At 38.4% G+C, this 126,195-nt stretch overlaps 1 protein-coding gene, 1 long non-coding RNA gene and 1 pseudogene across 5 annotated transcripts; all 3 read right to left on the minus strand.

Annotated features, from left to right (window-relative positions):
- Nucleotides 1–14,540: 14,540 nt before the first annotated feature.
- Nucleotides 14,541–16,163, minus strand: LOC149001256 (uncharacterized). The gene is made up of 3 exons (XR_016170379.1): nucleotides 16,051–16,163; nucleotides 15,826–15,944; nucleotides 14,541–15,126 (listed from the first exon to the last, which is right to left on the minus strand). It is a non-coding gene; the product is annotated as an uncharacterized LOC149001256 (long non-coding RNA).
- A 10,432-nt stretch (nucleotides 16,164–26,595) lies between these two features.
- LOC149001257 (pentatricopeptide repeat-containing protein At1g06270 pseudogene) lies at nucleotides 26,596–27,846 on the minus strand (annotated as a pseudogene).
- A 19,357-nt stretch (nucleotides 27,847–47,203) lies between these two features.
- UBP26 (ubiquitin-specific protease 26) lies at nucleotides 47,204–112,407 on the minus strand. Of its 4 annotated transcripts, none has more exons than XR_016170155.1 (19): nucleotides 112,193–112,407; nucleotides 111,646–111,796; nucleotides 111,466–111,526; nucleotides 103,180–103,288; nucleotides 102,487–103,083; nucleotides 97,400–97,655; nucleotides 88,196–88,947; nucleotides 83,748–83,856; nucleotides 73,172–73,353; nucleotides 72,803–73,087; nucleotides 72,520–72,727; nucleotides 70,335–70,406; nucleotides 69,529–69,759; nucleotides 67,272–67,535; nucleotides 49,381–49,522; nucleotides 48,778–48,860; nucleotides 48,643–48,694; nucleotides 48,399–48,568; nucleotides 47,205–48,276 (listed from the first exon to the last, which is right to left on the minus strand). XR_016170155.1 is itself a non-coding variant. In XM_089136492.1 (18 exons), exons 4-17 carry the CDS (start codon nucleotides 103,257–103,259, stop codon nucleotides 48,674–48,676), a joined length of 3,282 nt encoding a protein of 1,093 aa, XP_088992618.1. In that variant the 5' UTR covers nucleotides 103,260–103,288; nucleotides 111,466–111,526; nucleotides 111,646–111,796; nucleotides 112,193–112,407; the 3' UTR covers nucleotides 47,204–48,531; nucleotides 48,643–48,673. The 4 variants fall into 4 exon arrangements, 1 of the variants encoding a protein (XP_088992618.1); XR_016170156.1 differs by having other exon boundaries at nucleotides 47,207–48,276; nucleotides 48,399–48,531; nucleotides 48,643–48,682; XR_016170154.1 differs by having other exon boundaries at nucleotides 47,208–48,276; nucleotides 48,399–48,531.
- Nucleotides 112,408–126,195: the final 13,788 nt, after the last annotated feature.

Here is a 126,195-nt window from a genome sequence, read left to right on the forward strand (position 1 = left end):
TAAACCCTAAACCCTAAACCCTAAACCCTAAACCCTAAACCCTAAACCCTAAACCCTAAACCCTAAACCCTAAACCCTAAACCCTAAACCCTAAACCCTAAACCCTAAACCCTAAACCCTAAACCCTAAACCCTAAACCCTAAACCCTAAACCCTAAACCCTAAACCCTAAACCTAAAACCTAAACCTAAAACCCTAAACCCTAAACCCTAAACCCTAAAACCTAAACCCTAAAAACCCTAAACCCTAAACCCTAAACCCTAAACCCTAAACCCTAAACGCCACCTCATACCCTAAACCCTAAGCCACCTCATACCCTAACGCCACCTCATACCCTAAGCCACCTCATACCCTAACGCCACCTCATACCCTAACGCCACCTCATACCCTAACACCACCTCATACCCTACGCCACCTCATACCCTAACGCCACCTCATACCCTACACCACCTCATACCCTAACGCCACCTCATACCCTACGCCACCTCACCCCCGCCACCCTCATACCGCCGGCCCCCAACACCGCCGGCACCCCCAACACCGCCGCCAGTCACAACCAACCCTACCCGGCCTGGCCCCAACACCGCCGACACACCTACAACACCGCCGGCACCCTACAACACCGCTGGAACACCTTCACGACCGCCGGCACCCCAACACCGCCGGAATCCTTAATCCGCCTGCCGCCGAACCGAACCCAACCCAACACCGCCGGCGGCAGCCGCCGGATGCCGGAACCCCAACCCAAGACCCAAAAACCCTCAAAGTCTTGGTTATCAACTCTATTTTTACTCCGAGAACACCTGAAACAAGCAAAATAAACAAGTTACAGAGAAAATTGATAAACAGTTTAAAAGTTATCATAACAAACAAGATGAACAATACTACTGCAAGGATAAGGAGAAGAAACACCAGATGTTATTTCACCTGTGCACTGTTCTCGGTCCTGTGTTTCTTAAAAGTAACGAAACAGAAACTAACATCGCCCTTGGTGCGGCTTCTGAAATCGACGGCGAAATTGGTGGCGGTGTTGGTGTCGTTGTCAGCAGGTAAGGAAGGCAAGAATGGTGAAGTGGAGCAACATGGCGCAGATTTCTATTGAAGAATGGCGGTGGTGTTGTCGAATGGTGCACCTTGAGCACTGTTGTAAGCACGAGCCGCGGTGTAGTAGCGGGCGGCGGCGGTGATGAGAATGTCAGTGGTTTGGCCTGGCCCAACCATCAGCACGATGGTGCTTCTGGTGGCGATTGTGTTGGCGTGGAAAGACCTTGGCCGAGATATGGAACAACGGAGACGGCTTCTTTTGCCTTCCTTCTCTTTCAACTTATCTCCAACGCTGAACCACCTCGTCCTTCTTTTTCTTCTTCGGGTTCCTCCTTTGCCTCACCGGAAAATTTGTCGCAACGAAAGACCTTATTCTTGGGATGAAGCTTTGGGGTGTAAAGGAATTTCTTGAATATTTTATGACCAGTTAATGCATACCCAGGTGGCTTGGGAAGAATTTTGGATGGTTCTTATTACTTGTCGGATTGAAAATTTCAATTCTAACCCAGAAAGGGAAATAACCAAACAAGTCTAGCCTGCCAAAGAGACCATTCTCTAAAACTTGGATCTTGAGAAGCTTAAAGTCTTCATCTTTAGTCATTTCTCCAAGGCCGCTAATGTAATACTGGTTAAAGAAGCTAAAACAGTACCAGAACAGAAATGAAGCCCAGATTTAAGAGAAAAGCATTTGATCAGAATTGAGCTACTTGAAAGGCCTGAAAAGAAAGTCGAGTTCTAAGTCTCATGGGAAGGAATCTTTGCTGAAAGTTTCAGATCGATTGAATTGGTGGATCTGAGGCTAAGAACTGAACCTAGTAACACCAAGAGAAGAGCACACTAACGGAATCTCAATCATAGATACAATTAAATAGAAGATTCAGGACTCCAGAAACAAACACAAATACAGGGAGGCACAAGATGAAACCCCTCGAAAGTCACCATCACAAAGCTCAAGCTAGACAAGGAGAGATTTAAACCCATGTTGCACAAAGCTCAACCTAGACAAGGATCGCAAATCTCTCCTTCATCGGTGGATCCATTAACCTTCTCACGGGTGATGCGCTCTACATGGATGACCCATTTGCAACGGTAAACCTGAACTACCTTACCTTCTCTGCCCCTATAAGTTCCTCTCACCACCTGCACTTCGTCGTCCTTCCTCACAGAAATCGACCTCACTTTGTACTTGTTCCTCAGATCTGAAGATAGAGGAGAAGCACACCACGAACACTCGACGGAGCGGTGAAGACTCTCTTCTGCTACCCGATACGATAACGGCAACGTTCTATTCCTCAGAATGGGTTTTGAATCGACCTCACGTTGTACTTGTTCCTCAGATCTGAAGATAGAGGAGCACCACACCAAGCTTATCATTCTCGATACGAGTTAGGCCAACAACCTTTAACAACCTCTGTGCCATCAACAGTACCGCCGAGCTTCTTCACGATCTTGACGTCACGGAGATCGGGTTTCGCAGGGTCCACGACGGAGAGAACAGCGTGAGCTCCACAGGCACGGCCATGGTAGAAGAGGAGACATAAGAGTTGAGTACCAACTACCGGACTTGACAAGCGAATCGCGATCGGTGAGCTCCACAGTGCGGCCATGGCAGTGAGCACATCGACGGCCATGGCAGTGAGCAACAGCGATAACAACACCGGTTGTGCCGTCGCGACAGTTATTCAACTAAGACCCTAACCCTATAAATGCAAGTGATGCGGAGGATGTGAAACCCTAAAACCCCGCTGACGGTCCAGATTTCACCATATTTATAAAATCAGATTTAACGGTTAGGATAACATATTGTTCATTACACTTGTAAGGGACGAATCAAGTTGGAAGCCTTCCTTTTCCATATATTGTACATTGTTGGCCTACAAGTATGAACCAACTGAACCCCTCCTTCAACAACAAAACCCAAAATTAATAAAAATAAAAACTGAGAGAGGGAGATAGAAAGTTACATTGAAAATGCAAACAAGAAAACAGATATCACATTTCCTATAACTTATGTCAAGAATAAAAAAAAATTAAATATGTGTACATTCTTAATAGTGATTGTACGAAAAAAAAACTGATTTATTTATGTAAAAAGTAGAGGAATTCAAAATCAATATCTAATGAATTAGGTTTAAGTAGTAGTTGGAGTTCAATGTTCTACGAGCCCAACAAGTACATTGAACGTATGTTGATTATGAAAAACTAGATGGAGAAAATCAAGGTTAAAATCATTGCCTATAAACTATTATGAGAAATCTAGTTGGTAACAACCACTTAACACCATTAAAAATGAGGGGGGCATACAAAGGCCAACATTAATTATTCTTTAAAATAAAAATATTAGAATAATTACTAATGGTCAATGTACATCAAAATGGCTAATACAATTGTTTCAATTGAAAAAAATACAAGTTATTCACGTTTAGTTTGGACCATATACAATATAAATTCATATTTGAACACACATTGCATTTAGACTTGTTTCAGCACAGATTACAAATAAATATTCTATATACCAAATCCTGATGGAATCGAACCATCATCCCCTAGATAATCTAGGTGCTCTCCCAGTTGACCTAAGGATTCACCTAAAAAATCAAATATGGGAGAACCTCTTAAGTTTTAGAATGGAATTTCAATTTTAACACCACCGTTCACCCACGTACTCAGATAATTGACCAAAAGTGTTTACCTCAAATGATGAACTGTTAACTTGAGTGAAGTCCATGATCTCATATTGAAACCATATTATTGTATTTATAATAAGTCAATCACATAATACATATGAAACTATAATAACTATTCGCCACCTCATACCCTAAGCCACCTCACACCCTAGGCCACCTCACACCCTAGGCCACCTCATACCCTAAGCCACCTCACACCCTACGCCACCTCACCCTACCCCACCACCTCACACCCTACGCCACCTCACACCCTACGCCACCTCATACCCTAAGCCACCTCATACCCTACGCCACCTCATACCCTAAGCCACCTCATACCCTACGCCACCTCATACCCTACACCCTAAACCCCAACACCGTCGGCAGCCCCAACATCGCCGGCGGCCCCAACATCGCCGGCACCCCTTCAACACTGCCGGCACCCCCACAACACCGGAACCCCTACAACACCGCCGGAACACCTACAACACCGCCGGAACACCTACAAAACCACCTTCAAGACCGCCGGAACCCAAAACCCAACACCACCTTCAAACTTAAACCACCAAATTTCGAACCCCTGTAGTCAATCACCTTCAAACTTAAACCACAAAATTCGAAAATACTCACTTCTGAGTGACGATTTTAGCCCGCTTGAGCCCTGAAAACTGAAAAAACTCATCCCAAGCAAAGATGGAGCTTGGGAACACAAAGACAGATCCGTGGCATCCCTCAAAATACTCTTTTGAATCACCAAAACATTACATAGCCTTGATTTTCTTGATCATCCCGAAATCCGATCATTCTGAGATCAAAAACCAAACCTTTAACAAGCTCTGTGTCATCAACAGTACCGTCGAGCTTCTTCATGATCTTGATGGAGAGAACGCGCGCCGAGCTCTCACGATCTTGACGGAGAGAACGCCCGACCGAGCTCTTCACGATCTTGATTGGTGAGCTCCACGGGGACGGCCAGGCGGGAACAAAACCACCAAACACATCACCTTATACACAAATACCCACCACCGAGCCTAAAGAAAAGGGATATAATTCAGAAAACGAAGGAAAGAGGAAGAAGAAAAGAACAGTTTGCAAAGATTCTACCCTATCGATTCCAAGGAACAAATAAAATTCCTAATCCTAATATTTCTACTCGGGTTTGTGTATTAAAGACCATAGAATGCTCTTAGATTCCCCAAAAGTGGCAAACCCGTCATAGTCGAGATCCGACGAGTAAACGACCAAAGCCCTAGCCGAGGTAGACAAACACGATAATGGGTTCTCAAAGTTTCCGGCAAACCCGGAATGGAGGGAAAGGAGGTATAGAAAATGCGTTGAGTAGGTACCTTCAATTTTCTCGACAAATACCCAAGAAACAACAAGCAATTCCGGACACCCTTTGTGATCGTACAAAACGAGAGCTTCAAACTCGGCGAAACCGGATCTTGAGAAGCTTAAAGTCTTCATCTTTAGTCATTTCTTCGTCTCGCTAGGATCTAACTATCACTGCGCAAAAGAGGGAAAAGAAGAGAAAACTACGGTGGTGAAAAGGGTTGGGTGGGAAGTTCTTGAACGATTCTTTTCCTCGGTTGTTCACTTGTTCTTATCTACAAAAACCAACCAAACCCACATGGGTTCTTTAGGTACAAATCAATTAAAACCTTAAATAAAGAAAATACGTCACCGAACCGAAGCACATCGAAATCGAAATTACAAAAATGGTTGAAAAATCCCTCAAATCGGCGAAACTCGGCCAAAATCGACACTAGAAGACTAAAGAAAAAAAGAAGAAGATGCAAAATATGCGTCAAACGTTCAATCGTTCAACGGTTGTGCTTCTCCACTAACCGCGCGTGAAGGAACCGGAACCACCGCCTAAACCCGATTTCACCGAGAGGAACCGGAACCACCGCCTGAAACCCGATTATCCCAAACGCAAAGGAAGTGAAGAAGAAGAACCACCGCGAGCGACGCTCGCGTGAGATGAGAGATGGGAATGGATTGTGCAAAATATCTCGACATATCACGTTTTAAAAGGAAAGAAGTAGCGTGAGATGGGTTGGAAACTTGGGATTTGGAGAGATTGCGTGTCATAGAAGTAAGCGATTTTGCTTCCGCGACGATCTTGTGAACCGTTGGATCAATAATCCGGATCGCAGCCGTTATTCTAATTTCAAGTGAAAAAGTGGTTTTGCGTGAAACCGAGCGGTTACTCGTATGAACGTGGACCGCCGAACCGCTCGGTTATAGGTTTTCAAAATCATTTGAAAACCAAACGCGTGTTCATTTCACGAAGATTTGACTCAAACCGAAGAAGAAGAAGAACAAGCTTGAAAAAGGAGAAGAACAAGAAGAGAAGAAGAAGCAAGAAGGAAGAAGAAGCGAAGGCATGCGAACGAGACGACAAACAAAAAAGCAAGACCCCAACCACGATCCCCCCGGAACGGACGCAAAACGAAGCGAGAGACCCCCACGACAGAAAAGAGAGCGCACCAGGAGAGGACGGGGGAAAAAGACGATCATCCTCTCATATGTGATCACGAGAGCGATTGGTTGGATTTCTATAATATTAAACCCATCGCCCGATAACGGCACGGACGCGGAAGAACAAGTGAAGGATTAACCAACTCAAAAGTCTGAACGCATCATATGCATGCGGGGTTGTTGATGATCGGTGTTAAGATTTGAGGTATTAAGATGAGGATCCGAAGGAAGCCATACCTCTGTAAATCCATATGTTTGTCATTGGCATTAATTCAAGGGTATTTTCGATCCCTTATAAAAATTTAAAAAAAGGGTGTCATCCTAAAAGGGAGAAAAAAAGAAGGAGAGAGGAAAGAAAAGAAAGGAAGGAAAAGAAAAAAAGAAAAGGAAAGAAAACGAAAAAAGAGAAAAAAAAAAAAAAGAGACAAAAGAACAAAGAAGGGAGGAAGGGGGAAAAAAAAAAGAAAAAAGGAAGGAAGAGAAAAAAAAAAAAAAAAAAAAAGACAGAAGGGAAGAGAAGGAGAAGAGAAAAAAAAAAAAAAAGAAAAGACAGAAAGAAGAGAAGGAGAGAAGGAGGAAAAAAAAGAAGTAAAACAAAAAGAAAAAAAAAGAAAAGAACAAAAAAAAAAAAAAAAGAAGAAACAACAACAAAACGAACAAAAACAGAAAAAAAAAAAGAAAAAAAAACAACGAACAAAAACACGAAAAAAAAAGAAGAAAAAAAAAAAAAGAAAGAAAGAAAGAGAAAAAAAAAAAAAAAAAAAAAAGAAAAGCCAAAAACAAAAAAAAAAAAAAAAACAAAAAAACAAAAACACAAAAGGACAAAAAAAAAAAAAAAAAGAAAAGAAAAAAAAAAAAAAAAAAAACAAAGAAAAAAAACCAAAAAAAAAAAGAACAAAAAAAAGGAAAAAAAAAAAAAAAAAAAAAAGAAAAAAAAAAAAAAAAAAAAAAAAAAAAAAAAAAAAAAAAAAAAAAAAAAAAAAAAAAAAAAAAAAAAGCCAATCCCAATTCACTTGTAGGGTTTTGACGTTGGAGATTAGAATCTATCGAAGCTCGTTGACCGATATTTGCCATTTGAGAGCTCTCGTTTAGTATATTTTTATACTTAGTTTCATCCAAAGAATCCGTCAACTATGTGCTGATTTCCCCTTTCTCGTTTTGCCCTAGCAAATCGCTTTTTTCAAACCCAATTATCAGAATTGAGACCGAGTGCCATTGTTGGGTCTTATAAAGTAGACATGTTCTCTTGGTTATCTTGTAGAATCTCAATTTTGACTTTCTCATGCACTTTTGATAAACTATCTGCAAATGGTAAACCCTTTACCTGAATCTAGTAAATGAAATAACAGGCATTAACTCCTCTTTCTGTTGATAACATGTGCTTCTAAAGATGACTATGGTGGGGGGCTCCAGTTGAACAAATGAACAATGGTTTCCAACAAACATGGTCTCGGTGAAGAACTTCATCTGAAGATCGTGGTCTTTGGCTAGACAAATCTTGAATAGAGATAGCCAACGAGATCATAAGCTCTTGATCTCCTTTTCCTTGGGTAACACTTCTAAGACTTGAGGGAATTTTCAAAAAAATCAATGTCTAAGATCGTTACTTAATCCATGAAAAAAATCTTTACTTAAAAATATCCTTCAATAGGGTTTAGATCTTTACTTCCAAAATAACCTTAAAAAAAATTACCCATTTAGTTGAGATAAGACTGAATTAATAAAATCATCTGTTGCATCTTTCTTTTTTTCTTTTTTTTGGGGTAGTAATTCATTGTTCTCGAGTCAATGAGAATATCAGTTTCTCTTGTATTTTCCATTATTATAGGCATCTTTTGGGTTTCTGCGGGTGAAACCTCTCATCCTTCGTTTGGGAGGAAAAGAGTGCTTTATTGGATTGTATTGCTCCAAAATCTTTTCGACAATGTAAGTGAACCAACCCGAAAAATCATGCCCGACTAGTTTGATTGAGTAATTAACGACCATCAAGTCAATGAAGCTCACAATTTTAGAATACAAAAACAAAATTATAGATCTCAATGTTGAAGGTTATAACATAGGAAGTTACTTGTGTTGTGTGGTGATGGAGTTCAACTTAAATTCTATGATTGTTGCTAACTTAAAAGAGGAGAGAGTATTACTTGGGTTGGTTGTAATCAAGTAGTCTCATCTAAACTCTACTATTACCAAAAAAAAAATTCTAAACTCTACTAGCAATTCAAACTATTTCACTTGTCTGATCATTATCTCTATCATAAAAATGTTGATTATAATTCATATTGTATATATATTGCTTAGTGCCTTCGTTTCATATATTTATTTATAATGTGATTTGGTCATTCTAGTCCTCATTTTGGTCGTTTATTGTGTATGGTGATGGCAAATTCTAACAAATTAAAGAAATTAAGTAAATAATGTCCATAAGATCACCGAAGATAGCCGTTTTAAAATTCTAATACATATGATGAACTGTTAACTTGAGTGAAGTCCATGATTTCATATTGAAACAATATAATTGTATTTATAGTAAGTCAATTACATAATACATATGAAACCATGAGACTATACGCCACCTCATACCCTAAACGCCACCTCATACCCTAACACCACCTTTTTAAAAAAAAAAAAAACCCTAACACCACCTCATACCCTAACACCACCTCATACCCTAAACGCCACCTCATACCCTAAACGCCACCTCATGCCCTAACGCCACCTCATGCCCTAAACGCCACCTCATACCCTAATGCCACCTCATACCCTAACGGCACCTCATACCCGCCGGCACCCCAACCCCGCCGCTGGCACCCCATACCCTCCGGCGGCACCCCATACCCGCCGCCGGCACCCCCACCCCGCCGCCGGAACCCCAACACCGCCGGCAGCCGGAACCCCAAAAACCAAATCCGGCCGCCGGAAACCCAAAAACCAAATCCGGCCGCCTGAAACCCCAAAAACCAACACCCAACACCACCTTCAACGCAGTAGAGTAGGTGTTCGCATCCACCAGAAACCCATTATCAAGATAGCCTTCATTGCATTGCTGCCAGAACTCCCATTGCAGTTGCTACCAGAAGTGACCCATCTTCACCGTATCATCAAGAAAGTAACTCTGATTCCTGGGTGGAATTAAGAAGTGAGGGGGGAGTATCCAACAACGAGTTTTGGACATGAGGCGAATCCTGATCAGGTAACTGGGTTTGCGTTGATTGATCTGATAAGCTTGCTGGCCAGAATGAAGTAGTGAGAGATTAGGATAGTGCAACTGGTGACGATTCTCTCAGGCTGTTCAAACGTTGGCATCGAAGAGCTGCCATGCAAATCAGTTGGGTCGAAACCAATCGTTTCATTTCCATCTCCAGTTGCCTCGGTCACTTCAGACTCCAATTTTCTGAAGCAGTTTCTTCACTTTCTGCTTGCATCCATCACAATCTATGTTCACCTTTAGAACACAAATCTGTACAAATACCCAAACACAAACAAGAAGGAAAATAGGTTAACGATGCCATCATATACAGCAAGTAAAAGATGAGAAAAATTCATCTTTCTCTTCTTTAAACTTTCTGAAATCCGAATAGAAACCTTCAACAGATGCAATCAGAACCCTATAATAAAAAATACACAACAAGAAACAGAAAAACAAATTTACAAAACACAAACGATGCTAGACACAGCAAGAAACAGAAAAAGAAAAAACAAAACAAAAGCAAAGTTAGAAGAACTTACTGTTGAAGGAAAAGGAGGGACTCAGGTTTGAATTTGTCGTCACCGTGATAGCGAGAGTCAGAAATCTAAGACCCTAAAACCCAGTGACATAAATGAAGAAAAAGCAATATCTAATGGACTTTGTTGACCAAGTTTGCTTCTGAGGTCCCTCCATAGAATAGAGCAATGCAGTGTCTCCTCTGACAAATGCAATATCCCCCAACTCCTCGTCCAGGCACCGGAAAGATCCACAATCACCCGAATACAAACTGTTGGTGTGACACGAGCCATTTTCACTTCCACATCCACTACATATTCCTGTCCCTGAGATTCTGATGGTGCACAAACCGCGGAGAAGTCATTGACCATCTGATCAGCATCCTTTCCTTTTGGACCAACCACTTTCTTCAGATGATTAATGGGGTAGTTCCAGCCTGTAACTTCCTGGTAGAACTTGTGAGGCAAACCCTTATGAATGACTCCATTAACGTTGATATCAAGGTGATTGGAGTGAAAGCGATGTAACCCTTCTTCCTTGAAGGGACGAGCAAACAAATCTCTTGTCCTCTTCTCTTCCCTCCGCACCAGGAACACCAAGAAGTCGGCTAAGAAAGGGTTTCGATTCTAATCCGCTCCAAAGGACGAACAAGTATAGAACGAGGAAGTGTAGAACCTATCTCTGTCCTCTGATTCTTCGAAGCGACGAGGTGAGATGAGTTTCGGCTAAGAAAGGGTTCTGGATGAGTGTTTCGACTGGGGATTTGGCATTTAGGGTTGTGAGTTAAAGGGATTTTTGTGCTTCGTGGTCACAATGACTTTCTCCGCAACTAGGTAAGCCGAGTAAAAACCGACACCATACTCACCGATCATGCTCGCATCAGCGCCAGCCTGAAGGCCTCCATCAACTCTTTGGTGCAGGAGTTAACGAACAAGTAAAGAACGACAAAGGGTTTGAAGCGGCGCGAGGTGAGAATCGTGAGATGAGTTTAGGGTTTAAAGGGTTCGATTTGGGTATTTAGCATTTAGGGTTGTGGGAGAGTTAAGTTTAGCGATTTTGCTTCAGTCCAGCCCGAAACCGTTCCGGCTGAGGACCCTCAGCCTAATTACGGCCCATTAAGGATCGGTTCGGGCTATAACAGGCTGGTTCGGTCCGGTTTTAACGGTTTGGGTTGAAAATTGACACCCATACCTGACATCTTCTTGCAAAACGTTAAATATAAAATAATAAAATAATAAAACAATCTTCACTTTTCAAATCTATACTCAAGTTTAGCCGTTTAGGTTTACTGTTTTTTTTATAATAATTCCATGGTTATAACTTATAAGTGCTTACATATTAAAATTACCGATTTAGCCCTTGTGGTGGATTTCAACAAGGTTTTCCGATTTAGGTTTGGTTTTTTTTTTTTTTTTTTTTTTTTGGCAACACGGTTTAGGATTATTAAATCATATATTACAATCGGATAAATCCTAATCGGACATTCTTCGATCCGATTCTCTATTATCTGAATGATTTATCGAACGGATAGGGATATTTTCTAGTAAGAAAATTTTCGGATGAGGATACCCTTAAACAAGAAGAAGAATAGAAAATGAAAAGATCTGAAAAAGATGGGGACGAAGCGGCGGCAAGACTTCTAATTAGTGTATACGAAATCCTAATGTGTTTTCCCCCGTGAAACATAACTTCAACGTCTCCAAATTAAAGTGAAATGAAACGTCTCCCAATGAACTTAAATTTGAATGAATTTACATTTAACTTTCTCTCTTCCGGGCCAAATCCACGTGCAAATACATTCCACTTCACATCCCATGAACAACTATCGATTTGTAGCTTAACCCAATCCGGTTCAAATGAATTATAACCGACCCAACCTAATTATGAGCCGAACCCACCTCCTAAAATTTCAAATTCCCAAATCCAGATTCATTCTTCTTCTTCTTCTCCTCCATTTTTTTTTTTTTGGGGGGTGAAACTCAACTTTTTTTTTTTAATCACTACCAATAGTTGTTCAAACTAACTCTATAAGTTCCACTATTAATACTTCCAAAATGGTTGAAGATGTTTTTTGCAAGTGAAGGAGGTTCAAGATTTACTATAAGGTTATCCGAGTATACCTAATGGAGATGTCACGGTGGGCATGAAAAGACAATTGAACACAGTGAACTAGTTTTACTTGAGAGATCAATTTGAAGAAAATGCAAATAGTATTACTCCAAGTCTCAAGATTTACACAATAAACCACATACGATGGTAGAAAAAAGGCATAAACCGCACATATATTCATAACATCAACTACATAATTGCAAATACAACGTCTTCATCTGAGACTCCGATGCATTTGACAATGTGTAACTCTTGGTCCTTCCATTGGGTTGACATGTTAAGTTCAGCTGGTTTCCATTTTGAGTAGACTGCAAAAACAGATAAAATTATGTCAAGAAAAATCGTATATTTTGAAAATAAATAAATAAATACAAGAAAAAAATTTCCCTAACCCACCTCATACCCTACGCCACCTCATACCCTACACCACCTCATACCCTACGCCACCTCATACCCTACACCACATCATACCCTAAGCCACATCATACCCTACACCACATCATACCCTACGCCACATCATACCCTACGCCACCTCATACCCTACGCCACCCATACCGCCGGCAGCCCACATCATACCCTGCGCCACCTCATCACCCCGGCGCCACATCACACCCGGCAGCCCACATCACCGCCGGCAGCCCTACATCACCGCCGGCGGCCCTACATCACCGCCGGCAGCCCCAACACCGCCGGCGGTCCCAACACCACCGCCGACAGCCGGCAGCCCCAACATCGCCGGCACCATCACAACACTGCCGGCACACAAAACTCAACACCCAATACCGCCGCACACAAAACTCAGCACCCAATACCGCCGCCCAAGACCGGAACCACCACCCAAGACCCGCCAGACAGCAGCGCGGAACCCCAAACCACCAAAAACCCTCAAAGTCTTGGTTATCAACTCTATTTCGGAATGGAATTGCAACAAACAAAAGCATAAACCAAGACAAGAGTGGAACGAAATTGTTGTAAATGAGCATATATATAACACCATTCGCTTCAAAGGCGTCAAAGAAGTAGTGATTCTAAGAAGAGTCACCGGAGCTATCAAAGGGCATGAGCGGTGGTAGAGCGAATGAAATCCAGGTACTCGCCGGAGCCATTGTTGGCGTATAGGTAGTTGATCGATCAAATACACCTTAAGAAGCTCTCGTTTCTCTAGCAAAAATAAAGTGAGAAACAAAACCCGGAACCAGTCAGAAAGGCAATGGAAAACAAGAGAAGAAAAACTTGGAAAACACTCAAAAAGTGATTCAACACTTACGGTTTTAGTTGTAAACCACCGATTCCCGCAGAGAAAGCTAGCCGGATAACGTAAGGGTTCTTCCATGCTAAGGAGAAGCATTCTCCTGAAAGCCGAAACATCGATTCATCGGAAATAGTCCTTCCATGGCTGCTCCCGCACACAACTTGATTATGAACTCCTTAAAGGGCCAAATATTTTGGAGACATGAAAAGAGAAACTGGGAGAGGGAGAGACAGAAAAAAATCATCATCGTTGAGTCATATTCCAAAAATAATGAAGAAGTCGAACTGCGAAATCGAGTGCAGTTCGTCTTGTTGAGCTCGTTGTGAGGTCCAGTCTTCCTTTAAAGTTTGAAGAAGAAGAAGAAGCTTCTCTTGCTGCTTCCATCATCGAACGGAACCACCGGTTGAAGTTTGCTGGTTCCATCACCGAACGGAACCGCCGTAAACAAACAAAGGAAGAAAATGAAATTAAACTTTTCCATCGCACGACTGACTTACATGTTACGCTAAGCATATCTAGCCATACAAGTGGCAATGTTAAAACCATCAAATTGTAAAAAATTATTAAAAAATTACTTAACGTGTGGAACAATGAAAATGGTACGACTAATAGACTCCCAAACCCTAAACCCCAAAATTCAAAACCCTAAACCCAAAACCCTAATGACCAAATTGCCCTTTATAACTAAAAAGGCCAAAATACCTTGTAACACCAAATCACCTAACATGTCCTTTATGTGCAAAATACCTTTATACTAAAAAATAATCAAATTGTAACTCATGAGCAAAATCCCCTTTCGGATCAAATCACCTAAATGTCCTAAATGATGAAAATACCATCTAGGACCTGAAATGTCAGTATACACCTTTCTCAAAATCAGAATTTCTGGTGCATTTCCTTAAAATCATGGAGAAAACCGGTTCTGCGGTTGGACTGAGATGGGAATCGTACCGTAGGCATTAAGGCGCTCATCGAACCATTCAATGAGATTTTTGGGGTTATTAGTAATTTAGTTATTACCCAAAATAAAAAAAATAAAAAAATAAAAACCCTTAAACGGATTTGCTCAGCGGTTGTGCAGAGTAGTGCACAACCACAATGCTCAACGTGAAAGATGCTAAACAAGGGGCTGAGGTTAAACGACTGATTTAAAGTTTCTTTTCTGAAACTCATTTACTAAATACACACCCATTTTTGAAACCTTATATCCACCCATTTCTAAAAACCCACTTCAAACACTTCTCAATTCCTGAACTTTCCCTTTTCTGCTTACCCCAAAAAAAAAAAAATTCCCTTTTCTGCATTCTCTTCTTCAATCTTTCTTTTTGTCTGCTGTTATTTTGTTAGAACCTTTTCTTTCATTTCTTTCTAAATGACACTATATTCCTAAAAACATCCTCACTGGTAAAAGCACCCAATGTCTTGGAAAAGAACAAACATAAACGCAAAACGCTTCAACGGCACAAATTTGGTTAATCACTACCAATAGTTGTTCAAACTAACTCTATAAGTTCCACTATTAATACTTCCAAAATGGTTGAAGATGTTTTTTGCAAGTGAAGGAGGTTCAAGATTTACTATAAGGTTATCCGAGTATACCTAATGGAGATGTCACGGTGGGCATGAAAAGACAATTGAACACAGTGAACTAGTTTTACTTGAGAGATCAATTTGAAGAAAATGCAGATAGTATAACTCCAAGTCCCAAGATTTACACAATAAACCACAAACGATGATAGAAAAAAGGCATAAACCGCACATATATTTATAACATCAACTACATAATTGCAAATACAACGTCTTCATCTGAGACTCCGATGCATTTGACAATTGACATGTTAAGTTCAGCTGGTTTCCATTTTGAGTAGACTGCAAAAACAGATAGAATTATGTCAAGAAAAATTGTATATTTTGAAAATAAATAAATAAATACAAGAAAAAAATTTCCCTAACCCACCTCGTACCCTACGCCACCTCATACCCTAAGCCACCTCATACCCTAAACCCACCTCATACCCTATGCCACCTCATACCCTACGCCACCTCATACCCTACGCCACCTCATACCCTACGCCACCTCATACCCTAAGCCACATCATACCCTAAGCCACATCATACCCTACGCCACATCATACCCTACGCCACATCATACCCTAAGCCACATCATACCCTACGCCACAATACCGCCGGCGGCCCTACATCACCGCCGGCAGCCCCAACACCGCCGGCGGTCCCAACACCACCGCCGACCGCCGGAACCCCAACACCACCGCCGACAGCCGGCAGCCCCAACATCGCCGGCACCACCACAACACTGCCGGCACACAAAACTCAACACCCAATACCGCCGGCAGCCGGAACCCCACCCAAGACCCGCCAGACAGCGCCGGAACCCCAAACCACCAAAAACCCTCAAAGTCTTGGTTATCAACTCTATTTCAGAATGGAATTGCAACAAACAAAAGCATAAACCAAGACAGAGTGGAACGAAATTGTTGTAAATGAGCATATATATAACACCATTCGCTTCAAAGGCGTCAAAGAAGTAGTGATTCTAAGAAGAGTCACCGGAGCTATCAAAGGGCATGAGCGGTGGTAGAGCGAATGAAATCCAGGTACTCGCCGGAGCCATTGTTGGCGTATAGGTAGTTGATCGATCAAATACACCTTAAGAAGCTCTCGTTTCTCTAGCAAAAATAAAGTGAGAAACAAAACCCAGAACCAGTCAGAAAGGCAATGGAAAACAAGAGAAGAAAAGCTTGGAAAACACTCAAAAAGTGATTCAACACTTACGGTTTTAGTTGTAAACCACCGATTCCTGCAGAGAAAGCTAGCCGGATAACGTAAGGGTTCTTCCATGCTAAGGAGAAGCATTCTCTGAAAGCCGAAACATCGATTCTTGGAAATAGTCCTTCCATGGCTGCTCCTGCACACAACTTGATTATGAACTCCTTAAAGGGCCAAATATTTTGGAGACATGAAAAGAGAAACTGGGAGAGGGAGAGACAGAAAAAAATCATCATCGTTGAGTCATATTCCAAAAATAATGAAGAAGTCGAACTGCGAAATCGAGTGCAGTTCGTCTTGTTGAGCTCGTTGTGAGGTCCAGTCTTCCTTTAAAGTTTGAAGAAGAAGAAGAAGCTTCTCTTGCTGCTTCCATCATCGAACGGAACCACCGGTTGAAGTTTGCTGGTTCCATCACCGAACGGAACCGCCGTAAACAAACAAAGGAAGAAGATGAAATTAAACTTTTCCATCGCACGACTGACTTACATGTTACGCTAAGCATATCTAGCCATACAAGTGGCAATGTTAAAACCATCAAATTGTAAAAAATTATTAAAAAATTACTTAACGTGTGGAACAATGAAAATGGTACGACTAATAGACTCCCAAACCCTAAACCCCAAAATTCAAAACCCTAAACCCAAAACCCTAATGACCAAATTGCCCTTTATGACTAAAAAGGCCAAAATACCTTGTAACACCAAATCACCTAAAATGTCCTTTATGTCCAAAATACCCTTTCTACTAAAAAAAAAAAAATCAAATTGTAACTCATGAGCAAAATCCCCTTTCGGATCAAATCACCTAAATGTCCTAAATGATGAAAATACCATCTAGGACATGACCCAAAATGTTGTTTATGACGGAAATGACCCGAGTAAAATTCCAAACTGTCTCATACGAGCAAACTACCCTACGTGACCAAAATACTCTTTATGCCAAAATGACCAAATTATCCCTAAATGACCAAAACGTGCTTATGCCCTAATGACCAAAATAACCTTCCTGTCTATAACTTTCAAAATGACCAAAATACCCTTTATGCCAAAATGACAAAAATGTACTTATGCCCTAATGACCTAAATTACCTTCTTGCCCAGAACATTCAAAATGAACAGAATGCCCTTCATCCTAATGACCAAATTGTCCTTTATGACTAAAAACGCCAAAATACCTTGTAATACCAAATCACCTAAAATGTCCTGTATGTCCAACATACCCTTTATACTAAAAAAAATCAAATTATACCTCGTGAGAAAAATCCCCTTCCGGATCAAATCATATCATACTACTATATAAAAGGAAAATCTCCAACACTTGTGGCACGTATTTTCTTAGACCAAAATATCCCTCCTAAATAAACATGAACCTTCTCAAAAAAACCCGAAATCAAACGACCGCACCCCTTCCAGCTCTTCATACCCATCCAATCCCACAATATCATACAACTATATAAATCATATCATACAATTATTAAATTTAAAAAGACAAACACAATTTATGTTCTTTTCTTTTAGTTGACTATAATAACATCCATCCGGTTACCAAAAATAAAATAATATCCCTCCCTATTGTAAAGTACCTTTTCGATAGATATTATAGCCCTTTCATTTCTTTCTACCAGAAAAATTGTCTAATTACTTGATTTCCAAAACCACGTCTCAGGAGAAAATAGATAAGAAAAACCATACATCTTCACCCGACTTTTCGTCCACCATACATCCCCATATGGATATACATAGTTCCCAAATATCATAAGATTCATAACCTTTCAAATACATATTATAGCTGTTTAAATCATAGTAAAACTTGAACCGGCAAGCGTGAGTCGCTCTACCAACCGAAGCCACCTTGAAGCCATCAACCCAACGCCCCGTTACTATCCAACGTTCTAATGAGGTTTTAGCGTCGATCAAACCTCATCCGACGGACTGGTTCTTGAATTCTGTCATTACTACGGCCACCGATTTGTCGATAATCAATCATTTGTATCCCCATCTAATTGCTAACCTTACTAGATTTACTTTGGAATGCGAGTTCGGCATCCGCTGGAATTGTATGGTGGCAAGCTCATGACGATATAGTCCAGCGGCAAGCTCTTGACGATATACACAATGGTGAAGGACACCACAACTAGATGATCCAACAAACCAAGGAGAAGGGCCAATTCTATAGGAATCAGCAGAAGCAAGCATATTGAGTCTCGTGGACGGATGAAACGGCATAGACGTCGTCATTGACCATGCCAAAGAAGCCGAGCACCTCTTCACTGTTGAGAACCCCATCCCGAACCTACTCATCGACGTGTAACTACTTCAAATCGTTTCTTCCATTCAACCAGGAACTTTCTGCCAGGGAGGCTAGGTTGCCTTATGCTACCCTCATTCCTGTCGTCACAGTGGCCATCGTGAGTTATTGACTGAGTTTAATTTGCTTCCCTAAAACCCCCAATTGCTTAATATTAATCTCATTCAATTAGTTATAATCTTTCAACTACACCAATCTGCTTTTGAAGTGGAGACGTGAAACATTGTTTCATAATTTAATTTTGTTGGTTTGTACTTCGATTAGCCTCCAAAATTACAGGCGGAAGAACGCGGGGAGTGGGATAGGGGGTTGGTATTAACTATTAACTAATGTCACTAAAAAATGATATTTATCTTGAAGAACATTTAATGTTAGTTTACCCCCCCCCCCTAAAACTTTAAACAGTGTTCATTGAACAGATCCTGATTTTAAATTGTTGGCTTGGTTGAGATTCATGTTTTGATTGGTAATGCTTAGATCATAAAGATTTAGGTTTAAATTTTATCATTGTAGGGTTAGTCGGTTGTGATCTCTCGGTGGAGATATTATGGGATAAATAAATAAAAGAAGAAAATTTCAGTAGAAAAATTCCCTAAGCCACCTCATACCCTACGCCACCTCATACCCTAAGCCACCTCATACCCTACACCACCTCATACCCTAAGCCACCTCATACCCTACACCACCTCATACCCTAAGCCACCTCAACCCCTAAACCACCTCATACCCTACGCCACCTCATACCCTAAGCCACCTCAAACCCTAAACCACCTCATACCCTACGCCACCTCATACCCTACGCCACCTCATACCCTCCGGCACCCTACGAACCGCCGGCAGCCCCAACACCGCCGGAACCCCAATACCGCCGGAATCCCAAAACGCCGGAACCAAAAACCGCCGGAACTCAAACCCAGCCGGAACCCCAACACCTCCGGCACCCCTAGACCGCCGGAACCCAAACCCTAAATTTTGGCAGAAAGGATTAGAAACCTTCAACAGATGCAATCAGAACCCTATAATAAAAAAAACACAACAAGAAACAGAAAAACAAATTTACAAAACACAAACGATGCAACACAGTAGACACAGCAAGAAACAGAAAAAGAAAAGAAAAAACAAAAGCAAAGTTAGAAGAACTTACTGTTGAAGGAAAAGGAGGGACTCAGGTTTGAATTTGTCGTCACCGTGATAGCGAGAGTCAGAAATCTAAGATCCTAAAACCCAGTGACATGTTCATTTGGATCCAGAAAGTTATAGTTACAACGAATTTCGTCTAAATCATTACACCGTAAAATCAAAACCCCTGTTCATTTGGATTCGAGATGAAATAATTTGGTTATCTTCCTCTTCTCAGTTCTCTGGTAAGTGGAAAAACATGAAATTTATTTTCTGCTGCAAGAGTTTAGTTCGGAGAGGATTGAGTGATCCGTGAGTTGGAAGAAACCGAACTGATGAGAAACAAATCTCGTTGGAGTTGTTTTATGGGGAGGAGAAGATTGGAGACACGCTAGGGAGAGCTGATTCCGTCGACGGCGTTGGTGACGAAATCGTCATGTTCCATACGAGTATGAGACGTGCCCTTGCTGGAGGCGAAGCCAAGGAGAGACGGTGCCCTTGCTAGAGGCGAAGCCAAGGAGAGACGGTGCCTTTACCGGAGCCGAAGCCAAGAACAATGGAAGTTAGGTTTTGGTGCCTTTACCGGAGCCGAAGCCAAGAACAATGGAAGTTAGGTTTTGAACTTTTGAGAGAAAGACGGTGGGTTAAATGGTTTATAGTTAAATGAGAAATTAAAAAAATATATATTATAATATATGATAAATTATTGACCATTAGATTAGTATAATACACTTGTCATTGATCTAATGGTGAACTTTAGGAAACAGGAGGACATCAGAACCGGAGCGGATAAAAATCCCTGGTTAAGACTGTAATGGCGTAGTACTTCTTGTTGGCGAGGTACGAACTGTGTATGTTTATCCCCTTCCCAGAACATTTTAGTGTTATGGCGTTTGAGGATTGAGGAACCGAATGGTGTATATTCTGGTTTGTGAATCCTGAATGTAATGTTGTGGTTTGGTTTTCTTGATTAGACATTCTGTGCGTTTTGGTTTTTGATGTTCTAGGGTTTGATCGTAAGTTTTTTGCTTTTGGTTTTGGTAACGGAAATAGTAGGCAGCTGGTAAGCCTGCTCGGTTAGTGAAAAGGGAATGGGGAATGGGGGAGAGAAAATCTGAAGGGGAAGCTTTTGATGACTTGTTCATACATGAACTTGGACAACATGGAGTCGGTGAATTTATCTGGAACTGAGGACAAACAATATGGTGAGAACCGTAAGGATTTAGATAGCAGAGCCAGTGGTACAAAGACAAATGGGGCTAGTAGCAGTGACAATGAATCAGAGAGCAGCAACAGCTTGAATCGTCTAAACCCAGGTTCCTTCACTGAGAGGAAGGGACCAAAAGAAGTGCAGGAGGGGATATTGCTCCAACTACCCGTCACCATAGAGGGTTTCGGGTTTCGGGTTTCGGGATTAGAGGGTTTCGGGTTTGAAACAACTAACAAGTCATGTGACTTTCATGTTTCAATGTTAAGTAATATTTTAATTGTTTAAGAGTCTTGTAAGTCGTGTCATTTTAATTGTTTCACACGTTAAGTAATATTTTAATTGTGTAAATGTCTTGTTAGTCGTGTCATTTTAATTGTTTTACACGTTAAGTAATATTTTAATTGTGTAAATGTCTTGTTAGTCGTGTCATTTTAATTGTTTCACACATTAAGTAATATTTTAATTGTCTAAATGTCTTGTTAGTCGTGTCATTTTAATTGTTTTATATATATATATATATATATATATTTGATGGTTTTAACATGCCACGTGTGTGGCTATAAATGCAAAGCTTAACCTCTAAGTTACTTCAATTTTTCAGAAATACGGAAAGCTCATTTCAGGGGTTCATTTGTATACTTCGGGCGTTGGAGAAACTTCAGGGGTTGTGTTCGGTGATGGAAGGCTAACCAGCATGCACTCTTCTTCTTCTTCAAACTTCAAAGGAAGGTTGTACCTCACAACGAGCTCAACAAGACGAAGTACACTCGATTTCTTGATTATTTTTTCCGGAATTTGACTCAACAAGGAAGACGATGATGATAAAATGAGCGTCATGAGCTTCTGTGAAGATGGATTCTTGCTGGAAATGGAAGAAGATGGATGGTTTGTGTAATTTCTGCCATTGCTATATTCTTTTAGGGTTTGTGTTTTGGTCTTGGGATTCTTGGTTTCGGCTCTCTTATTTTGGGCTTAAGGTGCTTAGTTACTCCAGAGCATTTTCGTCTCAGATTACACTCAGACGACAATGCTCACTTGTTGGGGTTTGCACGGAAGGAAGAATGGGCTTCGGAGCTTCAACCAATTCCCAACAGCGTTAGAGATTGTCAGTGGTAGTGCCACTGGTACAGTAAAATGTGGCCTTGGAATAGAGGAATGGGAGGGCACGATATGAGAATCGGCAGCTTTTCCTGGCCAAGAACAGTTGCTCCTGCGATGGATAATGGGTGACGTCTAAAAATACCCCAGACCCATTAGTACATGGTTTTAGGGTGATGATGGTGGAGGCTACGTTGATTCTTGCTCTTTCACTTCTTGGGTATGAATTTAAATTTAACCCTTCTAGTGTCTGACCAACTCAACCAAGACGTAAGTGATACCAAAACCCAGTTACCTGATCAGCATTCGCCTCATGTCCAAAACTCGTTCTTGGATACTCCCCCCTCACTTCTTAATTCCTCCCTGGAATCTGAGCTCAATCATAGTTACTTTCTTGATGATACGGTGAAGATGGGTCTCTTGACTCCACCTGCTATGGAGAACAATGGGAGTTTTGGTAGCAACTGCAATGGGAGTTCTGGCAGCAACTGCAATGAAGGCTATCTTGATAATGGGTTTTCGGTGGATGCGAACACCTACTCTACTGCTTTGAAGGTGGTCTTGGGTGTTGGTTTTTGGGGTTTCAGGCGGCCAGATTTGGTTTTTGGGTTTCCGGCGGCTGGAATTGGTTTTTGGGGTTTCCGGCTGCCGGCGTGGTTTTTGGGGTTTCCGGCTGCCGGCGTGGTTTTTTGGGGATTCCGGATGCCGGCGGTGTTGGGGTTCCGACGGCGGGTTTGGGGTGCCTGCGGGTATGAGGTGCCGTTAGGGTATGAGGTGGCGTTTAGGGTATGAGGTGGCATATAGTCTCATAGTTTCATATGTATTATGTAATTGACTTACTATAAATACAATTATATGGTTTGAATATGAGATCATGGACTTCACTCAAGTTAACAGTTCATCATTTGAGGTAAAGACTTTTGGTAAATTTTCTGAGTACGTGGGTGAACAGTGGTGTTAAAATTGAAATTCCATTCTAAACATTCTAAAACTTAAGAGGTTCTCATATGTATTATGTAATTGACTTACTATAAATACAATTATATGGTTTGAATATGAGATCATGGACTTCACTCAAGTTAACAGTTCATCATTTGAGGTAAAGACTTTTGATAAATTTTCTGAGTACGTGGGTGAACAATGGTGTTAAAATTGAAATTCCATTATAAAACTTAAGAGAGTTCTCATATATTTGATTTTTTAGGTGAATCTTTAGCTCAACTGGGAGAGCACCTAGATATTATCTAGGGGATGATGGTTCGATTCCATCAGGATTTGGTATATAGAATATTTATTTGTAATCTGTGCTGAAACAAGTCTAAAAGCATTCAACTATTATTGTTAGACTTAAGTGAATGATATAAGAAAGCTTAGCTATATGTGTAGGTTGGTGATTTGATACATAGTTATTCATTAAATCCTTTGCAAAAGTACTATGAACTTCATAACCTTTTCCAGTGAGATCCTAATGGTTGGGAAATGAACCATGGCTGTTGTTTTCTTTCATTATCAAGTCAGTTTTTAACGAAACAGTGATTGCAACTTTCCCCAAATTCAAAGTCATCTTTAAGTCAATTAAATTTGATCAATCATTGTCCTTATATGATAGTTTTTTATAGCCAATTGAGTTTGGAAAAAATTACCTTTATTGTTTCATTAAAAACATTGGTAAACACTAGGATCCTAAGTTGAATACAGGTATTTTAGGGTTTTAGAAAAATATTTAACGGTAAAAGTTAAATTTAACTGAGAAAGTTAACGGAGGGGAGGTTTTTGATATATTTGTTAGATAAGAGGGGAGACAAGTGATATTATCTAACTAAGAGGGAGTGTAAGTGCTATTTGTCCAAGTAAGAGGGGAGGTAAGTGATATTTACCCTACTATTATTTACTAACAATTTTTTATTTTGACACCAAACTTATTTTTTATTTCATAATTTATTTTCGATAAAATTCATCAAACCATTTTTCATTATTACCAATAAGGAATTCTTGTACTTATTTATTTTAAATAGGCATAATAGAGAATGATAATTGATTCCAAAAAGAGCCTAAGAGAGAGTTTAGAATCTATTTTAATATAATTTTCCTGCCGCGTCATATGTATTACAAATTATCTACGCCTAAGAGTGAAATCTATAATATTATTTTGAATTACTATTAACTATTTATCAAGTATTAAACTAAGTGAAATCTCCTTAGCGCCACTAACCCATAAAACACATCATTTAGGTATATTAAGCTCTTAAACCCTAGTAGGATTTTTATCAGATCCATTATATCATAAATGGACCATTCATTTCCATTTGGATGAAAGACACATGTCCATTAGTCATATCCAAAAGCAAGGTATATTTTAAAAGATATAAACTATTTTTTATTTTAATTTAATCTTAACCTTTAGATGTAATTGATTGATGGACACATGTCCTTCATCCAGAGGGAAACCTGATGAAATTCTGGAGGATAACATAGTCCTACCTTACTCAGGCATATGTGCAAATATTAATTTAATTAAATTATAATTATATACAAATGAGGTTGAATTAACAATTAACTAACAGATAAATAGACTTTATAAAATCGTAGAGGATAGCCTAGTCCTACCTTACTCAAGCAGATGTGCAGATGTTAATTTAATTAAAGGGTAATTTTCATCTGGACCCCCTGAGGTTTGGTCTAGGTCACTTTTAGTCCAGTTTAAGTTTTCTTTTGCATATGGCTCCCCTGTGGTTTTAAAAATGATTAAATAATGACACAATTACCAAAAATAGTTGGTTTAATAAATTTTGTGACAAAAATACCCTTGTGTCTTTTGGACTTCTTATCTATTAAAATAAATAAATAAAAAGTTTTACCAAACTAACTCCTCACAGTTAAAAAATAAATAACAATTGCTCTGCAACTTCACAACCGAAGGAGGAAGACAATTTAAAACTTTTGTTCCCTTTCATTTTTGTAACAATGGGGAATCATGGCAGATTGGTTTCACACCGCCATTTCTGGAGGTCGATCTTAAAAGCAACTTGAGTTTCTCTTCTGATGATTTTGGGGTCTGGGTCCTTAAGTTCCTCAAGCCTCACCTGCTCTAAACTACAACTTTCGTGCAGTAACGCTTACAACAAGATGTTGAATCGGGCCAGCCAATCTCGAGTGTCAAACCTAACAAGAGAATGAATGATGATGGTTTAACAGTTCCTCAAATCAGCCTCCGTCCTCCAAGAGGTTGAAGTCTTACCATCCCTTTTGTTAATCCTCAAATCCGACTAAAACTCTCTTCTGTGTTTCTATCCTATCCCATCCATTTGGTTTGACCGTTCTTGTTTTGTTCACCCAAACAGAGATCCCAGTAGTTGCAGGATTCTTACTTGTTAGGATGGCAAAGCGTTCATGGAAAGAAAATCAAAGTGGGAATTGGGAAGGCAAATGACAAGATTCCATTAATGACCTATCGGCCATGAATCCATGAAGAAACCCAAAGTCACTTAGTGATAAAAGAGTCAATTCCAGATGTCTTTAGTTTTTATAGCAAATCTACTCCAGAATGGAATGTATGATGTATCATGGTTAGAATTTCAGAGAGTTCGTCTCTCGACTTAGAACCAGAGTTTTCTGATTTCTGAGCTCAAGAAATGGAAATTATGGAATCTTTGTTCGGATTCTCGCTTTAACACTAAATTGTAAATGTGCACTTGATCTCGGTCATTCTGAAACCATTTTTACAGATTTTCCGATGCAAAAGATCAAAGAATTTGAATATCGATCGACCAAAAATCTAATAAACTCCGCTTATTATTATTAGATCTTAAAAGGAAAATCAGTGATTACATCATCCACACTAAATGAGAACCATGAGGGTTTTCGCTTCAATTTTATAACAAAATCTGTATTCTAAGCATGCAAGATGAAAACTTAAATTGAAGAGACACATGATGGATTTAAAGCAGACCATTTGTCTTCTTCCGGTTGTGAAGTTACAGAGCAATGTTTGTCTTCTTCCGGTTGTGAAGTTACTGAGCAATGTTCTTCTGCAACTGTTCTTTGTTTTCAAACTCCATTGTTTTTGTGAGGGAATTAGTTTGGTAAAGATATTTATTTATTTATTTTGATGGTATCTATTTTAATAAATTAAAATATTAAAAAGAAGTCCAAAGGGCACAAGGGTATTTTTGTCACAAAATTTATTAAACTAACTATTTTTGTTAAGTGTGCCCTCATTTAATTATTTTTTAAAACCACAGGAGAGCCATATGCAAAAGAAAACTTAAATTGGACTAAAAGTGATCTGAACCAAACCTCAGGGTCCATGAAAATTACCCTTAATTAAATTATAATTTTAGGTAGAATGAGGTTGAATTAACTATAATTATTTATCAAGTACCGAATTAAGTGAAACCTCCTCAGGGCCCATAAAACACAACACGTAGGTATATCTAAGCATAAATAAAGGGTTAAGGTTTAGTCAATATAAAACACCAGCTTTGAATAAGATTGTTGTTTACCAAAAAAAAAAAAGTCTCCCAGAATCAAACGATGGAGTTGGTTGGTTTTCTAATACAAGCAGTCACAATTATTGTTGCCCTAATCTTGCTCTACAGCCAAAGGGGAGTCAAGGCCAATAGTCACAAAAGCAACGGGAGGTTGGCACCTGAACCTTCTGGTGCTTTGCCAATTCTTGGTCACCTGCTTTTGCTTGGTAGACAAGTAGAGACGCTTATTCGAACCCTGGTACCATGGCAGATAGATATGGGCCAGCCTTTATAAGCTTCGCATTGCGTGATTGTAATTGAGCTTCTTTAGCAAGTAGTGCTTAGGAGCTAGAAATTCAAATCTGCAAACCTTTGTCTCACACCAGAGGCAAGGGCCCCTTCAACCACCCTTTGCCTGACTCTGATGTAAGGTATAAATCCCTGCTCGGCCATTTTCAGCACCACTTTTCCAGCCAAAATAAACTCTCTCCTCTTTAAACATCCCTTAACCACCATCTCAAAAGCTTCAGAACCAACACTGCAACCCTCTTTGTCCAACAGCTCAATCATCTCAATGGCTCTAACTATCTCCTTGTTTGATCTCATTGCTGCAACTGTCTTAATTATTGTCCCTTGCCTCGGCATCAACCCAAATTTTATAACCATTTCTCTCACCAGCTCAGCTACATGACCAGTTTTACCGGCCTTACACATGGCCCCAATAACTGTCCCATAGCTCTCCGAATCAGGATTGCATCCAACCCACTCCATGCCCTGCAAAACCTCAATTGCCTCTGCTGATTGATCAACAGCACAGAGGGATGAAAGTAGGTAATTACATGTGTTGCAATCGGGGCAGTACCCAATTGATTGCATCTCATTCAAGATATCCACAACAGATTTGGTTTTGCGGTGGTCAACCCATCTTGATGATAAGGAGAGGTGGGTTTGGGGAACTGGGGTGCAGCCAGAACGAAGAATGCATTGAATGACTGCAAGGCCAATGGGAAGGGCATCTGGATTTGCAAGCGTGTAAGACAGGAGATACTGATTAGCAGTTTTTGGACAAGAGCGTGGTCTAAGATGGAGAAAGGACTGGAGAATTTTATCAATGACTTCGATTCTGAGGTCATCAGGGAAAGAAGACAGGAAGGAGAAAGGATTACACTTCAGTTGTGGTGGAATAGTTGTGGGGATGGACAATAGGTTGGGAATTTGTTCATATGACTCTGCTACAACTGCAGCCTTGACTGATTCTTCTAGTGTTTGTGAGGCAGGAATCAAGTGAAGGGTGGCAGAGGGTACACGGGAGTAGCATAGACTAAGAAGAGATTTGCATAACTTCTCAGCTGGTCTGAATTTGATTGCCATGTTTTAACTGGAGCATGAAAAGGTCGCAAATGACATAGGCAACTGCATGTTACAACATCTCATAAAATTATATCCTTCAACCAGCATCTCCTAAATCAAGTGAATCTTTGCGTCTTAAAGCCTGTTGCCATGCAGATGTCTACAAAAAAGCAGACTTGCCCAATAGCCTGAAGATCTGTAAAACAGAAAATCAGCACAGAACAAGAAATTTCAGTGACAACCACCCAGAAAAGAAAAATGTCAGGGAATTTAAAAAAGAAGGGGCAGTAATAGGCAATTAGGCACACTGCCTCAATATGCAAGCTAGAAGCAACACCATTTTTTTCCTATGTACAGACAAGAAGTAAATAACAATTAGCAAACCCTATGTAGTGGAGAGTTTTACTCATAGGCTTAACCCAAATCAAATTTCACCCCTATGTAGTGGAGAGTTTTACTCATAGGCTTAACTCAGATCATATTTCACCCACAGGGTTGTTCCTCAGTCAAAATTCAGAAGTGAACAGTAAAATCAACAACCTGAATCGGGTTTGCTAATTGTTCACTTCGGGTTGTTGACTTACTGTTCACTTCTAGATTCTGATAAAGGAACAACCCCGGGGTGAAATTTGATCTGGGTTACGCCTATGAGTAAAACTCTCCACTACATAGGGTTTGCTAATTGTTATTTACTTCTTGTCTGTACATAGTTTTGTTCTTTATAATTGTTATTAACTTTTATTATTAGTTTTGTTCTTTATAATTGTTACTAGCTTTTATTATTTTTTTAGATCTCTGTTTTTATGGAGTCATTGTATTAAAGAATTATGGAAGCATATGTGGTTCAGATTCCTTTGAGCTTAATCTGACATTTAAACCCCATATGCTTGGTTTTCTACTGCTGAACACCAATTTTTGTTTTGCAGTTTCGATCGTACACAAAACACCTGAAATCTTTGTTTCCTTTGCTGACCCATAGTCGTGTTCTTGAATGTTCATTGTTACTTAGAATAGCATACCTGAATGATTGATGATTGTGAATTGTCATCATTGATTTCGCTCTCTTATTGTGTATTTGGGCCGGGGTGTGTGAGAGGACACCAACCGAAGAGATTTATTTTGGGAGGAGTTTGTTCCAGCCTACAAAATTTGAGACAACAACCACTAATGACACCTAGAGTAGCCAAGTTCCTCAAGCCCAAAATAGAGAGCCGAAACCAAGAGTCCCAAATAACTAGTAAAAAGGGACCTCCCCCACGTCATCCCCACTACCTACAAAACCAAAACACAAGCCTAGTTCTTCCCATGACTGCTCGCCATAATGAGAAAATTATCCATTTCAATAGCAAGGATAAAAAAAGCCACAGATGAGCCGAGTGGTGGACTTGAATAAGTTCCAAGCACTTGGCCTACCATGTTGTTAAAATGAGGAGGGGAATACACATCTAACTAGGCCAACCAAAAAGAAATCTAACACATTAATGAAGATAACATGTACAAATGAAGATAGGGAATAAAAAATAATAAAAGAAAACACTCTAAAGAAGAATTATCCCAATGAAAAAACTTTCCTATACCAACGGAGACCTAAAGGGGATAAGAGACCGAGAAAGCCTCCATGTCGGGAAGGCCTTTGAAGCTTTGTGTGGATATACATAATCAGAAATGAACAAAAATCAGGCAATAGCATTAAAAATCAGTGAAGCAGAAAACCTGTAGATGTGAGCAAGAAAGTACAGATTTTTTTTCCAAAAAAATCAACAAACTTCAACAAGAAAACCAAAATCTGGAAAGTCATATTATTGTCAGCACCCTGAATCCCACCAACGATAAACATAGATTGAAAAAAGGAGACAAACGGTAAACACCGGTTCCCAGTCTTAACAAAATAACTTAAAAAGGTAAAACAAAAAAACTAAAATTACCAATCAATGCAAGGAAGAACAAAAGAGAAGCAAAGGTTCGATTGCCATGCCTCACTCACTTCCAAACCCCCCAAAAGCCAAACTAAAGAGAACAGAGAGGGGAAACCGAGAAACAACTCATGAAAAACCCCATCTCAAATCAATGTGACTCCCAAACCAGTACCTTCACAACACAGCAACGAGAAAACCCCAACTCATGAAATCTTGTATACAGATGGTTTAAGCCTAATAAATAAATTAAACGAAGAGCTCGCTGAGCTACCATTGTTGCTACTGCTGCGCTAACATTGAAATGGTGCTTCTCTCTAACTCATGGGGGCAGCCGATGAAGAAATGAAGTCACCCTTTTAAATGACCACAAACCCTAATCTATGCTAGGTTTCTCGTCTCAATTTCCAGAATTTGGGTGATAAACTGGACTGCGGGTTTAAGAGCCTGCCAGAGTGTGGGCTTCATGAGCCCATTGATTATTTTAAATGGTAAAAGCCCATTTGTTACTGAAAACCAAACTCTCTGCCTTTTTTCCCCAGGGGAGGAATATCTCTTAAAATTATCCATTAAAACATTTGAACTTATTCAATTTTCATATGATTGAGTATACACATCGCTTATTCTACCACCACCACCCCCCCAAAAAAAAATGATGTTCTTTGCGAAAATCGCTTTCTAGCATTTTTATCAATGAACGGTGGTATGAGCAAAATTTTGACTGTTTAGTTGAGAACCCTTGAGACGATAAAGACTTTAAAAAAAAAAACAAATCTTATAAAGGCCAAAAGGAGTTAGAAGTTGCGTGTGAATGAAGTTTGGGTTGAGTGTCCTTATTTGATGCAATTTTAATGTGCTTTTTGTTTTTGAGAATAACGAAATAACTCAAAGTTGTTTAGCAAAAAGTACACGAAAATTGGACCGGTTTGTTTCTTGAAAACAAAAGAACGACCCATTTACCAACCATTTTTTGACGTTCTTCAGTGTTCTGAGAACGAAAGAACGCTAAAAACTGTTCCTTGGCCCTACCAAACGCGCCCTAGGATCAAGAACTAAAAACAACAATAAATAATAATTCATTACATAAAATCAAAAATATATTTTCAATTTGGATAATTTTCATTGGACCGCTTTGACTTGAGCCATTTTTAGTCCCCCCCCCCCTCAAATTAAAAAAAAAAAAAAGAAAAAAGACATTTGCTTCCCCTATGGTATCTAGAAAAATTAGCTAAAGAAATATTGTCATTTTTATGACCAAAATGCCTTTATACTATTTCCATTTCTTTACTTCATTTGATTTCTAACCATTAAGATAATACCATTTGTCTAGATTAAATAACAATCACTAAGTAAACCACATACCAATAAAAACTAAAATAACCAAACCAAAGAAAAACCAAATCCTTTTTCCTTTCTCAAGCGCTGGCATCCCATTTCTTGACGAGTTGCGAGAAAATACATCCCAAATTCACTCCACATGAGAGTAAAAGCAGGAATTCAAATGGGGGTGGAAACGGTCAAATCAGTAAAAAGGTGGGTGAAGATTATGGTTATGTAAACATCTCTATTGATTTGAGAGTTGTACATGGTCTGAGAGAGGACTGGATGAGCCGGTATTGTCCGACTGGACTTCTCCGGATGATTATACTGTCTTAAAATTGCAATGGTATCCACGAATAAAAGGAGGCACTTCCTAAACATGAAATCATCTCCTTTGTCTTGTTAATCATATGCCATTTCACAGCTATGAGGATTTTAAATATTATCCTCTAGAGTAAATATTATCCGTTGGGGGTTGGGCTAAGGCACTCAAAGGCCATCAATATAAGCCCAATTCACCCATTTGAGACCTTGAACCTTCTCTTAGGGCAAGAGCACCCCAATAAAGCTTAGCCCTAGCCCTACATCTCAAGAAATTGAAGGACTCTCTTGTAAGATTTGTGGAAATCCTTACTTGTGTCTACGAGACACAATAGGGTCTTACTTGTACTAATAAAAGATCATGACAAGACAATTCTACCCTTAATAAGTAAGACTAAATTACTAATACTACCTCTAATATACTGCTGCATTACAACACTCCCCCTCAAGTTGGAACATCGATATTTATCATGCCCAACTTTGCTTACTGAAACTTCTGGTACTCAAGCTTTTCGTAAGAATATCAGCTCATTGATTGTCAGAGGTAACAAACGTAATCTCAATCAATCTAGCCTCAATCTTTTCTTTGATGAAGTGCTTATCGATCTCCACATGCTTGGTCTTGTCATGCGCCGGATTATGAGCTATGTTGATTGTTTTCCAAGTACAGTTGTATAACTGTCTCTAATTTTGTCCCAAGCTATTGAAGCAGCCCTTCAACCACAGTACGAGAGGTGTCAACAGTTCGGTTTGGGACTCAACAGTTACGAGCAGGAAAACACCAAGCCCAAACATGGACCATTTGCAAAATAATGGTTTCGCTTTGGTGTGGTTGTGGTTCGAGTTAACTAATGGTTTGGTTTTGGGTTGGAGCGGCTTTGAGACCAATACCAACTTGTCAAAGCCCATTTCGAATTAAAATTCAAATGGGTCTTGGATGTTACCTCTTGGGCTTAAGGTCCAAACAATTTTTTTTTTTTTTTTTTTTTGCTCTAATTGTTGGAAGGATCACCATTAGTTTTTTCTACGGTCCTCTCCTGCACTTTCATCTTTGTTACAATGGCATAATAGGCTTGGCCACCTTCCTTTATCTGTTTTGACCAAATTATTTCCAAACTTAGTTAAAAGATGTAATTTGAATTACTTTCATTGTAATGCTTGCACTTTAGCCAAGCAAACTAAACATGTTTACCCTATTTCTGATAATCGTAGTAAAGTGTCATTTTCTATTATTCATTTTGATGTGTGCGGTCCTTCTCGGATTATGTTTGTTTCTGGTCATCGTTGGTTTCTGTCTTTTATTGACTGTTGCACTAAAACTACTTGGGTGTATCTTCTTCATCATAAAAGTGAATTTTTTTCCTATTTTCAAAATTTCAATAATATGATTAGGACCCAGTTTGGTGGTGTTGTGAAAATTCTCAAGCCTGATAATGGGATTGAATACTCAAGTAGGCCTTTTCCCTCCTATTTTGTTGCTCATGGGATTATCCATCAAACCAGTTGTTTGAATACTCCTCTCCAAAATGAGGTGGTTGACCACAAAATTAGACATCTCCTAGAGGTGGCACATCCCTTTAGTTCACAATAAATGTGCTTCCTCATTTTTAAGGTGATGCCAATCAGATTGCAACCTATCTAATTAATTGAATGCCTTCGTCAGTCCTGGACCAGCGCTGTCTTTTTGAGGTTCTTTTAGGCATCGACAACTTTACAGTCCCACCTAAGGCCTCTGGATGCATTGCTTTTGTTTGTTACCATCATAGCCATGGTAAGCTTGATCCTCGTGAGTTACAATGTATCTTCTTAGGTTATCCACCTACACGAAAGAGCTATAAATGTTATCACATTAAATCTCGTAAGTTTTTTTCTCTATAGATGTGGTTTTTCAGGAGCAGGTTCCTTTCTATTCCCCTCCTCTTCTTCAGGGGGAGAGTATTAGTGAAGAAGCTTCAGTATTTCTTGAGATTTCTCCTAAGGTTCCTACTAGTAAGTTCCCTTTGACAGATTCTTCTTTGGAAGATGGAGTGACTGGGTAGGAATAGTTGGTGGATGATGTGCAGGGGGGAGCACAAGCCTTTGAAGAACTACCAAAGGAAGATGAAACCCACTTCTGAACTGAGCTAGTTGGAAGCACCGACTCCTAGTCCTGAAGAAGCAATTCCTCCTCGTGAGTTTGTTTCTATCCTAGATCTACCTATTGCTTTGGGAAAACAGCCACACATGCACTAAACATCTAATCTCTAATCATGTTTCATAGTAGTCCCTATCCCCAAAGTTTCAGAGCTTTATTTCCTCTTTATCCTCCACCTCTATTCCTAACTCCTAGCAGGAGGCAATGTCTCACAAACTGAAAAAAGGCGATGGATGATAAAATGCAAGCCTTGGAAAAGAGAAGAAAAAAAAAGTGGGAGTTGTGTCTTTGCTAGTAGGGAAGTAGACTATTGGGTGCAAGTGGGTGTTTATAATTAAGCATAAAGCAGATGGAAGCAATGAGACTGGTAGCCAAAGGCTTCACTCAGACTTATGACCTCAACTACTAGTAGCATTTGCTTTAGTTGCCAAGATAACTATAGTTTGGACCGTTCTCTTATGTGCTGTGAACCAAGGGTGGAATCTTCAACAATTGGATGTCAATAATTTTTTCCTACATGGAGAGCTTCTGGAAGAAGTGTAGGTGGATGTTCCCCCTAGATATTCTAGTCCTAAAACATATGAGAAAGTGTACAAATTGAACAGAGCATTGTAAGTAGTCCCTTAGGGCTTGGTTTGGGATGTTTCATAAGGCTATGGTCTCCTATGGCTACAAGCAAAGTAATGCAGACCATACCCTATTTGTTAAATGTGATGATTCTCATATTACAGTTCTTCTAGTGTATGTGGATGACATAGTGATCATAGGAAGTAGTGAGGAAGAAATCTCAGCCTTGAAGGCCTTCTTGGGGATAGAGTCTAAGATAAAAAAAACATGGGCAGCTTAGGTACTTTCTTGGGCTGGAATTGGCATATTCAGCAAATGGTGTTTCTTTATCTCAAAGAAATTACACATTGGACTTACTAGAAGAGACTAGGATCTAGGGTATAGACTTGTTCAGATCCTAGTAGAACCAAATCAACATTTGAAGGCAAAGGAAGGAGAACCAGTTGATAAGACCATCTATAAAAAACTAGTTGGAAAGCTGATTAATCTATCACATACCAGACCCAATATCACCTTCATAATTAACCTTATTAGTTAATACATGCATGATCCTTACTGTTCACATCTACATGCAGTGTACCATATCTTGAGGTACTTATTCAAGATGCGGTCTCTGATAATAGGTGGAAACCAATTAAAGTGGGAAGATCTAGCCCAAATGTATCTCACCTAATGTTTGCAGATGATGTTATACTTTTCTCGGAAGCCTTGATGCAACAAATTGAAATTATTAATAGGTGTCTAGACGATTTTTGCGAAGCTTCTGGCAGCAAAGTAAGCATCCCAAAAACAATAATTTTCTTCTCAATAAATACTAACAGAGAGCGAGTGAAAGAAATTACCCAGGCAAGTGGATTTACGCAAACAGAAGATATTGGTCGGTACCTTGGAGTTCAAATTTGGAATGGAAAGATTAAGAAGGAGAATTATAAGCAAATATTGGAGAAAGTTAAGCAATGACTCACTGGCTGGAGGTAAGTTCTCTTTCCATGGCTGGAAGAGTTACTCTTGCAAAATCAGTAGTTATGTCAATTCCCATCTATTCGATGCAATCAGGCCCCCTCTCTAAAGGAATATTACACGAAGTGGAGAAGGTAGCTCACGGCTTTGTCCCCGTCCACCCTATGAAGAATCAGCTCCCCTCTGACTCCCACTAGCAAACATTATGACTATTGCATTCAAAATTATTACATAAGTCACTGAACAACACCAAAATAATTTTCTCTACACAATAAACAATCATGTATGATGTACCTAAGTATAAGTGTATAACCAGCAATTCTTCATTTTATTCTTAAATATAAAATAAATTTTTACAATTTTTTCGGCAAAAGAATATGCTACCATATCAAACCAACGATGAAGCCACATGGGCAACACTTGAGAAATACTTACATAATTATTCCATAATTTTCAAAACCTTTTTCCCCATTTTCCCCTATTTTCTCCATTTTCTTACAATTATTTATATTTTTATTAATATTTTATAATTTTGAAAAATAAAATTTATTGGTGGAAAAATATTTCGACTCTGTGAGTCCCTAGATCGGCTCATGGAGTTCCATATATGTTTTTTCTATCATCATACAACAGATATATCACTTAAAAAATAAGCATTTTCAATGTAAAATAAATTACTTTGCAAAAGAAAATTCCAACTCTGTGATCTCACAAATCGGCTCACGGTATTCAACATACTTTAATTTCATAACCATCCAACAACATTATGGCATACATTTTGTCAAAAATTAGTTAGAGAAGAATGGCTACCTACGAGACGAAAAAACTCGCAAATCTGTGTGAAATCCCTCTTGATCGACAGAAATAACACGAAATCCAGCAATAACGAAGCAAGATGTATTCGTAGATGTCAAAGATCGGAGCAAAATACAGTGAAAAGTGCAAGAAATAGGAGAGAGATGCTCTAGAGAAGTTTAGAGAGGAGAGAGAAAGTATGAAAAATCTAATTGAAATTCGGTCGAAAATTCGACTGACATTTCATTATATCGACAATGTCTAACGATATATCACCGATTTCTTGGCGATATATCATCAACTTATTTCCTATGTCATTTCGGATGGGGGATTTATGTCGCCCACCGGCAACATGGTGATATATCGCCCTATGTCGGCGATATACCATGTGTGTGACATAGCAAGGCTTTATTTATAATAATAATTATGAATGAGCAAGTACAATGTTCCCCCGATATGGGACTAAAAACACAAACAATAAAGATTCTCTAATAGACCAAACTCCCAACTGGACTCAACTCCTAACTCTATTACTTCAAATTGTGTTGTGTATATAAAGAAGAGTTTTGTCTTTCTTCATTCAAGTCAGATAGAGGATCGAGAAAGCTCCACCCAAAGGTGCCCTACTGGGCCGGTCACCGGTAGAATCGCTATTCTCGGTGATGATGTTGTAATCGGGGATAGGGCTGCATTCAACTTATAACTTACAACAATTTGATATACTTGCATTTCCTTTATATGTCATGAAGGTTCTATATTTCATGTTTTATAACCTTGCATGTTCAAACCTGCAGCATTTCGGTTTCAAACTTAAGGTCGACTCAAAACTCATACTTATGGTAGTTTTCTCACAAATCTAAGGCCTCCCGATCTGTTCAGATGTCCTCAGTTAGGCTAACTACTAAGTTTGAGCCCAACCTAGGCCTTAAAACCCCCGAGATGGGCCCTCGAATTCTGTAGAGTTGGCTCATCCAAAATTCCCAAATCTCGCTAGAGATCTAGCCATCTCGAGTGAGATCTCAATTTTTTGAGGTGGTGAGATGGGTGTTGAGAGCAAGTTTTCCTAGGCACATAACACCTTGCTTCATACTAATGGTCCTAGAAAAATTTGATAGACTTCTGCCCAATAACCCATTGTACTGAATCTCTTCTGCATTCTCCTCTCTCATAGATCTCCCAACTACTCAGTTTCCATGAGGAAAATCAGCAGAGTCATGGACAGTGGGGTTTTCAGTCCACCAGTTCAAAAAAGTTGGATCAGTCAACGCACGAGCCTTGACAGAACTAATAATGCAAACTAATTTCCCCTTGTTCCACAGAGATATGCGGCTATTGCAATTATCAAATATCGAGAGGCCCCTAATATTGCGAATGTACACTCGCAAAAATAGAAAGAAAAGCAAGGGAACACGTGCAACAATAAGGGAAAGAAATAATATTTGAAAGAGATAGCTGCAGTCCCGGAATGGAAATAATTAAATTAGAAAGCTTGGGGGGAGGGGGGAGGGAGTATCTATTAGGAAACTAGTTTACTACTTATTTTGGGGAAGGGTAGGATATTAGACAGATCTTCATCATAACGGAAATTGCAAGGTGTGCCTTGCAGGGGAGAACTATTGCTCTTGGGTAGCTGTAGGAGGCTATTCTACTGCTGGGTTTGCTTATTCTTTTTTTCTCTTGAATTCAATATTAATAAAACTATTACTATTATTCTAAGCAAATTCATTTTGGTGTTTGCTGTGATTTTCTAAGATTTTTTGAGGACTGAGTGTAAGAGAGAAGTGACAACGTTAAGCTGGATCTAGGTGCTTAACAAATATCATACTAGGGTGTGTACCAACCAAACTGCTAGTCAAAAGTTTCAACAGATCCCCAATAAACTCAGACCCAAACCCACTCATGATGTGCAGTGCACATACTTAACAAACAAGGAAACCAAAGCAACAACTAAAGCAAATGGACAGCTACTGAAAATGAACAGCAGTCAATTGAAAATATCTAAGTAAACCATCAAGCAAGAAAAATGAACAGCAGTCGATTAAAATATCTAAGTCAAAGAAAACTTTTACCCCTTATCTTCAAGTTTGCTGTTGGATGAAGAGTTTAATTATTTGAGTGTTATTTGCTGTTAATCTAGACTTCACGTTGACCTTGACTCAGGATTAAAGTTCTTGTCCTGATCTCCTACGTGCACTGCTCCAAGCAGCCAAGGGTTAGATTTTAATTTTGGATATTTAAATTAAATCTTCACCATTCATTAAGAGCATGTGCATTAACATCAAGTTAAGTGAGAATAAACCAAAACCTGTATTTCTATAACTTTGATTGCATTAGAACGGTTTTGGCCCAAACCTACGGTGCTCCGGCGACTGTGACGAAGCAAGCCGCTCCGGCTGCAGGGGTAGGAACCAAGTTGGAAGCGGTCTGGTTGGGCTGCCGGAAGTGGATGTAAAGGCGGTGGTGGGTTTTTGAGAGCTTCCACTGCTCGTCTGAAGCATGATTTCCTTAGCCAGGAAATCATCAAAGACAAGAACTTTTCCGGCGTAGAAAATTGTCATTTGAGATGAACCCTTGACATTAGCCATCTTTTGGTCGTCCTCGACAGGAATGGAGGAGGAGGACCCATGAGCAAAGCCAGTGTGTTTGGGGAAGAAATCCATGGACTGGATCTTCCGATTCGCTGTCACCATCTATTCACTTGAAGCTTCGGATGACATCTCCAAGTTTGGTAATAGATTCCTCGTTGTCACTGTTTGAGGAGTTCATGTTTCAAATTTTCCTGGAGATTAAAAAAAATAAAAAATGAATTAGGTTAATTTTCTACCTCAATAATTCATGAAATTACTTCAAAATAATCGAAAAGCCTTCCAAGTTTCAATTACAAAATAGAAATAACACGATTATCCACCAAAGATCTGGAAAACCCCCGATGAAAATACTAAACTTTGCGACAATAAAGAAGATCTGCAAATTAGCAAAATACAGGGTAGGTTGATTTGGGGATAATATCTATACCAATTCAGAAATTAGAAAAACAGTAATTTGTTAACTACTTCCCAAAAACTAGGGCAGCAAAACATAATACGATCCAAGATCATCAATTCCGTATCGAGGAGATTAAACCATGAAATATTGATAAAAATCGAGTTTAAAACCCTCTCTATTCCAGATTGCAAGTGACTCCTAATTTGTTAACTACTTCCCAAAAACTAGGGCAGCAAAACATAATACGATCCAAGATCATCAATTCCGTATCGAGGAGATTAAACCATGAAATATTGATAAAAATCGAGTTTAAAACCCTCTCTATTCCAGATTGCAAGTGACTCCCATGTTCATCAGATCTCCAAAACTCCCTCTCTCCTTCAAATATTGGCTCAGCAAACTACACGTCTGCGAGAAGTTAGCTTTCTCGGCCAATCTCATCATCTTCTTCACGGAAAAGCTTCCAGTTTCGGAATGATCAGACAAACTCGACACGTTTCACGGCGTAAAATTCGAAAATCATAAAAAACCTTAACGGAGAATTAGATCCCAATCGTAATCTTGATTCTTGTAAGGTAAGGTTTGATGATAACGAAAAACAAGAAAAACTCGAGCGATTGTGAAGCGATGAGGAAGTCTTCTTCCACGAGGATTTTGCTTGGAAGCGCTGGTTGTGACTGCAGCCGGAATAGCTTGTTTCGTCACCGTCGCCGGAGCACTGTAGCTTTGGGCCAAAATGGCGAACCGTTCTAATGCAATCAAAATTATGAAAATACATGTCTGGTTGAACCTCAGATGGTTTGCTTTGTTAAAGGAAACGGTTTATTTCACTTAACTTGATGGTTAATGCACATGCTTTTCAAGAAGCCTCATTACTTAAACCCTAAGCCACCTCATACCACGTCATACCCTAAGCCACCTCATACCCTACGCCACCTCATACCCTAAACCCCAACACCGCAACAGGATTAGAATGTAATCAGCCACCTCATACCACCTCATACCCTAAGCCACCTCATACCCTAAACCCTAACACCACCCCAACACCGCAACAGGATTAGAATGTAATCAGAGCACGAGCATCGACACCGCGATGGAGACTCATGATGCCCTGCAACAATGGTTCCAGAAAAATTTGAAAGCTCGAATCCATTAGAGGCCTCTTAAGAAAAAAAATCCATTAACGGATCTACGAATCCAGTTTTTAAGGATAAATCATAAAATTTATTTTGTTGTTTTTCTGTTTCAAAAATTTGTACTCTTTCCTTTTCTCCGGCGTAAAATTAGGTCAGGTTTTCTCTGGTGTAAAATTTAGGTCATCTGAGCGGCAACTAACATTTCAGACTTACGAAATAGCCACACATCTTTACAACCTTCACCATTAATTATGTACAAATCCAAACGTTCACAGTCTCAATTTTGAAAACGATAAATGAAATCTGGAAATACGAGCACATTAGAAGATAAACAATGAACAAACCTACAAACGAGATGGAACGATCAATGGAAAGGATTCTGATTCATAAAAATCAACGGAGGACAAATTATAATAAAAGCTTCAATTCCATCCAACTTCCCATCGTTTCCTTTCTTGGCTTGCTTCTCCAAAAATCATCTTTAATTATCTGTTCTCACCTTATTTTTCGATTTCGGAGGCGTCGCTCAGCAGAAACAGACGCCATAAACCAGATGAACTATTTTTTCTCTCCCCTTTCCCTTTTATTCTCCCCTTCGATCAAATCTTTCGTTGGGGAATTTGTATATCCATTTCTGTTTGTATCCCCCATTTCTCGATTCTGTATCTGTCTAGGTTCTTTTATTTTTTATTTATGTTTGGAATGATTCTTCATGGATCAGGTCGAATTGGGTGCGATTTGAACAAAAGAACTCTGAAGGGATCAGGGATCTGTTCCTTCGTTGTAGATTATAGATTTCGTTCTGTTGCGCGGTGTCGTTGATAACCGAAGAAGAGAAGCAGTCCGGCGGATGGAGGGTTGGATTTTGTAAATTCTAAAATTATAAACCTTTGAAGGTAAAAAAGTAAAGCTATATTTACATTCATACTCACGCATCTTTTATCTTAACCGTCAGATCTATTTTTGGAAGTATGGTGAAATCTGGACGGCCGCAAACAAAAATCCAAAACACCTAAACCCTAATGACAAAATTGCCCTTTATGACTAAAAACGCCAAAATACCTTGTAAGACCAAATCACTTAAAATGTCCTTTATGTCCAAAATACCCTTTATACTAAAAAAAATCAAATTGTACCTCAGGAGCAAAATCCCCTTTCGGATCAAATCACCTAAAATGTCTTAAATGATGAAAATACCATCTAGGACCAAATGACCAAAAATGTTGTTTATGACTAAATTGACGAAAGTAAAATTCCAAACTGTCTCATACGAGTAAACTATCCTAGATGACCAAAATATCCTTTATGCCAAAATGACCAAATTATCCATAAATGACCAAAACGTGCTTATGCCCTAATGACCAAAATAACCTTCCTGCATATAACATTCAAAATGACCAAAATACCCTTTATGCCAAAATGACAAAATGTGCTTATGCCCTAATGACCTAAATAACCTCCTTGTCCAGAACATTCAAAATGAACAGAATACCCTTCATGCCCAGAACATTCAAAATGAACAAAATACCCTTCATGCCCAAAACATTCAAAATGACTAGAATACCCTTCATACCCATAAACATTCAAATTGAACAGAATACCCTTCGTATCCAGAACATTCAAATTGAACAGAATACCCTCCACGCCTAAAAAACCAAAATACTTTTTTTTTGGGTGGAATTAAATTTTATTAGCTAAAATGAGAAACCCCTATTACAACCTATAGCTAACTGATCAAACAAAAGAAACCAACGGATATTAAGGGGAGGGACAGAAATATGAAGAAAGGCATCTTGGGTAAGGGCACTCTCCTTTGCTAGAACATCAGCTATCATGTTTGCTTCCCTATATATATGTCTAAAGTTAGCCTCTTTGAAGGACTTTTTGAGCTTCGTGATGTCACCTAAGATTGGATAAAGTTTCCATGGTGCTTCTTTTGGTGGCCTCCTTAAGATATGGATCAAGGCTTGATTGTCAGTCTCTATCTCTATGTTTGCCAAGTTAAAATCCCGTGCCCCTATCAGACCCTGTCGCACAGCTTGGGCTTCTATAGTAAGTATTTGTTGAGCAGTCGTGCCTTTACCAAAGCAGAATACCATCTGCCCTTTGTGATCTCTAGCTATGTCTCCTATACCTCCAAGTCTTTGATTAGCAAGGAAGGAACCATCGACATTCAATTTGATGAAGTTTTGCTGGGGAGGTTCCCATTTGATGATACTTGGGAATCCCGCTATTGGCAAAAAAGATGAAAAAAAAACCATTGTCTTACCCTTATTGATAGGGTGAATGCGAGGTTACAGGGTTGAAAATCCAAATACTTAGCATCTCCTGCTAAGGCAGTACTTATTCAAGCTACTCTGGCGGCCCTTCCAACACATTATATGTCGCGCTTCCGCTTACCTCAAGCTTCCATCCATTCTATGGAGAAAAAGATGAGATCCTTTTTTTGGTCCACACCAAGTGAGAAACAGCAAGTTCATATCCGCCGTTGTAGGAGAGATCTGAAAGTGATGGGATAATTCTCTTTTCATAAGTTCTGAAGTGTTGGGACTATAATGAACTCGTGATTTGGCATAGTTTAACTCCTGCCCTGAGACTGCACAATATTGGTTGAGAATGTTTGCAAACACAATAGCTTCTTTCTTTGAAGCCTGGCCAAATAAAATAAGATCATCTGTAAAAGCTAAATGAGACAGTCTTTCTCCACCCTGTGATAGTTGTATACCTCTGATTTTGCCATCAATAACTGTTTTTTTCAATATGAGATGTTAATACTTCCGCACACAGAACAAAGAGATAGGGGGAGACAGGATCACCTTGTCTGAGTCCTCTAGTAGGGGAGAAAGAGGAAGCCGTCGTTCCATTAACCGGCAGATTTAAGGACAATCAATTGAGAGTATGAATCAAGAGTTATGGAGTTTCAGGGACCAGGGTCTAAGAGATGAATTCTTGTATTCAATGGATCAACTGAAAACTAAAAGAAGGTGAGAAGACAAAAATAAAGGTAGGTTCCTGTAAATTCACATTAGAATAGCTCGAACAATTGGAGGAGGAACACAAGGATGAGGGAACAGAAGGCTTGAGGTAAACTATGTGGGGCTGTTGTCCCAACAAATAAAAAATCATACATTTAGAAAACTGATGATAGAAGTTTCAATCGATTACCTGAATTGAGCAACCTCAAGAAAACAATGAGTATTCAAGTATAACTGGTCCCCACATATGCTAAAAGCTATCTAGGGTACTTGAAAGGAAAATTGAATGGTCTGGTTTTGTCATTTCTAATATTGACTAACTTCAGTTTCCAGCCAATATATGTTAACCAGGTAGACATAGACTTAATCAATGCGAAATTCAGATTTGATATGAAATCCACTACCTATCGGCGAATATGCTTGAATGAAACGCTTGTATACAAAAAATTTAAAAAAAAAATTCTAAAAATACTATTTCTTCAGAATTAAAGAGAAGCGAACCTGGGAAAGGAAAGGCCTCGAGATAGCTATAAAAGCCGGAGCATGAGCACCTTCCTCAAGCAGATGTCTCTCTCGTAGCGCCTTCAAAGCGTGCTTGATAGCGTCCTTTGCCATTTCATCCAAAGACCTGAAACCAAACAAGAACTCAATCACTTTCTGCTCTTTATTTTTTCTTTTATGAAAAATGAGTTTTGAACAAGAGAACTCCGTCTGACATGTTGATCAGAATCGCTGAATATCCATCGGTTGCTTAGTGCTAGTAGTTGCATCCACAAGGATTTGTTCGATTAAGCTGCTCCAACACCTATCAAATTAACAGGAAACGAAATGAAATGAAATCCGACTTAAAATGACAGATCTACGATCTAGCGAGTACACAAATGAAGAGTGAGGCATTAGAAAACCTCAGCGGCTTTGGTGAGACGATATCCACTTTCTCGCCAAGCTTCTACAAGTTGATCTTCCCCATATGGTTGGAGAGCTTCTTCTCTGAGGCCACAGCTTGCGGTAATCGAGTTCGCACAATAAAAAAAAGGTGAAACGCGGAGGTGGTGGATATTAGAAGTAATCCTTCTCTTGCATTAGATGATACGATACAATTGGCTTTTGAAATCAAATTTAAATAACTTAGCTTTAAGTTAATTAATATCAACGTTTTAATTTAAAAACTAATAATAATAAACTTAATGTTAAAATCTTAAATTTTAAAATCAATTCTAACATTTTTTTCCCGAAAAATGTAGCTTATATTAAAATAAATATATAAGAGACTAAGGCATTTATTCATTATTTTAAGTTGTTTGGCATCTACTATCATTTCTATTTATATTTAAAATAGTAGAAAAACTTCCAAAATCCATAATGAACTTTTTGTCTATAATGAATTATGGTGAAAATTTCATTTTCTTCATTTATGCACAAGTTCACTTAAAATTTTATGATTAAGATGAGGGTAAAATAGTCAACATACATTTTTAATGAAAACCATATTTTTTCCTTCTTTTATCACTTGCTTACTATTATGGGTAAATATCACTTACCTTCCCTCTTAACTGGACAAATAACACTTACACCCCCTCTTAGTTGGATAATATCACTTACCTCCCCTCTTACCTAACAAATATATCAAACACCTCCCCTATGTTAACTTTCTTGGTTAAATTTAACTTTTACCGTTTAATATTTTTCTAAAATCCCAAATTACCCTTGATTAAAAATATTTTTTTATTTTTAACCCTAAATTACCGTAATCACCCTAACAATTAAACTACTATATTACCTTGAATTAAATAATTATTAAAAACTAAAATACCATAGTTAAAACCTAAGTTATCTTTAATTATTAAAAGCCCAAAATACCCTTTAAAAATTAATAATTTATCAAACAAATAAATAAACCCCAAAATAGTAGTACGTGTTTAATTTTATCAACATACCCTTTTTTTTTATTGCATTTTTAATTTTACTTGATAGTAGTACGTGTTATTTTAAAGTATGTTTTAATTTTATCAACATACCCTTTTTTTTTACTTGCATTTTTAATTTTACTTAATAGTAGTACGTGTGTTTTTTTTAATTGTTTGATACAAAAAAATTTAAAAAAGGGTATGTTGGGCTTTTAATAATTAAAGATAAAATTTGGGTTTTACTATAATGTTTTAATTTTTAATAATAATTTAATTGAGGGTAATTTAGTAGTTTAAGTGCTAAGGTGATTACAGTAATTTAAGGTTTAAAATTAAAAATTATTTTTAGCCAAGGGTATTTTAGGGTTTTAGAAAAATATTTAACGGTAAAAGTTAAATTTAACTGAGAAAGTTAACGGAGGGGAGGTTTTTGATATATTTGTTAGATAAGAGGGGAGATAAGTGATATTATCTAACTAAGAGGGAATGTAAGTGCTATTTGTCCAAGTAAGAGGGGAGGTAAGTGATATTTTACCCTACTATTATTTACTAACAATTTTTTATTTTGACACCAAACTTATTTTTTATTTCATAATTTATTTTCGATAAAATTCATCAAACCATTTTTCATTATTACCAATAAGGAATTCTTGTGCTTATTTATTTTAAATAGGCATAATAGAGAATGATAATTGATTCCAAAAAGAGCCTAAGAGAGAGTTTAGAATCTATTTTAATATAATTCTCCTGCCGCGTCATATGTATTACAAATTATCTACGCCTAAGAGTGAAATCTATAATATTATTTTGAATTACTATTAACTATTTATCAAGTATTAAACTAAGTGAAATCTCCTTAGCGCCACTAACCCATAAAACACATCATTTAGGTATATTAAGCTCTTAAACCCTAGTAGGATTTTTATCAGATCCATTATATCATAAATGGACCATTCATTTCCATTTGGATGAAAGACACATGTCCATTAGTCATATCCAAAAGCAAGGTAAATTTTAAAAGATATAAACTATTTTTTATTTTAATTTAATCTTAACCTTTAGATGTAATTGATTGATGGACAAATGTCCTTCATCCAGAGGGAAACCTGATGAAATTCTGGAGGATAACATAGTCCTACCTTACTCAGGCATATGTGCAAATATTAATTTAATTAAATTATAACTATATACAAATGAGGTTGAATTAACAATTAACTAACAGATAACTAGACTTGATAAAATCGTAGAGGATAGCCTAGTCCTACCTTACTCAAGCAGATGTGCAGATGTTAATTTAATTAAAGGGTAATTTTCGTCTGGACCCCCTGAGGTTTGGTCTAGGTCACTTTTAGTCCAGTTTAAGTTTTCTTTTGCATATGGCTCCCCTGTGGTTTTAAAAATGATTAAATAAGGACACAATTACCAAAAATAGTTGGTTTAATAAATTTTGTGACAAAAATACCCTTGTGTCTTTTGGACTTCTTATCTATTAAAATAAATAAATAAAAAGCTTTACCAAACTAACTCCTCACAGTTAAAAAATAAATAACAATTGCTCTGCAACTTCACAACCGAAGGAGGAAGACAATTTAAAACTTTTGTTCCCTTTCATTTTTGTAACAATGGGGAATCATGGCAGATTGATTTCACACCGCCATTTCTGGAGGTCGATCTTAAAAGCAACTTGAGTTTCTCTTCGATGATTTTGGGATGCGGGTCCTTAAGTTCCTCAAGCCTCACCGCTCTAAACTACAACCCATTTTGTGTAACGCTTACAACAAGATGTTGAATCGGGCCAATGATCTCGGTGTCAAACCTAACAAGAGAATGAATGATGATGGTTTAACAGTTCCTCAAATCAGCCTCCGTCCTCCAAGAGGTTGAAGTCTTACCATCCCTTTTGTTAATCCTCAAATCCGACTAAAACTCTCTTCTGTGTTTCTATCCTATCCCATCCATTTGGTTTGACCGTTCTTGTTTTGTTCACCCAAACAGAGATCCCAGTAGTTGCAGGATTCTTACTTGTTAAGATGGCAAAGCGTTCATGGAAAGAAAATCAAAGTGGGAACTGGGAAGGCAAATGACAAGATTCCATTAATGACCTATTGGCCATGAATCCATGAAGAAACCCAAAGTCACTTAGTGATAAAAGAGTCAATTCCAGATGTCTTTAGTTTTTACAGCAAATCTACTCCAGAATGGAATGTATGATGTATCATGGTTAGAATTTCGGAGAGTTCGTCTCTGGACTTAGAACCGAGTTTTCGATTTACGAGCTCAAGAAATGGAAATTATGGAATCTTTGTTCGGATTCTCGCTTTAACACTAAATTGTAAATGTGCACTTGATCTCGGTCATTCTGAAACCATTTTTACAGATTTTCCGATGCAAAAGATCAAAGAATTTGAATATCGATCGACCAAAAATCTGATAAACTCCGTTTATTATTATTAGATCTTAAAAGGAAAATCAGTGATTACATCATCCACACTAAATGAGAACCATGAGGGTTTTCGCTTCAATTTTATAACAAAATTTGTATTCTAAGCATGCAAGATGAAAACTTGTATTGAAGAGACACATGATGGATTTAAAGCAAACCATTTGTCTTCTTCCGATTGTGAAGTTGCAGAGCAATGTTCTTCTCCAACTGTTGTTTGTTTTCAAACTCCATTGTTTTTGTGAGGGAATTAGTTTGGTAAAAATATTTATTTATTTATTTTGATGGTATCTATTTTAATAAATTAAATAATAAAAAAAAAAATCCAAAGGGCACAAGGGTATTTTTGTCACAAAATTTATTAAACTAACTATTTTTGTTAAGTATGCCCTTATGTAATTATTTTTTAAAACCACAGGGGAGCCATATGCAAAAAGAAACTTAAATTGCACTAAAAGTAATCTGAACCAAACCTCAGGGGTCCATGAAAATTACCCTTAATTAAATTATAATTTTAGGTAGAATGAGGTTGAATTAACTATAATTATTTATCAAGTACCGAATTAAGTGTAACCTCCTCAGGGCCCATAAAACACAACTCGTAGGTATATCGAAGCATAAATAAAGGGTTAAGGTTTCGTCAATATAAAACACCTGCTTTGAATAAGATTGTTGTTTACCAAAAAAAAAAAAAGTGATACAAAAAAACGAGACTAAGTTGAAGCCAAAAACTTCCATTATAGTAATTTTGAAACAGCATTTGTTTATACTGTTCATGACAATTTCGTGTAGCTTGGAATAGAAAGGACTGAACGCAGAACAAGGCCCGATACATTTGTATTTCGATGTTTCTACAAAAACCTATCACATGTAAACTATCTCACCAATAAATTGAGGGCCACCATTTCTTAGCCAGAAGAGTGGGTGAACGTTCTAAATGTTTCACCGCATATCACACACAGAATCGATTACATGGTGGAGGCGCCCCCTCCCTCCCTCCCACCCGAAGGAAAAGAAAAAAAAAGAGAAGAAGCCCCAAACACACAAACACACGCACGCACACACACTGTTAACTGTATATGCTAAGTAATCAACATTATGTAGAACAACATTTCATCAGCACTACCATTGGTTGAAGTTTCATCGGTCTGGAATTCCAAAGGGTCAAAGCCAGGATTTTGGACCAATCTTCATGTAGGAATTTCATTAACCACAAGAGAAATGTCCTACAAGAATAAAATAAAATAAAAAAACCTTATGTCCACCAGTGACTATAGACCCTACCAGACATATAAGCAATAAAATGATTAGACTCACATGAAGTCACAGACAAAAAATATAATATTACCTCCATCTATCAGGCCAATGCTAAGCAATTAAGTAAAACAACATTTCATCAGCCAAAGGGTTAAAGCTGACAACGTTTTCCAAGATTTTGGACCAATCTTCTCTAGGAATTTCATAACCACAAGAGAAATGTCCTGAAAGAATAAAATACCACCTTATGTCCCCCAGTGCCTATAGAACCCACCAGATATATAAGCATAAAATGATTAAAATCAAATGAAGTCAGCCAAAGGAGATGATATTACCTCCATCTATCAGGCCAATGCTTCAAAAGAATTACCATTCCTGCACCAATAACTAAAGAGAGTATGATGTTACTAAAGGCCCATCATCCCCAGTAAACCAAAATGACAGAGATCAGAAGCTTTATCTTAAATGACCTTAGTCGAGATATTCGATGTCAGTAGCGTTCCCCGAAATCCTTCCTCGACTGGCTGAACCTCCTTCTGTTCTGACAGCTCATCTGCAGAACATTAGGAAGAATGCTCAATAAAAGGCAGATAAGAAATCTATTTGCGACCACTGATCATGCGAACTAAATATAAATGCAAATGCTGTCAATCTCAACCACCTTGACATCAAATGTCTGCCTCACATTGAAAAGCTGGCATGATGACTATTAGGAGTAAGTATCTTCTATATCTATCAAGTAGACAATAATTGATAGCAAAGAATTACAGAGCATGAAAGAGGGTTTCAACATGCAGCACAATTAATTATTTGGAAGCGGAAATCCCTTGGTGGTCAGTCTGAAGAGGACCCACACCATGCAAATGCATCATGGACTAGGATATCTTCTTCACAAGCCCCATGCATGTTTATTACATTAACTACTAGACAAACAGATGCCCTTAAGACAAGGATGAGGATAATACCAGTTGGGCATGGAAATCTTCGTCACAAGCCCCATGCATGTTAATCATATTAATTACTAGACAAACAAATGCCCTTAAGTAACGTGGATGAGGATGATACTAATTTACCAGCGATGTCCCGATTCTCGTGGACTTCTGAATCTGTAACCCACAGAACATCTCCAGGAAATATATTCATGTCAGCCAGAGAAGCAGATTCCCCATCGATTACCCTAGAGCCTTTGTGAAGTATCTGATTCTCCTTGACAACCTGTAGATTTTTTTTCAATTCACAATTAGTTCTAGTAGCATGGGACTTTCTTACTGCACAGCAAAAATCAGGAAGACCAACATTAGGAGAAATTTGACTAGATGATTCTAATGATTGCAATTTTAGTAAGGAAATGTATCACACCACAAAATGAAGGTTCTAAAGACAAGTAAAAAGTACACAAGAAGCTTAAGGAAGAGGTGATCCAAAGCTAATATATGATAGCAGGAGGCTTGCCCTTTTTCTGTACTGCGCAACAGAACAGTATTTCAGTGAGTACAAAAAATAGTGCAACCCCAAGCTCCCACCCCCTCCCCCCACCCCACCTTTCAATTAAAAGAGAAAAAAAAGGGACATGACAATTAAACCTTGACTGTGCAAGTATGGCTTAGAATTCAAGATAGATAATTTTAGTGCTTGGGTGAATGCATAAAAATTTGCATGTACGGGCTGAAATAGTCCCACCATGCTTGGTTTGAGGTACTCTTGGGTTCATAGTGCATCTCATATCAGTCATATTTGTTCATCATCAAAGGTCCAAGGTGGTTATTCTTGTTGTGAATGTTGACGATGTTAGTATTTTAGTAATGAACTTCTAGGGTTGAGGATGTAAGGCGTAATTATGTCAACATCTTCTGACAAACAACTTAGGCTGCGTTTGTTTGCAAAGGTGGGGTGGGGTGGGAAGGAAAAAAACATGTGGGCCCCATGTGTAGTGGGGAGAGGGAGAAGGAAAGGAAAGGAAGGGATTTTGTGGAAAAGTGTTAATTGTGGATTCCACTTTTTTGTTTTCCACACTTTTCCACGAAGTCCCACACATTTTGTGGGGTTTTGAAAAGGCTTGGGGGTGGGAAAGTTACTTTGCCACCTCACCAGACAAGTTTCCTTAATTTAAGGAAACTTGTCTCTAACTTTCCCACCCCAAGCAACCAAACAAACTACACTTTTAGGATTAAAAGGAAAAGTTTGTCTTTTCAAGAATTTTCCCACCTCACCTTTATTCCAGCAAAAAAACGCAGCCTTAGGGATGCTCAAACATTTTCTAGGAATTAAAGTTGTTTCTAGTAAAATGGGTTTTAGTTTAGCTAAGAAATTATTTGCTGGATCTTCAATCAAGATACACATGGGCTTGTGAATGATCCTTTGGATCTTCATACGAAGCATGGTGCATGATGACAAATTGTGGATAAATATCATTATGTTTGGCTGAAGAAATTATCCATCTAATTGACCAGATATTTCCTTTGTTGCTGGTGCAGTTAGTCACTCTACAGTAAATCCTAAGCAGGCTCACTGGAATGTTGCAAAGAAAGGCATTATTTATCAGAGTGCTCCCTCAATCTTGCTCAACCCTAGAACCCTCCCTCTTGCTACCACATCACAGCAGCAGCATTCCCCAGCCCCTGTGACTCCCTATTCCCTTCCCCTACCCCCTACAATCCTCCCCAACTCTTGTGATAGCCCCCATACCCTCCCCTCTCACTTGGATTCTCTTCTCCCTCCCCTCTCTGTTTTGCAGCAACAGGAGAAAAAAAATCAGAAAAAGGGAAAAGAAAGGAGAAAAAAGAAGAAGAAAGAAACAACGAAACAAAAAGAAAAGGAAAGAGAGAAGAAAGGAGAGAATAAAAGAAAAGAAAAGAACAAGAAAGAGAGTTCAAGATTTGCAAAAGACCTCAACCCATATTGATCCAAATTATCTCATTCTTCTTTCCCATCAACCCTAGGGTGATTTTGGATATCACAAAACAATCCCATAGATTTGGATAAAACCCTAATCATCCCAAACCAAACCGAACCCGTATCAAATTAGTTAATTCCTAACTTGTCTATAAGATCTTCCATTAATTCTTGGAGATCCACAAACAATTCAAAACCTTTCCATAATAATTTTCAATTATTTGCTAGAAAATTCTGACCAAACCCTCAATTTTAGGGAATTCTTCCAAGAGACCTGAACCTTAGAATTGGGTTCACATTAACTAGTACTAGAGCTGCAGTTCCAGCAAACCCTACTACTGTTATCACCCCTTCTCTATTTTCCTGGAATTTTTCTGTAATTTTCGGACTTTTTCCTAGACTTAAATTTCAAGAATAGATCTACGGCAATTTAACCATTAGATCTGCCCAAACTTTAGGAACAACACTCCCCCAACCTTAATGACTCTCTCTCCTACATTCAGCCTGATCGGACCAACCCCTAGTACCATCATAGATGTAAAAGTAGTTGCCAGGCCATGGAAGACACAGTCTCCATATTGAAGGATACCTTGAGTATCACCCCATTGATGAACTTTCTTTCCAAGATTCTTGTGTCTGAAATTGAAGATGAAGACAGGAGGAGGAGCAACCTTTTCAATTCATGTTTATGGCCTGGTAGATATATAGTTAAAGCTATTATAGAAAATGGTTGTAGCGCTAATGTTACGTTTGAAGCAACTGTACAGAAGGCTAAGTTACCACTAAAAGAACACCCAAAGCCTTACATAATTGGGCTCCTCAACCATGAAACTGTAGTGGTAAAATTTGGATGTTTAGTTCCTATTAGCTTACATTCCTATGCTGATGAGGTCTGGAGTGATTTAGTCCCTATCGAAGTGACTGATATAATTTTGGGTAGACCGTGGCTTTATGATAATGACGTAACAATACATGGGCGGGAGAATACTCGTAAATTAGGCATAAAGGGAAAAAATATTGTGTTCTTTCCCTTGAATCTACAAGAGGAATAAAGAAAAAGAAGGCAACAAAATCCAATTCCAAGAGAGCTTAGTCCTAGCCCTACATCTCAACGAATTTAAGGACCCTATTATAAGATTTGTGGAAAATCCTGACTTGAGTCTGAGAGACACTAGAGGGTTCATGCGTTTTTTATTATAAAGAGAATAAAATAAAAGAACCTAGAAAAAAAAATTCTACTTTTGATAAGTAATCCTACATTGCCTTTAATATAATACAATCTTATCACACTTCCCCTCAAGTTGGATTGGAACATAATATTTATCATGCCCAACCTGCCAATGATATTACTGAAACTTCAAGTACTCAAGCTTTTTATAAGAATATCAGCCCGTTGATTGTCAAATGGGTTGGGTTTTGGTGTCTTCTACTGTGTGGGTCCATATAATTATTATTTGGTTTTAATTGTAATTGGAATAGGATTTTGGGCCAATTAATTGTACATGGGTAAAATTATAATTATATGGGGATTAGGGTTTTAGATTTATTTCTAAATAGATAACAATGCAAGCAAGCAAAGGGTAGCATTTTGCAAGGTGTGAGTAGTGAGGTTTCCAAGAATAGCGGAAACTCTTTTCCCTCCCTAGTGGATGTAAGCAATCTTGTCAAACCACGTTAAATTCCTCGAGTAAGTTTTGGTTGAGGTCGTCTTTGTAGTTGTGCATCAGTCCCCAACTGAAGGTTCGGCGAATTGTAGCCGGAGGAGTGCGAAGATTCATGGAGAGGAATGGTGCATGGAGAATGAAGAAAGCTCTAAAGAATTAATTGAAGGTGTGATCCTCATTGTGGTTCATGCGTTTTTTATTATTTTTCCCTAGTATATGGTTGAAGGTTTTGAATCTAAAAGGAAGAAGCTCAATAATCGGATAAGAAAAAAAAGAGACGAAGATCATGGGGGGAAAAAGGATGAACTCAATTGCAAAGTTCATGGGAGGGAAACTTTAAAGAGAGAGACCTTGTCACCTTTTTGAAGTTCCAAAAAAAAGGGAAAAAATTTGGGTTGAAGAAGGGGAACGAGGAACTGATTTGAAAGAAGAAAAAAAAGATGCATTCGGTTGGGAGAAACAAAAAGTGTTTTTTTTTTTCCCCTTCCACAAAAGTTATTTCCATAGGATTTTATGTGAAGATTTGTGGTCCGAGGTTAAGTGTTCTTAAGGTTTTTGGGCATTCCGGACTTAGTGGAAGTGACGGATTGAGGAGATTTCGCTTCATTAGTATTGATCTTGTGGGTTCATACAGAGATCAACAGACAAGTTTTTCAGGTTGATGACAAATATGAAGGGCACAGATTAGGCAAACAGGATGGCGGTGAAAAATTCTAATTTCTCCATAGAACTTTTGAAGAGTCATAATGAATTCACCTTGTGGCAACGGGTGAAGAACATTCTTACGCTGGAAGTGATTGTTAAGGCTCTCAGAAAAAAATAAAAAAGACTAGAGGCAACGAAGGAGGATGAGTGGCAAGAGTTGAGGGATCTAACAAACGGTACGATCTAGTTGTATCTTGTGGATAATGTTCTTCGTGAGGTCATCGGGTTGGTTGATCAAGAGGAAGTTTGGACAAAGTCGGATAGCAGGTATAAGTCCAAGTCATTGACAAATTGGCCGTTTTTGAATAAACAATTATATGGCCTTTCAATTGTCAGATGGAGCAAAGTTTGACAAGCACTTGGATGAGTTAAACAGGATTTTGACAGAGTTGTCTGCTTTTTAACAAGGAGATTAAGGAGGACGACAAGGCATTACTCCTGTTGGCATCAATACTACCTCAGTCATCTAATCACTTTGTGACTACGTTACTCTTTGATAAAGATATATTGAAGCTTGACAATGTTATTACTTCATTGCTAATGATTCGATCACGGCAGAAAAATAGCAGTGATATGAAGTCAAATGAGAGTAGCGCTTTGGTTGTAGGGGGTGGTCATAATAGCAAAAGATCAAATTGGAGAATGGAGGGGTCTAGCAAGTCAAGGGGTAGTCAGGGGATTGCTTAAAGTCTACTGGTTGCAAAGTAGTTTGTTACTATTGCAAAGAGGAAGGATACATAAAGAGGGATTGTCTAAAGCATAAGGCGTACAGGAAAAGGACAGGGAGAATGAAGAATCATCTATTGTTGTCTTATGAAGTGATGATGGAAGAGGTGATGTCCTTTTGACCTCTTCATCAAGTATGGATTCTTCATATTGGATTTTGGATTCTGGGTGTTCGTTTCACATAAGTACAGTTAGAGATCAATTTGTTACATATCATGCATGTGAGGATAGTACTATCGAAATGGCAAATAATGTGGAAAGAAAGGTTATTATTGAAATTGGCACTATACAAATTCACATGTTTGATAGGATTGTACAAACTTTGAGTGGGGTTAGGTATGTGCCAGACAAGGAAGTATCTGATTTCATTGAGTACTATGGATTCTAAAGGTTTCAAATGGTCATCTGAAGGCGGAGTTCTCAAGGTTTCAAGAGTGACCATAATTGTGATGTATGTGAAGATGATTAGTAATTGCACAAGCTTACAGGGAGTGTTGAAACAAGTGGAGCTCTAGATGGCACTCGGCCAAGGGGTATAAGCATAAAGAATTTGCATGATGTTCAAGGGGTCCAAATCCTCCATCCTATTACCCTTGTGCCCCCAAAATTTTCTTCTCACAGCCCACCTAACATAGGAGGGCCAGGGTGGTCTATGTAAAGTGGGCTGTGAGGGAATTCTAGGCGCATGGAGGTAATGGGGGAAGAGGATCTGTTTCCTCGTTTAGGTGTCAGACAAGGACAAATCTAGAAAGAAGCGAGTGACTTTCGCTTTAGTTTTGGTAGATAGACGGTGAGCTCTCGAAGCGAGTTGCAACAATAGGAGAGGAGAAGCCATGTCATGTTGTACGACAATGATGAGCTGTACGAGACACCTCGGGTGGGGGAATGTGCCATACTAGGTTAGGTGATGGTGGCAAGGAAGGCATCCCTGAAGCGTAGGCCATGCAATAAGGTGTAGTGGAAACACAAAGACGGGTGATTGTAGAGAGACATCATCAATGGTTTTCTTCAATGTAACTTACAGAATTCAAGCCAAGGTGGAGATTATTAGGTTTGGGTGTCAGTTTTGGGTCAATTACTTGTACACAGGTAAAATTGTAATTATATAAGGATTTGGGTCTTAAGTTTTTCTATAAATAGTCTTTGTGAGATAACCTAGGTAACAAGGCAAGCAAAGGGTAGTACTTTGTGAGCTGTGAGAGTGGTAAGGTTTTCAAGAATAGTGGAAACTCTTTTTTCTCTAGTGGATGTACGCAATCTCGCCGAACCATGTTGAATTCTCTGAATGTGTTTTGCTTGTGTTCTTCTTCATGGTTATGCAGCTGTCCCCAACAAAAGGTAACAAAGATAATCTCAATCAGTCTAGCCACAATCTTTTTATTTTTATTTTTATGAAGTGCTTGTTGATCTCCACATGCTTGGTCCTCTCATGTTATACCGGATTATGAGCTACAATTGTGTATAATTCTGCCCCTAGCTCTTAAAGCAACCCCTTCACCACAATACTTTTCACAAATACCTTGAGCTAATGGCCTGAACTCTGCTTTAGTATTTGACTTCGTAACCATTTCCATCTTTTTGCTCCTCCAAGCCACCAAGTTGCCTCCTACGTATGCACAATAGCCCGAGGTAGACCTATCATCTGGACATTCTTCCCAGTTTGCATCCATGTATGCCTCACTCTAAGGTGTCCATGAGCTGAAATCAAAATACCTTTCCTTGAAGTAGCCTTTAAATATCTAACGATGCGATAGACTACATCTAGATGTAAGGAATAGGGATCTGCATATACTGACTGATAACACTAACTAAAAATGTGATATCTGGTCTGGTATATGACAAATAGATTAACTTCCCGACCAACTTCAGATAGCTTGTCTTATCAATTGGCTGTCCTTTTGCCTTCAAGTGTAGATTAGGCTCAACAGGTGTCTCAATTGGGTTACATCCTAACATCCCAGTTTCCTTCAATAGATATAGATTATACTTCCTTTGAGAGATACACATCACTGGCTAACTCCAATCCCAGGAAATATCGAAGTTTACCCGTATCTTTAATCTCAAATTTAGTTCCCAAAAAAGTCTTCAAGGTTGAAATTCCATCCTCACTATTGTTTGTGATCACAATATCATCCACATACACTAGAAGTACAATAGTATATGAACCATTTGATGTATCCGAGTTGGAAACCCCCAAAAAAAGGGGCCCAAGCCCAATTGAGTCAACGAGGCCAAATCCATCCCAAGGGTAGAATGATCGAGCTATGATGAAGACCAAAATCTAGTAAATTAGTCCATTTTGAATTCTTCAGAGTCAAGTCATGTGTCTTGAAGTTGGAATGAGTCATACAGTTGTGTTAAATTAGGAAAGCATTGTTTCTTTTTTAATAAGTCCTACTTTTAAGGATAACTTAAATTAGGAAGAGTTATTTCCTTTTTGGGTCAAGTTTGTTCGTAATCTTAAGTTATCTAATTAGCATTGGGTGACTTAAGGGAGATATCATCTAACGGTAGAAATCGGGTAGTAATTAGATAACTTTCTCAGAGTTCAAGTTAAGTTGTGATGGGACCCTCAGAGTCAGGGTAACCCAATTTAAGTTTGAGTCCTTTGTTTCAAGCTATAAATAGCCTTTCTAGTGTAATTTTTTTTCCAGATTTAATTGATTAAAGAATTGAGATAAAGTTTCAGAATAGGGTTGTGGGTTTCCCTTAAAACCTGCGGCTGGCTTGGTGTGAATTTTCTGCAATTCTCAAGTTCTCTTCTGCAACTCCTGTAACAGCAGCCAACTTCAAGTAAGTACAAACCCTTCCCCTTAGTTTCAGACCCAAAAATCACTCCCCTCCCATTCGCAAATCACCCCCACATCTCTCCCTTACCTTTCCCTACATCCTAGGTCATTCCCTAGAGTCCGCAAGCCTTCCCCTTCCTTTCATTGTTTCTGCATAAAAAGCAGCAGTATCCCTTTAAATCCCTACTCCCCCCCCTTTAGACTCCCAAATCCCTTTTCCAAAAACGCACCAAGCCTAGGATTACATTGCCAAAGCCCATAGCCCTTTCAAGCCTTTAAACCCTAATCTGAAATTTTCCTGCAACTCATCTTCTTCATAGAAAAGTTGCAGAAAAAATGAATTTCCAGAGTTTCTAAGACTTACCTATTCTGCCCGAACTTCCCAGATCTATCCTAGTCCTCAAAAAACCCACTTTTTTTTTATGAATAAATAATTATATTAAAAGACAAGAAAGCAAGAATACAAGGTCTTTAAGCAGAAGACCGAAAGGAAGAGTGACCCCAGGAGACAACAATAAGTCTATTCCTTGGGGTATCATCAACAGGGGGGGTGGGGTGGGGAAAAGCTATCAGTCTAGAGGTCCGAAAGTGAACCCTAATTCCGAGTTTACATCATTGGTATCAGAGCAAGAAGTTCCAGCAGCTTCTAAGAGTCACACCATCATGGATAACCCTGATATAAGCCAACAACTACAGCAGATCCTTGCACAATTAACTGAGATGAATAACAGAATTATCAACCTTGAGCAACCCCAGGCAACTGAGAGAGTACTAGCTCCTCCACCCCCATGGAGAAGGAGGCAATGGGGTAAGAAGATACAAAGAAGAAGACCATCCCAGAAGGACCAGAGAAAGGAATTGGCATACCAAAAAGTCTAGGATGAGAATCCACTTTATGATAGGTATGAACAAGACCATGAGAGGTGCAAACCAGACACTTCCACCAAGGAGGCAGCTAGTACCCACCCACCAATCCTTTGAAGATCATATGAGGGCATACTTTAATAGAGGACAAGAACCAAGAAGGGGAGCAGATCATCACAAGGAGAAGCTCGCATTGAAGGATTTCAATGGGACCCTTGATCCACAGGTATTCTATGATTGAGGCAGCACTTGATGACAACTTTGGTACGACCTAACAGGAGAAAGAAAGATGCAGGTGGCCAAAAGTAAATTGGTGCGGCTGGGGCATGGTGGCATACCAGATCAAGAGAACTATACCTAGATGGTGGAGAACCCTATACTTGGAATCAGATGAGAAGAGAACTGACTGAAAGATACCTTCTAGGACATACAAGGCTAGGCTCCAAGAACAATTCCAAACCCTAAAGCAAGGTAATCTAACAGTCTTTGAATATATGCAGCAATTTGATACTTTGGTTTCCAGAACTGGTACTATAGAGAGCCCATTATAATCCATGACCAGATTTAAATTCGGACTCAAACCTGAAATTCAGTTAGCATTGGTGGTTACCGATGTGATTGACTCAGGGGACCTATTTTGATAAAGCTCTGAGGGCTGAAGCCTTGCAGCCCCAGAAAAAACCAGCAAGTCAGGATGTCAGGAAAGACACTACCTTACCCTCCTCAATACCTACCTCCAGCCCTAATGCACCACCACCTAGGATGGATGCTAGAAGAAGTGTTCCCAATACTACTAATCCAGGAGGATATTTCTATTGTCACGAGAAAGGACATTATGCCAAAGACTGCTTATAGTAAAGAGGAACAGGAAGAAAAGTGGTGTATGCTCCACTAGAAAAGAAGGTAATGAAGAGGAAATAGGGCAGCATCACCTTAATGTATTGACAAAGATCTTAGTGGCCGGGGTTGAACTAAAAGATTGGAGAAGTAGTATCTTCTACACCAACTACACCAAGGTGGAGATTGGTACTATCATAGCATGAGCTATTGTTGATAGTGGAAGCAATGTCAGTGCTATCTCAGAAAAATTTGTTAAGAAAGCTAGATTGAAGACCGAGAAGCATCCAGAACTGTGTAAGGTAGCCCTTCTGAATAGTGCCAAAGTCAAGATTCGTAACAGATGCCTAGTACGAATAAAACTCCATTCCTATGCTGAAGAAATATGGTGTGATATTGTCCCTATGAAGCTATTAGACATTATCTTTGGCATACCCTAGCTCTATGACAACGACATGGACATATCCAGTAGAGAGAACACTTGCACTTTCAAGAAGATCACACTCCTGCCATTGAACCTCAGTGAAGAGGCCCATAAGCAGGCTCTCCACACCAATAAGAGAAGCCCCAACCATCCTCTCTTAGTGACTCTCCCAAAGACAACACTAGAAGGGCCATGCAAGGACTACAAGCACATTGAACCAGGGCAACAACACATGAAGAAATAATCAACACGAGACCCCCATTCATCGGGGATGAATGAATCCAAGAAGCGGAGAGCTGATGTATCCAGGGTTGGACCCCCCCCCCCCCCCCAAAAAAAAAAGGGGCCCAAGCCCAACTGAATTAGGGAGGCCGAATCCATCCCAGGGGTAGAATGGTCAATTCCTACCCCCTAGATCGAGCTATAATGAAGACCAAAATCCAGTAAATTAGTAACTTTGAAGTCTTGAGAGTCAAATCATGTGTTTTGAAATCAATTCGAAAGTCTCATATAGTTGTGTTAAATTAGGAAAGCATTGTTTCCTTTTTAAGAAGTCCTACTTTTAAGGATAACTTAAATTAGGAAGAGTTATTTCCTACTGATAGATTGTTGTGCAAGGATTGCAAGGTGATACCGGGGGAAGGCTTAACTGCACAACAAAGACTTGTGGTCTTGGATATGTGTTTAACCCCAAAAACTCATAAAAGGTCCAAGGTTAACTATCCCAGGATAAAATGGTGGAACTTGAAAGGTGAGTGTTCGAAATCCTTCGTCAATGAAGTAGTCAAACAAGGAAAGTGGGATTTTAAGGGGGATACTAATGCAATATGGAATGAGATGGCTATGTGTATCAAGAAGGTGGCTAAAGATGTCCTAGGTGAATCAAAAAGAAAGCTCCATTCTTATAGAGAGACTTGGTGGTGGGATAGTGAGGTTCAAGCTGCCATTAGGAATAAGAAAGCTAGTTTTAGGACATGGCAAAGAACTAAGGATGTTGATGATCTTCAAAGGTATAGGTTGGATAGAAATGAAGCTATGAAAATTGCGGGAAAAGAAGTATGAAGAGTTATACAATAAGTTGGGCACGAAGGAAGGGGAAAAATCTATTTATAAGATAGCTAAGATGAGGGATAGCAAGAGTAGAGATCTTGACCATGTTAGATGTATTAAAAATGGAGATGGTAAAGTATTAGTATGCAATGAGGACATTAAGAAAAGATGGGAAATACATTTCTCTAGTCTATTAAATGAACATACTTCAAGCACTTATGATTCGAACAATTACAACTTTCACCAAGGCACCAATTTTTGAACTTATATACGTAGAATTTCGATGTCCGAAGTAAAAGAAGCACTAAGGAGGATGAAACTTGGCAAGAGACAAGGTCCTGATGAAATCCCAATAAAAGTATGGAAAAGCTTAGGAACCCCTGGACTAGTTTGGTTGTCTAAGTTGTTTAATAAGATTATGTGCACAGGGAAAATGCCAGATGAATGGAGAAGCGTCGTGGTTACAATTTACAAAAATAAAGGAGATATTCAAAGCTATAATAACTACAGGGGCATTAAATTGATGAGCCATACTATGAAATTATGGGAGAGAATAATTGAAATCCGTTTGAGACACTTAACTACAATTACGGTGAACCAGTTTAGATTTATGCCAGGAAGATCTACAATGGAGGCTATTTACCTAATTAGGAGACTTATGGAAAGGTATAGAGAATGTAGGAAAGATCTTCATATAGTATTTATTGACCTAGAAAAAGCTTATAATAGAGTCCCTAGAGCGTTAATTTGACAAGTACTAGAGAAAAGAGGTGTTGTAAGTAAATATGTAGATATAGTTAAGGATATGTATGATGGTTCGGTGACAAGTGTAAGAACAGTGGGGGGACAAAGTAATGAATTCCCAATTACAGTTGGGTTACATCAAGGATCAGCTTTAAACCCATATCTATTTGCACTTGTAATGGACGAATTAACCAAAGACATTCAAGATGAGGTCCCCTTGTGTATACTTTTTGCTGAAGATATTGTGTTGATTAATGAGACTCAAGTGGGGATTAATACCAAATTAGAATCATGGGAGTAGCTTTGGAATCAAAAGGCTTTAAACTAAGTAGAACGAAGACAGAATATCTACTTTGTAACTTTAGTCATAAGTGGGTAGATAATGAGGTGGTGATCCTTGACGATAAGGATGAAGTGGAGAGGTGCGTCCAGGGTGTTGTGTGATCGGTGTATTCCATTAAAGCCTACAGGAAAATTTTATAGGACCGTTGTTCGACCAGCTATGATGTACGGTGCAGAGTGTTCGGCTGTTAAAAAAAGTCATATGGATAAACTCAATGTAGCAAAAATGAGAATGCTAAGATGGATGAGTGGCAAAACTAGGATGGATAAGATAAAGAATGATCATATTAGAGTTGGTTTGTGAGTTGCTCCCATAAGTGATAAGCTTCGAGAAAGTCGTTTGAAATGGCACGGCCACGTTCAACGGAGACCTATAAATGCCCCTGTACGGAGAAATGATATAATCCAGATTGAAGGAACTAGAAGAGCTAGGGATAGACCTAAGATGACCTTAAGAGAAGTGGTGAGAAAGGATATGCATAGCTTAGGCCTTGTATCTAGCATGGCCTTGAACAGGATTGGAAGGCAAGAATCCATGTAGCCGACCCCATTTAGTTGGGACAAGGCTTATTTGTTGTTGTTGTTGTTGTTGTTTGTAATCTTATGTTATCTAATTAGCATTAGGTGACTTAAGTGAGATCTCAAATTTAAGGGCTAAGACTGCATAGTAATTAGATACCTTTTTCAGAGTCCAAGTTAAGTTGTGATGTGACCCTAGTAGTCAGGGTAACCCAGTTTGAGTTTGAGTCCTTTGTTTCAAGCTAAAATAGCCTTTCTAGTGTAAGTTATTTATTTATTTTTCCAAAATTTGATTGATTAAAAAATTGAGTTAAAGTTTGAGAAATAGAGTTGTGGGTTCCCATGAAACCTATGGCTGGCTTGGTTTGAGTTTTCTGCGATTCTCAAGTTTTCTTCTGCAACTCCTGTAACAGCAGCCAACTTCAAGTAAGTACAATCCCTTCCCCTTAGTTTCAGACCCTAAAATCATCCCCTCCCAATCGCATACCACCCCCCACATCTCCCCCTCACTTTTTCCTACATCCTAGGTCATTCCCTAGAGTCTGCAAGCCTTCCCCTTCCTTCCATTGTTTCTGCACAATGAGCAGCACAATCCCTTTAAATCCCTACTCCCCCAAGCCCTTTACACTCCCAAATCCCTTCTAGAATCGCACCAAGCCTAGGATTACATTCCCCAAGCCCTTAGCCCTTTCAGCCTTTAAACACTAATCTGAAAATTTCCTGCAACTCATCTCTTCATAGACAAGTTGCAGAAAAAATTGATTTTCCAGATTTTTATAACACTAACTATTTCTGCCCCAACTTCCCAGATCTATCATAATCCTTAATAAACCTTATCAGCATCCTAGAACCACCAAATCAGCAACCCTATCCAACTACCAACCTAGCTGAAACCCTAAAACCTCCTAATTAGCTGCTGCAACTATGGTACAAGGTCCTGAAAGTGAGCCCTAATTCCGGGTTTACACCTATACAGGTATGGTCTGCATTGCTTGGATTCCTCTTTGTCCTCTAAAGTGAGCCCTAACACTTGGCAGGAAGCATTATCTCACTCAAACTAGAAGGAAGCAATGGATAAGGAAATGTGAGCTCTGGAGAAAAACAATACGTGAGAACCGGTGACACTGTTTGCAAGAAAGTGGATTGTTGGGCACAAATGGTGTTAGTTATCAAACACAAGGCAGATGGGACCGTTAAGAGGTATAAAGCAAGATTGGTAGCCAAGAGCTTCACTCAGATGTATAGGATTGACTACCAGGAGACAATTGCTCTTGTTGCCAAGATGAGTTCGGGCTGTCCTTTCATGTGCAGTGAATAAGGGGTGGAGCCTACAAAAGTTGGATGTTAAGAATGCTTTTTTAAATGGAGAGCTCCAATAAGAGGTGTATATGGATGTGCCACCTAGGTATTCCACTACTGAGACTCATGGGTAAAGGAGCAAGTTGATGAGGGCATTATATGGGCTAGAGCAAACCTCCAAGAACATGGTGCCGAAGGTTTCATAAAACCATGATCTTTAATGGCTACAAGTAGAGTAATGCAAACCACACTTTGTTCATTAAAAGACACGGTCCCCACACTAATGTACTTCTAGTGTATGTGGATGATATTGTGATCACAGGCAATAGTGAGAATGAAATTTCAACTTCGAAGATTTTTTTGGGAACTTAGTTGGAAATTAAAGATATGGGAAAACTCAGATATTTCCTAGGACTAGAGATAGCATATTCGGCTAGTGGTGTACAAAAGTTTGACAAAATCTATTGGATTGATTTTTGGGATAACAGGAAACCTATGGGAAGAACTAGGAACGACATGGGTAATGTTTGTGAGATGTTAGGGTTTCAGCAAAATCCTTTAGGATGATCTTGAGGTATCAAAACCCACCCGAGGGTTGAAAGAAAACAGAGGGGATTGGTCTTGGGGTGAAAAGGGTTTAACAAAATTAATATGGAGTGATTAGGGAAGGTTCTCAGAGTAATGACAAAGGGATGGATCAAGAGATGGGAGGGATTCTTGGGCAGCCTTCTTGATTCTTTTCTGTTTTCTATTTTGAGATCTGCCGCAAGTCACAAAGAGGGAAAAGAGAGGGGCCTGAAAGAGAAAAGAAGGGGGAGGGGTGCTGCAAAGATAAGGGGAGGTGGGGGAGGGGTTCCAAGGGCATCACAAGGGTGGGGGAGGGATTCTAGGGGGCTGTGATTTGGGGAAGGGGGGTATTTCCCAGGGCTGAGATGGGTAGGGGAGGGCTACGAGTGAGAGAGAGGAGGAAGGGGAAGGGGATGGGGGCTGCTGTAATTACTTGTGTGAGTGCTGGTCTTGCTGAATTGATGCTGGAGATTGGAAGAAGAAGCTGGAATTGAAGATGATTAGTCAAAATACTCAACTGTGACCCTCCCAAGAAGGTCATGATCCTTTCCCTCAAATCACAATTCAGTCTATGTTTACGATGAGAGGAGTGGTTTATTTATAGCCTAACACAAGGAGGGAAAGACTTAGAAATAAAGAATGACTTAACTAAGCTTCCTTTATAGACTAGGATCCCCTTTACGACCACGTAAATAACAACCGCACGAATTAAAAAATTTAACTTGCAATAAAAGACCTAATTATCCACAAGGAATCTGATAGGGACATCACACGCCCACCCATCACTTGTTACTACCAAAGGAAAAGGCGATGGAACCTTATGATTTGGTTCGGCTACGAGGACAGAGTCATCTAGGCCCTTCACACTACCACAGTCCACATAATTTTGTTGCACTAAGATTTTATTTCATAGTAAGGTAGATTAGGAAAGTTCTTTAATTCAGACATTGGGATTTTATTTTATTGTAAGGGGTTGATTAGGAAAGCTCCTTAGTTTAGTTGGGGTATTTGGGTTATTCTCTTTCCCTGAAATTATTTATTTAATAACCAAGCACCAAGGGATCGATGAAATAAAAATTAGAAGAAGAAAAAAAAAGAAGATCGAAGTTTGAAGCAGCGGCAGCTTTCTGAAGCCAGTGATAGCTCTCCATTCTCCCCCTCAGTGAGTCTTCTTCTCATCCTTTGCCTCAGTTTCTTGTCTAGAAAATTCCCCCATTCTCCCCTCTATCTAGTCCAACCCCCCCCCCCCAAAAAAAAAGGAAAAAAAAAGAAAGAAAGAAAGAAAGAACCTTTTTCTCTTTCCCTGGGGAATTTTCTCTTCTACTCCAAAACTTGATGGCAGCTCTGTTTCTGCAGAAAATTTCTTCCCTTTCGTTTCTTATTTTCTCTTCTTCTCCAACCCTTACAGCAGTCTCTCTTTTCTACTGAAAGTTCTCTCTCCTCTTCTTTCTTAGTTTCTCTTCTTCTCCATATCCTCTCTGTGGTTTCTACTCTGTCCCCCTGTCGACAGCCTTCTTCCCCCTTTCTTGGCCCTTTTTTTCTACTGCCAAAACCATATTGGCAGAATTAGTTTCTGCAATCGTTATTTTCACATTCCTTGTTCACCTTGCTGTTTAACTTCACTTTCTATCCGTTACAATAATGCTCCCATGGTGTTTGATTGATATTACATAAGGCTGCTGGCTACATATTCCGTCATTCTTACTTAACTCTTACTTGGTGTCTGGTATTGGGATTCAGCATCGTTCATGTATGCTATATCTTATTGAATGGAATATCAATGCCTATGAATTGTTGCTGTAATTTCTTTTAATCGTTTTGAATGCAACGCCTTATTTCCCCCTTGTCTAGCTATGCGGAATGATTGAATAAATCTGATTTGTTCTCCCCTAAGCCTTTGAGTTTGGTTTATGCATGTTACTTACATTTGTTTAATTGCTGAGTTTATATTCCGTATTATTCTTCTATTGTGAGTCCAAGTGCGTGCTGTGTAAACCGATCCCCTAACCCCTCCCAGTGTCTCAGGTAGCCTGTATCCTGTTTCTTTGTAAAATGCTCTAAGTTTCTAGGGCTGTCATGCATCAGAATCTTAGTTTAAAATAGAATCCCAATGGCACTAGAACTCACTTGGACTCTAAAAATTAAAATAAAAACTATGAAATTAAAATAATCAAACCAACTAAGAAAGGAAAATGACCAAACTGCCCCTACAAGGGTTCAGCAAGGCGCTAGTTGTGCCTTGAGGCCCAAATTAGGGTTTCAGCCATGGGGAAAGTTTGTGCTTACATCATCCACAAACCTCCTTACTTTACCATTTGTGCAGTTAAAATCCATCTACAGAGATATCAAAGGCATCCCATCATGCTTTGGAACAGCATTCCCCTGCGGATTTGGTAATCATTCAGGTCATTTCAGGTCCTGAGATGGTCGCCTACAAGTTCAAATTGGGGTTCCATTCAAAGCCATGCTCTCAAAGTGGAGAGAGTAGTTTTGTATGGAGTAAGCATCATTAGGTACGTACATTACTTTTCCTTGGGTTGTCATTTACAAAGTTTTTTGTTTCAACTAAACCGTGCCACTGTGTGACCTCTGGCTTTAGGTTAAGAAATTTATATTGATATTGATCCAATCCAAAAAAATTTAACCAATCCAATCTAAGATTATAGATCATGATCCCACCAACTAATACACTGTATCAATACTTACATACTCAATACTAATAATAAGGTATGTGCTAGCTGCATGCTAACTTAAATTTGAACAATTAGTACAACTGCTCTATCTTAAAACATAAAGCTAACTAAATACCATATTTTAGGTCCATTGCAAAGAACGGGATAAAGGTTCTACACCTAGATGACCCAAATCTAGGCTTACTTGAAGGAAAATGAGCTTCCTCGACAGTGAATCCACATCAACAGCTTCTTAGAATTTGCAACCAGATAACCAAGTCAAAAGTTCATTAGTTTCAAGCAATAAATACCAAGTCATAACCAATTTAAACTAATTTCAACAAACCCAATTTCAGCAGTTTTGGCTAGTTTCAGTAAGTTTTGGTACTGATGGCATCAACCAGTTTGACCAGCCCATCACAAGTAAAGTTTTAATCCAAAAATTCATAGTTTAAACATGGTTTCAACGCATCTTGGCCAAATCTCAATTTCTGGCTGGTTGAAACCATTTGAAATAACAACTAACTTCATGCCAGTCAGAAAAAATCAAATAATAAAGAATACTTAAATATAACTCTAACGAATAGAAACTGAACTGGACAGGGAAAAAAGAATCATAGACCAATTTATCAAGGAGAATGTTTTTGTCCAACCTGGATCACCCATAAAGGGAGGTTCAGCCATCATCCTAGGGTTTTAGTTGTCCCCAGAATCCCTCAACTTCCTTTCCCACAGCAAGGCGAATGGGGTCCAATTCAACAAGGGTGGAGGAAAAATCGGTCATTTATTAATACATCAAATGTAAATACCTACCACTATGGATTCTGTTGATGTAAATTTTCAACAATTGGATGGATATGAGTGGCTTACCCCCAAAGATTCCCATATCATCATTTTCAACTGGTAGACTGATGTGGAGCCCGAAACCTTCAAATTAAGAGAGTTTCCGTACGTAGTTTTCCGAGACCGTTTGGACATGCGGCGATCTTGTTCAGAAAAGGTCCCGGAAGCCTCTATAATTGACCTTGGAGCTTCCTTACCACGAACGAGAAATACACAAATATCCTCATTGATGTAATTAAGTTTCTGCATTAACTCACAGCTTTCTCTTTCTCCAATGCAATGCTCACAACTCTACCCACATGAAAGCAACAAACATTTAAAAAATAAATATGAGTAAAGTTGATGGCTGCTTTATACAACTACAGGTCATCAAGCAATGATATAGTAACCAATTACCACCTAAAAATTACGAGAGGGAATAATACAACCACATAAAAATTACGAGAGGCCATGTTCAACGGAGACCTATAAATGCCCCTGTATGGAGAAGTGATATAATCCAGATTGAAGGAACTAGAAGAGCTAGGGGTAGACCTAAGATAACCTTAAGAGAAGTGGTGAGAAAGGATATGCATAGCTTAGGCTTTGTATCTAGCATCACCTCAAACATAACTGATTGGACGGCAAGAATTCATGTAGCCGACCCCATTTAGTTGGGACAAGACTTATTGTTGTTGTTGTTGAATAGTACAACCACCCAAAGATCAGCCTTATCCCAACTTGATGGGGTTGGCTATATCGATCTGATCAAAGAAAGGGCAAAAATGAGGGAATAAGATAAGACGAAGGAACTATTAAGACCACGCAAATATGAGATTTAAGTTTCCTTGGTTGGCCGTGAATCTCCACATTAAATAATAGAGCAAATTGCACTGGCACCCCAAAATGGAGGTTTTAAAGCACTGACACCCCACTTTATGTTTAAAAAACACAAACACCCCAATTCAATAAACACTAGTCCATTCTGTTAGTGAAAATGTTAACCCACTACTATTTTCTTTTAATTCCAAAAATACCCTTACTAAAATCTGAGAGAAAAAAAAAATCCATCATTCTTCAACCGATCATAAATTCTGGCTTCATTCTTCAACCGATTTTGGCTTGGGTTCGATGTTAGAAAGGATGGGGCACTCGCGGATCAGCTGCTGCCGTGGCATCAAACTTGGTTTGGGACATTCGGAGTAGACTCGTTCGAGAGCTTCAACCTGCTCGGCGGTATAACGGATATATTTTCCGTTATCGAGATGTTTATTGATGCTACCACTGCTGCTCTCCCTGTGCTGTACGATAGCCATGGCCATTTTTTCCTGAATTCCAACCCAATATTCAGAAGAAAGAGACAAGAAGTAGAAGCTCTTGACCCTTTTTTCCAGATGTTTTACGTAAGATTCCCTCGTGAATACCGTCCCTAGGCAAAAACCGCCGTTTGATTTAAGAGCCGAAGCCTTAAACTAGCACCGCAATTACCAAATTAAAACCAAAAAGCTCGAACTGCTTTTCTTGGGCACAACCTTTCTTTCTCTGTTGACGAGGATTCCTGCCACTTAGCATTTCCTGAAACTTCCTGATCTTGGAACTTCGAAACAAAAGCATAGCATTCTTCCTTTAATCAGCAAGAAAACCGAAACTGCTCACTTTTCTCATTTATAATGTTGAAAACAAAAAGAATATTTGCTTTATGGTACTGCAACTTCGACTTCACGATGTTAGAGGTAAGCCTCAACAAAAACTAAAACGTTGCTCTTGATTTCAAACCTACAACATCAAAGATCAAAAGAATACTCCTAGAGTTCTTCAATCACAGCAACATGACAAGAGCAAAACCCTCCATCTTCCTCGCTCCCGTTGAGAATCAAACTTTGATCGGTTGAAGAACGATGGATTATTTTTCTCTCAGATTTTAGTAGGGTATTTTTGGAATTAAAAGAAAATAATAGTAGGCTAACAGTTTCACTAACATAATGGACTAGTGTGTTTATTGAATTGGGGTGTTTGTGTTTTTTAAACATAAAGTGGGGTGTCAGTGCTTTAAAGCCTCCATTTTGGGGTGCCAGTGCAATTTGCTCTAAATAATAATTTCATTGTTGCGTGCAATTTGCTCTAAATAATAATTTCATTGTTGCCTAAACCTGACACTTTTGGGTCCTCAACAAATAAAAGAACATCCCTTTTACTATACCTATGATATTGTTATAATTTTTACGCTTTTCACAACACATTCAGATGAAATTAAGCAAAATTGAAGCTTCTTCTAAGCAATAATAAATGTAAGCAATACAATTACCTCTGGAAAAGTCTTGATAATTGGCGGTCTGGACTCAAGCTCACTGACCACTTCATCCTGCGGATTTAGGTGTTCCTCTAACACTGGCACCTCTTCACATGACCCAACTAATTTGTTTGTCGTACAGTTAGCGAACTCAATTTCAGCACGTATACCTTTTGTTTCAGGACAATCCCACTCCTCACAGAAGTACTTCCAATCACTCTCCGTGATGATTGTTAAACCATCTGTCTGAAATAGGAACTTTGTTAGTAAAACAATATAAGAGTATAACAAAGCGAGAATATAAAAATGAGCTAACTCAATTGAAAAATGAAAGTACAAACTAGGCGGTTAAGAAATTATCAAGTTAAGCTGCATGCTAAATTCAGGAGATTATTGAGACATGACTGGTTATTGTCAATGGGAAATGCAAGCTCTTTAGTCCAAATCCAAAGAAGAACAAAGAATGAAAAAGAAAAACGAAACCAAATAAAAGTAACATAAATACATCACTTTCATAATGAAACACCACATGAGAACCTAATTACCAAAGAAGAGTCACATAAAATACATCATTTTATAATCAATCATCACATGAAAATCTAAACCAAGTATTACATGGAACAAATAAGAATAGTTTTCAGCCACTCATTGCTGAAATAACAAAGACCATGGAGAAGGGCATAATAACTAGAACTATCAGGTATCTCTCAACTTGATAGGCGATGTAAAATATTAACAAGATTGCTGAGCACTGGAAAAGTATTTAAATAGCACCACATCATAAAGGTGAAAATTCCTTTTCATGTATTTCATGTACTTACAGCAGAAGCCCTTTGAGTGATGACACCCCGTCTGTTGATAAGTTCAAGGGGCCTTTCCAACAGCCGCAAGTGCTGCTTCAAAGAAATTAACAAATAATAAAGAGACAAGTAACTATACAATTAGCACAAAAAAGGAAGAAAAGAAACTCAAATAAGTGAACAGTACAATACAAGTCCACCTTTGCATGACAACCACCATTATCCCAGTAGAAAGTTACAAGCATTGATTAATATAACCACGATGGTCCTACACTGACTAATGAAATTTGCTTACCATGTAAAATGGTTAAATGTAGGGTGTTCCTCATGTAGTCAAATCCACATGTACCCAACACTGTAGAATACTAGAATGAGTGTCCAATACATGCATAGGCATGTGACTAAACCGTGTAAAAAAGATGTGTGTTAATGCATGAAAAGATTGTTTATTCTTCTAGTACTCAACCATGTCCAAGACTTCCAGCCACTCAGAAGAACACATATCCCACATCCATACCCATGTGAATCAAGGTTTACAGTATTAGCAGCAGGTATTGTTAAAGGCCAAAATAGGGAGGAAACCTCTCAATTCTCAATAGGGAGTTTCCCCTGGTTGAGATAAGATTGGAATATTGATTTCCAATTCAAATGGGAAATCCCCAGATTGTAGGAATATAATTTCTAGTCCTATATTCAGTTGTTTTACTTGTAGGTATCATATCTGAAGGGTGACTTCTAAGTGGCATATCACATATTTATACAATACATGTATCATACACTAGAGATACACATATAGTAAAAATACACTTGAAACTGTTATAAAAGATGAGATCTTTTACGTGTTCTAATATATGATATGTATCACGTATGAAGTACTAAAATTGATAACCACCCGTTCTCAAAGCTTGGGATGAACCAGTCAATTGACTCTCCATCCCTCTTCCTGTTTTGCAAAAAAACTTCTAAGTTAAAGCTGCCTCAGAGCCTGGAAGGTTCCTCCTTCCATAACATAACCCAGGGTGTCTTGCTGCACTGAACTTTGGCTGATGAGGAAGCAACAAGAAGGGCATCAAAACAAAAAGCCTTAAGAGCATCCATGAAAGTAAGACCCCTATTGACAATGGCAGCTCCAGCAGTTAACTGCATCCATTTCCCTAGAAATAAGCCTAAGGTTGTGATGTAAGATCCTCACCCTAGCCGAAACCCTAAATTGGGCCCAAAGCCCAAGCCCACTTGGCGTAACTACTAGGCTGGCCGAACACTACCAACGGTACTTTGGTCATTTGCCTACCTCTTTTCATGGTTATTTTCATCTAGTAAATTTTATTTTATTTTTGTGAGGCCAAATCTGATTTTACTTCTTTAATTGAGTTAGTAATTCGAGTTCTAACTAGAATGGAGTCCCAAATAGAATCAATTTAAACAAAAGATTTTTTTTGGATAAGGTTTCTCGTATTTGTGGTTATAATTTCATTGAGTTGTGAGTCTAGTTAGGTTTCCTAACTTGAGTCCAAGTCATTTCCCTCCAATTGTAAGGCTATATACAGCCCACTCTAGTCCATTGTAAAGACACGTTGAATTGAATAAAGAATCTGAATTTGAAGGAATTAAGTCATGATCTTCTTGGGAGGGCCACGGCATGTATTCTGCGACCATCTTCAAACTATTGCATCTTCTACAGCAGTTCAACAATTCCAGCAGCATTGAAGCCCTAATACAATGAGTCCAGCCCCTTCCCTTGACCCGCCACCCCCTTTCGTTCTTTCTCATCAAGAACCCTCCCACAACTAGGCAGCAGCCAAGAAACCCTTCCCCAACCCGTGCTACTCTCAACTATTTAATTCATATATCCTTGGAATCATACAAGAACTGCAATAACCTAGTTAACAAGGTTCTCATACATTAAGTTTCACAAGAACCCTTATCCTCACTACTGCTGATGGAAAATCATCTCATTGTTAGTTAGCCCATCCTTCAAAAGAAAACCTTTGAGCTAAATAGACTGCTCTTTGAGTCTTGAGTGACTCAAATAAAATAAAAAACTTCAGTACTATGATAAGATATTAAATAGGCCCCAATTCTTAAGCTTTGAGAAAAATAATCAACTTGAATTCAAATCATGCAGCAAGGTTTGATCAGCATTTTGGACACCCAAATATTTACTGAAATGTTGTGTACAAGAAAGACTCCTGCACAAGTTACTTACCTTTTCGCATTTAAGCATGTCAAACACGCCCTCCAAACCTTCTGGTTCAGCAGACGACAAGATATTCTTGCCACTAGCAGTGATATAGTTTTTCCACTTCGTCAACCATGAAGATGGCACTAAGTAGTACTTACAGCCAGGAGACAGTGCAATACTCTTCCCGAGAGCTAACTTCTCATGATTCTGACGCTGTTTAAGTTTGGATGCCCTGTAGCATTGACATGAAAGTCAAGCCGTTGAACAGCCATATTAGCTCCAACTTTTTGAAGAGCTTAGAAACTACCTGAGGCTATCCTCGTAGTATGCCACCTCTGTTAGATCTACCCTACATTGAGGACAAGTTTCCAAATCCGCTGGAAAAGTTGAGCAACCAACAACGTCATCAGGTTTCACAGCATTAGAACATTCATAGAAGAAGAGCCAGAGATTCTCAGGAACCAACAGACGCTTAGCTCCAGCAGCTTGCTCTGGCAACAGTGATCCATGAGGGCATCTAATAGAAGCTGTAGGCCCCACATCTACTTCACATGGGGCATTTACATTTTTTTTGCGTAACCACTGTAACAACCTATATAAATGAACCAAACAATATAAAAAGAGTAGTAGGCCAAAAGTTTTCACCAGCAAGAATAAGCAAATACGAAGAAGCTACCATGTTCTAGAAACATAATAAAGAGTTCCTTCTAGACCCTTTCCAGCAAGCGCTGCATCTGCAAGGTCCTTCATAGATGCTCTTCGCTCCCTGTGGTCCTCAGCATGAACTGTAGTGCGCGCTCCATCCATGAGGCAATCAATGCAGCAGTCACAATTTGATAGTGCTGGGCCCCCACCATACTAGATTTAGCAAGCAGACTAGCACATTAACAGCCAGAAACAGACGGGGAACAAGATAGAAGAATAGTACAGAATAATATGGTTGACAAACAAATAGAGAAATTGGAATGGTTAGACGACAGCAAACAGATGCATCATGAAATAAATAACGGACTCCCAAGGCCTATTCTGCTCACCGGTTTAAGGAAATGTAATGGCCTATGAACCTATGTTGAAGCAGAGCCTGGATAAAATACCCTAATGGGTTCACTTATGAACCGACCTTGATGGTAAATAAATCAAATAACAATAACAGTGGTAACTTGCAAACATAGGGCCAAGTCAAGCCTTAAAAGAAAATTTAACAACATACAGACATAATCAGGAATTAGAGGTCAGTTCAGGAACTAAATTTGAAGGAAATGACGAATTATGTAAACAAAGATTAAAAGAGCATACACATAATGGATCACTGGGGCAATAGTAATACTTCAAGAGCTCATGTTCTTAACCCAGTGGCAAGACTAGGCAAAAAATAAAGTTAAACTACTGCAACATATAACTATTGCAACCTATATATTGCAGTTTGAAATTCAGAAACAGCCTCTCCTGCAAAGCAAGGGAATAAATATACAAACTTTTGCCACTTTCAGACCCTGTGGTAGACTGGTAGCAACAGTTACGTAGCCTCAATTGAATGAGGTCCAGTTCTTCCAAAAATTTTTAAGAAAAACCAGCACAAGATGGGCTTCTTTCTTTTTTCTTTTTTTTTACTTTTTTTTTTTTGGCTTTGGGGGGGGGGGGGGGGGGGGGTTATTGACTTATGAGCTGGTGATGGTCAACATAATGGCTTAGTAATCACACATGGAGATGGTTAGGTTTGGTTTCAGGGGAAACGGGTTAGGCTTCAAAGGGTTTCAAGGATACTTTGCCCATGGAGATATGGAATAAATTCCTTGAGATGGCAAACTGGGGACTATGGACTGAAACTTGGAGGCATGTAGGTAATGATATATGGATATGGCCCCTGAAGTTTGGCTGGTTTCAGGTGGCTACATTGGAAGAATGAGGTTTCTTGTTTTTTTAGAGAGTACGAAAATTCAAGGGAAAAAAAAAAGGATAAAACGAGAAAGGCAACGGTAGGCTGCCAGATACCTGGATGGGGAGCCTTGTAGAGTTGTCAATGAATGGAAAAGTTTTTTGGAATGCTGTTTGTTCAGCCATAGTGAGGATCTGACTTGACCTCACCAAGAATCCTAGTGTTTCTTCAATCTTGGACATACCAAATTGAATAAATCATTGTTCAGCAACAACACTCACAAAGGAGGAGTTAATCTGAACAATAGTCTATTCTAATCAACCCGGGGGGGTGGGGGCATTAATAGTCTTACATTAGAAGTCCCAGTTAGGACTTCGAGGCTGACTTAAACTAGGATAGCAGTAATCTACTTCTAATTAACCAAGCAAGCCTAATAGTGGCTGCATCATGAATTAAAAGCTGGAAAATCAAACAGACACTAAATAAAAGACTAAAAACCCAAATGACCTCACTCTCTCCGTCTTAAAGTTGGGGAGAATTACTAAAATGAAAAGAAAAAAAAAACAACAGAAAAACAATAACAAGTTGAAGTGCTGCTAGGCAGCAAGCCCAGGAGCTTCACCTCAGCTCTAATAGCAAGCAGCAAGTCTGACGCCCTAATTTAGGGGCTGGATCTGCATTAACCTAGCTACTGGGGAGCAAGCCAAGGAGTGCACCTTTATTCTCTCACCACAAACGAATAACCAGCACAGCAGGAATCCATTTCAATTCAATCGTCTCCATGAGTGATCTAATCGCTTTCTTCAAGCACAGAATCACTTCACCAAGCCCAATTGAATTCAGCCAAATATTGTTCTGATCAGTGGCGGAGCCACGTTGGGGCCGGGGGCATGCCCCCCCCCCCGGATTTTTTGAAATTTTAAATTATCCCTAGATTTTTGGTTATTTCTCTCCCTTTACATGTGAAATGCCACAATTTGGCCCCCCTCCAAAAATAAAAATAAAATTTTAAGATAAAGATAATGGGTACAAATGTCATTCTTAATCATTATCTAATGGTTATCATTAAATCCCTAGTTTTACGTAATAAAAGGTTAAATTCTAATTAAAAACTAACTCACGATCCATGAATTTCTCCTTATATATTCTCTCATATTTTCATTCCTATTTATTCTCTCATGAATCTCCTCTTTAATTCCTATTTTTTCTCTCTTTTTTTCTCACACGTCTCACAAAATATTGGAGTAGTTAGCCACATTGTAATTTTCCTAAATCTTCTCCACAGTTATCAGGTATTCACTCTCTCTTTCTCAAATTATTCCTCTCTCTCTCACACACTCACGATTTTTCTAGTATTCTTTTCATAAGGCATAATTTTATTTTTTTATTTTGTTGGTCTTTCTTTCTCCTAAATTTTTTATTCTACTAATAGCAATTTAAATCTTTTTAGAATTCAGCCATTGGTTTTATCAGATCTAATCATAATCATTGATTTTTTTTTTTTAATCCTAAATTTTTCTCCTAAAATTTCATTTCCTGTTAATGGAAATTTAAATCTCGTTTAGGAGTTCAGCCATCAATTTTATCATATCTAATCGTATCATTTAATTTTATTTTTGAATCCCTAAACTTTCTCATAAAGTTTCGATTCTAATAACAATTTAAATTTTAAGTTTTATTAGTTGGATGTTTAATTTTCTGCCATTAATATTATTATATCTAATCATAATCATTGATTTTTTAAAATTAATTTATGATAAATTGAGTAGTTTATTCCATATTTAGTTAATAGACTTCAAATCTATCTTTTTTTCCTATAACTTCTTCCCCAATTTATTTTTCACCTTTTTCTTTCATGATTTTTTAAAGTTTTTCTCCCATAATTTTAGCCCTTACTTTATTTTAGTACATTTGTTATAATTTACTTATAATTGTGTTATCTATATTTTAGTCCTCCTATTAATTTACTTAAACTTTTACTGTGGATCTCACATCAGAATATAATAAAATATTCTAAGATGGGACCTATAGAGGGTCCCGTATTGGCCCACGTATATTCGGGCCCCCCAATATTCAATATTGGCTCCACCCCTGGTTCTGATCATCAACTATCAATAGAATAGCGAACCCTGAAACAGGCTGGTAGTAAACATTACCAGCAGAGATACCAGTTATAGTTTTGGGAATTTTGACTTGTGTATAATGAGACACAGCCCATCCCTATTTATGATGCAAATAAGGATATTATAGAATGGCTACAAGACAGAACAACCCATATTGACAATTCGAACCACGTGCCCATATTGACAATTCGAACCACGTGCCCATATTGCAATACTCCCCTCAAGTTAAGGGCATGGATATGACACATGCCCAACTTGCACAGAAGAGAGAAATGCTCTAATATTTAAACCGTTAGTAAAAACATCAGTTAACTGGTCTCTAGATTTCACAAATTGAATGCAACCAATCACTCCTAAAATGTTTGTTTGATGAAAAGGCACTAAATCTCCATATGCTCCATGTGATCATGCAGGAATGGATCGAGAGCTAAGCCAAAAGCCGATTTATTGTCACAATAAAACATCACAGGGAAGGAAATAGTCATAGCCAAGTATTTCAATAGTCCTTAAAGCCACATTAATTCACAAATTCCATGGGATGTGTGGTATCCAGCTTCAGTAATTCATCTGAAAGCAGCAGTCTGTTCCAGATATAGATCATCTATCAAATGTGAGCAAGCCCAGACAGAATTAAGGCTTCCACTCGCAGGTTGCCATCTGGTGAAAAGAGACTTCCTTTTACAGATGCAGATTTCAATTACCATAAAATACTAGTAACAACCTCCCATTGTGCCACATTAGGGTCATGCATGTATTGACTGCCCATGCAGACACCAAAGCCAATCTCTGGTCAAGTATGGACAGGTAGAATAATTTTTCAACCAACTGTTGATACTCACCTTTATCCACAAGTTACTAATCAAATTATAGAAATGAGCATTGAATTCAATAGGAGTAGCCAAACATTTACACCCTTAGAAGCCTGTTTCTGATTCCAAGTTCAATGTTCCCATCAAGAAAGCAAAACCCCTTTGGCAGGGGACATGGATCTCAATGCCAAGAAAGTACCCCAACTAACCAATGTCCTTGATCCCAAGTTCTTTACCAAGATATGATTAGAATTGGGAGATGTCTTCACTGTTGCTACCGGTGACAAAATATCAATCAATTGCAATATCAACATAGGATATAAAAAATGGCATTCATAGACCCAGATTGCTTGATGAATAAAGTGTAGTCAACATTGCCTAGAGTCAAACCAATGGATACCATAGAAGTAACACACAAACTCACATTTCAACCCAAGAAGTAACATGCATAGTGAGCACATCCAAAAAACATTCTCGGAATAAGCAAGGCATTGGATCCTTGGAGCGCCAGAAGAGGAGAACCGAAGTCCAAAACACACAAAGGAACTTGAATTGATAAGGCAAGCAACAAAATCTAGACCATCACTCGAATAATGTGGTGGGACATACATCTCAAACATAAAATTGTGCCACCTACAACAAACGACAGTTGTTGCATTTGGCCACCCATTCCAAGCAAGTGTGTCAGCACAAATTGTTTGGGGTATAATTTTCCATCTGCAATATATCCTTGGCGATGTGGTCCTAGACTAATAGACGATCAACTAGGTGCGAGTCTTCTAAGATCTCAAATCAAAACCAACTCAACTGGCCAAAAGATAGGCCCTCTAGGAATTTTGATTAGACCTTGTGAGGTGAACTAGACCCTGCGATGTGAACAAGGGCTCACCCCCTAGCCAAAGCCCTAAAGCCACTCCAAAGTGGCGCACCTAGGGCTGGCCAAACACTCTTAAGATGGGCATTTTGGTCCATTCCAGCCCTAAATATATGCCGGAATTAATTATCAGAAATTTTCTTTCTTAGTTTTCGAGAGTCTCGATTAGTATAGAAGTCTTGTTTGATTAAAAGGTGAGTTCTCGATTCCTTGGGAGTCTTTCTTTAAAGGACTCTTGTAAGTCTTTATTTACTAGAAGAGTCATTTCCTTATATTGGAGCCTAGAGTCTTAGGAGGGACCTATTTTCAAGAAGATTCCACTAGTTGTCTAGTTTAAATTAAAGTCTTTAGTTGTGTGGCTGAGATTAATTGTAAGGTAGCTCCTAAATTACAAAGGATTCTCAATTAGGTTGGATTGTTTAGTAGGTTATAAATAAGCCTAGTCTTTTCGTTGTAAGTTAAGACTGATTATTGAATAAAATTGAGTATAAGGATTGTGGCCTTGTTGAGGAGGCCACCGTTGAGTATCTGAGAGTTCTTATTCAATATCAGCATCTCCTTCAGCATTCCAGCATTCTTCCTCCAGTTTCCAGCATCTTCAAGCAATCACAGCATCTTCTCCAAGTACACACCCCCAGCCCCCTTCTAATCCCATTGCACAGCACCCCCAGCCTTTCCCTCCATTGCACAGCACCCCCAGCCTTTCCCTCCATTGCAGCCTTTTCCAAACCCCTCCCCTCCATCACAGCAACCTCCCCAGCCCCGTTTACCCCTTGCGACAGCAGCCCCTCCCCCCACCACTATCTGTTTCTTGCAACATCCCCTCTTTCCCCCTTTTCTTTTCTTTTCTTCTTTTTTTTTTTTTTTTAATTTTTAAAGTTTTTTTCTCTGGTTCTTGATTCCTGTGGCAACACTGAAACAGCAGAAAAAGAAAAGAAAAACGCAGAGAGGAAGAAGACAGAAAGAACCGCAAGAACCAACCCCAACCCTCCCATCCACAAGTCTAAAACCCCTCTCTCCTCTAACCATGAGATTTTCTCTCCCAGTTCCCCATTGCAAAATTAATAATCCCTTTTATTCTTCCTTCCTTGATTCTCTTGATATCTCAACTTCCTATGAGCAGTTTGTTAACTCCTGCTTCAATCCCTCCCACCCCATGGGTACAATTTATTAATCAGGATCATCCTGTAGAAATCTAGGATATTCCCTTCCTTTCCCTGGAATCATCCTCAGAACCGTAAATCTATCCCATATCCAACTGCAAGTCTTTCCTTTGCTTTTCAATTAATTTGGATAAATTCTAATCACCCCACCACCATCCCCTCAAGGAAGCTCAAATACATAATTTCCCCTATCCCTCCTCATACACAAGGATCTTCTTGTTTTTATAATATTCATTACTTTATCTCCAAACTATCCATAGGATACCCAAACCATCCCATAGATATCCATAAACCCTATTTTAAGCCGATTGCTTGCTGGTTCTAATTAAAGAGGCTCCTGGAAAGTCTCACCCTAGACCCTGGAATTACGTCACAAAGCGATGCGCTCTCAAATGTGTCCTTGGTTATCTGTTTGACACGTGATCTAGATTATGCGATAATGGAAGGTAAAAATGATTGTGATCAGGGATCAGTCCAATCTCTGTAAAAGAGTTGTCACACAGGTGATCATCAATAATGTAAGGTGGGAATCTAGGAAGGTTAAAGTGACTACCAGAAGGATCTTCATTTGGTCTTTATTGACCTAGAAAAAGCCTACAATAGAGCCCTACAGAGTTAATTTGCAAAGTATTAGGAAGAGAAAGGTTTCAATTAAATACACTAAATATGCAGACAGTTAAAGATATATAGACAGTGGCAGGCCAAGATAGTGAACTCCCAATAACAATTGGTTACACCAAGGATCAGCTTCGTGGAAATTGGAAACACTAAGGAAAAAGATTGAGGAAGTAAATGGGGAGCAAGTGCTCGATCATTTTGGCAGGAATTACCTTTGCTAGAAATAATCAGCTGCAACAAATTTGGAGGTCTAGTGATGAAAATGGTTTACAAGATTAGGAGGAAGGTGGAAGCCAAGGTGCAGTAAACCACATCCAAAGAGGGCCCAAGGAGTTTACCAGCATCTCGCAACCCTACCAGCAAACCAGGCAATTTTGTCCAAGCATAGGGTATTTTGGTAATTTTACACATTTTCTTTGAGTTCAAGTTAGGGTATCACTGCATCAATCATGTTAATGGGACACTAGATCTACTTTTATTTTGAAATTAGAGTCCTTAATTCGCAAGTTGTAAAGGAGTCCTGGTTAGGGTTGGATTCCTAGTTTGTGAAGTCATTAGGGTTGTTCTTTTCCTTGCAAAGAAAACAACATCTACTCTTGAAATTCAAATTGGGACTCTATAGAACAATTTATGAAGGTTCCTTGTGTGAGTTGAAGTATTAGGAGTTTTAAGTTAGAATTGGATTGCAAATTAAAACAAATTGGTTTATTAAATTGAGTCCAGGGGTGGAACCAAGATTCAATATTTTCCTTTTTTTTTTTTTTTTTTTGGGGGGGGGGGGGGGGGGGGAGAATGAAAGTCCAGAAAACCTTCCCGTTGGGCAAGCACTAATGCTTTTTCGCAATGTGGGCCCTTATAAGATCCATTGGGGTTCCCACTTCTGAATTACTTTATTATACTAAGGAATAAGCCCACACATAATTTGTGGGGCCCACATATTTGAAAAAAATAGGTAAATTATTGATAATGATTTTTTTCCGACAAAATAAAGGTAAAATTAAAGCTATTATACAAAAAAATATATATATACATGATTCCAACCCTAAAAAGTTAGATGCAAACCAAAATTTTCTTTGGTAGAAAAATATGCAAATCAATTTAGTTTTTTTAGGTAGGAGATGCAAACCCATGGTAGTTAGCTACCTTACTAACTATAGACATTTTATTCACAATATAATATCAAAGAACAAAAATTGCAGAGGAAATAAAGAAATAGAGGATATAAAATCAAATTAAAATAATAACAAAGGAAATGAGAAAAAGAGAAACGATAAATAAATTGAGAAAGAAAATGAGTACCTAATTGTGGAGAAGATTTTTTTTCCAAATTTTCCCAGGCTTATAGAAAGGAAAGAGAATAAATAGGAAGAAAAGAGGAGATAGGAGAGAATAAATAGGGATTGAGGAGTTAGTTTCTAATTAGGAATGACATTTTGAATACCTAATGAGATTTTTTTCAAAATCCTTTAACCCACGTTTATAGAAAGAGAAGAGAATACATAGAAAGAAAAGATAAAAGAGAAGAGAAGGGAGAATAAATAGGGATTAAGGAGTTAGTTTTTAATTAGGAATGACATTTATACCCATTATTTTACCTTTAAAAAATTGTTCTCAATATTTAGGGGGGGGCAAATAGTGATATTTCACATGTGGGAAGAGAAAAACTAGAAAAACTATAAAAATAGAAAAAATCAAGGAAATAATATAATTTTACAAAAAATGGGGGGGATAGGTCCTACTGTGGGTCCGCCCCTGGTTGAGTCCTATTATGTTTTCTATCTTCGAGGCTATAAATAAGCCTTCATACTCTGTTATCAGCAATGTGAATGAAATTAATAGAATTGATTGAGTGCTGGTGGCAAGAGTCATAGGTTACCTAGGCAAGGCCTGCGGCAACTTCAAGGGTGACTTCGCCGCAGTTATTCTTCAATTCCAGCATTCATTTTCAAAGTACAGCAGTCCTAATCCACTCCGAAGTAAGAACCAGCCCCCAACCCATCCCAGCCTCATTCCCCCTTCTTCTCTCCCTCCTGCAGCCTTCTCCTCCCCTCAAACACTAGTTTTCTCCAATTCCAGCATTCCTCATCTACCACAGGAAACCCCAGACCCCTCCCAATCCCAGCGACAGCCTTAGGAACACGCCCCCCCAACCCCCACGTTTTTCATTATTTGTTAACCCCCTACCTTCCCCCAACCCTAAACTATAGTTACATAACCCCCTTCCCCTCAAACCTTCTTCTTCTCTAACCTGCAGCAGTTTAGGATTTTCCAGACAACCAAAAACCAGAGTTATACCTAAACCTAGATCACCTATTTCTTTCTAAACGCCAACCCCTTTCCTTCCCCCATTTAGGATTAGCTCCCTGATGTAACCAGGCCCAACACCCCCCCCCCCTACACACAAAAAAATAAAAAAATAAAAAAGAACCATCAAAAGTAGGCCCATGGAAGCCCATGAATTGAGCCCAAATAGACCGACCCCTCCCTTGACTGGAAATTTGATCCAAGTTGCAGCCCCAAACTCTAATTGTAAGCCCTAGATTCCTTCAAAATTCTATATCCAAGAAACCGAATTCTAACCCTAATTCAGCTATCTCAATTCCTGCAATCTTCCACCATGAAAACTTCAACAAACCATCACTGTTAGATTCCCCTATACTCGCTTGACATAACTCCATCTCCAAACCCTAGGAAAACCCTTTCTTGACATAACCAAAAGTAAAAAGTTCTTCCCAGATCCTGGACAATCGCTTGTAGTTGGATCCCATCCGATCTAGACAATACTAGTTTCTGTTCTAACTGCTTGTCTCACTCCAACGAGTGAATGAACTTAATTTTGGTTGCACTACAACCCTTGTAGAACATCCTTTGGGTATAAGGGATCCTCATCGACAGGTTTGATCTGAGTTATTTAACCACCGATATCCTGCCCTAAGATTCTTGTCATTTTTCACTATGATTCCAACCTGTGTGGTATTGTAGTCCACTAATCCTTCCCACATGTTACTGATTTCCATTAAGTAAGCAATTTTTTTGCAAGTAATTGCCTGCCCTCCGCCTTCCTGCCCCATCGGGGTGAAAAAAATTGTACAATGTACACCTTTTCTAACCCTTACTCCAGTACGGCTGGGAACTGACATTCTTATCTAGTGTAGATGCTGAAATGCATTTGCGATAAATAAACAGCACAGCCTTTCTCTTCCTAAATAACGTGAAACATTAGGATAGTCCAGACCTTAAGCAAGATGTCAACTCATTTTATTGAACTTTTGAGCTTTTGCCACCTTTTACCTAGAGATCTTAACTACAAGAGAAAAAATCAATATTTTCACAAAAGCTCCCACTTTGCTGCTTAATTAAGCTTGTGGATTTGAAGCAAGATTTGCCCACAATTTCTGCAATTTCAAGTCTCCATATATAATGCTATTTTGACATAGTTTAAGAGTTTCTTCTTGTAAAGGATCACTGACTGACGTATGTCACAAGGACCAAAGCTGAACTACCACTTTGAGTATCCTCCTCAACCACACCCGCCCCCAAAAGAAGAAAGAAAAGAAAAAAAGAAGTAAAACATGCATAAGTAGGCAATCCCTGAAATCTCAATGCAAATCAGATGGGGTCCAAATCCTTCCAAAATTTAAAATAAAGGACCACGGCATCAACTCATGTGAGCTAATTAGAAGACACTCAAGTTAAACCAAACAAAATAATGAATTTTTCTGGATGAGAAACAAGTGTGCTACTGTGCGAGTGAGACATCATTGATGCTCATAAATAACTTGTATATACCTTAGAGAGCAACTTGGTCCAAGCATTAGCAGACAACCGCTTCATGATGCTAATGTTAGAGACTGGAATTCTACCATGCAAGCACTGAATGGATGTGTTGTCAAGGACCCTGCAAGGACCAGAAAGTAAGCAATAAAAGCTCACTTCACTTTCCGTTTTTCTTTTGTTTTGGGGGGGGGGGGGGGGAAGAAGGGGAGGGGTTGGGCCGGGACTGTTAAAGGATTCTGTCAATTATAGTATACATAATATGATAAATATTAAGCAAATGCTGATTGGTTTGCATATCAAAATGAGAACAACAAAAAAAATTTGAACAAAAGAACTAAAAATTACAAACACTTATTGAATACAAACATTCAGTACAGGAATCACATAAAGAAGCAGCAATAAACTATTGTAGAGTGCCTAAAGAAGAGCCCTCTGACTAGACAACATTTTGAGGAAAAGCCAGAAATCGAAAAGGATTCAACAACCTAGCACCCAAATGCAACTTGTAATACTTCAGAATATAAACATCTAGCACCGGAATCACATTAAGAAGCAACAATAATCTACAGTGCCCAAAGAAGAACCATCAGATAAAAACTATGGTATCATGCTGAAAATATACTACTGTAGAGTCCCTAAAGAAGAATCGGTTGATTTGACAACATTTTAAACAGCTAGAAATCAAAGAGACCTCAATAACCTGCCACCAAAATGCAATTTGTAATAACTGATAATAGTTTCCACAAATAAATGTTGTTTTAACATGAAAGGTTTCTATTTAAGCAGTGCCCAAGGATAGTATCTGACCAAACAAGAACCATAACACCTTTCTTTGCAAGAAACCATCCCATGTTATAATGCTAAACTTTTTATAGAAATCAGAGGCAAGAGAAAGTAAATTAAAGATGTGGTTCCTCAAGGCTTTCCATAATTACAATCACAGCCCCACGCATTCCAGACTTATGATCACGGTTTTCAGCTCAGGAGAAAAGATAGCCAAAACACCAAAAAAAATTTATGACTATTTGATGCTATAATTGAAAGACGAAAATAAGAAGTGGAAAGGAGAGAAGGAGAGAAGCTCGATCTTGCTGTGGAGGCTCAGATCAGAAACTGTGAACCCTCAAAATAACTCTACTATATATAAGCTGTTTACACTTTGAATCTGACTAGTAAACAATATAGAACCCCAATAGGAGCAGAACTCCCAAGTTCAACAGCATCTGAACTCCTAATTGCCGCCATGGTGGGAGATCTCGCGAGATATCTCGTTTTTTTACATAGGCGAGATGAGATGGAGGTCGAGAGCAGAGAGTTGGGATATCTCACCATATCTCGCCCTGAATCTCGCTGGAATTCTCAATTTTTGCCTTTTTTTGTGGATTTCGGCCGGATTTTCACTTGCAACTACTCTTAGCATATCTACAACATCGAAGGAAGATCAATCATTCTCTTCTTGATTTACGAACTTATGATTTAATGACTTTAATAGAACTTCTAATGGTTGTAGAATTTTATTATTCTATTCATGAAAATTGAGATTGTGACACTCATATGGATGGAATTTAGATAACATTTAGGTTATTTGATACACTTGCTCTTCATTTATATGTTTTAAAGGTTCTATATTACATGTTGTATAACCTTGCATTTCCTAATCCTACAACATTTCGGTTTCACACTATGGGTAGACTTAGAAATCACACATAGTGTTGTTTTCTGTCAAATCCAAGGCCACCAATGTGTTCAAAAGGTCTTAAATAGGCTATATAGCAAGTTTCAACCCAATTGGGACCCTAAAACCCACCGAGATGGGTCACCAAGTTGACGCCAAAAAATTTTATATCTCGACCGAGGTCTCACTGAGATGGTTGAGATCTCTCTTTTTCAAGGTGGCGAGATCTCGCTCGAGAGCGAGATCTTCTACCATGGTATGAACCAATGGAGGGGATACCCATACCCATGCCATAATGTCCATAAGGAGGAGGGACACCATAAAGATCTCTCTTTTTCAAGGTGGCGAGATCTCGCTCGAGAGCGAGATCTTCTACCATGGTATGAACCAATGGAGGGGATACCCATACCCATGCCATAATGTCCATAAGGAGGAGGGACACCATAAAGATTGATAGGCCCATATGCAGATGTGGAGCCTATAGACTCATCTAAGCTCATGGATCCTATCGCTCCCGCTAAGTTGTCTATCGAATCCGAAGCTGAAGGATTTACTTTATAACCGTAAGATCCGTGCAGAAAGGTGACATCATCATGAAGATTGTTTACTTGAGTTACTTTTGATCATCTCCAAAACAAAGTACCATGAGCGTCTATTGTTACTACATGTGCTCAAGTGTAATGAAGCTCCTTGACACGTTCTTATTATTCCAAACTGGAGCCTCTGATATGTATACTCCAGCTTGAGGGGGAGTGTTAGAATGTCACTTTCTATTTTAGCTTAGGTTTCTATAATTACTTTCTATCTTTCTTATTGCTTGGTGGACAAGTAATCTCCCTAAGATAGTGTCTTTTTTAGTAGATTTGGGAGATTCTATGCAAAATGTAATTTTATTTTTTTTCGTAACTCAGTTTAGGAAACTTTACTAAACTAAGACTAGATTTACATTATAAATAAAGTACCAAGGGAGAGCCAAGAGACACATGCAAGCTCTCTTCTCTTCTCTTCTTCTACCTCTTTTTCTTCAATCTTCTACTATTCTTCTTCTTCTTTCTAAATTTCCTTTCAGTCCCTAGGCTGATTACAAGTGTTGAAATTCTAACAGAATGTATCCTGGTAACTTTGAAGTAGTCATCAGCATAAGCACAAAATATTGAAAGCCCAGAGTAAAATAATAGGACAAGGACCCTACACATTGGAGGCAAATAAAGAAAATGGTCAATCATACAATTTACTACCACAATGGGGATAGCCGACATGGTGAAGCTTCTCGAATTGACAAAATGCTCGCATGATAAACTACACGGAGAACAAAATGACTATTTAGTAATTCCACTTTCCAACAAAGGACGACACAAAAAGTAGTGAATTTGGCGGGCAACTAATACACTTGAACACATCACAGAAAACTAGTCTTGCAACATATATAAACCCCCATACTCATGACCTCTACCAATCATCTTCTTTGTTGTGGGATTTCGAAATGACAAAAGCCAAAAAGAAAAGGTAACATAATGGTTGTAAAAGAAAAAGTAAATTTGTAGGCAAGAAATAAATTAAAGCCAAACTTAGGTACATTTAGGACAGAAGACAATGATAATGACGGAGGCAGATGAACTACACCTGTGATCTTGGCTTTGACAAAGAATTCGTCAACTAAGTTAACATTCGAAGTGGAAGAACAAAAAGGACATACTTAAGGCCTCAGTCATATGATCTGATGATCCTGAATCAAGAACCCAAGGGCAAGAAGCAGTAGCTTAAAAATCAGGATAAAAGTAGCAATGGAGGACATTGCAAACTAAGAAGTCTGGAACTGTGCAAAAAGTGCATAATCTTCATCAAACATCTCCATTGTCTCACCTTCAAATTGTGTCGAAAAAGTAGAAGTGGTAGAATAAAAGGTAGCTGCATAGGTGACAGTTGTAACCTAAGTAATTCGAATCTCAGAAATTGTGCTTTATTCACAGCCCCTTATGGGATATTTACACTTTACAATCAGCAGGTATACGACTCTGAAGAAGGAAAGGAAAACTGCACAAACTAGGACTTCAGGTAATCTAATCCTAATCAAACTAGGAATCTACAAGAGAAAAAAAATGTGTAAAAGTGTGGAACTGGGACTTCTCTGATTATTTTTACATGGATAAATGTGGGCTTATTGGCTGGCCCTCATGAGGGTGGGACATAATACCTTACATTGGATTGGGTCGTTACAATGTTAATTAAGACTCTAACTTATCATCCTAGGCTAGTATCTTTAAACTGTTAATCCATATTTAACAAACCTTCCTAACCCCATGGGACTAGCAATAAATGCTGTTCTTTCAGTCTTCTTCTCTCAAAGGTGGGAGTGATTGTGAGCGATAAGGAAAAGGAGGTCAAAAAGGCAAAATAGGTGCAGAACATTAGTCAAATATTCCCCCAAAAAAACACATCCATTGAGTAAATTGAACTGGTGGGAGTTGGAAGGTACTTGAGCATGATCAACAAGTAGAACTTAAACTGCAACTTTTCTTTTCTTTTCTTTTTCTTTTTTTTTTTTTTTTTTTGGGGGGGGGGGGGGGGGGGGTTGATTTTGTCGAAGGAATAATGAGCTGCTTTTATAGAACTACCAATTTCATATATCCACATTTACGGTGAAGTTTAACCAGCCTACTAATGTACTTGGTCAACAAACCCACATCCATGAGAAGTATACGTAACTAGTTTAGCCAACATGAAAAGGAAAGAAAACAAGCAGTGCCAGGGGTGGGGGGTGAAAATTTAGAGAACACATACTTACGGAGGAGTAACGCTATCAGCCCACTGGCGAAGCCAATCTGAGAAAATCCAGAAGTATGGATTCTCATCTGATTTAACAGCAGCTTCCGCAAGAACCGATCGCACTTCTAGTCTCCGTTCCATGATCCTACCCACCTCCTTTTCCTTCTTAAGCTTATAATTGTGGCAGGCATCAGCAATGGATGAATTTAATTTTTTTATCTCTTCAGCAATATGCAAGGGCAGAGTGTCATCACTGCAACTGGATTCCAGCATTCCCTCTATTTCAACCACATGGGTGCTATGTGTTGTGCAAGTTTTGTCACCGACCACCTTACTACTTCTACGGTTATACATCAGCATGTATGCATCAGCTGATGAAAATGTCACTGTCTGACCAACAACATTCGATGGCTGCATCTGATCCTCACTGGAATCAGTTCCATTCACAGCAAAATTGACCGATCCATGGCAAGAATGGGACACCAGCGGCTCCACCCCAAGAGGTTTAACGGTTGAACTTGAGGATCCTTCTCCAAATGGATGACTACCTAATTTTAACACATGCTCATCATCAAATTCCCACCATTGATCCATATGCTTATCCCAAATATGTGCCACATAATGGCCACTATTAACAGCTGTACCCTTGTGAATCAGTACAGCTGACAAGTCATACACTAGATCCAATTGAGAAGGCTCAGACAATCTTCGTCCCATATCAAGTTCTCTGGGAAAACTAAATAGTGAAGTTATCTTCTTCTTGGTGGTGGTCTGCAGAAGAAAATTAACAAAAATCAGTTCTAGGAAAGCTTAGAAGTCATACGACTCATATCACAACAAAATAGCAAAAATCCCCTCTCCCGATGGCATTTTTCAATGTCCAAATAGTTTTATACCAACAAGACTAAAGGGAGGAAAGTATAAATGTTAAAAGAGTCCATCAACAAACTCAAATAACCAATAACAACATGGAAACATGAAGCATATTATTCAACTATGTTACGTGCCATGATACAGTTTTATAACATCTCAAAAGTATTGTTAATTTACTCATAGGAGAAATCAAAAGTAGACCTTCTCAGGATTCTGTAAACTTCAAAACCTACTGCATCACCGTGTCAAAATACCCTACCAACATGAAGCAGTCCCAAACTGGACTTTGAGTTCACTGAGGATAGTAGGAAATAATATTGTAATTTTTTTATTATTAGCTAGCTACATGCGTGATTTGATCCCTCAAAGTTCACTCAGAACAAACTTTCTATTACTACAAGTTGAAACCCATACATAACATCCATGGTCCTTGTCCAAACTCGACAGAGTCAAGTTACTTCCATAGGAGGAGAACTAATGCCGTAGTGCTATAATGGCTGAACTGGCATGACCGGATGACCCAATCTGGAAACCCAAACTGAAACAATTTGACTTCAAAGCTAGTACTTGATCCAGTGGGGATTGATAGGAGTAATTTTGTTAACTCCTATTGGTCAGCTAGGCTGGGGATTTGAATCCCTGAAATTCATTCACAACAGATTATCCCATGGTGCAAATCAAAATCCACACAATATCTAATTGTTGCAGTACCACATGCAACCATATTTAAAAGGATGTTTAGCCCATGGGAGACACGGAACAAATTCCTTGAGATTCATTTTGGGACCGTGTAGTTCTCAGTTTGGGCTGAATTCAATCAAACCTAGATAGTAGTCCTAGCAGTTGCTCACCAAGTTCAGTTGAATTCTAATAGTTTAATTTCAAGCTATTAAAATTCTTGCTTTTAGGGTCTGAATTAGGGTTTCAAATAAAGAAATGAGATATGGGGGCTTGGCTGGCCAGAAATTGATGGAACTTGGAGCGAGGGTTGATAGCAGTATGGGGCCTCACGTGGTTTAAATCTGGGGTAAATATAATGGCTGGTTTGGCTGTTCTTGGGTTTTTTTTATTTTTTTTTTATTTTAGGGTAAAGAAGGGATAGAATGGGGTAGGGAGAACAAAACAGAAAGTAAAGGGGAATAGAGAAGGTGAATGGGGAAATGCTGGATGCGACTTACATGGATGGTTTCTTAAATAATGGAAGTGCTTGTGATGTTAACCAAGATTGGCAAGAATAGGGCATCTCAAAATTTGAGCCTAAAACAACCCCCACACCATGCAACATCTAAGGCTGGCCGAATCTGAGCAGGGGTATTTTGGTCATTTTATTCCCTCTTTTGTTGTGCAAGGATTGCAAGGTGATACTGGGGGAAAGCTTAACTGCACAACATAGACTTGTGGTCTTGGATATGTGTTTAATCCCAAAAACTCATAAAAGGTCCAAGGTTAACTATCCCAAGATAAGATGGTGGAACTTGAAAAGTGAGTGCTCGAAATCCTTCATCAATGAAGTAGTCAAACAAGGAAAGTGAGATTTTAAGAGGGATACTAATCCAATGTGGAATGAGATGGCTATGTGTATCAAGAAGGTGGCTAAAGATGTCCTAGGTGAATCAAAAGGAGAGCTCCATTCTTGTAGAGAGACTTGGTGGTGGGACAGTGAGGTTCAAGCTGCCATTAGGAATAAGAAAGCTAGTTTTAGGACATGGCAAAGAACTAAGGATGTTACGGATCTTCAAAGGTATAGGTTGGATAGAACTGAAGCTAAGAAAATTGCGGGAAAAGCAAGGGAAAAGAAATATGAAGAGTTATACAATAAGTTGGGCACGAAGGAAGGGGGGAAATCTATTTATAAGATAGCTAAGATAAGGGATAGCAAGAGTAAAGATCTTGACCATGTTAGATGTATTAAAAATGGAGATGGTAAAGTATTAGTATGTGATGAGGACATTAAGAAAAGATGGGAAATCTATTTCTCTAGTCTACTAAATGAGAATACTTCAAGCACTTATGATTCAGACGATTACACCTTTCACCAAGGCACCAATTTTCGAACTTATGTACGTAGAATTTCGATGTCCGAAGTAAAAGAAGCATTAAGGAGGATGAAACTTGGCAAGACACAAGGTTCTGATGAAATCTCAATATAATCTCAATATAAGTATGGAAAAGCTTAGGAACACATGGACTAGTTTGGTTGACTAAGTTGATTAATAAAATTATGTGCACAGGGAAAATATGTAGATATAGTTAAGGATATGTATGATGGTTCGGTGACAAGTGTAAGAACAGTGGGGGGACAAAGTAATGAATTCCCAATTACAGTTGAACCTAAGGTTTTTCAAAAATGTTTCTTGAACCTAAGGTTTTTCAAAAAAGTTTTTAGGACTAGGATGCTCGGACGAGGATGGGGCTAGGATTCAGTAGCACTTGGATAGTGTAGGGGTTGTGTATGAAACTAGATTGAATTTGGGTGAGGGGTGTGGAGACTAGGTTTCTAGTTTGAAAAATGCAAGAGAAGAAGGGTGGATGTTAGAGGAGAGAGGTGGGGATAAAGATGCTAGCTTCAAGGTAACCTTGACGAGGGAGCCTCGTCTTCAAGTGTGGTAGAGGATGGAATATCAAGTGAAAGTTGAAACCCCAACCGCATCAGGATCTTAACTTACTGACCAAGAACCTGAAAATAACCACGTTGGATGTTCCTCACCAAGGATGCCAACAAAGCTTAACTCAAATCAATCAATATTCATAAGAGCAGCAGCAAAAGCAGAAAGCTACATATCAAAAACAGTCTGTACTCTTCTCATTGATTTGTTGGATCAGGTGGGGGTGGGGAAGTCCATATATGGCTGAATCATCATGATAAGCCCCTAATCACCAAGGTGTACAAGAGAAAGAAGAAGAGGGACTACATGATGCAACCTACAGCTACTACAAGGGATACAACTGAAAAGAAGACAGCTGGCAACACTCAATTGGACAGCAGCCACTAACTTGCTGCAAGCAGATGAGCAGAAGAGATCTTCCAGTTGGCATCATTTGAATGGCTGAGGGTGGAAGAATTGGTTATGCGTAGGGAGTTTGTTAGGATTCTAAAAAGTATGTAAGGGAGGGGAAGGGAGAGAAAAGAGGGGGGAGGAAAAGAGAGCAGCCTGAGAGCTTGCTGGGGAGAGGGACACCCCTCGGCTGGGGAAGTGAGGATGTAAGGAAGCTGTAGTTCATAATGGCAGACTACTTGTTGTCTTTTAATTCCAATAAATGAAGCTTCAGTCATAGATATCAGTATTGTATCTTTGGTGGAGTTATCACTGTCATTGAATGAATAGAAAATTTCTGGTTGCTATCTTTGCTAGGTCTATTACAATGAATGTATATCCATATTGTTATCAGAAAGGGTCTTGGTAGGATTCACGGCTGATTAGATCGAGTCCCTATCACATCAGCATCACTTTCGGATTCGTTAGTACAATAGAACATGAATACCCTACTGGACTAGGACTCCTAAATTGAAAAGATCTTGGACACTTAAAAATACTGATAAGGCTGCTAAATGGTGGTGGAGGGGTTATGAAGAGTAAAACTAATAAATAGGACTGAGAAGACCCTACAGCCCTTATCATTGGAAGAAACTACACGAGCGCAACCGTAATCAAATTGCATAATGCCAAAAGAACTTGACATAAAACTATCAATAAGCACTTGAACTGCTGTTTGGCAGCAAGCTTAGGGGCTCCAATAGACTTCCTCTTGGGATGTAGGTATTCAGACCTGCATCAAGAGGGAGCCAAGAGACTGAATCCTTCTTTTGTTCTTCAAACCGACACTGTTCTTAAGTAGTTAGAAGACCCCCCCCCCTCCACCCTTTTCCTTTTTCCTCAATTCACTATCCCTAAATAAGTTTAGAAAGTCAAAACCTTGTTACTTCATATTTATGTACCTACCTGCTAATTTTGCTCCTTCTATCCCCTGCTCATTCTAGCCGTCAATTTTCTCTCATATAATAAGCAAAATTGGACCCTGTTAGACCTATCACCTTTTTAAAATTTGTGAATTTTCTCGAATGATGGTTCGGAGTCAAGTAAATATGTAGATATAGTTAATGATATGTATGATGGTTCTGTGACAAGCGTAAGAACAATGGGAGGGACAAAGTAATGAATTCCCAATTACAGTTGGGTTACATCAAGGATCAGCTTTAAGCCCATATCTATTTGCACTTGTAATGGACAAATTAACCAAAGACATTCAAGATGAGGTCCCCAGGAGTATGTTTTTTGCTGATTATATTGTGTTGATTGATGAGACTCAAGTGGGGATTAATACCAAATTAGAATCATGGAGAGTAGCTTTGGAATCAAAAGGCTTTAAACTAAGTAGAACGAAGACAGAATATTTACTTTGCAACTTTAGTCATAAGCGGGTAGACAATGAGGTGGTGATCCTTGACGATAAGGAGATTCCTCGGAGTGATTGTTTTAGGTACCTAGGTTCAACATAAGTAAAAGAGGTGATTTAGAGGATGATGTTTCCCAAAGAATTAAAATAGGGTGGATGAAGTGGAGAGGTGCGTCCGGGGTCCTGTGTGATCGGTGTATTCCATTAAAGCCTACAGGAAATTTTTATAAGACCATTGTTCGACCAGCTATGATGTACGGTGCAGAGTGTTGGGCTGTTAAAAAGAATCATATGGATAAACTCAGTGTAGTAGAAATGAGGATGCTAAGATGGATGCGTGGCAAAACTAGGATGGATAAGATAAGGAATGATCATATTATAGTTGGTTTGGGAGTTGCTCCCATAAGTGATAAGCTTCAAGAAAGTCGTTTGAGATGGCACAGCCACGTTCAACGGAGACCTATAAATGCCCCTGTACGGAGAAGTGATATAATCCAGATTGAAGGAACTAGAAGAGCTATGGGTAGACCTAAGATGACCTTAAGAGAAGTGGTGAGAAAGGATATGCATAGCTTAGGCCTTGTATCTAGCATGGCCTTGAACAGAACTGATTGGAAGGCAAAATTCCATGTAGCCAACCCCATTTAGTTGGGACAAGGCTTGTTGTTGTTGTTGTTGTTGTTGTTGCATTCCCTCTTTTGGAGCCCCAATAAGGAGGGTTAGGTGCAGTTGCTATTAGGGGTCTCCATCTGTTTTTACTTTTTCTTTCGGTTTTGTTTTGATCAAGTTATCGATGAGCCCTCATCTAAATAGGAAACCCAGTTGGAACAAGCAGGATTCCTTCTAGAAATTGGTGGTTTATGGGTTAATCTTTGTTCAAGAGTTCCCTAGAAGAGACCTTTCCTAGTTGTTTGAGAGTCCTTTTTTAAGTGTTGAGTCGTAATTGGATTCCCTAAGTTGAGCCCAAGTAGGTTTCCTAAGGTGAGTCTTAGTTGGTTTCCCTCAATTGTAAGGCTATAAAAAGCCCCCACCTCATTGTAAGCAAAGCAGTTTTGAATATTGAATAGAAAGCCAGACTTGGAGTCGTGAGAACAAAGCCCATGACCTAGGTTTTTGAGGGATATGAGTTGTTGTACTAATTCTACAGATTCTCGTTCGTCTTCGTGATCTTCTCAAGCCTACAGCAACCCTAGAAGTTCCCTCAATTCAGCAGCCACTCAACAGTACCCATCTTAAGCAAGTAAATGCAATCCTAGAGACCTCCCCTACCCCATTCCACTCTCCCAACCCCTGCACAGCCTTCCCCCTTCTCCCTACACCTTGCAGCACCCTCTCCCTTTTACCAAACCCTATTTCTAGGTATCCCCAGCCCCTATCCCATCATAGCCCCATTTCCACCCTTAGGAACCCAAAGTAAGGTCCCCTCACTCCCAACCCCTTTTCTCTCATTCTCTTCTTCTTTTCTTCTTTTCCCCCTTGCAGCAGAATCTGGAAATTCCACAACTCAGCAAATTTAGTTAAAATTCTAAGCCTAGAAGGTGAACTCAACCATAAACGCCATTCCCCTTTCCAAACTGCCTCAGGGTTAGCATCCCCATCCCCTACCCTACCTTCAACCTCAACCCTAACCCTAACCCTAGAAACCCTAGAATCTCAAAAACCCCTAAAATTACAAACACTAATTTGGAAGCTTTTCTGTAATTACAGTTTTGAGTTAAAACAGAATTTTTTCTCATGGTTTTCAGACCTAATCCTACCATAAAGATAGCCATAAACCTCTCTTCTCAATACCCAAGGATTGGAAATCAAACCCAACCCTAGCCACAGGGTTTTCAGATGTTTTGAGTAAAGTTTAGCTGCTGTTCCCTGATATTCAGGGCAGGACAGCAAGGAATCAAACCCTAATTGACCATTTGTGAAAATATTGAGAAGGTTAGTTGCTGTCCACGAGTTCCAGACCTAAACAGTAGGGTTACAAGCCCTAACTGCTGCTGTCCTTTAAGAATTTGACCCAAACAGCAAGGGTTTAAACCCTAAATTACTGCTGGTTATTTTGGAGAGGATCCTGAAGACTGGCCCAGACCCAGGGTTACATCAGCTGGACTATATTGGTGTAGGTTGAATTCCACATCCAAATAAGGAACTTGCTTGGCTTCACAAAGAACCTTCAAAGATTTGGGAGTTTCCATATCTACATCCAGAGTTTCAAAAGACCTGTTAGCCCTCTAACCGTGGTATGAAATGATGCACCTAGGGTGGCACATGGGGTAACTTAGGGTCCCGGACTAGGAATGGGATGAAATTTGTCATTTGATCCGAAACGAGCTCATGAGAAAGACTCACCACGCTGCGGTGGCCAACGTTGTTTTTTGGCGTTTTTGGGCATTTTTATGTCTTCAGAGTTCTTTTTGTAATTTTATGTTTTTTTTGTTTTAGCGTTTCTTGGCACCATAAATTCGTTTTTTTTTTGCATATTTTGAAGGAGGCAGCTGAATATTGTTGTTCTTGAAAACAATTTTGAGAGATTAGAGTTCTCCATTATCAATTCCAATCTTCTGTTTGGCCTTGATTCTTTGTCGTTTCGTCATCATGAAATCTTACAAACTTTTCTCACCAAAACGAGATACAACTGCTAAATAAAGTTGAGTCAATTGACTAACATTTCAGTGAAATTTCAAGAATTTCAGGGGGTTGTATTTGTAATTTGTTGCTGAGATTTGACTACTTCTGGGATGCTCTACTTATGTCTTATGTGTTTGTCATGTACATTTTAAGGAAGTTTTGATGTTTTCTTGATTGTCAATTAAAATTGCTTCTCATTTATGTCAATTTACACTCCAACCATATTTAGATTTGTGAAAACACAACATTCAGCTTGTTCCACATACAGCCAAGCATGGGTGAATAGATTTGTGAAATTACAACATTCAGCTTCTTCCACATACAGCCGAGCATGGGTGAATCAAGAAGACCAATCCGTTCTGTGTTTTAGTGAAAACGATAACCTTGCAAAAGTGTTTATTGGCCTTAAAATAGGCTGCCTACCAAAAACCAGGTCAACATCAGCCTTAAAACCCACCTAAACTATCAACCGAAGCCTAGCACAATCTTGTACAGGTTTTGCCAAGAAATTTCAATGTCTCAACCTGGTCAAATGACCGAAACGAAACAAGATTTTGACCTTGCCTAAGGCTCCCAATAAACTTATGACTGAGACACTTAAAACTAAAATAAAACAATTAAAATAAAAAATTAAAAAAAACTTTCTGCCGTTGTAAACTAAGTAGGGCAGAATATACATAACAAAACCAATCATTTTCGCACATTTGGCCAATAGAATAGGCACCTGATCGCACAAACCTAGGACAAAGTCCAACACCTATACCCACCAACCCCAGGCTGATTCCAAAGGAACAAAATCCAATTTGGTATGGGATTTGCATCACCTGGCTTGCATGGATGCTAGGCATTTGACATCACCTAGGTGCTATGAGGAGGGTGGACCTAGGGGAAATGGCTAAGATTGCTATACTGTAACCAACTGGTTACAGGTTCAAATCTAGGGATAGACCCTGTGAAAGAAGGGTAAGGATGCATACAAAATAACCCTCCCCAACGCCCACAATGGCAGGAGCATCATGCACCAGGTATGCCCCCCTTTTTTAACTACCAAAGCAGAATACAAAGCATTCATTCTTTCTCCAAGAATTTCTCACAGACTGCAGGAGACCAAGGCTCTATTTAGCAAGGAGAGTTCTGTAGTAAATCTATGCCCCCAGTATCCAGTTACATAATGCAACAAATTTCACTTGAAGGGAACATAAGATCAAATTTAAACTCGGCTTGATTGAGTATTACAGTTACTATAAGAAACAACAAATGTTGCCAAAAATAAACGAGTTGAAGAGAATGTTAACAACACAAAGAATGTACACCTCAAAAATAGATAGAGTACCTTAGAAAGAAAAACACAACGTTTCAGCTGAAAATTAAGAACATCAGGTAGTGTGCGCAGCTTAATGCAACGGGTAGCATCAACTCTTGTGCCACAGAATTCACAAAAATATTGATTGTCACCCTGCAATTCTTCCACACTAAGGTAATCATCTAAACTGGCATCGAGATTTTCTAATCCCTTGATATTTAACTCAAGTTCATAAAAGTCTTCCATCTTTGACGATGCTTCAGAATTATTCCCACAGATCGAGCACCTACAAGGAGGGGAAAATTTGTGAGCAGACAAGATTTATCATCTAATTGAAATAATTGTTCCAAACATTGAGTGGGGGTTAATTCAGCCCTTGATTGCTTTAGGTCTCATAATGGGATGAATCTAAGATTGAACCTAGTGTGGGTGGTCTGAATGGTCTAAAATTTGGTAACAGTTGGTTGGCTGTTTTGAAGATATATAGTTTCTTGAACCTAAGGTTTTTCAAAAAAGTTTTTAGGACGAGGATTCATTAGCACTTGGGTAGTGTAGGGGTTGTGTATGAAACTAGATTGGATTTGGGTGAGGGATGTGGAGACTAGGTTTCTAGTTTGAAAAATGCAAGAGAAGAAGGGTGGATGTTAGAGAAGAGAGGTGGGGATAAAGATGCTAGCTTCAAGGTAACCTTGACGAGGGAGCCTCGTCTTCAAGTGTGGTAGAGGATGGAATATCAAGTGAAAGTTGAAACCCCAACCGCATCAAGATCTTAACTTACTGACCAAGAACCTGAAAATAACCACGTTGGATGTTCCTCACCAAGGATGCCAACAAAGCTTATAAGAGCAGCAGCAAAAGCAGAAAGCTACATATCAAAAACAGTCTGTACTCTTCTCATTGATTTGTTGGATCAGGTGGGGGTGGGGAAGTCCATATATGGCTGAATCATCAGCATCACTTTCGGATTCGTTAGTACAATAGAACATGAATACCTACTGGACTAGGAATCCTAAATTGAAAAGATCTTGGACACTTAAAAATACTGATAAGGCTGCTAAATGGTGGTGGAGGGGTTATGAAGAGTAAAACTAATAAATAGGACTGAGAAGACCCTACAGCCCTTATCATTGGAAGAAACTACATGAACACAATCGTAATCAAGCTGCATAATGCCAAAAGAACTTGACATAAAACTAACAATAAGCACTTGAAATGCTTTTTGGCAGCAAGCTTAGGGGCTCCAATAGGCTTCCTCTTGGGATGTAGGTATTCAGACCTGCATCAAGTGGGAGCCAAGAGACTGAATCCTTCTTTTGTTCTTCATACCGACACTGTTCCTAAGTAGTAGTTAGAAGACTCCCCCCCCCCCCTTTCCTTTTTCCTCAATTCACTATCCCTAAATAACTTTAGAAAGTCAAAACCTTGTTACTTCATATTTATGTACCTACCTGCTAATTTTGCTCCTTCTATCCCCTGCTCAATCTAGCCGTCAATTTTCTCTCATATAATAAGCAAAATTGGACCCTGTTAGAGCTATCACCTTTTCTAAATTCATGAATTTTCTCAAATTTTTGGACTTCCCAACACACACGAAAGTTCAAAGTTAGGTTATTTCCAATCTAACCATCAGATCTACAAACTTTGGAGACATCATTCCCCTAACCCTAATGATCTTAGATCCAAATCGGTTCCCATTCAGACCAGCCAAATTCAAGATACAAATATTTTCTTGAATTTTCGTACTCCCTAAGACCCTAAAATAAGAAACCCCAAATCTGCCAATTTAATTGTCCAAATCCAGCCAAACCTGAAGGATCATATCCTCATCATTAGTTATATTCCTTGCACGTTTGAGCCCACTTTGACACTTAAAGATCTCCCATCTACATAGTTTTGAAATGCCTACATTCCCATTTTTCAAGCAATTGCCGGTTTTCCTCGAAACCTAACCAAATTTTGGTGAAACAAAACCTAACCCTCCCATATGAGATTAATGTTTTTCGTGAAAGATAATCTTCAACTTCAGCCACAAAAGTCTCCATTGACCCCATAAAACCTAACAAACCCCACCAAGTTTGTCCATAAGTTGGTTTTAGCCAAGATCTAGGAAGAACTAGCTCCTATGTTGATCATCTAGGAGGAGCATTGTCCTTCTATATTTAGGATTTCCAAGTCCTTTATGTAATCAAAGCTGACTATCAAGCCCTATTTATACCCCCATTGAGGGAAGAGTAAAGGACCAAAGGATTTATGCAATATCCAGCTTCGGATTCGGAGTCCATTCCCTTTTGAGGATTATTCATCTAGCGTTCAAAGTCTACAATGGGGCTTCTTGGTGTTGAAGTCCAAGTACTAAGGATTCTTGGTGTTAAAGTCCAAGGTGGTTAAGATCCTTGGTGGTTCAAGTCTTGATTAGGCCGTCAATTCATCCTGCCATTCTCATCTTTCATCTTCTCCATTGAAGCTCATCAAAATGCAGTAAGCTTGGTAATCATCCCCACCCGCATCCTTTCCCCTTTCTTCTTTGACCAAATTAATAGGTCCATCCCTAACTTTATCCAAAAATTGAGAAAACCTACCCTATGCTTTTGAAAATTGCCCACGTTCATTGAGTGAACCTACCCTATGCTTCTGAAAATTGCCGACGTTCCCCGAGGAGAGCGGAGAGGCATTGAAGACAGAAGGCAACACTCAAACATTACCTCCAGTGACTCCAATTTCTCTCAATCCACCACTAGCCAAAAAGACAGGGCTCCTCCATCCATTCTTCCAAGTGAGAAGAAGAGGAAAACGGAGAAGACATAGGGCTTGAAAAAACTCAATGGGTTTTCAAGTACCCGGAAACTGAAGCGATAGATTGTGTAGGGGTGAGGACAAGTGTGATCGTTGGGAGAACAAAAGAAAGAGGAAAGCGGTAAGTTTTACCAAGCCATGCCACCATCCAATCTGTTTCTTTGCAATGATCATGACTGGTTGCTCTATTTTGCAGCTATTCTACCTAGTTTTCTTAGAGCCTTCAATCTTCTAGGTCATAATCGCAAAATTTCCTGTTTTGGTAGTCTGATGATGTTTCCAATCCATTAATGTAGAATCAAGTTTAAAAGCTCTATGCTTTTCTCAAAACCACTCGCGTCTCAGTATGGACTGACTCATACTATGAATAAAGTGAACAGCACAAACTATAAAATTGTTAGGCATGAGGAGATGCAGAGTAGCCCATTCGATTCAGTCCCTCTTTGTTCTCTCTTTTCATGTGTATTAACTCATCATAATTCTTGTACTTCAAAACTTTTATTGAATTTTTCCACCTTTATTTTCTTTTCTGAGATTACATTTCAGTAGAGAAGGGTGGATTGATCAGAGTTGCAGATTAGGAGTGAGTTGAAAAGGTTTTGAAAAGAGAAGATGATGATAGAACTAGGACAAAGGGAAAAAAGGTGCAATCCTTAGGGGAAATTGGAAATATCAAAGCCATCATATGGTCAGTTATGTGCCACAAGGACTGAAAAGTAGGGGATGTTAGAGCAATTGTCAAAAACACATGTCATGTTCACCATACACAAAGATAAATCAAGGGATGTCCAAGTAATTTGCTCCTTTTCTTTTATTTTTCTACATTTATTCGGAAATTAAGAAGCTCCAGTGAACTAGAATTACCCTCTCCCTTATCTCCAAAGTTACCCATCTGTTTTGTCCCACATTTCATCCACATTAGCCCCCATAAACCCTTACTCAACCCTAGTTTGAAGCCATTCCTACCAGTCAATTTTGAGCTACAGCAGGCTTCTGAATTTTCTGATTCCTTAAAACCCCTGAAAACAAGAATCCAAATATAGACCAAACTACCAATTAGAACATCCACAAACTTGCAAGATTACTTCCCCTACATAATTACCCTTACATTCCCTTCTTCTATCCCACAGCTCCCAAATCCCACTCCCTTTGGAAACCCTTATTCCCTTCTCTGTTTTAACCCATTATCCCTTCATTAGGATCACATAACCTTCTAGACCTCATCCCTACTTTAGTTTCCTCAAAACAGTCCTATTCCCCTAAGTTCTAAAAAACATGCACTTCGTCTTCTTCCTTGAGTTTTGCTGAATTTTCAGAATTCCAGAAGTCTAAATTTTATTAAATTCTACCAATTAGATCCTATTCTGGTTGAAGGACAACAATAGAAGACAATTCTGATCTGCAAAGCCAGCAAGTCCAGCCCCTCTCCCAACCCTAACCGAACCCTAACTTGCCCTGAAATTTAAATTTCAAATCTGAATATATATATCCAATTTCCATATTCAGCACGCTGGGAGACCCTAAAACCCCCAGCTGAACGCCCAGAAACCCTAGTTTGGTGCTGGTTCCTATCTAAGAAGATCCTGAAGATCTAACCCAGACCTTGGGTTACATTAAGATCACCCCATAAAAATCATCCCCTCACATCAACCGAAATATCAACAAAATCTTTCTTGGACCCACTTTAAATTGGTTCTAACAAGATCTTCGTCTACGCAGCCCTCATTCAATGGATGCCACATCGTTGCATGGGACTGTTGTTTAGACGTAAATTACTTTAGTCTAGGGATAATCTCTTTTAGTTAAGTAGTTACTCAGCATATTATGTTGTCTTTGCAAGTGTTTGATCATTTGGAGTCAATCGTTGTCTAGGTAACTTGAAGATACAGTTGTTAAATTGGTTCAATAGTCCTATAGAGTTTTAAATTTTGTTTTATCCCTCTCTCTCCCCTGCACTTATCCCTTTCCCTGATCCTTGTGGCTCCATTGTTAGCAGTCTCTTTATCTTAATCTGTGTGATGCAGATTCATCACCAAATTGGGCTTCTTTCTTTAGTAATAGTCATTGATTGGACTGCATCACCACGCATTTGAGGCTTCTTCTTTTTTTTGGAATTCACCAGTATCCTCTGATCAATCTGATTCTGTAATATTTTCCATTTTCAACACTAAAAGGATGATATGGTCTTCATGCCAGACATTAACTTGATGAGATGTTATGCATGAGTTGCCACTAAACAGCCATATTGCAATAGAAAAAAGAATTATCAATCTCCAAGGTACATTAAGAAAACACATTTCACCAAGGACAAGCCTCAAGCTTACCGAGTCACATGCGACACGCTTCCTCGGAAAAGATCTTGAACAATAGTCCTTGACTTGGGAACATTGGAATGGCTAAGAGACCGTTCAAGCAAAGATAGAAGTAAGGTGAGGAACTCATGGCTATCCTGCTGAACACCATTGTCCAACTCCAAGATCTTAATGAAAGGAGCAGAATCAACAAAAGCCATTTTACTGGAGTGCAATTGTGCAAATAGTCGAGCAAGCTGATCCAAGACAGGTTGTTGCTTTAAAAGATCCGGTTCAACAGAAAAAATGCCTTCTCTGAATGATGTGTTAAAGTAGAGACACTGAAGAATGCTATTAGCGTAACATGTAGCACCAAGATTTGTCAAACCCGCAGGAGATTCAGTGGAAGCACGAAGATCCTTGCATGGATCTGGACCAAGGGCAAGAACAATATCTGACATTTTCTGCCATAAACCTGATTTTCTAGTTCCATTAGATGGTGGAATTAACCCACAAAAGCAATTTGGATTGTCCTTTGAGTTTACGCGGCAACCTTGACAAACGGGCTTCCAAGTCATATATAACTGACGAATATCATCTTCAGTAATTTCACCCGTTCTATGAATTTTCCTACAAAAAGCCAGCAGTAGAAAGCATAACATCCAAAGCAAATTGGAAAACATAAGTAGAGGAGGCAAAACATTATACTGCAAAAAGGAGTGGTACCTCAGGATGTCACACAAGATTCCATCACCGTTGTCAAGCTTGTGTCTTTTATTTTTGCTTCGAGTAGTTGGCCTACTCATTCTATCACCAATTGGATACTGCTATTACGCTGCAATGCAAATTCCTCATTCAAAATTAAGAAAAGGATAAATTCTTATTGCATGGCCATATATGACTAGGGTTCACAGCAGTATTATTCTCAGTTATATAGGGTAACTCATGCTGCCATGCAACTCCTGGGAGATAAAAAAACTTACCGGATATGAAATATGATCAATAAAACCTAAAACTACAGATTAAAAAAAAAAATCAATAAAATTCAATAAAATGAAAAATATGTTGCAGGAAATGTCACAGAACTGAAACATTACAACATTATAAAGAGGCACATTTGCTTAATAGAAAATAAAAATTTTTTAATGGATGCAACATTCAATTGGAATATGTCCTTTAGTTAAATAAAAATCACCACCTTAGCCTCTTTTAGGCAAACAGAGAAATGCAAACATGAACAATCAATACCATGTCAGAAGGTTTAGCTTAATCTCTACGTGTGTGAAATGTGTGCAAATCATTGGAATACTAAAATCATAGTGTTGTACTGAATCACAAGAAAAGCAAGTAGGGCAAAATATGTCAAGGTACAACCATGACATTTAAGACAACAATTAACATAATATGTGCAAAATAAAGTTATCGCACATAAGGAGTTGGCACAAAGGACCTAATTCCTATTCTGGGAACGAATATTGTGCACAAAACTAGAAGCTTTCCCGCGTTTGGAGAAGGAATCAAAGGTTTCGGGGTGTTCAATTCACTGAACAAGAAGCTTTTCCCGCATTTGTTTCAGAGGAAGCTGACTTGACTATATTATGCCCGAAAATTAGTCAACATTTGTATGTTAATTTCTTCAGAATCAATATAAAAATTTTGAGACGAACCCTTGTATGAAATGGCAGAAAGATAGTATTTGAGCACAGGTAAATAAGGGAAAGTTGCTGAAAACTAGGTACTTCTCTGCTAACGCTGTCATCTTTCAGGAAATATTTAACCACGGAATTTCATCACACAAAAACAAAGAAGCGAGGAAATACTAGGGCTTCAAGGATCATCAGAAGAAGTAGAAGTACCGGCTGTATTGAATTTGAAATTAATGAAACGAGAGGAAGGCAGAAAACTCTCGATACCGTAAATGGAATGGCAGAAAACTGGTGTTTGTTCCACGAGACCAATGCTCTCTTTGGTTAGACCTTCACCCAATAGAAAAAACAAATGAAGTAGCACCAAAGGCAATTCTGAGCTTACTGTTCCATTGCTTAGGTAATCGTTTGTCAAAGGCACTTTTTTATGAGCAAACCAAACTTTTTGCTCTAAAATGTGTTTAAACCCATTATCTATTCCAAGCATACGTGTCAAGTAAAGTCTATGGCATCTTAAGCTTCACTTGAATTATTTGTAGGAGTAAAGGGAAAATTCAAGGCCAGCTGTAAGAATGGAAGGTAGAGTTCTTCAATAACATCAAAATTGATCAAGCAGCTGGTGGAGTCCGAGGTGGTTACCCATTTTGTTTATGTCAAGGAAAGGACTTCTACAAAGGCACTCACTGTAGCCTAGCCCAGAATTTTCTAAAGCTGTAATTTGTTTCTAGAAGGTCATTTACGTGACCCTACTTTTTTATATTATATACTGTAAAAATCCTCTCTTGAACAATTTTCTTTCTTCAATCTACCTAGAACTTAAACAGGAGTGTGAGATACAAACAATTTGGTATTATATGATTATGAACTATCAGTATCAAGTAGTTTTAGAAGCTAGTTCTTCCAAAGAAACCAAGGTATTTTATGTTCTTCTTTTCCGTTATCCCTGCTAGTGTTTACCTATGAGCATTACTAATACTTCTCTTGTTTCTTATTTTCAAAATAATTTTGATGTAGCCAATAGACCCAATATTGAAAGCTAATGCAAACGATGATCTTCACTATTAACCTTGAAAGATAATACAAGAAAATAGAAAAACTTGAGGATTCTCTCAACCCAAGGTGGGGACACCCTCAACCGTAGAGGATTCACTCGACTCTTTAACACAAGTGTGTACAAACAAAGTCTATGTTCCAAAGATTATCCCTTTCTATGAAGACTACCAATATATATAAAGGGGAGAGAGAGAGAGAGTTCCATTGAGAGAAGTTGGGGTGGTTGAACTTGACCGTTGTGACTTCATCATCCTCCCCCTCTTGAGAAGAACTTGTCCTCGAGTTTGGATCACCATAATATGGGTAGAGATCTGAGATGTTAAAAATAAGACTAATATCCATGCCTTCAGGTAGCTTAATATGATAGGCATTATGTCCTATTTTCTTAAGGATGCGACAAGGACCAATCTTCTTTTGCTTGAGCTTGTTGTATGTTTCACTTGGAAGCCTCTCTTTTCGCAAATATATCATCACCAAATCATCCTCTTCAAATTTCACATGGCGTCGATGAATATCGGCATCTTCTTTGTATTGTCCATTGGCCCTTTGAAGTTGTGCTCGAACTTGTGCTTGAATTTCATGAATATGATTTGCAAGCTCTTACGCTTCTAGATTTCTCTTATTAGGATTTGGAATCGTAACACGATCTAAGATGTGACTTGGGCTTCTTCCATACACTATCTCGAATGGACATTTTGAGTGGATTGACACTTCGAACTATTGTAGGCAAACTCCGCTTGCTATAGAATCAAGTCCCATTGACAAGGATGGTTACCTACAAGACACGAAGCAAATCACCAAGTGATCTATTCACAACCTCGGTTGACCATCGGTTTGTGGATGATAAGTACTTGAAAATTGTAGTTTAGTGCCATAAGTCTCCACAAAGTAATCCAAAAGTGGCTCAAATCGAGTGTCACGATCCGAAATTGTCTTAGGAACACCATGTAACCTCACTATTTCTTTGAAAAATAGTCTTGCCACATTTGAGGCATCGGAGGTATTCTTGCAAGGAATAAAATGAGACATTTTTGAAAGCCTATCCACCACTACAAAAATAGAATCAAAACCTCTTTGAGTTCTTGGGAGTCTTACAATGAAGTCCATGCTCAAGTCTTCCCAAGGGTGATTCGGTATAGGTAATGGTTGATAAAGCCCATGATTTTGAACTTTTCCTTTGGCCCTTTGGCAAAATATACATTGCTTAACATATCTTTCCACATCATTATTTAATTTGACAAAAAAATAACAGTCTTTAACTAATGCTAAAGTTTTGTCTCTTCCAAAATGGCCTCCTAAACCACCACCATGTAGTTCAAAGATGACATAAAAGTCTTAGAGACCCATTTAGTAGACAAAGTTGATTTTCCTTAAACAATTATCCATAAAAAATGTTAAAATTATCACTCCTATTATTTTCACATTCTTCCCAAACCTTTGCAAAATATGGATCACTTTTGTAACTTTCCGGTAAAATATCAAACCCAACGATTTCATAAGACAATGTCTTGAGAAGACAATGTTTTCGACTAAGAGCATTGGCAACCTTATTCTTAGTACCGGATTTATGGTGAATTATGAAATGAAATTCTTAATGCCATATCTGATGTCGGGATCCCTCCCCACTCTAGCATCATGATATGGCATTAAGTTTTCACAAGATGAGATTCTTGCATGCTAATTTCGTACATGCATTGCTTTCTATCTCTATAATTTTTGTTGTTTTTTGAATTTTTTTCTTCTTCTTTTAATTACTGATTTCAGTTCCTCCGCTTGCTAACCTTTCTCTTGGAAAGCGTAGTACAATATTGTTTGGAAAAAATCCTCAACCTAGTCTCACTAGTTTCTTGATTGCAACAGTTTTCATGAATTATATAGACCTGTGAATACATAAGTGCCTGTCTTCCGTACTATTCTCTTGAAATCCGATTCGTCGACTCGCTCAGACTAAAAGAATTAAATAAAATATAGAAGTTGCTAAAATGCTGGATAAGTGAAGACGCCGGAAAAGACAAAGACTTTGGTGCATTGCAGCTCTGTTTTTGGAAAGTGCGTCAGTGGATCAGTTGCGAAGGAGATTGGTGACGTTGCTACATTGGACTAGCTGCGAATAGCTCTGTTTCGGGAAACCACATAAGTGGATCCCTAAGAACTGAAGTGATTTTCCATTGTTTATGAAAAATGAAAAAGATGTATTGGCCGTGAGCTCTATGTGTGCTAGACCAGATTTATTTATAGTGTTTGTATTATGAAAGTTAAGAGTGAATAATACAAGGATTGAAATTAGGGTTACATGATTTAGATGGATGTTAGGGTTATGCTTCTCATAGTTGTCAAGGATTGAAATTAGGGTTACATGATTAAGATGGATGTTAGGGTTATGCTTGTCATAGTTGTCAAGGCTAAGCAACGCTTAAGCGTCCGGGCGGTCTCAACCATGGCAAAGCGACTGCCACTTTTTTTGAAACCAATAAAATGGTTGTTTTGTCGCCCAAGGCATCGCCTAGGTGTTCAGGCGGGCGCCTTGGTCACCAAGGCAACTGCTTTATTGGTTTATATTTTAATTTTATTTTTTTTTATAAACACGATACCAAATTGGTGTTATGCAATATAATTGCATTTGATTCTAATCTAAAGGTTTTTATTGGTTAGTTTTACACATTGATTATCGGACTATGATGCATGGAATCAAATCTAAGTATCCGAAACTAAAACACTCTTCTTCACGAGTTCACGAAATAGAACCCTAACCTAAATCACTCTCGCTCTCTCGCACAAGTCTTTTTCTTGACAGAACTCCTTAGGCTGTTAAACTTTGAAGTTAATGAATCATTTTTCAATGTTATATGCAGATTATATGAATGAACTTTTCATTAAGTTTGCATAATCTTTCATGCTTAAATGTTTGGAATTCTGTGTAAATTTTGATATTTGGATCAAGTATCAAAAAATTATCACTAGAATGCCTTGATTGCCTAAAAATTAACAGCAAAACACTTTCACTACTTAGTTGGCACTTTGTCGCCTTAGAAACCCTCCATTGCCTTGGTCACTTTGACAACCTTGATGCTTATTGAGTTTGCGTTGAGTGAGATCCTGATAATATGCTTGTGAAAATGAAGTTTGAATAGAACCCTAGATCATTATCCTTTACATCCCCCGCAAGTGAAACTGTGGATCCACAACTGTGAACTTGGATATGAGTGTGCGAAATCGCGGACCTGGTAATCCCTTGATCATGACATCTGCAAGTTGATCTTGACTAGGAGCAAAACGAATGAGAAGACTCTTTACTGCAACTTGTTCTCGAACAAAGTGATAATCAATCTCAATGTGTTTTGTTCGGGTTTCTCTTGTGATTGTTCCAATATATCCAATTCAATCTTCTGTAGTGTCTTGGTGTCTAATGATCTAAACTTGAATCCTGTGATTGAAAGCAAGTTTGCTGAAAAGTGTTTTACAGAGAAGAGTGTTATCTGACCTCCAAAGATGGTAATTCCAGAGTGATGTGGAACTGTTCAATGGGTCTCCCCCACTAAATCCTGTTACGGTTGATGCTTGCATCTCCTATCAAAGTTGTTGCGATTCAATATTCTTCACAATGCTGCAAGACTTTCAGGCTCTATGTTCAGAGTTGAGAAATGCTTTCCACCCATCCAAATTTCCTCTGGTTTTTTCCTGCAAGTTGAAGTACTCTACTCTAAAGGATCCATTAACTATGGTAGGTTTTCTAGTGAATACATGTTAAGATTTCTTTTGCTTCCTATTCTTTTATGGGTATAAATTTGATGAAGTCACAACGGTCAAGAGCATTATTTCAACCACCCTCTCTCTCTCTAAAACACTCTTCTTCACGAGTTCACGAAATAGAACCCTAACCTAAATCACTCTCTCTCACACAAGTGTTAATAGTGAAGATCATCATTTGCATTATCTTTCAATATTGGGACTCAAGTACTAAGACATTTTATTGGAAAATCTTTGGTTGTTTATTTTGATGATATTCTCATATTTAGTTCTTCTTGTGATGAGCATATTAGTCATGTGCGTCAAGTTCTTGAGGTTTTACGAAAAGAAAGATTATATTTAAACCTCACTAAATGTTCTTTTGTAGTTGAAAGTATTTCTTTTTTAGGTTTTATTAGCACTTCACAAGGGGTCAAAGCGGATGAAGCAAAGATTAAAGCAATTGTGGATTGGCTAATTCCTCGGTCCTTAACTGAAGTGAGGAACTTTCATGGTTTGGCTACATTCTACTGAAAATGCCGAAAATACCCCTAAACCCTCTAAAAAACCCAGAATACCGAAAATACCCCTAAACCCTCTAAAAAACCCAGATTACCGAAAATACCCCTAAACCCTCTAAAAACCCAGAATACCAAAAATACCCCTAAACCCTCTAAAAAACCCAGAATATCGAAAATACCCCTAAACCCTCTAAAAAACCCAGAATACCGAAAATACCCCTACACCCTCTAAGAACCCAGAAAATACCCCTAAATCCTCTAAAAAAACCAGAATACCGAAAATACCCCTAAAATCCACTGGAAGAGGTATACTCTTAAGGACTATCCTATGTTCTGTAATCACACTGCCTTTAGGCCCCAGGGGAGACCAAACCCTTGGAATAAAGGGTCCAATCTGCATGCCTATTCCAATAATTAGACGCCCAATGGCCCAAATAGGTACTAGAACTGCATCACCTTCCAAGAACCTCATCATCCAAAGTATCAACCCATCATCCAAACTTCAAGAAACCTTCACCAATAGCCTATGTAACACTCATTTGACCTATCCCTGCCATCAAACCATAGTTTTGGCCTAAAAACCCTAAGTTGACCTGCCCAAGCTTACCAACTCATCCTAGACCTAGATATAGGCTCCTAGTTGGTCTCCAACAAACCTAGGACTACATCACCCACACAACCCTGTCCAACAGTAAAAAGGCACTCTACGATGTCCACGTACATACACAAACAGGCCTAGAAATGCTGAGGAATCTTTGCTGAAAGTTTCAGATCGATTGAATTGGTGGATCTGAGGCTAAGAACTGAACCTAGTAACACCAAGAGAAGAGCACACTAATGGAATCTCAATCATAGATACTGTAGCGTGACATTAGTTTTAACCTCCTGGATGGCCTCAAGTTTTGGAATGGTCATTTGCTTGGCTCATTCATATAGGCATCATAAATAGGGTAGACGGGGTTTGAATGAACGGCACTGGAATTAGGGAATTTGTATTATGGCTGATTTAGGTTGATTGGATTTGGGCATGGGTTTAGGTTTCAAATGAATGTCAGCATAGGATTTGGAATTTCAAAATGAGGACCAGAGTGGACCTTCTCTTGGGTTTTCTACATGCTGGAGCTGTTAATTTAGGATTCAAATACCAAAGAAGAGTCCAGGGCAACTTAGTATTGTGTTTTAGCACATGAATGGATGGAAGCTTGACCAATTAACAAAAACAGACGAAAATTGCATCAACGACAACTTCTTCAGATGATTTTTTTTCTCCCCAAAATGTTTAGATAAATACAATCTAATCATTATGCAGAAGCATCATGAGCAAAACCCCCTTTCGAATCAAATCCTTAAAATGTCCTAAATGATGAAAATACCCTCTAGGACCAAATGACCCGAAATGTTGTTTATGACTGAAATGACCAAAGTAAAACAACATAAACCCTACACCCTAAGACCCCCAACCCTAAACCCCTCAAAACCCCCCAACCCTCAACCCCATAAACCCCAACCCTAAAAAACCCTAAACCCCTCAACCCTCAAGGGCCTCAACCCCTCAAACCCCAAAACCCTATAAATCCCCAACCCTATAACATCCAAGTTGCTTCGACAGAATCTGTTCCAGAAACACAATATTCCTCGATCCAAATAACACTCTCCATAGCACAGCATCAGAATTCGAATACAGTAAATAATTATAAGGTTTTCACAACTGTGAGATATCAACCAAATGTAACCGCAGATTTGTATCAAATGCTTAGCGGAGTAGACCTTAAGACAACGAAAGCCAGTGAAAACTCGGTGGAGTTTATATAAGCAAAGCTTACAGTACAAACAACAAAAAGAATATCGGTAAAACTCGGAAACCAACGAACGGAATGAAGGATACAATTAAATAGAAGATTCAGGATTCCAGAAACAAACACAAATACAGGGAGGCACAGATGAATACACAAACTAATTATTGAACACTGAAAAGAAATCAACTCGGATAAAAAAGACCATAGAATGCTCAGGATAAAATTTGTCGGCAAACTCAGGGAAACGGAGGTATAGAAAATGGTAGGTACCTTCAATTTTCTGAAGCAGTTTCTTCACTTTCTGCTTGCATCCATCACAATCTATGTTCACCTTGAGAAATACCCAAACACAAACAAGAAGCAAATTTTCAGTCAGGATAAAACCACCGCCCACCTTTGTGGTCTTAAAAAAACAGAGAGCTTCAAAAGTCAGGCAGAAGAGAGAGAAACCTGGATCTTGAGAAGCTTAAAGTCTTCATCTTTAGTCATTTCTTCACTTGAAAGTCCCTTGTAGAAGCTCCGGTCTCACCTCCCTCGTACGAGTGACCACCCCGTCACTGAAACTAATTTTCCGATATCAGAGGTCCCCAAATCCCTCAATCTGCAACAAAAACAACAACCACCGTACCATTTAACTGGAACTCCAAAACGAAACCCACAAAACTTTCCCTCACACCGCTATCCACCCAAAAATAAATTAAATGATTAGAGAAGGTAAAACGTCACTGTGTTCTCTCCCATTTTCTCCCTTCCTGCCCCTAAACCCTAAAACCCATGTTAGCATCAACCCCTCGAAAGTCACCATCACAAAGCTCAAACTAGACAAGGAGAGATTTAAATCCATGTTGGCATCAACCCCTCGAAAGTCATCATCACAAAGCTCAACCTAGACAAGGATCGCAAATCTCTCCTTGATCGGTGGGTCCATTAATCTTCTCACGGGTGATGCGCTATACATGGATGATCCATTTGCGACGGTAAACCTGAACTACCTTACCTTCTCTGCCCCTATAAGTTCCTCTCACCACCTGCACTTCGTCGTCCTTCCTCACAGGAATCGACCTCACGTTATACTTGTTTCTCAGATCTGAAGATAGAGGAGCAGACTCATAAGCACACGACGAACACTCGACGGAGCGGAAAACCTCCAACACTTGTGGCCGTATTTTACTTGACCAAAATACCCCCTGAGACATGTACCTCTTCAAAAAACATACTCTTATTTAGTCTTATGATGAAATACACCTTTCCAAATAAAAGCATTCCTCAAAAGAACTTACCTATCATTACCAAAAAAAAAAAAACTTACCTGTGATGAAATGCACAGGGCGGAGCCTGGATTGAAAGTTGGGGGCTGATTATGCGTGGCCAATGATGAATTCACGGTAGGTACCACAATTATAAGTATATTATTAAAAATATATTTAAATAAAGTAAGTTTTAAAATTGTGGGAGAAAATTCTTAAAAATCTAAAAATTTAAATTGCTATTAGTAGGAATGGAAACTTTATGAAAAAGTTTAAGGATTCAAAAATAAAATTAAATGGTTACGATTATATATGATAAAATTGATGGTGAAATCCTAAATGAGATTTAAATTTCCATAAAATTGATGGTAAAATCCTAAACGAGATTTAAATTTCCATTAATAGGAAATGAAATTTTAGGAGAAAAATTCATGATTAAAAAAAAAAAAATCAACGATCATACTATCATATCATACTACTATATAAAAGGAAAACCTTCAACACTTGTGGCACGTATTTTACTTGACCAAAATACCCCCTAAATAGACATGTACCTCTTCATAAAACATTCTCTTATGATGAAATGCACCTTTTCAAATCAAAGCATTCCTCAAAGCAACACACCCTGTGATGAAATGCACAGGGCAGAGCCCGGTATTGAAAGTGGGGGGGCCGAATATACGTGGCCAATGATGGACCCACGATGGGTACCACAATTAGAAGTAAATTATAAAAAAATATATTTAAATAAAGTAAAAGCTAAAATTGTGGGAGAAAATTTTTTAAAAATCTAAAACTTTAAATTGCTATTAGTAGGAATCGAAACTTTATGAGAAAGTTTAAGGAATCAAAAATAAAATTAAAGGATTACGATTAGATATGATAAAATTGATGGTGAAATCCTAAACGAGATTTAAATTTCCATTAATAGAAAATGAAAATTTTGGAGAAAAAAATAGGATTAAAAAAAATCAATGATTATGATTATATATGATAAATCAATGGCTAAATTCTAACGATATTTAAATTGCTATTAGTAGAATAAAAAATTTAGGAAAAATAGTGAGTGTGTGAGAGAAAGAGGAATAATTTTATAAAAAGAGTGAATACCTGATAACTAAGGAGAAGATTTAGGAAAATTCCAATGTCTGCTAACTACTCCACTGTTTTGTGAGACGTGTGAGAAAAAGAGGAGAGAAAAAATAGAAATAAAAGAGGAGATTCATGAGAGAATAAATAGGAATGCAAATATATGAGAATATATAGGGAGAAATTCATGGATCGTGAGTTAGTTTTTAATTAGAATTTCACATTTTATTTCTTAAAAGTAGGGATTTAATGAAAACCATGACTAAATGACATTTGTACCCATTATCTTTATCTTAAATTTTTATTTTTAATTTTTGGAGGGGGCCAAATAGTGGTATTCCACATGTAAAGTGAGAGAAATAATAAAAAATATAGATATAGTTTAAAATTTCAAAAAATCCAGGGGCCATGGCCCCAGCCCCAACGTGGCTCCGGAAATGCACCTTTTCAAATCAAAGCATTCCTCAAATCAACATACCCTTGTGATGAAACACACCCTTTCAAAACAAAGCATCCCTCAGAACTTAGACTCAAAGATCCTAACCTCTAAATAATGTAAACTTTGGCAACGAGACACCATTTCAAAACAAAGCACCTCTTAATAGCCCATCACCCCCTGCTGAAGTATCCGCTGAATCAAAAAAGTCTACGTTTTTTCGTATTTCAAACACAATAAAAAATCTCTCACTGTATTCAATGTTTCTTCTTCTCTCCAGGGTTCTATAGCTTCCAGCATGCGAATGAGTTACCATCTTTCAATCATGACTCTTAGAGACCACTCTGAGGCCAAGTTTTTGTTGTTTTCCCATTTCACAGTATCAGGTTTGAACACGACAGGCCAAGTTTTTGTTTTTTCCCATTTCACAGTATCAGGTTTGAACATGACAGGTTTTCGAACTTCCTTTTTGTGGGTTTTATTTTCTTTATCTCTCTTTTCTTCCCTCATCCGCAAATGATGACCTGAGTTGATGTTGAATGGTAGAATTTAGCTCACTGCGACAACAATGATTGGAAGATCTCCCTCAACGACCCACATTTTATAGAAGGAGATAAGAGACAGGGTCTCCAACCATGGAGAAAACTCTGTTGACGAAGTCTTCCATCGCTTAGGAGAGTAGTTCAGTGATGCAATCTCTCCTTGCTGCCAACTTCAGTTCACCATTGGCTCAACCCTCTGGCCCTCCGGAGGGTTGGTTACTGTAAATAGCGGCGGCTCGGTGGACGGAGAAGGGGCAGATTCAGGGTTATCGGGAAAAATCAGAAGGCTTGGAGATGTGGCTTCTCTATGGTGGACGATTCTTTGAGTGCCGTCCAAGTAATCACCACACTCTTATTACCTTGAGAAATGGGACTTAGAAACTGCTATGTGACAAACTCTTATACATGGTTAATTCACTGCTTTGAGTGCTCAATTTGTCCACATTATTATGCTTTTTGTGACACCCAGCCCAAATCTAGCCCGGAAACCCGATCTGTTTTGCGTGAAGTAGGGTTTGTTTAATGTTGACTTTGAAGTTTGACCGTGATTTCAAGTTTTACTATCTTTGAAAATGAGGAAGATGTCTTTGTGGGCCGTCTCAGTAGAAGATATGGTGTTTGACCCAAAACCCATGGATATTGATGATGGTGTTTCCTTATGGAAACCTTACTTGATTTGGTGTTGAACTATTTATTTGTGAAGAAGAACTTGGTTGGTGGACCTAAAGCTTAGTTAGACCTGGTTTGAAGACATCCCTCCATACTAGGTAAGTAGTATGATGTATTGAAAGAAACCCATCAAAAAATATTGAAGTTAGGCCCATTAAATCCTTTGTTTTGAACATGCTGTCCAGGCAGTGGCATTTTGGTAAATATCTGTTTTGAAGGTTTTCAAAAGCTTTATTTCCTTTAATTTCGTGGTAAACTATTCCCACCATGTTTCTAAACCTCTAGATAGTGTGGGATCGACCTTTGAACTTCCTCTTTTGCAACCAATCAACCACCGGGGTCAGTTTGGTCAGTTTGGTGAAACCCTAGTAACTCTTGAACTCTTTGTGCTATTTAAAAGGGGGAACTCCATGTGTTTCACTCTCAATCTGTTTTTAAGTCTTTGGAGAACGTGGGAAGATCCCTAGAACCTCTCCTTCGAAGCCAAGAAAGATTCCCAAGCATCTGTTCTGATTTCTTCATCGGTTTCTCTTCTAAAAGGTTGGTATGCAATTTGTTTCTTCTTTAATTCATTCTTTCTTCTCTACTTCTGATTTTCTGATCATGAGAAGGGTATTACACTGCTGTAATAACCTCTTCTTTAATTCTTTTAACCCTAGAGTGAATCCCCCAATTCACTCTATGATCTTGAAGCCATATGGCGATGATCCTTGAATTTGATTCCACCAAAGCTCTTAATGATACTTTCCCTAATTTCCTACCTATCTTTATTATTGTGGGGAAGGTCTCATATTATTACCATGACCTTCCCTTGTGTCCTCATGATTGAGGAGTTGATCCTTGTTTTTCTTTGGAACAATTGGCAACCCTTTTATTTTCTATTAATTCATTGGACCCTCCCCAAAACCTTTATTGATTGTAAATTCCTTGCCCTAAGGGTGAATCTTTATTCTCCTTAGTCTTTTCGTGGGATACACGGATTCTTGTTAGTAAATCCCTAATTGTATGATTTGAATTTGTTTCCCTTCACTTTAATTGAGAACCTTATTTTCTCTCATTAGTAGACCCTTTCTAATTCCATTCTTTATTTTGAAATACTAATGAGATTTTCCTTTATCTATCTTGGGTTGTTTTTGTGAGAATTAATTATGGGTAACTCTCATGAGAGGTAACCAACTCTTATGAGAGGTAACCATATATGAAACCCTATTGTTCTTTTATTTGTTGGAAACTCCCCAACACCTTTTTCAGATTGTGCATTCTTTGTTTCTCTTTCCCATGGGTGAATCTTGATTTGTTGTTTCTCTTTCCCTTGGGTGATATTTGTGTTAACCTAAACTTGATCACTATATTTTATTCATGATCCATGTTTAACCTAATTAGGATTTCTAATTATTCTTTCTTCGCTCTTATTCTTGATTGAGATCAGGAAAAAGATGATGCATCCTTGCAACCATCTATTCCATGATCTCATTCTATTCTTTGAGATCTATGATCATCATCATGATCTTAACCCTAGCTAATAGATTCTTGAAACCTTAACCCTAACCCTTGAATGACCTTTCTGGAAACCTCTTGTAACCTTCCATGTGAGGGAAACCTCATGGGTAATGTTTCTGTAAACATAAACTAGATTTCCTATGATTTCTTGTTATTTTCTTGATAACAATCATTCCCTCTCTTTCCGTGATCATAACCTTTTGATGAGCCATATGTTATGATGAAACCCTAACCTCTTTGTTACAAACCTATTATGATTGATTTTTCGGACTATGATCTCCCCCATGTCTTCATTTGGGTTTGGTTGTACTTGGTCTTCAACCCCATGAGCAAAGCACCCTTGTATAGCAATATACTTGGGGGCGGTTACTAGTGGCGGTTGATTAAACCAAGCGACCGCCTTAAGCGACCGCCCGGTTCTGCTTGCGGGAAAATGCCCTCTTTTGCCCCCTGTTCGTTATAAATAGCATCCCTCGCCCTATTAACGCATTATTATGTTCGGAATTGCTATTTTGGGCGATTAGGCGGCTGTGGAAACGTGCGGGATTCAGGTCTGAAGTGCTGTTAATGATATGAAACATTTTCTCTTCTATTCTTGGTGATTCTTATTAAGGTAATGAATCTCCATCTTCTATTCTCTTCTTTTTAACCTCTGATTGATATGAACCCATCCCCATTTTGTTAGTGGTTACCCAATTGATTTGTTGTATCTCCCTTTTCAATGTTCTTGATGAGATCCTGTCCAGAAACGAATCCCCGCATTTGTTTAATGGATGGATCCCATCAAGGGGAATGATTTGGGTAATAAATCTTTGTTAATTATAGGGTTTCTTGTTACCCCCTTGTTCTAGACTTATTAAGCTTGAATTTCGGACTAAGATCATCCCAAAACGGATTGAAATCGGATGATAAAAAGTCTGATTTTCGGAGTTGGAAACTGTCTGAAACAGGGGCGGTCGCTTGTGGAGGTCGCTTAACTTAAGCAACCGCCACAAGCAACCGGCTGGTTTCCAGTAACTCTGTAGGTTTGATTTTTGAATTGTTTTGACTCTTGACTCTTATACATTCTTGTAACCCTATGCCTAGGTGTTCTCTGTTTCAAATAAAAGTCTTATAATAGTTTTTGGATTGCAAGTTAGAGGACTTCTACTAAATTATAGGTAAGGACATGCATTCTTATTTATATGCAATTACATATACATGATGATTCTGTTGTTCTATTTACTATTCTTTGATCATGTAACTTGCTGTAATTGTATAAAGCATGTGAATCTTATTGTACGCTTGTTGTTTGTGGTATTTCTTGATGTACTTCATCTTTTATGATATTGCACAACTGTTCATGATATGATAAAGAGTGATGTAGTGTGATTGTGATGGAAGGGTATTCCATTGGGATATCTTGGCTTGGGATATCAGAAGGCTGTGGAATGGGACACATGCCTATTGATGTCTCCAGCACTATCATGATTACTTGATGACATACTTAGGGAGTCTAGAATTGCATGGCTAGGTACCCCACATGCTATTACCCTTTCGGCAGGGGAATTGAAGCCGGGTGACCCGTGACAATGGTGACGTGACTATGTTTCATCCAACAGCGGTAACCAGTCCGTGCGGAGACTCAGTGGTCCACTATTGGTCATGTAATGGTAGGGTTGCATATGTTAGGGTTGGGCTCATGGACGTCCAAGGAGCGGACCGGGTGTCGCAAGGAGTCATGAGAGCATCCGCCCCAATAATATGTGGATGACCATAGGGTTAAGGAGTGGAGTCCAACAGAGGTAGCCAGTCCGTGAGGATTCACACTCCTAGGTTGCGAAGGATACTGAACCGAGTTGGTTGGTGCCATAGGGGAAGTATCTGGACTTCATATAGTATGTTACCATTATGACCTTGCATTGGATTAGAAACCCCGACATGCGCCAAGTACTCATTGCCAATGGTCGTGGTGAGAGAGTGTTGACTTAACCCCCCGACCACGGTTTTGAGAGCCGGTGTGGACTTACCCCTTTGCCCAGGATCCCTACAGAGGTAACCAGTCCTTGCCGGATCAGAGTGATGAGACTTACCCAAAGGAGGGCTGGTGTATATCTTAAAGCATGTCAGCCATTAGAGACTTGCATAGTTAGATCTTAGTAGCATTCATATTTCTGCATATCATCCATATCATTTCATATGTGCATTCGTGGATTGTATTGACATATATATGAGAATTGCTTGTTCCTTACTGAGTTCGTTGGAACTCATTCCTTTCATTGTATGTATTATATAAACTGTACAGATAGTTGCACAATGTCGGAAGTTGGAGATGATTCGTATAAAAGAGCCTTCTCGTTTGAAGCTGATGTGGCACAGACAGTGATACATGGACTTGCAGAGCATGAAGCCTCCTGAAGATGAAGATTATTTAGTTATTCTTTTTGCTTCCGCTGATCTCGATATTACTTTTGATTCTTGATCTTCCTTCTTTCGTTCATTCTTGGATATTTATTGGAGTATTTGGACTCCTGTAACCTTTTTTATTAATTATTGCACTATTCTTGCTCTTGATTACAGGTATTTGTATTTATTATTATTGATAGACTAAAACCATGGATCCTGTGACGGTTCGCACCCACGGGTCGTCAGGCGGGTAACCGGGCCTGGCGGGCGGGGTGTGACACTTTTAATCGGTGTACTTTGCATAGTCACTGTTATTTACTTCACCTATTTACACATGTCTCAGTTCTAATTTCGGATATTAGAACTCTGTTCTTGTTCACTTAAAATTAAGCATCTTCTCATGATTAAAGTAGCTTTCAAATATGAAAACTTGACTCCTTAATTTATTCTGCTTATGTTTTTTTCCTTTTTGTGAGTTTCCTCTAGAAGGTATGTTCTTCATGCATACCAACGAATTTTTAAGATATTTCTTTTCGTCTCCCTGTGCTTTTAAAGTTTCTTTTATTTTATATATATGAAAACAACTTCTCAAGTGATGTCAAGTTAGCATGGTCAAGTTAAGAGATATGGTTTCGTCGTGACCAAGATGCTGGTCTTCCCTTGAATTGCGTGGAAACACAAGGAGCAATGTTAATTCAGTTCATATTAGCTTGATTCCTTCAAGCTTCATATCAATTTGATTCCTTGAGAAGCAATACTTGAAAGACAGTCTCGCAAACTTGAATAAAGCATATACAGGCAAGTGCAATACCTTCCCTTTTACCTATTGAAATTGAAAAATTATTTACAATTATACAAATCATATGGAAGCTTACTAAAATTGAAACTTATTGTTGCAGAGAACCATTACTCATTCAAAAGTTGTGCATGGGAGAACTGTTGTTGGATTATGCGATGTGCAAATGATGAACATGAATCAAACTTGAAGGTGTTATGGAGTGCTTCCATTTTGCAATTATTTTTTAAGAAGGATGGTTATTTCACATGATTTTGTCTTGGTTTCCTCTTTTATTCTCCTTTCATTTTTTCAATGGATTATCAGAACATCTACTATTTGAGCAGAATTATATAGCTGCTTAAATGCTCCGTATATGTCCATAATATAGATGGAGTGAATATACTTTATTTTTCTCAACAATGTTACCTTTCATTCTCTCTCATAGCAATCAAAGCAGAGACCATCCGAAGCACCTTTCTCTGTCGCCAATTATCATCTCTTATAATTTAGCTTATTTAGAAACTAATTAGAATAAAAGACTATTTGACAAAAATTTCAATTACCAATAAAAGTCTACATGTCATATTATTAGGCTAAACACAACAAAAGCAAAAGTTCCACGTGCATTTGCACGTGAAGTTTGTACTAGTTAGGTTAAAACATGAAATGCCCGGTCAGCACCTATTAATTACTACGCTGCCCTGCTTTGATTGCGATTGGCCAGACTATAAAACTAGCCCAACTTTTTCTGGCCTGAATTTTAAGGCGAACGAGGCATTCTCTCGTCTTCACTCGTCTTTTACTTTTGGGGAATTTTTAATTCTCACCCTGAAAAATCTCTTAAAATTAGTCACGACTGAGTTACTCAATTTGTCAGTCATAACTCTTATCACCAACACCATTGGTTGTCCATTAATTATATATTTTTTTAATTTAAATCACGTATTTTGGACTTAAACTGTGTTTCCTTCCCCCAATGTGTCAAAATTTTGTTTAGGTCACTAGGGAAACTAATATCATTACGCATAGTTCACACGTTAAGTGATTGAAATATTCTTATACAAAAAAAAATATATTAATAATAATAAAAGAGATAAAATTACTAATATACTTTTATTTTTCATATCATAATAACAGTAGGAATCCCTTCACCCACTTTACTCTTTTATTATGTCAAAGGTTCTAACAGATAACCCATTAACAAATAAAGTATTGTGGGGTAATTTTCCTACATAGCCTTAACAAATCTTTTTTCACCGTGGAGTTTTCATTGCGAACACTTTTTCTAAATGAAAACCTTTGCAATCTCTAATGCATGCATGTGCTTAGGGGCCTATAGACTAAGTGTTTGTAAACCCAAAATATAATCAGTTTGAAAATCTACATCTATCTATCTATACCAAGTAAGAGTACAAAAAGGTGTGTGTAGGGGGGCATACATGGATAATTGATTGTTTAATTTTGTTTGTTAAGCGGAAAATCCATTTATTAATCATCAGGAATTACATGTTTGTACCTGTATCAAAAGATACAAAGAAACAGACACTGGAATTGGTTCAAATTAATCACCCTATCTGCATTAATACATAGTGAAAGCCATATATATAGAGAATAATTAATGAAAAGACCCTGTGTTATAGGATGGGGGAAGATGGCATTTCATTGTTTCTACAAGGCTACCTCCTCCAAGATTCTATTTGCGGTCCAGATTTTACAAAACTTAAAAAAAAAGATCCAACGGCTAGGATTAAGAATGTGGGGCATCAATGTAAATGTAATTTTATCTTTTTTCTTTTTGAGGGTTTTCTAGTTTAGAAATTTACAAAATCAAACCCTATTCCTCTCTCTACCGGACTGTTTCACAGTCGAACGGAACTGAATCGAATGGGAACGAACAACTCTATTGGTGATTTTTGGAGTCAGAACAGGCTGGACAGCTCCCATGAATATCGACTACATCAAATGCCTCACTGTAAGATTTATAGTGATTCCGCCCAAATCTATTTCTGACATGAAAACCATGGTGCCAAAACCTATGATGCAGAGAAGACTGAAGAGGTTTCCATCGTGGATAAGCTAAAGCAAAACTTTCCCATTCGATTTAGTTCCGTTCGCAGCACAACTACTCCTCCTCCTCCATGACCAACACGGTGAGAGTTTTTCTTTTTTTTCTTTTTTTTTTTTGGTAACAACACGGTGAGAGTTGCAGCTGTCTAGATGACCTCTGCCAATTTCAACACCTGTGCTCACGTCGTGGTAAAATTTCACCATCATATTTCCCCCCTTTTCAAGGTTACAGAAAGAACCTAATTCATCAATGGAATTGTCTTTTGATTTATGGGTTTCCCTGGTTTCTTATCCTCCCTAAGGATGCAACTGCTACGGGCGCCTTAGATGTGTGAGTTATTGAGAGATTCCAGCTACAATGTTAACTTCTCTTGGCATATATGGAAGGCTCCATGGTTCTTTTTCAACCTTGAAAAGTGTAAATGGTGGACACCACTGAACAGAGTGACGAAAAGAATCAAGAAAAGCTATTTGGAAATCTCTATCTGTCCGTAGTGATGTTTAATTGTCTGTTTGCAATAATCTGGGTGTATGTTTCTCACAACCTAAGAAAGAACCCAGAACCTAGTGTTGGGGTGAAACTTAACTTAATCAAACCTTAAACCAATTCCATACAATAATAGAATACAACATAATAAATAAAATAAAATGATAGACCTCATGCCTCAAATCTTTTATTTACACGTGATTTTTTCATATATAATTTATGTCGTGTCTCTAGTCTTAGTTTCTTGAATCTTCCTTAGCTTCATACTTAGTTTAATTTATTGAATTCTTTATTTTATTTTGTGTTGAAAGAAATCAAATTCAAATGTTCATGTCATGACTAGAACACCTAAGATGTTATTTATAACATAAACCTCTAATTTTAACCATTCTCACAATAGTGAGGTTAGTAATTTTTTTACCTAAGTACCCTAAGTAAATATATACTTAAGAAAAGAACTGATGTTAGTTAAGTTTACGATCTTACATCAATATACATCTTAGAAGTATGATACTACAATTGATCCATATTACCAATTGAATGACCATTACTGAAACGTTGGAAATTTTTTAATCTTACATGCCCCTGTATCTTCTTTTTTCTTTTTTTGGTAACAAAGCATGTCATTAATTTTGAGCAAAAGACATGGCCAAGCAAAGCTCTAATAATCACTCATTAGAACATGACCATTCTTTCGAACTCTCAACCGAAGGGCCTCTTGAGCGTGGATGTTTACTAATATATTAGCTTTCCTAAGTACATAAGAAATCACAAAACCCAAAAATTTGCTGTCAACTTACGAATGTCATCTACCAAAGGCTTCACCATAGGGGGCAACTTGTGCTATGGTTCTTAATTAGTTGACTAGTAGCTGGTTGTCGAATTTTGCATGCACAGTCACTACTACTTTCTGCCAAAGTAAAGAGTAGTGTTCCACGAAGTGTTAAAGCCTCTCATTTCAAGACTGAAAAATAATATGATGATATGAATCATACAATCTTCGACTTCCTAATCTAGCTTTGCCCCGCAAATCTAGAATCACCTTCTTCTCTTTTTCCTTCTATGAAATATCAACATTCAATTTGATGAAAAGGTGATCTAAAGGAATTCAATTAAAGCTATTATTTCTATGAAAAGTTTATTTATTTATTTATTATTTTTTTTTATGAATCTTTTCATTCTCTCAAAAGTCTTTTATGAATTCTTGGCGTTCATGTATCACATCATATGCTCTCCGTCAATACTCTTACATCCACTTAGCCGTGGTGAGAAGACACCATTTCAAGTATATGGGTGTTTGTGCTGCGTGTAAAGAGAGGAGAGAGAGAGAGAGAGAGAGAGAGAGAGAGAGAGAGAGAGAGAGAGAGAGAGAGAGAGAGAGAGAGAGAGAGAGAGTTTTTTTTTTTTTTGGGTATCGTAGACTCTCATTGTGTTTAATTTCAAGAGTTAATTCAATTGTTTATGGGTAACCGTGTGCGTGTGTGTCTTCATGATGGCTGCCTCAATCTTTTTAGCATTTCCCTGCAAAGTGGTCGGCAAGCCCAACAAAAGGGTCTTCTTCTCTCTTCTTTCCCCCCCTCAATCTATTCATCTTTATTCTTCATCGCTGACCTTCTTTCTCTCTTCTCTCCACTCACTGAGTCAATCACGTACAGAGTATGTTTAAGTATAAGTTCTACTCACAAAAATAAAAGTAATCATTACAGTGGTCTCTTTCCACTCATTAAAAAAATAAATTCAAAAAGCTTCAAACCAATGGCTCGTTTCCCTTTTTCCGTCTCTTTCTTTGTTTTTCCTCTTTTTTTTTTCAACAATCTCAAACAATATCGTTTCCATTTTTATTTTTCAACGATCAGTTTTGATTTTTTCTTTTACCGATCCGACTAACAAAACACCACAAGAAATAAAAAATAAAAGTAGATTTAGAATCGGTGGAGGAAAAGACAAAAATAAATAAATAAATAAAATGAAACACCTTTTTATTTATTTTTTGGGTAAATATCACTTACCTCCTTAGTTTGACAAATAGCACTTACACCCCCTCTTAGTTGGATAATATCACTTACCTCCCCTCTTACCTAGCAAATATATCAAACGCCTCCCCTCTGTTAACTTTATCGGTTAAATTTAACTTTTACAGTTAAATATTTTTCTAAAACCCCAAATTACCCTTAGCTAATTTTTTTTTTTAAACCCTGAATTATCATAATCACCCTAACAGTTAAACTACTAAATTACCCTCAATTAAAATAATTATTAAAATCAAAACACCAAAGTTAAAACCTAAATTATCTTTAATTATTAAAAGCCCAACATACCCTCTTTTTTTTTCTTTTCTTTTTTAAATTATCAAACAATTAAAAAAAAAAAAGTACTACTATCAACTATCAAGTAAAATAAAAAATGTAATTGAAAAAAACAAGGGTATGTTGATAAAATTAAACACGTACTACTATTTTGGGTTTTATTAATTGTTTGATAAATTTATTTTAAGAAAAAAGGTATGTTGAGTTTTTAATAATTAAAGATAATATGGGTTTTAACTATTGTGTTTGGTTTTAATAATTATTTTAATTGAGGGTGATTTAGTATTTTAACTGCTAGGGTGATTACGGTAATTTAGGGTTTAAAATAAAAATATTTTTAGTCAAGGGTAGTTTGGGGTTTTAGAAAAATATTTAACTGTAAAAGTTAAGTTTAACCAATAAAGTTAACGGAGGGGAGGTGTTTGATATATTTGTTAGGAAAGAGGGGAGGTAAATGATATTATCCAACTACGAGGGGGTGTAAGTGCTATTTGTCTAGCTAAGATGGGGGAGGTAAGTGATATTTACCCTTTTTTTTTTATCGAATAGAATAGGTACCGTAGAAGTTTCTACAAGAAAAGAAACCTTAACAATATTAAACAACTTAGAATTATTTTTATTGTAGGCACCTTAAGTGGGGTAAAACTAGTGGGAAAAATTATTAGTGATTCTCTCATGATTTTAAATTTTGAAAGTCGAATCTTAATAAGGTTTAATGACTATAATGCCCCTCTCTTACCCAATCCCTAGGTCGGTGAAAGGATTATTCCTTCACTCATTTTCTTCATACACCTCGTCGAAAACTGCCAACCACTTCCCCCTGCCACCTTCTCCCCCCATTGGAAATTAGGCTTTTAGGTTAGGATTACATACTCTTGTTTTGTTAGTCCATCTAAATACAGAAACTAACTCCATTAATGGTGATGATGAACAAGCTATGGGGATGCACAATGGAAGCCCATAAGAAAATCACACCATACTGTTCATTACACTTGTAAGGGAGGAATCAAGTTGGAAGCCTTCCACCGCCTTCATTTTCCGTACATTGTACAATGTTGGCCTACAAGTATGAACCAACCGAACCCCTCCTTCAACAACAAAACCCAAATTTGATAGAAATAGAAACTGAGAGAGGGAGATAAAAAGTTACATTGAAAATGCAAACAAGAAAACAAATATCGCATTTCCTATAACTTATGTCAAGATTAAAAAAAAGTTTAGATATGTGAATGTTTGTGAAATTTTAAAAGTAACCGCAAGCGCACGGTATCGTGTAGCTAACGGGTCGATCTCAAGGAGATATGCCACTTATAATTCAACTTCTTAATAGTAATGCGAGAGTGGAATGATTCAATTTTTGTTAACTAATTAACTAAACTAAACGATCCTAATCTATACGTCTAATGCAATCGAATTGAAATGAACAATAAATTAAACACAATCAATGCATAAATAAAAGACAGGAAAATGCAGATGCAAAACCACCCGTCACCA

The sequence above is a fragment of the Hakea prostrata genome, chromosome 10, assembly GCF_041222555.1.
Source record: "Hakea prostrata isolate BN-2017 chromosome 10, UWA_Hpros_2, whole genome shotgun sequence".
Taxonomy (NCBI): Eukaryota; Viridiplantae; Streptophyta; class Magnoliopsida; order Proteales; family Proteaceae; genus Hakea; species Hakea prostrata.

Excerpts from the sequence above, each read along its gene's own strand:
- UBP26 (XM_089136492.1), bottom strand. The coding sequence starts at position 103,259 with ATGAGTAGGCCAACTACTCGAAGCAAAAATAAAAGACACAAGCTTGAC. Across the intron at positions 70,407-72,519 it reads ACATGCTTAAATGCGAAAAG|CACTTGCGGCTGTTGGAAAG; the intron begins GTAAGTAACTTG and ends TCTTTGAAGCAG. Across the intron at positions 69,760-70,334 it reads TCACTCAAAGGGCTTCTGCT|ACAGATGGTTTAACAATCAT; the intron begins GTAAGTACATGA and ends TTCCTATTTCAG.